The sequence below is a fragment of the Nilaparvata lugens genome, chromosome 7 (genome assembly GCF_014356525.2).
Source record: "Nilaparvata lugens isolate BPH chromosome 7, ASM1435652v1, whole genome shotgun sequence".
Classification (NCBI taxonomy): Eukaryota; Metazoa; Arthropoda; class Insecta; order Hemiptera; family Delphacidae; genus Nilaparvata; species Nilaparvata lugens.
The window spans coordinates 46,744,947-46,889,125 of record NC_052510.1 but is presented as its reverse complement, the minus strand read 5'-3'; the positions used below and the strand labels follow the sequence as shown (position 1 = coordinate 46,889,125).

Genomic DNA, 144,179 nt, shown 5'->3' with positions numbered 1-144,179 from the left:
ATTTGTATCGGCTCAGTATCAGTTATCGGTTGATTCCAATTTTGGCCGAAAGGAGAAATCTATTTTCTATTGGAAACTTCTTTTGAATACCTATCATTCGAACGCCTCTATAAACTATAAGAATGTCGTTTTTTAAAAACGCCAATTGATAGTTCTCATGTGTAAATATTTCCTTTCAATTTCATTATTCTCCAATAATTGTTGTCACTGAAATTGTGTTGAAAAGAGTTAGCCAGTCAACATTAATGTTTCTCTCTTGTCCATCAATGGAGTTACACATTTCACTGCTATTATTTGGTATCTATTCGTATTACAACTAAACAGGCATTACCAAAACGGTGATTGTCTAGATATTATAATGACCAGAGGGTTGCAATGCGAGCTATATGACCTCATTTCAGCTGCACAACTTCTCAATACATCTCTGTATCACAAACTCTGATACAGTCCTGTAGGTATGATGTTGGAGGCTGGAGGATTGGATTGGAGGAGGCTGGAGGATAGCATGAGAAGTGGCCGACATCCGATGCATTCATGTATGCATGGATATCAAAAGCTCATCGTCGGTACAGTTCGGAGGTCATCTTCATAAGACCCGCTGCCATACAGTCCATGACCTTTCCTAGATTTATTGTATCAGTTTACCCTTTCTCAGCACTATTCTATTCTCTGTAATAGCACTGTCTGCCCAATCTAAATCAACTCTCGCGTCGGGCTATTATATTTCGCGCAGCTAGCATTTACAAATAGGTTTCTACACATCCAAGAAGCGTTTTACGGATTTCGTAAGATATTCTAGAGCATGGAAGAACGAAAGACTTCACAATTTCGGTTCAGGGTTGTGTCCAGCTCCAAGTATCATCCACTTTCATCATTCCTGAGTCATAATCATAATGAGTCTTCATTTCAAATCAAAGACAATATACAATAAAAAAATGAACTAAACAGAATCATTTTGATTTTTTTTTTCAAAAGTTGCTCACATGTCATCAATCTTTCAAAAACAAAAACTGTAATCCGATTATTCACAGAGAACGGAGGTGTATCTTGAAATCGTTTCTCTCGATACACTTATTGAATACAGGAGTGCATTAAAATATTATATTATGACAATATTGGATAAGAAACTTGGAGAAAACTTACTAAGGTGAGAAGAAGAATTGAATATGGTTTTATCAAGTCAGTGTTAACTCAAATTATTTGATGAGCTTCCCAAATTTGTGAAGGATTCTGGAAATGAGAAAAAATTTTCAGTAAAGGAGCAACTGAACAACTGATAAAAAGCAACAAATTAATAGAATCACTGGCAGAACTGGAGAATGAGTCTTTGTTTTCCAATGAGATCCACTGCAATAACAGAGTCTTAGGCCCGGTTGCACAAAAGCCGGTTAAATTTTAACCGTGATTAATTTCACGAGAACCAATCAGAGAAGGTCTTTTAGAAAAGAATGCTTCCCTTATTGGCTCTCGTGAAATTAATCACGGTTAAATTTAACCGGCTTTTGTGCAACCGGGCCTAAGAGGAGGTATCCCAAGACCCCCGACACAGTCTATCTGGTTTTCCCAGTCAACGACGTAGAAATCAAGTATCAAGTGAGTATAAGTGTTTTTCTCAAGGTTAGGAGTTTCGCTGTTATTTGAATACACTTGTACTCTTGAACAAGTTTCAGCTTTTCAAGAAATACAGAGTTGTATCATAGACATATTAGACATCAGAGAAAGCATGCACTTCTGTATACTTTCTCTGGTAATAATCAATCCTTTGAGCCTTTAAACATTGAATTTAATTCAACAAAGACTTCTTATTAGCATTCCTGTATAGATTTCATTAACAGCTCATAGAATAAACATATCGCATTTATGGATTAGCTGGATGACATTTTTTTTAAATATTTTATTACGAAACATTTCATGATAAAATCTAGCATTGTCATTCTATCTAGCACTATTATATCTCCTTTTGATCAAATAATATAGGTAATTATCATTATATTATTCGTAGATCTATTGAAAAATCTTAATAAATTTGCATGCTGAATACACAATGATGGACTATAGTGAGGTCCACGTTATAATGGCAGTGGAGAAAGATAGAACAACGTTGTCGAACCTCTGTCTTGTCAATGCCTTCAATAGACGGTAGGTGATACTGGTTTATTGATGTAATATTAACTGTTCATTCTCATTTAAAATAATCAATTATATTTTAATAAGCAAGAAATTATATTTTCAATATTTTCATAGATTTATTTTATTAAGCAAGAAATTATATTTTCATTATTAAGATGAAATATTTCGTTAATAAATTATTAACTCTACATTGTTAAAAGACGATCTGGCAACAGAGCAAAGCAATAAAGAGATAGCGCTATCCGCTTTCTTGAATGATAGACGAGGATAGCAATACCATTGCTAATCGCACACTGCCATTATAACGTGGACCTCACTATAGGTAGATCATGCTGATAAGGGTTGAGATCATGAGACTATGTGAGTAAAAATTGATAATCTCTATCTGAAATATTAATTTATACCATCTTAATAGTAGCCTCCATATTACGGAATATAACTCTATCTATTTTATATTCCAGTAAATAATAATTTAATTACTTGTACATACAACATACTTGACAACTTGGCAATTTATTAACTTTTCTATATAGTTTACACCATCGTTTGTTTTATTATTATTGTTCTTATGTTTTCAATAATAATGATTATTATTTGATCGGGAGGAATAGAATTATGCAATAATTGAGCAGAACAGTCTAACAGTCATCAGCCATGAATAAAATAATACTATCCTTTGTAAAAAATAATAAACCAAGTTTGTATTTTGACCGCCAACTCTTGATAGGACCCTTAGCGTCCTCTATGGAGGAAACCTAGAACTTGTAACTCCACAAGCTACACACAAGCGCTAGTGTGTTATTCAATAAAATTGTGTTTATATTTTGATGATATCTAACAGGCTGTGGAACAAGCTTTTGACAGTTCTATTCTAATCAGTCAGCTGTTTGCTTGTGAACTTTGAACCTGTACCGTACACATTCTCTGTTCTGTTTTCTGTAATGATTCAAACATTATTCTTTGTATAAACTCAGGGCATTTATAGTTTTAATCTTTGAACCACTTTCTAATTCTGCATCAGAAATAGAGACATTCTTTATCATGAATTATATAAAACCCTGTGGATTGTTATTCATGTTCTGATTGCAGCCTTATTGCTAAGGTAAGTAATTGATTTTTTATTCGAACAATATTTGGAGCTCCATTTCAGTAATCCTGAAGCCCTAAAGGTTAGCTTTTGTTTGTTTTCTTTTTCTAATACGTAACAGTTAGATTTATTGCAAAGATGTTCTTCAAAAATTACTATTTACAATATTTTAATCCCAGTTGCCCATTGTCTTGAGCTCGTATTCTTGAAGATAGTAATCTTGAATTATTATTCCTAATTTGTTATTCTCTCTTATTGGAATCTAACATTATGATACCATACCACAGACCGTACTCGGTTAATGAACCGCTGCTCTATATGGTAGAAGACATTTGAAAATTACTGAAAATAATAAAAATATACCAGAATATGCTATGATTAAAAGCTTTTAATCCAACCAGACAGTAACTTAAGTATATTGTGCATAAACCAATTTGAGTTTATTTATTTGCCAAAAACAAGATACAATATGTTGATGTCCACTTAATTTCTAATATGCTAACTTTTATGAAATTATGTAGGCCAATCTTACATTTTAATAGAAATAAATGTTATTAATTGTAAACTTTACTAAACTAGATCTTCATATACAGATTATAATACTTATTTTAATTTTGTATCTTTCAAGTACGGTAGTCACACAGGAAAGTGTAAAAATATTACTTATGAAACGGTATACTTTTATAGCTTATAGGCCTATCAGCCTATGTACTTAATATTCCACACCGCCTCTAGGTCATACCAAGGTCCTTTGTTTATTCAATTATTGTGATAGCACATCCTTGTAACGTGATTTCTCGATTATCATCAGAATAATTTATATGTTAGGTACCTAACGGAGTTTATGGAACAACAACAGTTCTTTCCATTTTCTGTGCTTTTTCCTTTTCATTTTTGCTCTATGAGTTTGAACAAATTATAAATACCATTTCAAATAAATTATTCATGAAAGTTTGCTCTCTTCAAAAATTCTGTGCCAGGTGGATTTAGAAATATAAAGTAACCTCACCCCTCTACACTTTTGAAACAAATGGTCTCTTAATATTGGTCTCTTTTAATTCATGCCGGTCAATGAATATAATAAAATAGTACGGTACCGTATTAAATAAATAATCTATTATTCAACGGTTTAATAGACTTAAATTGAATTGGAAACGAGTGAGAATTAAATTGTGGTGTTGACATAATGTATACTAGTGCGTCAACAATCAACATTAAAATATTTGCATAAAGATATTTGCTCTGAATATGCATATTGAATTTGATTAAAAGGATCCGTGTTCCATTATAATTATCTCCCATATTTAATCAATACTGCATTTATACCGTCATAAAACTCTTGTAAACTTGATTAGGCTCTTTTATTTCATCTCAAATATCTCTTGTTGAAAAATTTTGAAAGTTTTCGACAATACGAAGAGCATGTAAAAATTAAGGCTTCCACACTTTTTACTGTTGTAAGGATTGTTTTATTTCAATGAATAAGTATACTATGAGTGAGTAAGCTTGTACTACGGCAGTCACCGCGTAAAACCTTGTGATAATCAAGTTCTTCAAAATGTTGTCTATGATTTCTCCCAAGCCTCTGAGAGGAGCCTGATCAGCCAGTCTCCAAGCTTTTCTCTTTGATCCTTGACAAAAAACAGTTAATTCACAACTTTGTTGAACATCCATAGCCAAGTTGTGGACTGAGTGCCCTGTCCTAAACAGAAAGTAAAGAATGTGAGTACCGTATATAAGAATTTATAGTATGTAGCCTAATATATACTCTCAATAGTTTGTTTACAAATGTCAGGGGCTTTATAATATTCACGAGTTTTATAATTGATCAATTATCATTTTATAACTATTTAATATGCAATGGAGATTCAATAGAGAGTATAGAATTACATTCTGCTCCTCAATGTGTGCGTGGTGTCCTGTCTAGAGTTTATTGGCGGTATGGAGTTCTTAATTCTTGTAGCAGTTCATAATTCGTTAGGAAAATTGCGTAGAAAATCTGACAACTATGTAGAAAAATAGTTGAAAGTACAAGCTTTCAGATGGTATACTTATTTATTGCAATAAAAAATGCCTTATGCCTAATAACAAGTGGGGACCTTACTTTATGCATGCCCCTTGTAATAATAATAATGGAAGTGTTCGAAGAATGTTGTTATGCAATGTTTATTTGGTGTTCAATAATACTCTGAAAATTCAAGAATGTAATACAAGATTACTGCTGAAAGTTTTCTTGTCGCTTGCCAAGAAATCATTTGTTATTAGAAATAGTTATTGCTGTAAGAAAGCTATTAAAAATAAACTCAACTCACGTAGAATGGAGAGAGCTTGAGAGATATAAGTTTCATTCCATTTTATTGTGTATTCCATTTAGATCAAGAGATGGCTTGGAATAAACCCTGTAATTGGGTCTGCATCATCAGTAGTCCTACAATATGAACTTGGGGAAAAAGTTATTAAATTAGATCTCCAGAGAGTATTGTTCAAATGCCACATGAAATTTGCTCTAGGATCTGCAATGTTGTCTAGCATAGCATACTAGAATTTTTAATAGCTTCCATTCTACAGAACCTATAATAAAAGTGGGCTAATATCTCTTAACGCCTTCCATAAGGATGTGTGGTGTGTGAATATTATTTTTGGCTCAGTTTCAATTTTCCATTGACCAAGCCAAGTTTGTTTTTCTTTATCATTGCTCTGCAGTATACCCCATTTTGTTTGTTTATTTTGCTATAGAGTTCTGCACCTTAATAAATCTGCCAACCTTTCAAAAATATACATACTGGTCCGCAGACTATGAATGTTTTGCAGAATTCCCATTAGCCACTTTCATTATATATGTTTATTTGAAGGCTAGGTTGTGGTAACAAATACTGTACTCAATCAAACCGTTGTGTTGAATAACGATTTGCTAGCAGGATGTTCTGTCATTTTTCTCCAATTTAAGAAAAAAATAAAAAACTATGTGATTTCCAAAATTTTACATTGTTAATGCTTGTAAATATCAACTAAACTCTGATTTACCCCTGTCAGTACAGTATAATTTATCACGTTTCTATCTGTGGTGTAAATTTATATCAAACCTAAAATAAAAGCAAATTATAACACTAAGATAATAAAGAATAACTTGATAATGGTACATTATAATAATAATATAATATGTCACAGTTCTCATCCAATTTAGGTTTAATCAAATATTATAAATAAACTAATAAAAACGGTCCTACTACTGACTGAAACTTATCTCATGAATGAAATCAAATAAAATATTTTAGGGCCTAGATCAAATAATTATAATTTGTACATTTTCTCAACAGAGACACAGTCTGGGTATGTGTAATAGTAATATAGAATATCACCAAAGTCTATGATGATAATAATATCAATATAAATATTCATTGAATCATTTTCCAAGTTTGAGTTCAAGAAATGTTTATTTTAATCCCAGTTCACTAACTTAGTTTTATGGCTTCTGCAATCGGCAGTGTGTATAGAGCACATTACTACTTTCATTACTACATTCACCTTACTATTTTCAAGCTATTTAAATGCCTAATTTTGTACATTTAAATTTAAATTTATCCAACTCATGGATATTTTTCTGACAAAGTTGCAATAGAGCTTGAACATCATCAAAGATAATCTTTTGAATTTGTAGGTAGTCACTATTCTAAATCTTCCCAAATTCAAACTCTCTGCTCTTTATTTTTCTTTCAACAGAACAATTGTTCAGTTGTTACTTCATTACTACCAGATTCGGAATACTATTGAAAATCGAAGTAAGAGGTCTCAAACAATATATACTGCATGAACGTATTGTTTGAAGAACAATTAATATTTTTCTGCTTTCTAAATGTATTTTTTGAACGGGTTCCGTTTATATTGTGATATAAAGTTTCCAACTCAGGTAATATCATTATTTTTATTTTTTTAACAATGCAAACTAGATATTCTTGATTCTATTCTGGCAAAGCCAAATTTTCCCCTATAATTTATTTATTAATTTATTACAAAAAAACGAGGAAGACTACAGGCATTAAGCCCAAAGCAGTCTTCAATACTATTTACAATCAAATAAGCAAGTTAATAAGAAAAATTAAGAAATACAGTACAATCAATTCACAAAATGCATAGAAATATTAATATCTGAGTATAAAAAAACAAAAGTGATTAAAAGTGAACTAAGTATGAATAATAAATACAGTATGATGATAAGAAGTTATAAAAATAATAAAATTGAGGGTAGAAAAACAGGTTAAATAGTTAAGGTGAACTAAATACAATCCAAGCATTACTGAATTAAAGTCATTGCAAGAACGAAGCTATCGTTAATAATATAATTATATTATTATTCCAATACAATCAAAATGAGTAATTATAATTTATTTCTGATTATTATCTCAAGAGTGCTATGAATCCATTGTGATTTTAGTTTGTGAAAGTTGAGACATGGTGTGTCAAATCGCCTCACTGAATAAATAGATCCCGTCCCCTCCGTTTGTACGAAAACTCGCATTGTGTAAAAGTTTGAAGGACTCTGGAAGCTTAACTGAGAAAAAACTAATATCCAACTTTGCGGCAAGCTTCTGAAGTTGATCCACAAGTATCATCTATTATGCAAACTCTGAGAAGTTGATCTCCTGTCTTCTCCAGTAGGTGCTTTTCTCACTAAAAATAGCAAATATTGTCAGATGTCTGAATACAATATTATTCATTACCATTTCTGAAGAAACCTACATATCAATACAATCGGTATAACCATTGGAATTGGAAATGAAATAAATGGACAAACTCTCAGTTGAAATCTTGTCAAGTTGAAAATTGGTTGTTAAAGTTGCATTTTGTTCATTAAAAGTCCTTCGTTCTAAAAATGTGGAATTTTATTGGTTCTTTCATAATTTACAATCTAATGTTTGAATATGGTATAGTTGGGTTCACTTTATAATGGCAGTATTTGAATAATATTATGGGGTTGCTATCCTTTATTCTTTATTGATTCATACAATAAGTAAGTACATGATAGGGAGAGAAAAAATAAGGTAACTTTGTGCTATTCATTTGCCTAAGCAGAGAGCGCAATCCTTTATAGCTCCGCAACGTTGCCAAATCATTTCTTAACAATGTAGAAATATAACTGACCAACAAAATACTTACTCTCAATAATAAAAATTCGTTATTTAATCATTGAACATCGGCAGCGTCTATCTTTCTCAACTGCCATTATAACGTGGACCTCACTGTAATTCGTTTATTGAATCTTCAATAATTTTAAATTTCGTTATTGATGTTTGTTCCAGATTGTAAGAAATGGACAAGGATGAAACTTAGCTAGATACATCTCCGTCTACACCTCCAGCTACCCCAAGAGAGGAAATGGATATTTTCATCGCCGTCATCTTAGTCGTGTTCTGTTTTTCTGCCGGTGTTGTTCTAACTTTAGTTATTGAGTGGTACCTTTTCAACCTCTACATTATGAAACGTCCTTATGTTGGGCCTAAAGATAAGCCGTCATATCAGCCGATCAAACTACCCGAGGTGAGTTTTCATACGTAAAAGTCATACTTCAAAAAATATATAATTATATAAGATTCAGTGGCTTGAATAATTATCCATATTAATTTACATGTCACAGAGTTGAGAGTGCATAAGTTCATATCACAAAATATAAACTCAGTGATTGTGGAGTAATTAAATTATTATTTCATATGGTACAGAGAGATTACAGAGGTAGCTTGTGTTGGAGTTTGAAAGTTGTATTTATACTTTTCTTCTTCTTTGCCTCTCCCCAGTGTGCCTTTAAAGCGTTCAAAGGGGTAGCCTCAGTTCATTTCCTCCATGATTCTCTATCCATCGCCATTCTCTTCAACTCTGGAACAGTCTTTCCTCTTCTCCGTCCTATCTCCTCATGCCGATTCTCATATTGGACGTCCCACTTTTCTCCTCCCTTGCACTCTCACATTAACATACTGTTTTGTCTTGCAATCATCCCTCATTCGCTGTACATGTCCATAGCAGCCCAACTGCCTCACTTCTATCCTTTCACTGACATTTCTCATGCCCACTTCTTCCCTTATTCTAGTATTCCTTACTCTATCTCTTCTTGTCTTTCTGACAGTTTTTCTATGGCACTTCATTTCCACTGTCCTTATCTTGTTTTCATGAGATGATTTCATCGGCCAGCTTTCACTTCCATACAGCAAGCAAGATAGGTTCAATAACTGCCCGATATATTTAATTCTTAATCTTTTTATCATTTTATTTTTTCCCAAATATACAACCTTTTGTTGCATAATAGGCAGCAGCTCCCTTTCTCACTCTGTTGAGCACCTCCCTATCTATTTTCCCATCCTCTGAAAACACTGTACCAAGGTATTCATATTTTGCTACCTGTTCCATCTCCTCCCCATCCACCATAACTTGCACATTACCTGTCATTCCCTTCGACACAACCATGACATTTTCTTTACATTCAGAATCATTTGCCTCAATTTCAACTCCTCTGCCCATTCAGTTACAGACTGCTGTAATTTTTCTCTTGTGTTGCAAATAAGGACAATATCATCAGCATACAGGAGAGCTCTTTTGCCAATTGGTCTCATATTCCAGTATCCCACCAGCATATTTTGTGTCCTTCTCTTACATATTTTGTGTATTTCATCCATTACCAGTATGAACAGCAGTGGGCTGAGGCTGTCACCCTGTTTCACCCGTTTTTCCATGGCAAACTCCTCTGACATTCCTCCACCCGTGCGGACCCTTGCCACTATTCCCTTGTGGCGAATCATCTGATTGCCACCTGTGATGTTTTCAACTGGCAAAGTTTGTTTATCACTTGTAACAGTTTATTTCAATATTTTATCCAGAGTTCAATTTTGTCATTCCAACATTAAAAATATTTCATCTTTTTATAGGTTAATGAAAGTTTTAAAAATACATTTTTTAGAATTTTAAACACTCGGAAAACGTTACCCAATTGATGCTGTAATATTGTGAACTGTTCACGTTGAACAGAAATTTGTTCTTCATCCATCGTGGTGGATAACTTGAGTAACTAGGTATTTTTTAGGTAACTTTTACTCACATGAAATACCTGTAAAAATGCTTGCTGTTGATCACGTCATGGTCAACAATATAATAATATTTAATTTGTTGATTTCCTATGTTGTAATTGATTAAATGAAACTAGATGAATGATTAAATATTTGTAATGTTGGAATGACAAAATTGAACTCTGGATAAAGTATTGAAATAAACTGTTACAAGTGATAAACAAACTATGCCAGTTGAAAACATCACAGGTGGCAATCAGATAATTCGCCGCACCCTCATGCACACTAATAATAGCTTAATTAGCTTCGTGGGTACTCTCTTTTTATTGATAAAAGTTCATATTAGCGTCCTTGGAACTGTGTCAAAGGCAGCCTTCAAATCCATAAAGGCCAAATAAACGTTCCTTCCCTTCCCCAGAAATTTTGAACATATACTTCTAAGGGAGGAGATATGCTCCTGAGTTTGTCTGCCTGGTCTAAATGCCGCCTGTTCATCTTCCAAATCTTCTTCCACCACTTTGCGCAGTCTTTTCTCGAGTTGTATACGTTGAGGGTTAAGTGTAAGAGAGGGCCGACTGCGCCCTAACTTTGCCCTCCCAGGTATAAAATAAAGGCAGTCATTCTATTCTATTCTATTTTCATGACCACCGGGGTTAAGCATACAGCTCTGTAGTTATCACATTGAGTGGTGGGACCCTTCTTATGAATTGGGATGATAATATTCTTTCTCCACTGCATAGGGACTCTTTCTTGCAGCTATGTGTGGTTGATCAAATCCAATTATTTATTCACCAAGATATCCCTCCCCATTTAATTAATTATGGTACAATACCATCCTCTCCCGCTGCCCTCCTAGCCTTCAGTCCTTTAATGGATTCTACTATCTCCTCCCTGCTGATTACACTTGTTATTCCATCTATTTCGTTCCTTATTTGCTCAAACTCGTGTCGATTGTCCTCATCCTGGGCATTATCCATCTGAAACTTACTCTCACAGTATCTTCTTCATGTATCTAGTACTTCTTATTTTTGTGACAACAACCTTCCTTCATCGTCCACTATTGTTATGACTTGCTTCCCATATTTTCCTCTCAAACACTTCACAACTTTCCAAGATGACCGTCCATTATTCTGTCCATGCTTGTCTTGTAGATTTTGAGTCTTGACCAAAATCTGGCCAAGATTTTTTTCGCTAACTTCATTATTTTTTTGCATCATTTCTTTTCTCCACGTATATTCTGTATTCCTCCTGTCTTTTAGTTTTCATATACTTCCTGCAAGCTTTTTTTTCTCTCTAACTTTCATATTAACTTCCTCCGTCCACCATCTTGTCCTCTTTTTGAACCTTCCCAGCCGTCTCTCACCACAAACTTCCTTAGCAGCACCTATTATAGCATCTTTCAGTCCACTCTAGAAGCCATCAATATCATTATCACTATTCTGCATGTTTTCAATGCGGGCTGAGAGCTCTATTCCGTATCTTTCCCTGCTGTCAATACACCTTAGTTCTTCATGCTTTATTCTCGTGTATGCGCTCTGCCGTTCCACCTTCCTCTCTTCAAACCCTGTGCCTGCCTTCAGTAGCCTATAGTCAGTGACAAGCTCAGCTCCTCTGATGACTTTAACATCCTTGACAGCATACCTGAGGTTGCCCTGATACAGTATGTAATCGATCATACTCTCAGCCTCCCCACCTTCTCCCACAAATGTGATCTTATGAACTCTTTTGTGAATGAACCAAGTATTGCCGATGAGAAGAATGTGATGAGTGTCTAATCAGTCTCTGTCCATTATTATTCTTTACTCATTCACAACCATACATTCTCATACCTCCATGACCATCCTCTTGATCTAATTCAACTCTTCCATTGAGATCTCCCATCACCACCAGCTTCCTTGATTCTTCAGCCTTGATGGTCGCTCGATCCAGTTGCAACCAAAAGTCATCTTTTTCTGTCACACTTGCATCTTCTGTTGGTCCATACACTTGAATTATGCTTATTTTCTCTTCTAGGTCATGATCTACTCTGATTATTCTAGGACCTAAACAACTTCCCAGCTTCTAACTCTTGTTTTGGTGTCTTCATCCATGATACAGTAATCCCCCCACTAGCTCTTCTTCCTTCTGGAATTCCTGAGAAGCGCATGACATATCCTCCATCCAATACTCTCTCTCCTACTCCTTTTCTTATTATTTCACTCGGATCCAACACCCTAATTTTATATTTCTTCATTTCCTTCACTAACTCAACTCATTTTCCTGTAAGAATTCGAATGTTCTATGTTCCAAATCTGATGAAATTGCGTTTCCTTTTATTCCGTGTTCCCAGTCCTAATCAGAGGCTACGTGTGTTTCTCTGAATCCAAGTATTATCCAACATGTGGGGGATCAGCCCAACGACGTCTTCTTTGGGTCACATTACCTTCGATTTGATTTGGGTTTACCTCCCGGGCGTTGGGATTCCTCCTCATCCGCCTTTGAGACCGTTGGCGGGGTTTCACCTAGTAACCCTAGGCAAGTAACCCTATCCGGAGCCAGATGCTAAAGCAAAAGCTGAGCTGATAGTTCAGATGCACTGTTGAATTTATTGGATAAATCTCTTAGAACTCGGTTACCAGAATCATTTGAAGCCCTACCCAAAATTCCATTAATACATTTCCATTTTGATTTTATATCATTTTGGAAAATTGGAAAAATTTTATTATGTATTCTCGTTTTGTTTGTGTGATTTCTTTTTTAATACTCTTCAATGTTTGATTCCATTACAAATCTATGTCGTAATTAATTGTTCAAAGTGATTCTTTTTTAAGTTTGTTCTGGAAACTTTGATGCTCGTTTCTGTACTGGATGTTGGAGGGATTACTCTAAGTGCCGGTTTCCGAGCTCGGGATTTAGCTAAGTCCTAGACTTTAAACAGCTGGAGTCAGAAAATTGGCTTTCCAAAACGGGGCGTAGTCGCAGTCATTGTCAAAGACACGTTTGAATTAAATTTCGAAAAACTAGAAAATTGAACACAAAATAAAATAAAGAGAAAATAGTGTAAAGTTTCAGCTATTTGTGCCTAAATTTACTTATTGTGCCTAAATAGTCTGTCTCTAATTTTGAGTTTATTATGAAGCGATTCAGTCATCCAATTATTTCTGATTTTTATGTTTTAACATGTATTCTTTTCTTACATTGGTTACTTGCTATATCAAAATTCAGCTTAATCTTATCATAAATTAAATTAGGTGAAAGGAGTGAAAAGCAGCTATTCCACTCACTTTGTTTCAACGTATCAATAAATTTATTTCTATATATGATTTCTTTATATTCTTTGATTTTCTTTTGATGAAGAATTGTGAATGATTTTACATTTAATGATATAATGATCTGATATTTTCAAGTTGATCACACCTGTATGACAAGTAAAACTATTATCAGTAAGTCGAATAAATGAGTGATCAATACAGGACTGAGTAAGAAGATCTTGTCTGGATTCTTCCCTAGTAACAAAAGAGACACCCTTTTTGTAACCGTAAGATAACAGCATTGATTCGTATAATTGAACAAATTGATCATCCCGTTTTAGAAGATCAACGTTTGTATCTCCTACAATGATTAGATTGGATTTATCTCTAGTTTAGAGATTACGTTTTCAAGATCATTGATGAAATCTGATTTTAGAGTACTGTGAGGTCTGTACAAACTGATTACTTAGATACAAATATTTTCAAACTTAAGTTCCAGAAAAATGAATTCAAAATTAACAACATTGAAATTGACATCTTTTTGAACAAAAGAAATATTTTCTTTCACATAAGCAGCAAGTCTGTGTTGAAATCTATGTGAAGCGTATTTGAACACAGATCTGTAACCGGCCATCTCAAAGATGCCACTCAAATTATTATCAATATTGATTTCAGACAAAAATATAAAATTTAGTTTACTATTCAATTGGCATGACGGATAGCTAGTACGTGTCAGTTTATCAAAATGTTTTCTTAATGATCTTGAGATAATTTTAAATTGAAACGGTGGGAAATGAGAATTATTATAATAATCATTATCAAGAAGCCAATTATCAATAGTTGGATAAGGCCTGCAAGACAGAATCATCTCGTCAAATTGAAAATCCTCTTCAATCATAACCAAGATTAGATAGCACAGTAGTTTCTGTTATTATTCAAGTTATTATTATTGGTATTATGAGAAATGTTACTGAGAATACTGTACTAAATTTTAATAATCGGATAGATCATTAAACAATTTTATCAAGATCCAAAAAAGACTTGATTCTGATAATCTGTGCGCGATCCTCTATCCTAACGAGGATTCTGCCCTGCGAGGTCCACACATATTTATATTCAAGAGGCTTAGCTTTGAGCTTGGCTTGCATAAACAGTCTTCTGTTGAAAGCTGTTAGATTCTCGTTGAAATTAATCCTTTTTTCAGTCTTATTCCCCACCACTTTGTTTGTCAATTTCCCAGCACGACCCTTGGTAAACCAATCAGAGCGAACTAGTTTCGAAACGAACTGAACAATTAATCAAATTTCATAATGAAAGCTGCCCTGAGGGCTATATTAATACTAGTAGTTATGTGAACAGTAGACCTCACGCAGTATTCTCATCCACAAGTACCTGATTGAAACTATAGACCTTATGGAAATACAGCAATAGACTGGCTTCTCCACACATCCGTGTAATCACTTGTCAGCTGATTTATGATGTATAATTCTATAGTCTGATTTTTACTCTAATATTGGCGTATAAAGTAGGCTCCTTTTTCCTTTTATATTATCTTTGAAATGCAAAAATTTCAAAAACCTTGTATATACGTTGTCGCGCAATTAAAAAAGGAACATACCTGTTAAATTTCATGAAAATCTATTACCGCGTTCCGCTGTAAATGCACAACATATAAACATATAAACATTCAAACATTTAAAACATTAAGAGAAATGCCAAACCGTCGACTTGAATTTTAGATCTCACTTCGCTCGGTCAACAAAATGAATAATACCTACTACAAGAAGATCAAAAGTTTCATTTTAACTGTGCTAAAAGTATAATAAAGCATGAACATATAGTGCACTTTGCATCTTATTTATCTCTTTCCTGTATAGGGCTACTTGTAATATAAATATAAAGAAAATAAAAATGACTAAAAATTATTTATTTAGTTTATTTTTAGCCTTTGCACAGCCTTAATTCAAGAACCCACCAAAGCTTTGGGTCTAATCAACTCTCAACATCATCCGTCTCATTTCAAACATGTTGTGATAAAATATTTTTTAAAAAAGGGTACTGAGATTTTTATTTTCTTTATATTTGCACTTTGCAATTTGACTAGCTCTTTCCTTCAATTTAACTATAATTAATTATTTGTATAATTCTCAAGGGTTTATATTAAGATTTCTATTTTTTACTGAAATAATTGAGAAGACCTCATTAAATTCACCTGAATTTGTCATTAAATTATAGAATGTACAATAGAGTACTGTTCTCTATTAATCGAAGGACCCATCTAAAGCTGTGGGTCTAATCAACTCTCAACATCATCCGTCTCATTTCGAACACACAAGCCTAGTGCTCATATGGGCATCACCCTCAGCAAAAAATACATTGCTTTGGATTCGGCATCACATGATTATCGGGTAAAATAAAGCAGACAGGGCCGCCGAAAACAATGGATGAACAGGTAGAAGTTCTAGTGACCCTTCAGTGGTCGCCCACTGTTATTGAATTTCGACATTTTCGTGGTCTATTGTTAAGGATTGCACTCCGAGGAATACTTAATTTAAGTTACTTAAAGACACTTTCAGCTCTAAACCATTGATTACCTACAGTGATTGGATAAACACACAAATTACTATCGATTATAAGTACAAATTTTGTCAAACTAAGATCGTATTATTTCACTTTTTGTGTAGTTGAGAAGTTGATATTGTGGTAATTATTCATATTGAATGAAAAAAGAATTTGACAATTTCTTAGTCTTTTTTCATTCAATCGTATTATTTTTTAATGCCCTATTCTACTTCTTAATCTAGACCCTATCACTTAATTATCTATACTATCTTGCTAAGCTAGGCCTATCTATTCTGTACATTTTGTAATGGGAATAAAACTACTGCGGGAAAAAATAATTGATGGCTTTGAAAAAGTCTTCAAACTGTTCCTCTGTCCTCGAATACATATTTCTCCATATATACTACACGAGATATGTTTCAAACGAAGTAACTGCCATTCGACCTATTCTTCGACGCATATCGCGTTCTATCTTAGCCCAATGACTTTCTATGGTCCGAGTGTGCACATTTCGATCACCAGGGCAAACAAAGTTCAGCGTGTGATTCACTGTTTTGTGGAGATATCCATTTCTATTAAGATTATTGTAGCCCATCCACATATCAGTAATGACTGTCGTCCCAGGCTCCACATTCTCCGAAATTATACGAAATAGAGTACCTGAGTCCCTTTTTTCAACAATTTTCAAAAAACACTTTCTACTTTCTCGGTCTATACCACCAACTACCCAACGAGTTCTAGTCAGACGACCGCGAATCGCGATTATACTTACGTTTCCCAAACGCACTCTCATCCACTTCAACGATTAGTCCGGTGCAACCTATTTTACTGGAATTCTCCAGCAACCACACAACTAGCAACTCCCTGAAAGTTATTATCAGCCTTCTCACAGTAGGATGCGAAATTCAAGATAGTCTGTATACAGCTTGTGAGCAAGTTGAGTTTAAATAAAAATAGGTACTAAGAAATTGTCAAAAACAACAGATTTATTGATACTTAAAAAGACCGGTTTCGGTTGTTACACCATTGTCAATCTCTGATAAACTAAAACAAAATACAAGAGCAGCAGAATTTATACTAGTAGGCGAATATTGCTATTGGTCAAGGGCATGAGCGCCTGCCATTGGCCCAGTTTCAGTACAAAATAAGAACCAAGAAAACAAATAAAAGATAATAAAACAAATATGTAAAGAGAAAAACTATTGACTAATGTATGCTTACAATGTTATGATAAAACTAAATTCGTAGTGTTATATTGGTTGAAATTAATCTGGTCATTCAAACTATATTGAGAATTGTCCTCACTAAGGCCGGTTACAGAGCTCGACCGACCGTCAGTGCGTATGTACCATCCTGACCGTACGCATCGATGAATCAGTTTTACACATTCAGAGCTCGACCGACCGTCAGTGCGTATGCACCATCCTGACCATACATCAGTTTTTCTGACTCACAAAATGGACGCCTTTACAGATTGTTTAATTGCAGCATATTATCTTCGTAAACGAAAGATTAAAGTTCACCCGATGGTCGCCCAAAGAGCATTTCAAAGGGAATTTAGTACCATTATAATATACATCATTGCTTGGGGTGAAGATACATTTTTCAACTACCTCAGAATCTCCATCAGAAATGTTGATGAGTTATTTCGAGCTTGTATCACCATTGGGAATACTTCAGTCACTTTAAGCTACTGATCAAATAAATGTAGATACTATTAATAATATTTTTTTTTTTTCAATAAAAAATTTAGAAATGATTGAAGAAATGTATAGAAAAACTCTGAATTCAAATATGACACTATTAATTGAATTCACTCATTATGCTATTCAGTTCAATATCAGCTGATTGTCGGGCAGAGGTGTCAGCACATTGGTTATGTTGCGATCGGGCTACTGATCAGTACAGCTCTGAAAGATTCCGTTTGTTTCAATAGTGCGTCAGTCGACAGATGGAACGGATGCGCACGAGCTCGACCGATGATATTCGTACGCTGTATAAAACGCATGGTCCTGACCGTGCGCGTGCGTGCCGTCAGTCCTGCTCTGTACGGATACATGGAGTCTCTATGGAAAAGACAAGCGCGACTGACGTACGCACTGACGGTCGGTCGAGCTCTGTAACTGGCCTTACTCTAGTTATTTCTTAAGCCTCTAGAATATTCAAAGATCTGCCTTTGTTATTAACATGCAGAAACTCAACATTCTCCTCAACTGTAAACATGTGATTATTTGTTATAAATTGTTCTGCTAAGTTGGATTCCCCATTTTGTTTATTCCAATCTCTGATGTGCTCTTTAATTCCACTTTTGAAACTTCTACTGTCTGACCCACGTTACAAGCATTACAATCACGAAATTTAAGTCTATACACCCCACTTTTATCCCAAATATCAATTTTGTCTTTACTCCAGCTAAATAGACTATTTAAAATCGGTTTGGTCTTGAAAGCAACATGAAATCCATTCCTCTTCAATTCCCTACCTATCCTATCAGATGCAAGGCCTGAATATGGAATTTTTATCCAAGTCTTTTCCTCACAGATTGAGCCTACAAAGCTAGAATTAATTGAAATTTGTCTGTTGATTTTACACAATAATCTATCCACCATACTTTCTTCATACCCATTTGTGACTGCTATCTGTTTAATTTTAGTGATCTCAATATCAAAATCATTATAGCTCATAGGTATTGTTAGTGCTCTATAGACCATGCTATTGAAAGCAGCAAGTTTGTGAGAAATAGGATGACAAGAATGAATAGGAATGATAACATCCGTATGAGTTGGTTTTCTGAAAATAGGAAACTTGTGGACACCAGTGCTATGATCTCTTCTTAAAATCTAGAAAATTCAATACACAATCCTGCTCTACCTCTACAGTGAATTTCATACTCTGATGTAATCCATTCAGATAGGGAAGAAAATTGTCCAGTTGTCTGTTACTTCCTTTCCATAAGCAAATAATATCAACATATTGAAACCAGTAAACAATTTTATCTTTGAAATGACTACATCTTTGACTTTGATTTGTGTACATCATGAGTGAAAAATGCTTTTTCTCCCTCAGGTAAATTGTTGCCCTCGGCTTTCCCCCCCACCCGGGCATCAATCTTTCCCCTCAGGGAGAAAAAGCGGTATTTTGTTAATAATTTTAATACTGTAAATAATTTTAGCTCTGTAAGAAACATATCTTTCGACAAAAATAGCATTTAATTGGAAAATTTTCTTATATTTCTAATAGTTCATAAATGACAAGCGCCTTCAATCTAAATCAAAGTGTTAACTTGACTATCGATTATCGATACTTCGTATCAATTATCAGTATTGATATGAATGAATGAATGAATGAATTTATTTGCCAAAAACAAAATACAAAAAAGCTTTATATTTAAAGCGATATTTATCAATTATCGATATTTTGTATCTTGACAGCAAAATTATAGCTCATTTATATTTTAATAATAAATAAATTAATTATATAAAGTAACAATGAATGTATCCATTGATCGGTTTAAAACCGCAGTGGCTACAGTTACGGTAACCGTATATCCATTTCGCTTTCCGGTAAACATTTGCGCATGCTCGCAATAATAGCGGTTATTTTACATGTACATTTGCGCATGCTCGGCTACCGCTATTATTTTACATGTGCATTGTGGTGTTGGTGGTTTTTCGTCACATAGTTATGATTTCTAAGTAACCTATCGTTTCAAACATGAAGTTCACATCCTTCCAGGATTTGAAAAAATATAGTACTGAGAAAAAAGGATGAGCTTGTATATTACGAATTGAAGTACAAATGTACTCATGGTGGTGTAATGAAAAGTAAGTCCAAGTGACATCGATCAAAACAAAGGTGAGTTTAAGGAAAAAGCTATGTGAAGAACCTTTAAACAAATCATTATAGACCTAAGCTATTTATTTAAACTCCCTAATGTTTTTGGGTGGGAGGAAGAGGGTTTCTGTACCCGATAGATAGATTAGGAAACAATTACTTTAGAAGTGATACTTTGGCTTTGAGGTCTCTGGTGGGTCCAACTGTGTTTTCTACCTGAAGGTAGATGCAACAGGTTGATGGGATTGGAAAGGGTTTATGAAGGTGGCAATATTTCTTCCTTCGTCCTTTTTCTATTGTTCTATAATAGTTGGAAAGTTTGACAATTTTCTTGATTTTGAGCCTTCCCTGTTGCTGTTGACTGTAGAGCGCACGTTTCGGAGTAGATATTTTGTGGACCCATGAGACGTCTGTACTGGTCATATTATTCAACCCCATACTGGCCGGTATAAAACTGCTATGAAATTACACCACAAAATTATTATTTCGAATCAAACCTTGAGTTTCAGTACCTAGTATAGTTCATTTGACAAGAAAATAAAGTAAAAGCATTGAGAAAATATACTCTCTAGAGATCTATCTGTCTATGGCACACAAATAATCTTTTACTTTTACCATAGACACACACATAATCGTTTTCTTTCATCATAGATAGATCAGTTAGTAGGTAGTTGAACGTCTCATACTTCTCACCAACTTGATTCTGAGCCAAATGATTCCCTGGACAAAATGATCTTACTTTTGCTGTATTTATACTCATATAGTAGCAGAAATGTATCAAAATGGTAAAAATTTGTAAAGTGTAATTTTGTATCAGTGAATAAAGATAGATTGGGGGGCTTTTTAGTTACAATTATTATCATAAATCTACTAAAACTCCTAAATTCATAGGTCTGCTTGCCAATACACATGATACACTTATACACTTTATCTTCACCAAGACCTGCGGAGCCGGATAGGTTGTGTCAACATAATAAGAATATCACTTTCCTTGAAGCTAGTTGAGTATAAACTTGAGTTATCAAGATGGCATGGTCACTTCAAAGAACTCATGTAACCCATAGAAAGGGTTTTCCTTAAGCCAACACTTGAGCTTGGCCTTGAATGCTTGGGTACTCACGGCTGTTAACCATCTAGGCAGCTTGTTAAAGATTTTTAGTGCCACAGTAGGAAATGAGTCCCTTGTCCTACTTAGTCGGGAATAAGGAATGTCAATCATGCAACCATTCAGAGTGTTATGACCATGTTAGTCTCTCCTCAAGTTGTACTTGTCAAAATTTACCATGACATGGAGGGCACTTGAATATATATAATAATTAAATATAGTCATTATTCCAGTAGACTTGAAGAGCGGTCTGCAGTGTTCAAGGTAACCACTGGAGGTGATGATGCAGACAGCTCTCTTCTGCATTATTAAAACTTTTTGGCAATCAGATGCATGACCCTGAAGCTGCAGCCCATAGCCCAGTATGCTGTGAAAGAGGGCATAGTAGACAACAATCAGGTAGGGTCTGCTCACCAGCTGTTTCAGCTTCCGTAGTAGATAGGTCACTCTTACCAGCCTCTTACACAGTCCCTCAATGTGACAATTCCATTTGAGTTTAGGATCGATGATAAATCCAAGGAGGGACACACTGTGATGATCAGGGCTAAGTTGTGCCAATGAACAGAGCAGCCTCTGAGTCTTGCCAAGATTCAATTGGAGCTTATTTGTTTTCAGCCACATCCTAGCTTCTCCAAACACAACTTCTGCCACCTGTAGAGCCTGAGTTGGATTCCGACCAGAAAAAATTATAGTGGTGTCATCTGCAAATTTTAGAGCCCTCCCTTCTAGGTTCAAGTCATTTATGGCAATCAAAAACACCAAGGGACTCAAAACAGAGCCCTGTGGAACACCATGTCTGATGGGCAATGCCTGGGACTTAGCTCCTCCCAGAGAAACGACCTGCCATCTGTTTTCAAGATAAGATTTTGCAGTTTGGAGAACAGCACCTCTAACACCATAGTGCTCCATCTTACCAAGAAAAATCGCATGTGACACACAGTCAAAGGCCTTACTCAGGTCACACATGATCAGAGACACAGAATTTCTTTCATCAAAGCCCCTCTGAACCTGCTCAACTAATTCGGTCACAGCAGTCAGTGTATACTTGTTCCTTCTAAAACCATACTGCAGATTGGAGAACAGCCTGGTGGACTCATAGAATACTACAATTTTTTCCTTCATCACAGTCTCAAAGACCTTGGCAAATACTGGTACTATTGAAATAGGCCTGAAGCTATCAATGAGTGTGGGATCACCTTTCTTCACATTAAGCCTAGTACTTCACATAACTCAAAATCGTGCTCTCTTTAGATGACAAATTACCTTTGGGTCCAACTTTCATACTATAGTGAGGTCCACGTTATAATGGCAGTATTTGATTAACATTGATGTTGCTATCCTTGTCTATTATTCGACAAAACAGATAGCACTTCACTCTACCATCTCCACAATGTTGCCGAATCTGTTTTTAACAATGTAGAGATATAATTGATTAAGGCAGACCAACAGCAAAGCTATTCTCCTATCTCTTTCCACTGTCATTATAACGTGGACCTCACTATAGCCACCAACAATGAGCATTCATAGTATAGTATAGTGAGGTTCACGTTATAATGACAGTATTTGATCAACTTTGGTTTTGCTATCCTTGTCTATCATTGGACAAAGCCGGTGGTACTATCCTTTTCTAGGTCCACAACGATGCCAATCATGTTTTTGAGAGTGTAGAAATATAATTAATTAATTCAGAGAATCGGCATCGCTATTCTTCTATCTTTATCCACTGCCATTATAACGTGGACCTCACTATTGGAACAATAGCTGACCCTTGCAAACAACCTGTTGCCCTGTCCAAGGTAGAAAATGAATTTGAACCCATCACAGACCTTGAAGCCGATACTTCCAGTTTCAGTTATTGTTTAATTTTCACTGTTAACGTTCACCCGAAATTTTAATCAGCTGCTCTAATATGATCATGCTCTATTCAGATAAGCTACACCATACATCCCCATATATAAGCACTAAGCTTACCTTGTCTAAATACAACATTTTTTATGCCCATCCATATACGCATTACATTGCTGTATTTAGACAAGGTAAGCTCCGGTAATGAGTGGCTGCATAGATAAAGGATTTTAAGCATAAGCTATAATCTTCTTGTCTCTGGTGGCTGTGACAATAATGAAGTTTGTTGGCGAATGCGCAAACGAGGTCATAACTTTACCGGAAAGCGAAATGGATAAACGGTTACCGTAACTGTAGCCACAGCGTTTTAGAACAGTACAGCGATGTCAACTTGATTCTGAATAATTATAATTTATTTTTTGTTACGTTGGTATGGAAAAGTTTCGTTTTCCGGTTTTCCGCTCCAGCCCTTCAAGCCGTGCTTCAAGTTCCGTTCTAGCCCATCATGAAAGGAACAAAGTACCTCGTTATAAGGTCTTTTATAAAATATGTTTAAATATATAGTTTTCTACATCAAAGAACTAAGAGTTTTTAATTAAAGTTTAACAACTCAGTGACGGCAATTTAAGCCTTGAGTTTTTTATTTTTATGTACCGGGACTCTTATTTTTTTGTTCATCTTATTACCTGAAATACCACGTGGGAAAATTTCTCATCAATCAAATCGGTTTGTTGCATCTTTATTTCTATGAGAATTAAATTATTAAGATATATTAATGAGAAACAATCTTTTTAATTAATTTTTATTTTCTTATCATGATCGAGATCCTGTTTTGCTATGTCCTGCCCTCAGAGGGCATAGATACATTTAATTTTTTACTTCGAAGTACATCTGCCTATTCCTTGTGTCCATTCTACCTGTTAGTTTTTCTATCTTTTTTACTCAAAGATTCATATATCATTGTGTAATTGTATTTATGTAAGTATTACTGAAAAACCGATGCCCTAGCCATTGGTCCAATTGTCCCAGACAATTATATCACCGTAACACCTCAAACCATCTAGTTTCAAAGAATTCTAATAGATTTTATGTAAAATGCGCTTGATCCAAATCTCTAAAGGTCTCAAAATAGGATATTTATAGGTGATTGCTTCTTGATCCATTTCGAGCTGCGATGTATTAGTACACACTTTTTTCTATGTATTTAATCACGACATGCAGTCAAATATTTGACTACATGTCGTGTTTAAATACATAGAAAAAAGTAGGACCTATTTATTTTGATATTGTATTGGAAATCTCAGTTCTCTCCATAAAATATTGTAAGAAATCTTTGAGGATAAGTCAGATTTATTTGTAATACAGGCCTTGCGTGACAGCATAGAATCAACGCTGGGCAAGAAGGAAGAAGTTGGTTCTTTGAATTACTTGTTCCAATTCCTATTCCAAGAGTGCAGAAATACGGAAAGAGTTCGACAATGGTTCTGGCAAAAGTTGACGCTCGAATTGGAAGAGTTACTCACAAGAACTACTACTGGAAAGATGTTTGAAAGTATTGCGGTGAGTTGATTCACTTAATCAATAACTTTTTCCAATTGTTCTCTGTTCCCAAAGTAGAATTTTTCCAATTCAATTCTTAATTTTCAAAGTAGAAACACTTTACAAAATTAAAATACAATCAATGAAAAATGTTTCTCCATTTGTACTTCAATACCTAAAAGTTTAGTATAACTTCATTTCATAGCATCCATACAATTTTAAGTTGAAGTCAGTTTTATGGTAGAACCTAAGTCCACAGTTTGTAGACTATTTTTCTAAATTTTTGGTAGAACGATTCTGTATAATGCATGAAGGACAGTGATGCATTATAAAATTTATGAATTAGGCCTATTCATTATTGTTCTTCTGAGAAAATTATTACAAAAACTTATTGAAATATAAATTACCCTGTACATTCATAACCATTCTTCGTATTATCATATTATTCATCAAAACTATGAGCTCCGTATTCTCCATTCCTCCTCTTATGTAAACTCTCAACGGAACAATTAACTTACTAATTGGTCAAGAATTAAAAAGCTAATTAAATTAAATTGAAAGCAAATAATAAATTAACGCAGTCATTTTTGCAAATTTGCAAAAGCTATAATATAGCTTTTTAATTTGTTCATTGAAGTATTTCACAAAATGAAAAAATAATATATTGAAACTAATAGCCTATAATATATTTTCATTTTGTGAGATATTTCAATGAACAAATCAAAAATCTTCACAAAGATTATTTTTTATGTGGCTTTATTATAACAGCTGTAAATCCAAGTAACTGTGATAGCAAATCTATTAAGAATAATCTTTCCAGATATTAGTCAATCGATAATAATTATTATTGATGTAGGCTATACTACAGGTCCTACTTATCCCACAAAAAATCTCACTTTCCATTAAGCCTATATGCGATTCTTTTCAATTATTAAGGTAGCTTATTACTGTGGTTTTAAACTATAATTGTTCAACAGTTTTCAATATTATTTGTTGTATTTCAGCTCCGAGATTTGGACCTAGGCAATGAATTTCCGGCTATAAAATCGGTTGAAATGAAAGAGATCAATTTAGATCCCTCATCTGGATTGATCAACGATTTGGAATTGTGTATGGAGCTGGATTATAAGGGAGGATTTCAGCTTTCAATTGATGCAGCTATGCGACTCTCCAAAACAGCTCATGTCGCTGTCAAAGGTAAAATAATAAATTTATAATAATATATATTTGAAATAAATATGTTGTAATGAATTATTAAATAAACCCTAGCTAATTGACTTCTATTAAATAATCTCTGATAAATAACGATCATTAGAAAAATTATAAGTTTATCAACTATAAACTGTCTTTATCATTCACAGTTTCTTATTTAGCTATCATTATTCAGAATTAACATGGTATAGTTAGTAATGTTTCCACAACAAAAAAGAGATAACAATAATTGTATCACTTATACTAGATAATTTTGTGTGCAGTTAATTTCAAGAATAATGGTATTCTTATTGGCAGTAATTTACATTCTTCAACTTTTCACTTTTAATACTTTCATAACGACATACAAGTTGAAATGTTTAGTAAATGAATGTAATAATTTCTAATGAATGTATCATGTCTTATGATGGATAATAAACTTGATTTGATTTGATGTACTTGATAACGAAGTACTTACAGGATCCTTTTTTTAAGCTGCTATTCGTTGAAGAATCAATCCACAAATTCTTTCTTATTTTGAGTAATGTTGTACGGTGTTTTTTTTTCTTGATAACGCAAGTTAAATTCAAATTTTAATTGAAATATATAAGTTCCCAAATTAGTGAGAAATGACTTTGCTTATCATCACTAAAGAGTTGATGACAAGTATATCTCTTCAAAAAGAGGTTAGAGGCTGATAATAACTATTTATCTATCTATGTATGTTAAAGATATATTGACTTGAACACAAGTTGTGCCCTAACTTCGCCCTCCTAGGTCAAAATAAAGGCAGCCATTCTATTCTATCTATTTATAGAAATTTCAAAGTAAAGAAACATTCTACCCTATTTGAGTAATACCTCTTGGTAGAATTTAATTCATAATATCCGAAAGAGTAATTTGAAAATATCAAAAAGATAGGATTTTTAATTTAAACTTTGTATTAAATATGATTTTCCACTATTGATCAATTTACGTGTGTGTTCTTGTTCTCATTATTTTAGTGAATCAGCTGACTGGTTTGGGTCGATTAAAGTTCACAAGACATCCCTACACACACTGGTCATTCAGTTTCTACTCGGATCCCACTCTTCTCTTGTCTGTGGAGTCGCTATTTCAGGGACGATCGTTGCCACAGATCAACTCAATTATTGCTAGTCAGGTAAATTATACATTTTTCGAATCAGACTGTTATTAATGAGGGGCTACAATAGTTTATTTAAAAAAATATTGCAAGGAGAAAATTCATTTATAAATTGTGACTAGTGTACAAACAACACATTTTAAAATAATCATAGTCTACCATGTATAGAAAAACAATACAACACTGCAAAAAAGTGCCATTTATATAAAAATATCATGTGTTGTATGAGTTTCTCTCATTGTTAGTATAATCTCATTAGTTAGTAATATTGTTAGTACGATTGAATATCTCCATATGGAGCACAACACAGTTATGATAAGAAACGAAGCTTGACGTTCAAGATACCATTCAGCATGTTTGAGAATTGAGTAGTTCATTACAGTATTTTAGATTAAATTGTTTCTATACTTTAATAACTGTGGAGATGTAATGTCTTCTAATTACAGTTTGTGTCACATAAGTTCTACATCGTCTGCATGTTTATGCATTTTAAAATCAAATCATCTTCTTTTTCAATTAGGCTATATTATAGGATGTATTCGTGTTTCTAGTCTGTGTTAAATCCCCCAAAAAGTGATAAATAGAGATTTCTGTTTTGAATTTCTCCATATTAAGATGAAATGAGGAATATTTTGTCCACGTGTTGCACATGAGTATGATTGTGGAACTGACAACACCTATTTTATTTCATCTTAAAGTGATGAATGCCCAATCGTTATTAATATTTGAAATTCTTCACAGATAAGAAAATCCCTGAAGAGGAAACACACGTTGCCAAATCATAAAGTGCGCTACAAACCGTTCTTCCCGAAAATAGACCCCACGTTCATAGACGAAGTGTCGGGAACGGTACCATCAGGTGTTCTCGACGTCACTATTCTGGAAATCTCGAGGATAACCGAGACAACTGGGCCTGTGTTTTGTAGTCTTGCCATTGGTGAGAACAATTTGTCGCTATTATTAATAGAATAGACCATATATTTAAGTTGAGATTAATAATAATAATATCGAGTGACCTGGCTGGCTCAGGCACAGAATAGGTACAGAATGGAAACTTGCAATCAAACGCCTATTTAACCAATGCTTTTTCCATGACGCCAATACTAAACACGTCACGTGACCTTGGGAAGTTCCAATCCTGGTCTTCTGATTGGCTCGTGGCAGTGAACGAGATCAATTGATCCGGATCATTAAAGTGATCCGAACCTATCATCAATACTATTACAATGCGGCGCCTCCTAACAAGATGGCGGATTTTGGCGTCAGGGTATAGCCAAGTTTCCGTACTGTATGTATACTGTGGCTCAGGCAGCCAGGCTCAGGCATTGGTGTAAGAGTTTTCAGGTCGCAACTGATCAACTTTAGGGCCTCCGACATGACTTAACGACTGCTTTTCAGGCAGCCGGGACCGACGGCCGTATTATCAGTATGGTTCATACTTAGTACCAGGGACTTACATCACCAGCAAGGTCACCCTGGTCAAGCTTTTGGCAAAAGGCTGCTGGCAGACGCAAGCCCTCGCTTCACCAGCTGGCTGGTGAGGTTTGGTAGAGATCAGGTCAAGCCGTTGCTCTAATAACTTGACATGGCAACTTTAGGAGAAACATCTCCACACAATTGGACTCAAAAATGAAAGTCAGATGTGTTGGCTTTGTAATCAGTCTGAAGAGACTTTCAAGCATAAATATCATACTGGATTGCGAAAGACTAGGGGCAAGAAGAAAGGCTCTGTTTGGCTGCAAGCTACCAGGTGATGAATGGGATGTTAGTATAGGGAAAAATCTCCTGGATTTTGTAAAGGACATGGGTATTGGTTTGTCCAACTAACATAGGTACTTGGGACACACTATAAGCTTCGGTTTACGTGTGTGGTTCTTTGAACATTTGGATCCGTGAATCCGTTCCTTCAAACAACATAGTACCATAGTGTGTAGTATGTTACATACTTTCTAAAACCTGTGGATGAATAATCTGATATTCATTTTGTCTGTAGCTATATCTATATTTGATTGATTTCATTCACCTTGTACAAAACATAATATATTGTATTACATTATATAAAGTGAGAAATTTCTTAAGACGAATTTAACTTCGAGCTTCTTTATCATTTTTGCAGATGCTCTAGCTTGGGTGGAAATGGTACACTCGGAATTGGGAAGTTATCTGACGATGGATATATCTGTCCCAAAACCGATAAGTGGTCAATTCGGCGTTAGTTTTAAACAAGAATTCGTTCCTGACAAATATCAGGTGAGATATAATTATTTTCCTAATGCAAGAATGATTTTTTTTCACTTACAATCTTTTAACTTTACTTACTTATTGACGTTTATGTAATTCAAATTAATTTTTGCAGGTGTGTATAATAGTAGATTCAGTTTCCAGTGTAGTGGGGAACGACGCTTGCGTAGGTGATATTCTAGTGGCTGTGGACGGCAAACGAGTCAACAATCTGTCGCAAGTTTCGAAATTTGTGAGGCAGAGTGTCGATAAAGTGTCCTTGAGGGTGGAGAGGAGGCTCAAGGTCAATGCACCAACTGAAGAGAAGGTCAGTTTTCATCATGCAGACTATCAATTCAATTTATTTCACGAAAAGAACAATATTCAAAGTTTTAATAATAACTAAATCTATAGTGAGGTTCTCGTTGTAATGGCAGTGAAGAAAGATAGGAGAACAGCTTAGCCGATTTTCTGCCTCGCAACTTCCTTTTAGAACTGATTCCGGTATATCTGATAGAATGGTAACTGATCTTGCTTCCTAAAAACTATCAATTATATTTTATTCGTCAATAAAATAATCCATTTTTTCAATAATAAATTTCCATAATATGAGATCAAATATTCTGTTGATTGTATTCTTACATTGTTGAAATATAATCTGGCAACTTTATGGAGTTGGAAAGGGATAGCGCTATCTGCTTTGTCAAATTATAAACAAGGATAGCAACACAAATGTTAATCAAATGTTGCCATTATAACGTGGACCTCACTATAATTGCACATTCGAATCCATTCATAGAAGTTTCGCGACCCGAGTAATACATGAAATTTGTATAACGCATAGGTCCGGTTGCATAAATACCTGTTACATCTTGATCATGATTAAATGTCATGAATTTTCCACAGTTGTTACAGTAGCTGTTTTAGTCGAAGATATCTTGTAAAATTTGAATATTTAGTAATGCTATGTATTATTTTCAGGTACAGGAGCCCTTTGGTCTGAGGCAAAGGCGTGGATCAGGTGATAAGGGAGATAAGGGTGATAAGACTGATAGTGACAGCAGTAATTCAACTTCTGTTTCAGGTATTTCATTAATTTCGTGATTAACTTTTTCAGTGGATAATGAATTATTTTTAGAAATGAAAAAAATTATTTCAATGGTTCAAAACGCTATTTTTCCTGTTGAAAGCGATAAATTTTGGAGTAATTATAAAATCATTGCTAAACATTTTCAGTGAATAATGCATTTTTTTAGAGTTGAAACAAATTATTTAAATTGTTCGAAACGCCATTCGTTTGAATACGAATAATTTTGGGATAGTTGATAATACCATTCTCAACTTTTCATCGTTCCTGAACTGTTGATTCATTTATTCAATTCTTTTATAAATAAAAAAATTACTGAAGGTTATTCTATTGAGTTGAAGTAGTAGAACACATCCGTTTGTATGACTAACTTACGCTTGTTGAATTAATAAACAATCATTAATTCTGTCGTGAAATTGTCTAATGTTACAGTTTGTCTGATAGTATCGAAGTATGGATGGTAATATCGATATTAAATGCTTTATTAGTAAACAGCTGTTTACCTTTAATGAGGGTTGAATGCCAGTTTTAAAATTCTCATGATTATTGTATTCCTTGTATTCTCAAGACTTTAGAATAGGATAAATACTCGAAACTACTCGTGTTTGAAATACAATAATATAAAGGGGGCTAGTGATTGTATTTAAACCTGGTTTGATTTTATAAGCCTTGTTATGGTATGATAATATACAGTGGATAGGGGAATTTAATATTATTATTTTACACGCAAATAATCTTTTTATTCAATTCTTGTATTTTTCATAGTTGAATAAAATGTTGTCTCTTACAGATTCACCAGCTAGAAGATCCCTTCGCGGAAGTCCTGAGCATAAACTGAAAATTGGCCGATTATCTGTGAGCTTTGACAGCGAAGCTGATTCCAGCTCTAAGCTTCAGGTTCTCACTACCAAAGAGCAGCCTCATTCACAAGTTAGTTATTGAATCATCAATTAAATAGTTCAATTAAATTCTCAATCATTTATTTTTTTGCTGAAGGTGATGCCCACATGACATCTAGCCTTGTGCGTGGGTAACTAGGCGGATGATAATGAGGGGTGAATGGAGCTACAGTTTTAGGTAGGTTCCAAACCACCGGGAAGCGATTATACAGCTCATGAATCATATTCAGTTGAGTTGGCTCAAGCGGTCACCTTTCATCAACAGGAGTATCAGGCGCATGATTCTTAACTAATCTGAGCGATATAGCTTATCAGTGCAACCACTGAGTCAAACCGCTCTCTAAAAAAATTGATTGTATCCTATATTTACCAAATTTCTATATCAGGCCTGCAAAATTAGAACTATCAATTAGAAAATTAAAATTGAATTATCAAATAAAAAAAACTTGGGAGAAAATTGAATTATTGAACAGGATGAACCTTATGAGTAGTAGCCTAGTGAGTGAAAGGTTTCAAATTCAAAGTGAGTTATTTTTTAAACCTTGAAGTTTCAAAAAGATATACTGCTTAATTCATTTATAACATTTTAAGTAAATTAACAATCACAGATCGTGATGGAATCCAAAATTGATTAATTCAACTGTATTTGTATTTATAACTTTATGTATTTAATAACTGTTGATCTTACATTCTATAACTTTCATTCTAAAATCTTCATGTGTTATCTTTCAATGAGAACGCTTCACTTGAATGGGCTACTTTTACAAATTGATGAAAACAATATGGAAACTTGAAGTACCCTCTATTATTTAAAATATTTCAACGACTAGTTTCAACCATAACTTAGGTCATTTTCAATAAATAATTTATTTATTTTCCACATTTCAACTTGAAAATGACCTAAGTTATGGTCGAAACTAGTCGTTGAAATATTTTAAATACTAAAGGGTACTAAAAGTTTCCATATTGTTTTTATTACTTTCAATGAGACTACGCTTCCATGACGAATTTAATTGTATATCATGTATTTGATAACTATTCATCCTACATTCTATAACTTTAAATCTCAATTTTCCAGGTGATATCCTTCAATGAGACTCTACGATTCCATGTCAATTCAGAGCACAAATACTTGAACATGAGTGTTTGGAGCAAGGGAGAGAGGAATACACTTCTCGGTCATATCAGCTTGCCTCTCATTTCACAGATCTGTGTTCCAACTCCCGGCCACCGTATAAAGCTCTACTCTCTTCTGCCTCCTGACCCTCATTTAGTCAACACGTAAGTCGTTTTCAATCTCAGTGGCTACCTGAACCTATGCAATCCAGTAATGCTCAATAATGATCATTATTATCGAAATATAACATTATAACAGTAGGGTTTTGAATAATTAATTCTGTTGTTACTAAAATCCCCATCCGTATTTAACTGTTTTAAAAAAGACGTATTGAACTGCTCGTCAATAATCTGATATGTGATTTGTTTATTACAACACCAACAAAAGAAACTAGAATTGTTTAAAACTCTCTCAACATCGACTTTACAAATTTAGATTATCTGAAACAAGCAGGGTTGCTGTTCTTCAACCAGTTCTCACATCTCATATCTATAGACATCAGGAGTGCGTTCGTTTCAAAATTGAAACAGTTTCTGCTACATTCCAACATTTGAGATATTGAGATTTTAGCGCTATGATTCCACTTTACTTTATCCATAAAATATCTCAACTAAAGCTTTCTCACCACAGGACACCATAGGTGAAACCACTACTTTTTCATCATGTATTTTATTCATTTTCCTCAGTCAATCGCATGTGATAAAAGGGAAAACTAAACTAAACTTTGAGTACTGTATCATTTTTCATGTTCAAATGCGATTATGTTTGTACGGTAAGTATCAAATAGAAATGAAAATATTACTCTACAAACATGTCTTCTGTGATTTATTCACAAAATTACTTATTTTCATTTCTGTAAACAGTAATAATTAGACAATTAATTCTATCAGACCCGTTGCATACTTCACGATTTTTGGATGTCCGATTTTTTTGCCGCCCTCATAAATTCTAAAAATGAAATGAAAAAAAATCTTTATTATGCGGAGTTAGAACTTTTAAGTCCTTCTCTACCACTCAACCTCGAATTCTACCAGATTAAATGGAACTTGGCAAACACATGATGTGTGCAGATGCATGTCCATGCACATCATGTGTTTGCCAAGTAATGTTATTCCAATATCCTTTGTCCCAAATTGTGGTTTATGCAACGGGTCTTACACCATTCATCATTAATTATTTATTCATCTATTAATTTTATTTTCAGTATGAACCATCCACTGTCGTCACACCCGGGCTTCGAGCCATGCCTGTGTTTTGGCGACATTCTGCTGGCGATCTCGTTTGCAGCCAGCGGTGGTGTAGGTGGGGGAGTGTCCACAGTGGTGACGTCATCAGCGGCAGGATCACAGCAGCTGTCCGTTCCTTCAGTGACCACAAGTCCGGCCCTGGCGCATGTGCAGTCGTCGTCGCTAGCAGCTCCCATCATACAGCACGACTTTGTGCGCACACACTTCACGCGCACCACCCAGTGCGGGTTCTGTTTCAAAAAGGTAACAATCATGAGAAAGATGTTTGAAAATTTGTTTTTAAAGGTTAGGTTGATGTAGTGGTATATGGTTGAACGGCAATCATTAATGCTATTTATGAAGGAATGTTGACAGTTTTAAATGTATCTCACTATAACCATAGAGAAAATATAGCACAAGAAGATATCCTCATAGTATAGAGCGTTTATGTTCCAAATTTCACTGTTAACTGAAGCCAATAGTCCCAGTAGGGTTTTTTTAAGCTATGTGACGATGGTAGTCTTTCATACTGTTCCGTTCATACACTCTCACCCGGCCAAAACAGTAATAATAAACTTGAGTCGACAGTAATCGGAAATTTGGACCATGAACAACCTAACCGTAGGATACCTTCTTATGATATATTTTTTCTATGGTATAACTTAGACACTAGAAATTATTGTTTATCTTGTGCGGATAATTTTTGACAAGTCACACCGCTTCGCTTTGCATCTGCTAAGCGAGCGAAGAAAAATCTCTCAGCAAGTGGTAGTGCGCGGTTCTCCCGCCTGTTGAGCTAGCTCTGTGTGACCTGGTATACTTGATAACACAGGGAGAAAATTTTAAAACTTTGCTCCGGCGGCGTTAGCGAAGTCGGTGTGACTATGGCCTTGAGGGATTGCTTTCATCAATCTTCAAAGCTCTCACATTCATTTCTTCAGTTTTTAATTGAAACTCCACCTATTTTCTTATTCAATTAAATGTCCTATCTCTAACTAAAACGGCGCCAATTTTCGCCACAGATATGGTTGAAAGACGCATTCCAGTGTGACGGCTGCAAAATGACGTGCCACAAGAAATGTGTGAGCAAATGTCAGACTTCCTCGTCGTGTGCGAGAACTCAGGCTGAACGAAGGGCGTCGTCACATCCAGAAATCATTACAACTAGTCCCGACGATCCCGATCCTGCCAACCAGGTACGAAAAACTATCATTCTCTTTCACTTATACTCCAATAACTTACATTACTTCATCTCTTACCACATCGTGAAATTAACAAAAGTTCCCTACACTTATCGTTTGTAAGGTAAGCTTTTCATTATCTTTATTTCCGTGTGATTTTTTTTTAAAGAAAATTTTATGCATGCGGTGTGGTGAATAAATCCCATCGGTTGGAGGTAATGAACATTCTGTTTATGGAAATATTTTTTCTGTTACTGTGTAATAGGCTAGCAGTGGTTGAAGGTAACCAACCAATTTTTCTGTTGAATTGGTTATTTTGTGGTAGGTTATCAGTGGTTGAAGGTATGAACATTCTGTACGTATAAAAATAATTTTTCCTGTTACACTGGGTTATCCGTTATTAGTTAACAATGTACTGTAATTCTCCACTTTTGGAAGAGGGTAGTTGTCTTTTTTGTCTAGTTCTAATAGTAAAACTAGTAATTGTTTTCAAGAAAAATGTTTATGATTCTTGGACATTCTTGACTAATCCTATGTGTATGAGGTAAATTTTTAATACTGTCTACTGAATATTTTAGAAACTTCTTAGTTGATTACAGATAGATAAGGAGTAATGTTGTAGTGATAATTTTTCCAGGTATACATGCTAGCTGAGTTTATTACAAATCTAACATTCATTAGTCTAATTTATAATTATTAGCTTGGATAAGAAGTCAAAGTTAGGACTTTTTAGTACTTCTATATTATGATTGTTTCAAATTTTGATTTTTATGTATCAAATCTTAGTTTAAAAAGTATATACTGGTTCTTCCATGTTAGTTTGCACCATTTCATATCTTAGTTTAAAAAGTATATACTGGTTCTTCCATGTTAGTTTGCACCATTTCATATAAGTTTCAATATGAATTCAGAACACTGCTGTCGAATTGGAATAGTTAGTTAATCCCGTCAACCCAGAATCATTCAATTGGAATTAGTGTCGTTTTCACACTTTTACGATTGTCGGATAAAACTCAGAATTATTGTCCTCCAATTGGCTGAGAATTAACCAATCAGAGACCAATTCTGAGTGTCAGTCGTCAATAGGTAAGGCTGGGCGTACACCGGTTAGTCAAGACAAGACTAGTCACGTTTAGTCACAATACTCCACATAGTTGCTTATGGAGACATTTCTAATTGCAATGACTAATCAGTGTGAGTTGCGTCACAAGCAGCTATGTGAAGTATTGTGACTAAACGTTTCTGATCATGTCTTGTCTTGTCTCGACTAACTGGTGTGCGCCTAGCCTAAGTGTGAAAACGGTCAATTTTTCCGTGATAGATTTACAATAAAAATCAAAGTTCATGATAAAAAGTAGATAAGTAGAAAAAAACATCATGAATAAAGTTACCACACTAGTTAGTTAGTTTTTTTTCAAACGGATCCATTCCTGCTTTCTTTTCTTTTCTTCTATAACTAACTGTCTTTATTATTTCCTATATTTACTGCACATTTTCAACGCTCTAGTATGAATTTCAGCCGAATCATTAATGACAAAGAGTATGTTTACAGGTAACGATGCATTCACTCAAAGAAGGAGCCGTAGCTATTGCTTCTTCTCACTCTCCTCTCAAACTGGAACACAATTTGCACTTCCTATGCTTGTTGCCAGTATTGGAAAAACTGAAAATACGCCATCTGCCTCTGTTCAGAAAAGCCAAAAATAAATTGCCTTGTATTGAACTGAAATAACTTTTTTTCAATATCTACTGTTGGTTGCTATAGATGATTCAGTTACGAGAAAAGGCTTCCATAATTATTAAAACAGTTTCCATAAAGCAGCTGCAACTACAAGCTTTTTCTCGTGACTCAACCATCAATATCTATCAATAGTTTGGAAATAGGTCTAGTCTTTTGCAATATATTTTCAGTTTTAAGGTTCGAAATTATTTTGTGATAAATTTCTAGATCTTGAGTTGATATTTTCCCGTTTCTTGGTTGAATCGATTAGTTTTATTTTGACTCATTGCATGAAACTCTTCAGAACAGAACAGTTTTCAATTGCAGGCTTTCAAAAATCTCGTTTCTTGATTTTTTTGTAGCTATTCTACTAACTTTTTCAGTGACTATTTTTTTTTTTTAATTTGACAATATTCCTTCCAATTATCATTGACTGATTATTATATATTCTAAGTATTTATTCGAGTAGGGATTGTAGCTTGTAGATCTAACATGATTAGTATTTTTGTTCGGTGTTGGAATAATTTTGTAGAAAGTCTACATTATTCTATCTTTATCTATCAGGCATACCAATATTTAACTAAGATTTTATTTATATTGTCTCATACAGAACAATAGGTTGACAGTAAAATTACTGTTACATTAATTATCATAGGTTCACACAATTATCAAGCAGACCAGGATATTTGTTTTTCTAATGTTGCCTTCTCCTATATTCATGTATCAATCTTTTTATGAATCTCTAGAATGTTTTTTATATTTTTTAATCATTTCATTATTAGTTGCAATTTAGTTGCATCATTATTCCCAGTAATAATTACCTATCCAATATATAAAGCCCGACATTTTCTGAAACTTAATCTCTCATTGAAAATAATCACCAAACTCTGATTATCTTTCAAGTCTAATAGTCTTTCATACTCTGTGATCAATTGTTAATTCATGCAGATAATATTATATTTATCACTTGAATTGCTTACTATTGTTTAAAGAGCTAGTGCACATATTTTTGTAATAGATTATTTATCATTCGAGCATTACTACACGTTGAGTTTTCCCTTCTCCTGAATTTGCATGATGCATTTTTCTTTTATTTTCTTTCACTCTCAGTTCTATTTTTACAACCTCTTCAATTGCCTCTTTGTTAGCTGCCTTGTCAGTGCCCCTCCGAATAGAAGCAAAGAAATGAGCTTTAAGTATAATGAAGTGAAGAATGAAAACCATCTACTTTTTTATTATTTAAACATGGACAGTTCATTATACTTCTAGCCGAACGGTAATACAGCCACAAAGTGTATTAACAGTTCTAATACATTTTTTTTATATCAGAAAATGTCCAAAATATAGGTATCTATACTACCAACAAACAACTTTCATGTTCATTATTGAATAAGTATAATTTTTCAATAAACCAGGAATTAATAATAATGTATTATCTGAAGGACGTGTCGTAAAACTAGATTCTAGTAACACCATGGTTAAAACAATCAAAAAATTAGAAACGATATTAGAAACGTTTCAGTTATAAATCTCACCGTCAGATTTCATCTGATGGAATATGACTTGAAAAAATCTGCTTAATATCCTATGTTTGGGCTAGATTAATCACAGTTTTAATGGTTATTCATATTCCCTTCTGAAATAATTATCAAATTCATTTATATTGACTGAAAATCGACATCATATTTTCCTTTAGTGTCCCCTATTTTTTTATTAGTTTTATATTGATGAAAGGTGAAAATCAGTAGCAGGTTTAAAGATTCGATAATAAACCCTGTTGAAAGTTCTCTAATTGGTTTCTTTTTTCAATTAATTGCTTGGACTAACTTCGAACTGATATAAATTCACATATACAGTGATTGGTAAGTAATAGCTTGCGGTCCAACGATTAACAAAATTATAGATATTTTTTATATTATATTTATTGGTGTTTATGGATGTAAATATTCTTTTATCGGTGTCATTTTTCAAATCTCTTGGTGTTTGTATAATTGTGTGTAATCAGTAGGATGAGGTGCTTGTAGAAGTCAGAAACGTTACATATTTAGTGAATTATGAATCACAAATACTGTTTTGACCAGTACATTTTTCGAGAAATGGTATTCATTAACTTATGTTGTACGCGATTCCCATGTATCCAAAAGTGGTAATATTTCAAATCTAGATTTAAATGGCGATTTGAATTTTAACGTTTCTATTCCGTAATTACATCTTTTATGAAATCTTTTACTCTTTCTGTGAAGTTAACTTTTCAAACTACTCTGTATGAAAATTGTAGACAATGGTGAATTATTGTCTCACTTATTAATCATTTCTCAAGGATTTGTTCTATTCTACAACAACAAAAACTACAAACACCTCATACTTATCCTTTTTCTGTAATGAATATTCATATTTTTAGCTTTATTTTTCTTATTTCTATATGCATTGTTAGAAGACATTTTTATAAATCCTTAAAAAGATTATTAATGAAAACACCAATAGGAAAAAGGATTGATTTTAAAATGTAATTTTCCTTCATGTTTTGCTTCAATAGATCGAGGATTGTTGTAACGAGAAAAATGTAAGTTTGTACTTATTTAACCGATATTTGTAGATATTTAATTCCAAGTAACAAGAGTTTGACTCATTTTTTCCTTTGTTTTATTTGTTCAAGCCTAATTAATCTTTCATAACATTTTTAATCCTAAAACTACCGTTTATCATTTAGTTTGAGGTCATGACTAATACTGTAATGCAATGGAAATTTCCCTCTAGAAATTATGAGCCCATTTGATGTAGAATCTGGATTTGCTTTATTTCAATTTAGTTACTGCTCTAGAGATTATGGGATCATTACCACTAATGATTCATCTGCTGCTTGCTTAGTAGAAGACGCTAATTCATTTTTAATTGTTCCTGTTTTATACATTTTTTAATGAAGAGTGAGATGTGTCATCAAAACAAAAATATAGCATGTTGTACCCTTATCAGCATTTTTAAAAATGTGTGATTAGAATGCTTTTGAAATTGACTGTGAGGCACAGAAAAGATCTTCACACTGTTGAGTTAGGTGAGCTGTTTCTCTCTCGTATAGGTGTTTCACGTATTGTTTGAATATTGTGAGCCAATCTCGATTGTTAACGTATTATTTTTATGTGCTATTCAATAAAGTGCTACAAGTCTATTATGAGCAATAAGAGTTTATGTAGAAAGTAAAGTAGAATATTCATCAAATTTCAAAAGAGTCATGCAAAGGTTTATCATGAGTGAACTCGAAGTTTTTATTCACATTTGAATGGAAATATAAGCAGTGTTTGAAAAGTATTATGGATAACCTTATGCTATCTTTCTCTGTGGTATTACGGAAAATTAAACAGCAAGAGCATTACACGTTGTTATCACATCTCTATTTTTGAAGTGATATTGAATATTGCAGAGTAAGTACGCCTAGTTCGTGGCACTAAGGGTTTAGCTCTAGCTAAAACCTAGAGCCCTTAGCTCTAGCAGTAATGGTTTAGCTTGAGGGTCAATCTCTTTCAAGAATACCTATAATTCTTGTGGAATAGAGTAATTAGGAGAGTGTTCATCTGAAATTCTCGTATGTTAATAATGTATCTATTATAAAATGATAACAAAGTCCCAAAAAGCATGCAATACTGTATAATAGTTGATAGTAGACCTACTGTTTTATAAAATTATGTTATTCCTACTAGCCAACATACGAGGCTTCCTTTTGCTGGCAAACGCAAAAGCCAATGTAGAATTTTTTGTATTATTGCATCTTGATTGAAAATCATCAACTTTATTGATCTTATTTAGACTGATTGCTTGAAGATTTCTAGCAATAAACTCAATACCATTAAGAGTGTAGTAGCCTATATCTGAACGATTTCCTGTAGTACCGCATCTATAGTCAGGTCCACGTTATAATGGCAGTGTTTAATTAGCAATGGTATTGCTATCCTTGTCTATCATCCAACAAAGTGGGTAGCGCTATCTCTTTTTCGCATTTCTCTATTGCCAGGTCGTCTTTTAACAATGTAAAATGAATAATTAATTAACAAAATATTTCATTCTTATTATGAAAATTCTATATAAAACTATTGAAAAATATAATTTCTTGCTTAATAAAATATAATAGTTTATTTTAAACAGTTAATAATAACATCAATAAACCTGTATCAGCTACAGTCTATAGAAGGCATTTACAAGACAAAGGATCGGCAACGTTGTCTGCTATCTTACTCCACTGCCATTATAACGTGGACCTCACTATAGTGCATATTTTGCATATTGTAGGCCTATTGATTTTATTTTGTCGAATATCTTGTTTAAACTGTACAGTGTATATTATAAATATGAGAATAATATTGAGAATTAATTACTACTGGAGAAGTATGGATAGATAGATAAATGTATTTTATTAGCACTTTATAACATTACAAGTGATGTGGGCGAAGTTAAGGCAGTAAGAGCCCTCTCTTCCACTTAAACCCACAAATGCATTCGTAAAACTGAGTTTAGGGACTATTCTAAATCACCCATATCTCCGTACCTGGCTGTGCATAATTTAAACAATTTTGATTTAATTTTATATCAATTTCTGATTAAAACACAATATACTTTCTCTTCTACTCCAGATAATTTTATTCACAGAAATGACAAAATTTACTTGGCATCATCATTATTGTTCTGATGTTCTGTTACAATAATCTTAACTTCAAATTTTTAAAGGTTTCTTGGGCACTTATTAGATCTAATGGATCATTAAATCTATAGGTTTAATAGTTAATTAAATTTAATATAATTGTCCTAGAAACCGGGCCTAAATATTTTTGTTGAACTTAACTAGGTAGAAAACATAAATATTGTGTTCTTATTATATTATGGAACAATCCCCACAGCATTTATGATGAAAATGTTCCATTAATTTGAATATTTCTGTCAATAAATTATATGTCATACCAACTCAAAAATATTCAAGTAGGTAGCCTACTTACATAGTAGTCTAATTTCAAAATAATATCTCTTACACTACTCGTAGCCATTCTTATTTCATACCGTATCGTAGACTGTATGTACTTTTTATAATATAAATATTTGGTTATTTTTGGCAATCAATTCTATTTCAAAAATATATCAGTAGCCTATATTATAAAAAAAGATTCATAAGTTAGATAGCTTAGATAATCTTATCTAAGCTATCTTAACTTATAAAGCTTATGCTATCTTTTCTCTATGCCTTTATATAATACACTTCTACTAGTATACTAGTTTACTTCATCCCGGATAGTAGACTGTATACTTTTATTTTTGGTAATAAATTCTATTAAAAAAAACGGTAGCCAGTATTATAGAAAAAAGATAGCTATGTTAACTTATAAATCTTATGATATCTTTTCTTTATGCCTTTATATAATACACTTTCTACTATTATTTTTAGCTTGTCCAGGTCGTAGGAAGTCTTCATTAGTAGCTGCCGCTTGTACATTGGGATTGTGTATTGTGGGTATTCTAGCTTTGATGACATGTTTTTGCATGTTACAGGGTAGCCAATCTGTGGCCGGAGCGACACCGACAGGCCGCCGGCTCAGCTCACTGCTAGCGACAGTCGCCACCAAAGGCCTGAAGCGGGCCGGCTCTGCCACCAACCTAGCCCCACCAGGCGGCCATCCGAGCGGTGTGCCAGGCGGGTCTGTCAGTCTGCCACCGTCGCCGCAGCATTCGCCCTCGCCCAGCCGAAAGGTGACCGCCTGACCTCTTCTCCACGCATCTTGCTGCTCAGTCATGGTCAGAAAGGTTATGTGTGCCATGATACGTCGGATCACATTCAAACACAAGTCGCTTCGCCGCACGAAGCGGCCAAGAAAGTGTACATGTTTCAGGAAACTGTTTCGGTAGACTGGTCAGGATCAAAGTCGACGGACCATCTTGGATTCTCTCCACTATAGTGTGATTCAAAGTCAGTGAAAATGATAGGAAGGCATAGCTATCACGTTTACTTATTGATAATTCATTTTCAATAATGAAAAGATATACTTTTTTCGATGAATAATGTTGGAAATTGATCATTATTAAGAAGATTCTACAAAATAATTTTGAATTAGTTGACTTGAATCACAGCAATCTACGGTACTATAGGAAGCGATGAAGATTGCTGTGATTCAAGTCAACTAATTCAATATTATTTGTTGAATCTTCTTAATAATGATCAATTTCCTACATTATTCATCAAGAAAGTATATCTTTTCATTATTGAATAATGAATTATTCTCATAATTAAGATCGAATATTCTGGTTGTTCATTATATTTCTACATATCTTATAAACATTCTTGAATATGTATTGACGTTGTGAAACTTCTCCAGAATTATTTTTTTTAAAATGCTTTATTTGTCAACTCAATTTTCATTAATTCAATTACAGGACTAGTTTGTGTTGAAACCAGCAGCTGAAGATGCGTAGGTTTCGACACGAAATTGAATTAATAACACTGGAGTTGACAAATAAAACAGTTTTTCCCCAATTATCATATAACCATTCCTGGCAGAGTTGCAGAGTTTGAAAAGGGTGGAGTTCTATGCAACAGGCAAGGACAGGATACCAGTGTTGATAACATGCTAACTTTAGAACGGGTTTCTCATTATACATTGATGACTAGGTACTGTATTAGTGCTATACACATTACATTGTTTGCTAAAGACTTCTGTCCAGCTTGTAATAACGGTACCATTATCAGCTATATTGTAATTTTATTTTTGTTTTATACTCTGTGACAACACATTTCTTGAGCTGGCCTACAGAGCTCGAAACTTCATGATAAGGAGTGATAAGGTAAGGTCTTGTCAGCAGCCAATTATTATAGAAGTATTTTTCTTCAATTTTATTTTGTTATAAATGTGCAAGTTGACGGACATCATTATATTATAATTGTTAATAATGTATAATTGTTTTTTTCTCGGGAATTAGTTTCTGTGAATTGGTCCAACTAACTTGAAGGTTATTTTGTCCATTGAGATTCTTGTTCATCTCTAACTCACAATTGAGGGTGCTTACCCCTTCCCACTATCAACTTGAGGGTTTAACAATCTCGACTGTGGTAAACAATATATTGTGATCACAGACTATGAAATTACAAATGTTATGTGTGCGTATTAATAAACAGATTTATAGAGAAAACTGGTTCTCTACCGACTGAGCTATCCGTGGACATAGTACCAGTGAGTCCGTTCCTTTACCTAGAAATTGAGTTACAAACGACCTTTAGGTGCACATTATTTCCAGAAAACGGCGCACGAACTTTCGCATTTTTTGTACTTGCGCTATCAATATTGGCAGCGTTAAAGTCGACAATTTCTTGCACTCCAATGGCAAAGATCTCAGTACCAAAGTTAGAAGTCCCAATTCTCAGTTTTGGATGAGGATAGAGATCAGCTCATCTATGTTGTTGGGTTTTGTAACAATCCAAGAGTCGGTTGACAAATAACACTCACTTGAACACAATGCTACCAAAGTGTTTTTCCCCATCAAGGTCATATGTGTCTACCGAAATTCTGAATTTCCTGGTTTGTGTGTAGATTGGCGACCGTGTTATCAACTCTCCTAAAACAAGCGTTTCAGTATGGAAAGCAGATGGTGTCAGAAGACATCTAGTTTTGTCAGCTAACTCACCAGCAGCCGAATTGCCAAGTAGAAGAATGATTACTTCTTGCTTGTTTGTGTCAAGTAGATCGATTGCTACTTGCTGGCTTGTGTATAGAAGAGTGTTTTCTGATTGAGTTTCGGCAGCTGAACGTGAAACATCCATCAGTAGGGAGTTGCTGCTGTTTCCAGAGCTGGTCGAAAATTTACTCAGTTCATTTCCATTGGCGGCCCAAAGCTGCGTGAATACTTCTCGGAAGCGACTGAGCGTGTGATTCTTGTTCTGTGAGTGGAGCAGACCCAACACATCCAGTTGCTTTTCAAACATCCCAAGCCCAAAAAATGATTGCACACTATTAGTACGGTCAAGACAATCGAGGCCGTTAGTTCTGATTGTGCCTTATTCAATACAATTTGTTTCCTATTCCTCCCCCAATGTTTGAAATAAAAGCTGTGAGCTTGCATATGATCATCAACTTTGCTCTTCAATTAGTTGAGGAACTTCAGAGTTTCCTCCCTGCTTTCTAGATGCTAGTCAAATGATGCAAAAGGAATGTCTTATATTCTGGCAAGGAGGTGTGATGAGCCTCAAATGCCTGGCTCCTCAGTGCTTCTCCTTCTTTACTAAGAGAATGTCTCAACAGATTGACGAAAACCTGATGATCGTATTTTTCTTTCAAATCCATCACATGCTTCTGGAAAGGTATGACGGTAGTTAGGAATTCTCTGAAAATTCTCACTTTTTATGATCCATCCTTGATTCCAAGCTGCTCCCAGATTATCGGCACTGATCCCCGAATTTGTACATACGATGTGTATGATTTATTATAGACAATAATTTCTTCAGTCTCAACAAAATTGGCTATAAAGCCTTCGTCATTCAGTCCTCTAAGGCTGAATCAAGTGTGTGCTCTTTCAAGGCATATACGAGGAAAATTATGGCACCTGCTATTCTAGATCCCACGAGCACTGTGCTAATCTCAACGGATCCACAAGTCACTTTCAGTAGCCACACTTGGCATTTGATGCCGGCCATGATGAAGGGAAAATGCAGAGTTCGATTCCACATGAATCTGTTGTCGGGTTGGAAGACCTTTGTTCTCTGGGCACACATTGTAATATCACGGGGTGGGTTATTGCCGGGCATCCATGAAAAATAGAACATTCCAGAGTTCAAAAACTTCTTCAGATCGGTTATTTCCTCATTGTCAGCACACGGACCACGAAGAGGAATAAACATGATTTGCGTGATGCGATAAATACTGGTAAAACCATCACCTAGATCGCCCACAAATGCCATTCCGGTTACCATTATAAGATATTGTCCTGAAGTTGCAGTCAGGATACCCAAAGTTCCATAGGCTTCGCATAATTATTTGTTTCCTTTTTCTTCATGTCTTCCAACTCAGTTCGTTCAAGAAGGTTAATAGCTTGAGACTCTAGAAGTAAACCAGTTTCCACATTTTGCTTCTCAAGTAGAATGCTATATGACAGACCAGGAGTATTATACTCTTTTAAAACTCTTAGATCCTTTACCAAAGCCATTTTTGTAATTGAACCTGAAGTGACGTGACTTCATGCAATAATTATAATTTACACAACTATTTTCGCGAGTACCGTTGTAAAAGGAAACAAGGCCGATAACCCGTACCCAAAGTTGACAGAGGGAGGGGATAATCTCACTCAATTGTGAGTGAGAGATGAACAAGAATCTCAAAGTATCATAACAACCTTTGAGTTAGTGTTGCAAATTCAGAGAAACACATTCCTGAGAAATAAACAATAATACATTATAATTATAATAATACAATGATATCTGTCAATTTGCACATTTTTAACGAAATTAAATTGAAAAATAAATCAATAATAATTGGTTGGTAAGTAGACCTACCTACCTACCCACCTTTCTTATCAGTCCTTATTGTGATGCTTCGAGCTCTGTAGGCCAGATCAAGAAAAGAGTTGTCACAGAGTATAAAACAAAAATAAAGTTACAATATAGCCGATAATAATACCATTATTACAAGTTGAACAAAAGTCGTTAGCAACAATGCAATGTGTATAGCACTGAATATAGTAACTAATCATCAATCTATAATGAGATACATGTCAGCATGTGATGAACATTGGTATCCAGTACTTGTCTGCGAAAATAGTTGTGTAATTTATAATTATTGTATCAAGTCACGTCACTTCAGGTTCAATTACAAAAATGGCTTTGGTATAGGATCTAAGAGTTTTGAGTATAATACTCCTGGTCTGTCTTATAGCATTCTACTTGAGAAGCAAAATGTGGAACCGGTTTACTTCCACAGTCTCAATCTATTAACCTTCTTGAACGAACTGAGTTGGAAGACATGAAAAAAAGGAAACAAATAATTATGCGAAGCCTATGGAACTTTGGGTATCCTGACTGCAACTTCAGGACAATATCTTATAATGGTAACCGGAATGGCATTTGTGGGCGATCTAGGTGATGGTTTTACCAGTATTTATCGCATCACGCAAATCATGTTTATTCCTCTTCGTGGTCCGTGTGCTGACAATGAGGAAATAACCGATCTGAAGAAGTTTTTGAACTCTGGAATGTTCTATTTTTCATGGATGCCCGGCAATAACCCACCCCGTGATATTACAATGTGTGCCCAGAGGAGAACAAAGGTCTTCCAACCCGACAACAGATTCATGTGGAATCGAACTCTGCATTTTCCCTTCATCATGGCCGGCATCAAATGCCAAGTGTGGCTACTGAAAGTGACTTGTGAATCCGTTCAGATTAGCACAGTGCTCGTGGGATCTAGAATAGCAGGTGCCATAATTTTCCTCGTATATGCCTTGAAAGAGCACGCACATGATTCAGTCTTAGAGGACTGAATGACGAAGGCTTTGTAGCCAATTTTGAGACTGAAGAAATTATTGTCTATAATAAATCATACACATCGTATGTACAAATTCGGGGATCAGTGCCGATAATCTGGGAGCAGCTTGGAATCAAGGTTGGATCATAAAAAGTGAGAATTTTCAGGGAATTCCTACCTACCGTCATAACTTACCAAAAGCATGTGATGGATTTGAAAGAAAAATACGGTCATCAGGTTTTCGTCAATCTGTTGAAATAGTCTCTTAGTAAAGAAGGAGAAGCACTGAGGAGCCAGGCATTTGAGGCTCATCACACCTACTTGCCAGAATAAGACATTCCTTTTGCATCATTTGACTAGCATCTAGAAAGCAGGGAGGAAACTCTGAAGTTCCTCAACTAATTGAAGAGCAAAGTTGATGATCATATGCAAGCTCACGGCTTTTATTTCAAACATTGGGGGAGGAATAGGAAACAAATTGTATTGAATAAGGCACAATCAGAACTAACGGCCTCGATTGTCTTGACCGTACTAATAGTGTGCAATCATTTTTTGGGCTTGGGATGTTTGAAAAGCAACTGGATGTGTTGGGTCTGCTCCACTCACAGAACAAGAATCACACGCTCAGTCGCTTCCGAGAAATATTCACGCAGCTTTGGGCCGCCAATGGAAATGAACTGAGTAGATTTTCGACCAGTTCTGGAAACAGCAACAACTCCCTACTGATGGATGTTTCACGTTCAGCTGCCGAAACTCAATCAAAAAACACACTCTTCTATACACAAGCCAGCAAGTAGCAATCGATCTACTAGACACAAACAAGCAAGAAGTAATCATTCTTCTACTTGGCAATGCGGCTGCTGGTGAGTTAGCTGACAAAACTAGATGTCTTCTGACACCATCTGTTTTCCATATTGAAACGCTTGTTTTAGGAGAGTTGATAACACGGTCGCCAATCTACACACAAACCAGGAAATTGAGAATCTCGGTAGGCACATATAAGCTTGATGGAGAAAAACACGTTGGTAGCATTGTGTTCAAGTTAGTGTTATTTGCCAACTGGCTCTTGGACTGTCACAAAACACAACAACATGGATGAGCTGATCTCAATCCTCATCCAAAACTGAGAATTGGGACTTTTAACTTTGGTACTGAGATCTTTGCCATTGGAGTGCAAGAAATTGTCGACTTTAACGCTGCCAATATTGATTGCGCTTGTTCAAAAAATGTGAAAATTCGGGCGCCGTTTTTTGGAAATGATGTGCACCTATAGGTCGTTGGTAACTCAATTTCTAGGTAAAGGAACGGACTCACTGGTACTATGTCCACGGATAGCTATTTTCTCTCTCAGCCGATAGAGCTTCAGGTTTGTTTATGTGCACGCACAAGTAACATTTATAATATCACAGTCTGGGAAAAAGAGATAAGGCCGATAACCTTTGCCCAAAGGTGTGTAGGTAGGCGCTGTGTGAGGATGTAAAAGAGAAGCAGCTCGAATGGTTCGGGCATGTCACCAGGATGGAGAAATGTAGAAGGGTAAAGCAAGTGGTGGAGGCCAGAAGATAAGGAAAAAGGAGGAAAGGTAGACCGATAATGAATTGGGAGTGCTACCTTGAATGGTGTGTAGGTAGGTGCTGTGTGAGGATGTAAAAGAGAAGCAGCTCGAATGGTTCGGGCATGTCACCAAGATGGAGAAATGTAGAAGGGTAAAGAAAGTGGTGGAGGCCAGGAGATAAGGAAAAAGGAGGAAAGGTAGACCGATAATGAATTGGGAGTGCTACCTTGAATGGCTGAGGATTGGGAAGCGTGGAAGAGGATGCGCCGAGGCTCGGGGACCCCTTCACTGTAATGGCAGGTTGGGAAAAGAAAAAGAAGATGAAAAAGAATCTCAATGGAACAAAATAATGTTTGTGTTAGCTGGGCAAATTCAGAGAAACACATTCCCGAGAGAGGAACAATTATTAACATAATACAATGATGTCTGTCAACTTGAACATTTATAATAAAATATAATTGAAGAAAAATAATTCAATAATAATATAATAGATTTTTAAAATACAGAATAAATAAGTTGTGTGGTTAGTATCAGTTAAAGGAGTTGATATAAATCTAAATTGGAGTTATAAAATTAGATAATTAGCCTATTATGAAATAACTTACCACCTCTGATATAGTGAGGTCCACGTTATAATGACAGTATTTGATCAACTTTGGTTTTGCTATCATTGTCTTGTTTTGGTTTGTCTATCATTTGACAAAGCCGGTGGTACTATCCTTTTCTAGGTCCACAACGATGCCAATTATGTTTTCGACAGTGTAAAAATATAATTACTTGATGCAGAGAATCGGCATCGCTATTCTTCTATCTTTATCCACTGTCATTTATAACGTGGACCTCACTATAGTAATAAGACATCTGACCAACTAATGATTTACAATAGCTGATTATGGTGATTACAATCTAGCCAGAGGTGTTGAGCATGAAATGCACCATAGTGAGGAGATTCCAGGGTGGAATGTCGGTGGTCCCAAGTATAGTCTTGATTCTGTCCTTGTAATTTTTGGTTCATGAAAATAATTATTTCTGAAAGGTTTGTGAATTTGCCACTGGATATGATGTATATGCATCCGTCCAAAGTTGTATGTCCATCCAATAAGGGTTTGATAATAATTAATGTGAAATTGCATTAAAATAATTTTTATTTGAGAACTGGTTTATCCTGAATTTGTTATGAATATAAGTTAGATCTGGTGGAAGTGAGGGAAATTTGTTTAGTATAAATTATATTCTGTCCACGAATAAATAAATAAAATTTTGGGGGCTGATGTTTTTTCTACAGTATTGAATGGAAAATTGATTCTGCCAAATAAATGTTATTTGTGAAATTATATAAATTTAATCTCGTGTTTTACATGTCATATCAATATACCATTTCGTGAAATGATTGGGAATCTATTACGAAGAAATAAATGACAGTTTCCTACAAGTTTAATCAACTATGTCATGAGCATGAACCCTTGATCGAGTTCTTCGGAATCCCAAAATATTTCATTTTACAAATACGGTACAATAAATTGTATTCTACCTGTTGCAATTTTCTACAATCAAAACAAAGTTAGTTCAACCTTGGGATTTTTCTTGTTCTATTATGAATCTTGCTTTGATAAAAATTGAAAAATATTTGATCCTTGGCTGAATCCGATCAATGAATTGATTATTGTTATATCAATAATAATTATCATGGCACACATAATACTTTTCTCTCCAAGATATTGTGATGATATGGTGATCTGATATTATACACATGCTGACATTCAATGACTATGTTTATTTCTATCAGTAAATTTTTCTCCTCTTTTGGTTTTGGACTTTTGTAAATTATTGCCTGTACAAACTGCTTTTATTATCACTGATTTATTGATAATATTTATCTGATGCAGCTATAAAATGGCATCCTCATCTTATTAAAACTATCAAATAGTTTATTTTTCGATTTGTTAGTTTCAGAGGTGGCAGGCTACCGTACATTTAATTTACAAGAAAATTAATTTTGAAGTAAAAGACAAATTAGTTTCATCCTTAGATTCGATGTGTAGTGTTTTCTCAATATTCTTTTCAACTTGAATCGGAGATATTTATTTTATAGCCTTTATTTCAAGATTAACTTGAATTTCAGCATTAAATTTTTAGATAAATGACTGTGTAGAACAAATAATACAGTACTTGGAATAATGTGTACAGTATTATCTATTTTGTAAAAACGTATATGACGTAAAAGTGTATACGCATGCAAGCCTGCTCACTTATAAGTAAATGCATTATAATATAGCATTTATATAGAAATGTGCTGCTTCACAAACATAATAATAAGACAATACCACTGATGGTCAATTTTTAATTATTTGCGCAAGTAAAACTTGTGATCCCTTTCCACTCTATATTGGTAGAAGAAAAATCGATTTTTTCATTTAGTATTTTAATGAAATTGCATATTGATTTATCCTATATTATAAAGTAGACCTTTCCGAAAACAAGATAACTGAACTGAATTCTTCAGCAAGCTTCAGATCGCTTATTTGAAGTCGTTGAATATAATGTACTATTTTAACTCATTGAATAATATTTTAGTAATTATTATAGAAAATTATTATTACCAGTTCTATATTTTTTAGTACGGTACTGGTGCTAGTTAGTAATTTTCTTTAATAATTTAACTTTCAAGTAGCCCCATTAAAATACTTTATTAGAAAACATTTGTGTAATTTTTCAAATAGTGTGTTGGCTGACTTGATTATAACTGGAACTCTTATCAGTTATGGTCGATAAGGAGGATATTTTGAGGGAGATTTAGATTAGGTATATTTCAATAATTGTGCACGGTAATACAATATTATATAACCGAAATGTTCGCCCGGTGACCAAGTTAGTACTAATGGTAGATTGAATCATATACCTACGTTATTGGTACCGTGTACTAGACATCCGATTTTTTATCTCTGTGAAAAATTTATTTCGATATCCGTTTATATTAATCTCAGCTAAAATATTATGATTTTCAAGTTGTAACATGGTCGTAGATAAAAATGAAGTAAATAACAGGTAACAAAAACAGTCAACAGCAATAAACAACATTTACTACAGCATTTATACAATACATGTAAGCTTCGCTTTCAAGACAACACAAATCTTGCTTTAATGTTTTTATTTTATTGACATAGTAAACGTGTTTATAAAATAATTAATCTTGGCACGCAAACAGATTTACAAACAATTATTGACAATTATAAGCTATATTATGTTTCAAATAATTGAAAACTTTATGTTTGAATAAGGTTATATGACACATGGTTGAGGGTCAGTTGTAAGAGAGGGCCTGTGCCCTAACTTCGCCATCCTTATCTTAAAATGAAGGAATCAATTTAATTCAATGCACTACATCCATTATCGGAGCTCAATACCCAGCATTTTCATTTCAATTTCCAGTCCAATTACAGAAGAATCACATCGCTTCTTTCACTTTTTTATTTCACTCTGTATCACTTCAAATGAATTATCCCCATAGATCACTCTTCTCTCTGAATAACTTTTGATCATGACTCCGCATTACCACTGAAGCTTTACGCTTAGAACTAAAATACAGGAAAACACTTCTCAGGCGATCAACTATATTATACTGTAGGTAGGATAGAAAAAGTTCAATTTCAATCAAATTCAAAAAGTGAGTGATTTGACCGCACTGGATTATTTGCTAGCACCTATAAGTAACTTTTATTGTAGACATTGATATACTGTAGAAATCATATAATATAGCAGTGCAGCATGGAAAGAGATAGCCTACATTAGCTTACGCCACCACAATAATTATATTCGCATGTAGTAGAATGTATTTTTGAAGCTTCTGTAGCGAAAAAGCTATTTAAATCTAAGCAATTCTTAATCAATATGCTTAGAATTTCCATTAGTTTTTTTTTGCAATTGCATTGAGCCCGCTTATATAGGCTGACGAAGTAGTTGAAATTTGAATTTATTTTGCAAAAATATACACTCTAAGTTGAATGATAGAATATCCCATATACAGTATAATAACTATTATAGTTACTTTGAGCTCAATTCTAATAATTTCTTCACTAAATATCACCTCTCTATCAGAAAAATATTTTTCACACATATGCGGTAATTTGACAGAACAGTTTTTCTCAGTCAATGCGTGAATGAAAAATCGGTATTTACATAATATTTTGGAAAACGTTGGCCCTGTATTATGTATTGTGAGTATCACGTATCTAATATATCTATGTAGGTAACGAGAGCGTGGTATCCCCGATGGAAGGATGACCGTTTATATTGGTCAGCACCACCAAAATACGCTCCAAGTCCTCCTAACTCACCTCAAACTGTTCGAAAAATTCAGCAAATATTCACCTCATATTTCTCAAGTTCAAGACTCATAAGAGCGTCAACTTTCGAAAGAATGTTTCATTCATGCTGTGCTAAATTAAATGAATTCCTCATTCATGTCCAGTTGTTCAAAAATTATTGTTAGTCATATTTTAAGAAAATTCAGAACCTCAATAAAAGTTAGCACCCTAACACAGACTTCACTAGGTATATACGTGAACGAAGTTATGAAAATAACTTACTTCTTCAATTCATACATATAGAGCAGGTAGCCCGGTTAAGCAAGAACTCAGAGTAAGGTAGGTCTACACATGATCTTGAAATACCTGCAGGACATTTCTTATTGTTTTATTTATTTTTCATCTCAAATCGATCTTGTTTTAGGATAATAAACAGTATTTTCAACTATTTGATGAAAATTTCCAAGTATATTAGAAGAAATACTCGATTTTTCAAGCACGGTATTTGTTTGAATACCCTTTACTTCAGATATTACAATAAATGTCCGAGTTCCTCCAAATAATTTTAAACTTTTCACAACCTCAAATAACCAGATAGCTTGACAATTTTTTCTACATTATAAGGCTAGCTTCACACGCATTCGGTTTCATTCGGTTCGGTTCGTTACCGAAAACGAATGAGGCTTTCATGATACATGTCAGGTTTTAATTCGTACGGTTCTTATTAGGTATTTTCTTCTAAAACACAGCTGTGTTTGGATTTTCACAGTTCATGCTGATATATTTAAATATAACAGCTGGTGTTAAATTGTAAGATGTTATTTCTTGAACAACAAAATTCTAAAGTTAATTAAAAATTGTGAATTATTTGAATAGTTTCTTTTTGATTATGTTAATTTTGGATGCTCAGAGATTATTTTTTTAAATTGAAAATTTGTTCCTTGCTTTGACACATGGTATATAAACTTCATCTCTTCTCTCCATTGAAGAAATCCCTGAGTTTTAATTTATATCTTTCATATTTTTTAGCAAACTATTCATTGAGAAAACAATGTTCCTGTGGCTAACAGAAATGAATTGACCATATGATTTTGACTTGGAAAACTTTGAAACAGATAATCACGATATCAGGTTAAAATGAAAACAAAAAAGGCAAGCGTGTGTAAAAGACTTTGTTTTTTCCTGTTTCCCTAGCAACGAATTCGATTATGAAGAAACTATTCGTGTCGAGGGGGCATTCGGTGCTATGCGGTTGCTATTCGGTACCGAATTCAAACCGAATCATCGTTTCACACTTATCGGAATTTGCCGAAAACGAACCGAACCGAAAGTGTGTGAAAGTAGCCTCTCGCTAGCAACGAATTGGAACCTGATGGAATTTATTAGAGTCAAGTGGGCGATCGGTTCTATGCGGTTTCTATTCGGTACCGAATTACCGTTTCACACTTATCGGAATTTGCCGAAAACGGAACGAACCGAATGAGTGTGAAACTAGCCTAACAGTTTACCTTGAAGTGCTGCAATTTGACGTGGCAACGTATCAAAAATTAGCTATAGAAACTTCTAATCTACCATCCAACCGAACACAATCTCAATACAAGTTAAAAATTATATTGCGGTACGACAAAAATAGAATAAATTTCTACGGTATCTAAAATATATATGTCTTCACAATAAAGAGTGGAATTGGAAAAATTAAAATGATAATGTGAATATTTATACAGGATATGATAATAGATTTTATACTAGTGTAGTTTTAAAATGAACTCAAAGCTCTAATTATTTAAATTTCGTTGTTCATTGCGACCTGTTATGTAATTCAATTTTCTTTTGTCTTTTGCAAACTATACTTCAACTTGAATTAGGGCTCTCGAGTAGCAATCAAGATTTTTAAGTTAGTCTTTTCCAAGTTGTGTGACATAGAGATCGTTGGATGAATTTTGTTCACAAATTGGTTTTTGAACATATCTTGAGGATTAATTCATTATTGTTATGTATTAAAATGAACAGTACGCTTTGGGCTTTGCCATAATAAATAATTATAGGATTGTACATAAAAAATTTGTACATACATATTGTATTTGTATACTATATATTATTAATAAATGAAATATAGGCAACCAAGCTTTGATAATAATATTCAAAATTGTTGAGTTTTGTCGTATTTTTGCAAAGAAATTGATTGTTTTAATGTAAAAACACTTTTGCAGCTGCTTTTTAGACATCAATGAATCTCACAAGACTAGTCATTCGATGCATTTCTAGTCCAATTTAGAGATGAACTGGAAGTCACTTGTATGATACAACCCAACTAAGTGTGTAACCCTCAATAAATAATTACATCGTCGAATAAAAATAAATAAATGAAGTAAGTTAATTCAAGAAGATTGATAAAAAATCAACAGAAATCTAAAAGTTGTCTAGCTTATTATTCTAGAAAAAATTAGTTTGTAATCTAAAGTAAAAAGAGATCCAATGTAAGATTGTACATCAGCAGATACGTATATTTTCCCTAGTACCTTCCTTATTATGCCAAAACATTTTCTGAACTTTCTGTTCATCATTAACCAATTTTCAATTGCTCTGTATTTTCTACACTCAGTCATGTTCATGAACCAATGAGCAATATTCGTTTTGGTCCCCCCCCAAACATCTATTAAAAAAAACCGTTCCATGTTCATTATTTGAAATTTTCAATTTATTGTTTACATTGCATAAGTACAAGAAAAAATTATACATCCATAATTATCAAATTAACGAGAACAATAATTATTATATTCGTGCGTAATTGAAAAGAATGATCATTTTAACTGATGCTATCATCATACCAGTATTGTAGTATTATTATAATACAATAATTTATAAATGCATTTAGAAATTAATGAATCTTTTTCATTTTTTTATTTTATCTTTTGTAGAAGTACATTAGGTATTCAATTTTCATGAATAACATACAGTATTTAGTAAGAAGGTTTAAAACGATAGAGTAGTATATCTAATTTTCGTACATGGTATACATAATGAGAGTATTTATTCATATTGAAGTTTTGGCACTGCTTTCGAATCAAACATCCTCCAGTAGAAAAGAATCTGTGATCCTAGTCAATATGTAAATGTAAACCTTAGATTGTTTTTTTGCGTATGGTATAAAAAATGACATTTATTTTCAAAGTAGATGATCGAATGTAATCATTTTTAATTGATTATACATGATGTATACAATTAGTTTTATAATTAAATATATCATATTCAAAATTTATCTAGGATATAATTTATGTTTTCCTTTTCCTTCACATGAGTAACTAGATTATTTCTATCATTAACAAGCTATTGATTTGATCCTTAAAAATTACCACCAATAGCTTGTTACACTGCTGGTTCAGTGATCAACTTTATATTTTCCAGTGTTTTTCCTTATCTCCTTGGAAGGATTTTTCATGGTTGATTACCACAAAAGTAAAATTATTTACTTGTTCAGTAATGAGATGGGATGATGACATAATCTTAAATCTATTCGAACACATCACGACTATTTTATCCATGAATAGATAAATAAATTCCGACGTCAGTCTATCAGAGATTAACAGCACCTTATGAAAAAGAAATGAAAATGAAAAAATCTTTATTAGGCGGAGTTGTGTCCCTTATCTGACTGGCACACTGCAGTCCGCAAATTTGTAAAAATAATCCCATATTGAATCTAGTCTCATCATTTAAACTTTTTTAATGCAGATCTGGCTGCAAAATTCTGCATCATGAAATGAGTTCTAAAAGACAAGGTCTACATGCGTTTCATTCTATTCAGTTTCAAACTATTAGTTCCTGATAGCTTGATCTATTTAGCTTAAATGTCATAATTCTCTGTTTCTTAACTTGTATGAGAACAACAAGAAATTGAATGAAAATGAAATCATTCCCTTTGAATTGAATGTAATTTATTTTCAAAAGACAGATATTATACAGGAGAAGAAAACAGACAGATTAGCATGTGCATTTATAAAGAATTCAGTATAATAATCTTTATGTGAAAAGTTACTGATATCAGAGTAAAATGGTACCTGCAAAGGTGAAAGATCTTTTATGTAAAGGCTCAAATCCTATATGAGTCATGAACAATAATATTATCAAATCGTAAATTTTGAAGAGAGGTCTTATACAAAAAAAGAACAAATAAAATGCTAACTATTAACATAAACAACTTGATAAGAAATGAAAGTGACGCACTTCCATTTTTAATGCTATTAATTTCAAATCAATAATTTACCTTTACAATAATTCTTGTTGCTCAATTGAATGATGAGAATTTCTCTGAGAAATTAAGAACTATTTCTCAAACATTGGTATAGCATATCACCAAAGCAATACAGTAGTTCCGTGTAGGCCTGAAGTGATGCTTAAACTTGGTCGAGGTCTAATATTGTAAACTCAAAATTTTAATTAATACTAGCAATAATTCATCGAGAAAGGCATCACTTTTTGTCTATCGTAATAAAATTATTAGAGACAAACTCATTTTTGCTTAGAAGCACAAGCATATTATTAATAGCAAACTTTATTTGAAAAAAAATTAAAATACACCTAAAGATGTATAATAATTTCTGGGTAACCATCCCGATTATTCAAAATCATCATTATTTTTATTTCATTGTTGAGAAGCTTTTTAGGTGAAAATTATTCTAATCGAAATTTCCTGCCTTCACGTTATTATGAAACATGATTCCATTACAGTCATTTTTACAGATATTAAATCCACGAGAAATTGTTTTACTTCTTGATGATTCCATTTACAGTAAGTATCCTCTTATCATTCTGAGAAAAATCAGTTATGAAAATAAAAAATATCTTATAGTAGCCTACTATCACATTCTTATCTTCAATTATTCCCATATTAATTTTCATTAACAAGCTCAATTTAAGTATTATAAAATGCATGTTAATGCATTCCACCATAGATGTAGCTCGCATGCTATTCATCAAAAGATCCTACCTACTACGTAGATGCATGAGATCTTAATATCAGATTATCTTTGATGGTGGTTTATTCATTTTAACTTTGAATTCTGTCTTTTCTTTTTTCCTCTCTGTCCTTTCGAACACTTTATCTTGCTCTACTCCTACACCAGGACGACTAAAAGAGAAGTAAGTTTGTTATTTTCTTCTCTAGTGCCTTTCGTTTAGTATCCTCTCCCGTCTTCTAAATAAATCTCAAACATATTGTAGGCCTACCTAAGCTATTCAATTACACAGGTAAAAGGTACATTGTCTACGGGACTAGAATATCAACTTGTAAAAGATTTCAGAGGATTTAAACAATTTTTTTAATGGCTTAAAAACATGTTTTATATTGCATCTAATCCCTTAAAAGTAAGAAATGTAATCATTACAATTCGCTGTTATAAAAGTTTCAGAAATAAATAGTATAATTTTTCAGTACCTATTGACTTTATTAAGCTGCGTTTTCACCAAAGTTATTAACAAAATGTTTATTTTTCTGTCCTTATAGATTCTATTAGATTAAACACAACTTATCATATGTTCATCATGTGTATGATAAATTATGTTTAATCCAATGGAATCTATAAGGATGGAGAAATAAACATGTTGTTAATAACTTTAGTGTAAACGCTGCTTTAGGGATGTAGATATTGAATGTTTTATTTGAATCAATAAACTTCCCGATATTGATAGAACTTAAATTATACAATTGAAGAAACAGAAAAAGATTTTCACTATAATACAGTCATATTAATTGAACTAATCAAATAATTTTAACAATAAATATACTAAAAACCTTAAAATGTCAAAAATATCACTTATTTATTATAAAATAACAAATGTTTCGACACCAATGGTGTCATCAATCAGTCTGATGATCAGTCTAGACTGATGATGACACCATTGGTGTCTAAACATGTTTGTTATTTTATAAGTATATATAAGTGATATTTTTTGACAAAATCCCAGTGTTTTCATTATGGATAAATAAATATCACAATATCTCACTAGCAACAGTATCTGAAATAAATATACAATAATTATATAATATCAATTATTATTGATAGCATTTTATTCTGTACCGTAACTATGAATATAAATCATTCCATTTCTGAATTAGGGTTTGCATGAGATCATAATTCATTTGAGATTTTCTTCTTCCCAAACTGTGCTAAGCTTTACAACTTTCTCCTTCTCACCAGCTTATGAACATTGATTTTCAAAAAATATCTGCTAAATAATATATTTCACATGCTGATAATTGGTGCACTGTAAAAATGGGTACATTTCGGTAAAATTTCAAAAAGTTCATTCAATATAGGTACCGGGGTAGTCGACTACCTACTCATATTTCTTTCAAAGTTGATTAAAAATTATATGTTTGATTTCATAATCATTGCAAAATATATTTTTTCGAAAGATCACATTGATTTTATGATGTGGACCATAACATGCTTGTATCATGATTATAATTGAAACATTGAATAAGCAACAAAAACCATCAGTTTTCTCGTAAATTTGGGGTTCATTGGTTTTTAACCAATAATTTAATCGTAGATAATGATGATTAATTAAATTCCATAATACACGGTAAAAGCGATTATTAATTCAATTCTATAATACGGTAAAAGTGATTGTATGCCTTGACGATTTAAGCATTTGAGATTATAAATGTAGATAGCCAATTTTTTCATTAATGAATGATTTTATAAATTCATCACTGGTTTCTTTTGCACTTTGGGAAACATATTTTTGGGATGTGAAATTTTGCGCATGTGGACCAAATTACACTACCTATTAGTTTTCCTTATTGTTCATTGTAATTACCAAAGAAAACAGAATGGAGAAACAATAACCTGATCAATTCACATAAGTATTGTCCAACATACTTATTCAGTCATTTCAATTAGAAGAATAGAAGAATGATCCTTCAAAGATGAAAAGAATTTTCAGTAATTTTAGAATTTAAATCCCCCTGCTACTGTTTATTGCACTCTTTTCTTGTCGGTGTGCGCAAAATATACTGTCCACCTCCTGTAACTTTATAATTATGTATAAGCATGTAACATCGTATATTTTTGATAGAGAATTTTACTAATGTTATCAGTGACACGTGATGGTAAATTAAATAGACAACTAAGAAATATCATTTCCTAATAAGAATGGTAAATTTACTCTTATTAGGGTAAAAAGTAAATTCGTATGACCAGAGAAAACTCTATAATGATCTGCTATTATTAATTCTGTGGTATGACTTTTGTTGGTAGGGAGTCCCTTGCGGGAAGGTCCCACCGCCTGAATATATAATTTAAGCCGTCAATAGGCCTTACGAATGTCATACTTCAGCCGGGACCGACAGTTAACGTGCCCATCCGATATCACACAAGTGATCTGGTTAAAAAACTCTTGGTATTAAGAGGGTTTGAACCCGGGATCTCTATGCTGCTACGCAAGCACTCTATCCACTAGACCACGGATCACTCCCTTATAATTAGGGTTAAAACATAGTGGAGGGGCGAAGGTATAGTGTATCAGATAAGGTAGCTGAGAGTTTTGAAAATTTGAAAATAATGCTGATGAATCAATGTGATGAATCAATAATATTGGAGCGACTATGGTAGGATAGAAGCATAGAGAAAAGATAGTACCTATAAGAAGAATCCCATATAGTAGGCTATAGGTCGTTTATGTTCCAAATTTCAAGCCGATTTTTGTCAACTCAAACCGATTTCTGTCTACTATCGTTATGTCATCTTTTCTCTGTGGTATAATGTAGAAGAAAGCTGAGACATTTGGATACATGTATTATTTATACCCTCTTTTCTGCCTTCTTAAGGTGCGTACAGATTTACGCGCCGCGAACATGAGCAATTCACTTTTAATCAGCTGATGCTAAGCTTTTTATATCGGTAAGATACAGATATAAAAAGCTTAGCATCAGCTGATTAAAAGTGAATTGCTCATGTTCGCGGCGCGTATATCTGTACGCACCTTTAAAAATACATTCTACATTCTAACCTTCGTGGCTTCACTATGTTTTGACCCTAATGAATGAATTTATTGCCAAATACAAGAAATATTTACAGATAAAAATAATCACTAAAATACAATAGTTTTTGGCGTGACTGGAAAAAGAAGCCTTGAGCTCCAGCCACGAGTTCTAAAAATAAGAAATACGTTTTTTAATCTAATAACAGCAGTAGAAATGATACAATTCTGTTGATGGATGATAATCTATGGATGTTGAACTTTATCAATAATACAAGTACTTGATGAACAAATTATAAGTGAACAGAAAAATAATATAATAATTGTCAAATAAAAAGTGAACTTAAAATTTTTGGAAAGTATATTTTTCAGTTGCCTAAATGAAAAACTAGTTGCCTACCATCATGTGTCACTAATAACATTGGTGACAATTAATTCTCTATCAAAACCTTCGCCGCCCCACTATATGTTTTGACCCAAAGTGATTAGCATCCCAATAGCCGGTGAATAAAATATATTCAAGATGATCTTTTTAATTTTCTCCTACTTTTTCAATCTGTGATTCGAAAATGGTTTGTAAACTTGATGTTACAATAGGCAATAGCCTAGTAACACAGTTATCAATAAAATTCTATTCTTTCCAATTTCACTTTTACTAATATTATAGAGTAAAGATACTGTTCAATTATTTATTTATTATCTGCTAATATTGTGAATGACGTGGCAATTGAATTGTTGATGATTTTTGTCGCTTCTGAAGACGTCGCTAGCGGACGGAGCGGCGCTGTTCGCAGTCGCGGACGACGGCAGCGGTCGCGACGAGATCGGCGCCGCCCTGGAGGCGCTGCTGTCACGTCCCCATCACGACGACGAGCTCAGTCTTGACGAGGCCAAGGCGTCGGGACGCCAGCTGTTCGCCGACCTACCGCCCGACGCCAGGAAGCAGCGCATTGATGCAGTGGTCAGTCATAATTTCAGTCAATAAGTGGCATACATATTAATTACACAGATCTGGATAAAAACTGATTCAAACTAAACCTTCAAACTATGTTGATACTCTTGACGTTGTATATAAAGTTTTGAAGCTATTGCTTCATGCTTTTGCGTATCAACATCTACCATGCTTTTGCGTATCAACATCTACCATGCTTTTCGTATCAACATCTACCGTTCTCATACCTATTGTGCGGTGAATTTTACCATTATACTTTTTTAGAAGTGATGAAGGTTAGAGTGTACAGATCGGTGGTGAGACCAGCTATGTTGTATGGTGCGGAAACCTGGCCTGTATTAAGAGGCAAGAGAAGAAAATTGAATGGAAGTGGCTGGAATGAGAATGCTAATATGAATGTGTGAGGTCACAAGAAGGGATAGGATTCGTAATGAGATGATTAGAATAGAGCTACTTAAATTGTTCAATTATTATAGAAATTACTAGTACCCTCTTTAAACGTTTTTTATAATATAACTAATTTCGAGCCCTCATGCCATTCGACACTTGAAAATTACTCTTTTATATTAACACAACTAGTTCTGAGCACTCATGCAATTTTGACACTTGAAAATTACATGAGTGTTCGTAGATAGTTGTGTTTGTATGAAAAAGTAAGTTATTAAGAGGGTAGGCCTACTATAGAGAGGTCCACGTTATAATGGCAGTGTTTGATCAGCAATGGTATTTCTATCCTTGTCTATCATTTAACAAAGCGTATAGCGTTATCTCTTTCTCGCTTTACTCTGTTGCCAGATCGTCTTTTAACAATGTAGAATTAATAATTAATTAACAAAATATTTCATTTTAATTGTGAAAATTCATTATGAAATTATTGAAAAATATAATTTCTAGCTCAATTAAATATAATTGATTATTTTATAAGAGAATTAACCGTTAATATCACATCAATAAACCTGTATCAGCTACCGTCTATAGAAGGCATTGACAAGACATCGTTTTTCTCCCATCTTTCTCCACTACCATTATAACGTGGACCTTACTATAGTAATCTATAATATAATTAAGGAAAGAACTGGCTCATACACGTACGGGATAGGAAATTCACGAATGACGCATCATCACGTCCGAACTACTTAACTGATTAACTTGACATTTTTCATATAGATTCCTAATTTATCGAGGATGGTTATAGATCTATTTCAAATTCTTCAAAATTTTAGTACGACAAGTTTTCAGTTTGTCAAATTATTAATTAGACCCTTGCGGAGCATGGGTTACCTTCTACTTTCTATAATAATCAAACCGTAACTCAGTGAATTTCTGAACCGATTGAATCGCACCTCTTCTGTTACAGATGACAAAACTGAAAGTGGCGATCGACGCTGAAAGCCATGTGCACAAGAAGCTGGCCCAAGAGGAGCAGGGAGGCTGTGACTCGTCAGCCAAGGCTCGCAACGCGTTCCTGGTCGGCAAAAGCGAGGAGAAACTGCAGGCCATGACAGTGCTGATGCTGCACTTGTGCGCCGGTCTGCAGGACGCTCAGGACTGTGTCCCCCCACAACAAACTGACAAACCATAAGGCAACGTTTTTCTTCAGGGAAAAAGGAAAAACCTGGATAAGCTCCAGATAGCACAAAACGTTTTTTCAACGTTGAAATTTGGTTGTTATGGTTGAAGACCGTTAGAGGTTGAATTCTTCAACTTCATAATTTCAAACCCTTTTCAATGTTTTTTCAACTGGGATTTCAACCTTTATGTTAACCTTAAGGTGCGTACAGATAAACGCGCCGCGAACATGAGCAATTCACTTTTAATCAGCTGATTATATCTGTATTTTTACAGAAACGGTAAGATACAGATATAAAAAGCTTGGCATCAGCTGATTAAAAGTGAATTGCTCATGTTCGCGGCGCGTAAATCTGTACTCACCTTTATATTATAATTTAAACTTCTCCAATCGTTACACGATCCTTTATGACATCATCCTCGTTCTCAAAGTGATTTAACTTATTTTCAACCACTTTCAACGTTGATAATTACGTTGATTCGTCTGACATTTTAACGTGTTTTTGAACGTTATTTCAAAGTCTGTGTGCTACATGGGAGGCTTGGATAATGGGTAGGATGCTAATAATGGAAGATGAGATTTTTTCCAAGTTCCTGGTGAACTGTACCCAGTCATGGTTCTGTATAGTGAGATTTTCTTGAACTGTCAGCATTGGTTGAATAAGAAGCATTGATGATATTTGTAAGGAAAGCTGACAGTTTCAAGTGCATCTTAATGAGATTTACTTTCAACTGTCAGCATAACTTGAATAATTGGCATTGATGATATTAAATATCATATAATATCAAGACATTTTATAAGTAATGTTAACAGTTGACAGTGAATCTCACGATAGAGCCGTCTGGCAAATAGGCCTACACAATGACCTTCTGCATTGATATAGGCTACAATACTTTTTGAGCATTATTTCATGCCAGGTGGTGGAACACTGCCAGTACTTTGTAGAACAGAAAACAATTATATTCTCTAAAACATAGATTTTATATCACAAATTAGTCCGATATGGTAATCTTCTATATTCAGCTAAAAATAAGGTGAGATTTCAAGTAAGTTATGTCTTCAAAAACATCTTCTCTTATCCTTTTCTTTAGAGGTTTACTGTTACTATCTCTTCCATCCTTTTTTACACGATTCAGATGTGAATTGCAACAACGAAAAATGAGAATACTGTTCACAAAGGGTGTAATCCAGCTGAAAATCCTTTTATATTCAGCTGAAAAAGAGAAATGATTTTCAATATCTCTCTATGAATTTTTCTTTACTGTAATTTTGTTTCAATGGTTCAGTTTGAATTTGAATTACACACCCAAAGTAAATATATTACTGGCTACTGTTTAACACTTTGAGTCGCAGTAATAAAAGATACTACTGAGATTGAATAATAGAAAAGGGTACTTGTTGTCTACAACTTCTATTGAAACATGAATGTATGTGAAAATCCCGACATGAATTTATTATTCCTAGATGCCTATTTCCATCTTTATAACTTATGGGCCTCAGTATGAATAAGAATGGCTGAAATGTTGTACAATTCTACAAGTTAGTACGGTAGTCTATAAATATAGAGTGTGAAAAAGCAGTAGAAACTATCACATCAACTGGATCAATATATCGTTATAAATCACAACAACTGTGATTTATAAATTATTTATTTTATGGTAAAATCAATGAATAGCGAGAAAATTATAGTATTTTGCTAGATCACATCCTCATTCTCCTCAAAATTTATGGAGGTTATTTCTCCAGCAGTCCTATTGATTCATGGGAAGCAATAATTTATTCTCTTATCCATACATTAATCTCTGAATTTACGACAATACTTTATTCAATTTCAACCACTATCAATAGAAATTGATACAACTTCTACTTTCGTTATAATTTTTCATCAGACCATCCACTGGAAACGAGAAGTAAATATTATTATTATTATAACTTCTTTCTACTTTTTCTCGTCATAATTCTCAAATTAATGTTCCAAAGAATAGGTTTATGTTTGTGGTTTTCAGCTTGAGTCAGCAATACTTCTTCTACTCCACTTCTATTAACGAATTTAGATGTGTTTTTAATATAAAACTGATATTCTTCAGTTGTCTATGAAAATAACTAAAAATATGAGTTTAGACAATTCATCGTGTATCGATTACCACCACTTTATTAAACAAAACTAATTAGTTATGGCTTCATAAAACCCAAGTAGAAGCTTCGTAGCCACTAACAATAGTTCTAATTATATTTTCAGTGCCTTTTTCCAACTTGATAGTCAAACCCCACTTTCCAATTATCGCACGGTTTATGTACTATATCACTTCAACACTATATACTTGATAATATGGTAATTATTCTGATAGACATGTAATAGAAAAATCAGTGCTAAGAGATGAATTTTTTAATTGTGTCAGAATAATGGGAAACGCATTATTACATTTTAGCTGGTCTTTTCAAAGTTTTTTTTAAAACGATTAGTATTTAAGCAACAAAATGTTCGCATAGATCTGAGCTGCTTGTTTGTTCATTAAGCAACTTTTGTATTTGTGGCTTTGATTAGACATCAATTCAAGATGTACGCCTAAATATTTATAAAAGTTTTATAGTGTAGTATATTATTGATAAGTAGAGGTTTATGGATGTTGAAATAGTTATATATCATAGATAAGAGTAATTTTCATGGTCATGGAAACAATGTGTAGTAGTTTAAAATGAATTTCTTATTCATGAATAAAACATCAATTTTCAATGGGTTTTCTATTCGTTTCATTTAAAAAATAGTTATTTGTATATCTAGAGTGAAAAGTACGACTTTTTCTCCCTGTGGGAAAAAGTTTGAAGCCCGAGGCGAAGCCGAGGGCAGCAATTTTCCTGAGGGTGAAAAAAATATTTCAAACAACGAAGTTATATTTGTTATAAAATTATAACAAATCAACGAAGAGTTATCATGTAGCTTAGGAACCGGAGTGATGATAATTATAATAGTGACTAAAATATTATTGAAAAGTACCATCAAAATAAATTCTCAATTTTCACTGAGACATGTTAATTTTTTTTATTTAATCACGTGATAGGCTTGTTTTTTTAAATAAAACAAATTTTGATCGTAAAAATTAATTCAATATGGGCAGGGTTGCCATATCCCCGGAATTTAAAGTAATAGAAGTACTTACAGGCCTATCAAGTTTTTTTAATTTTGAGTGAAAATGAATATAATTGAGGATCTAAAGATGATTATTTATCGAAATAATTTTGTTATTAATAATGAAATAATATTTATTATTCCAATTGTCAATGCTAAGGACCTCCAGCATTTAAATGTTAGCTTTATGAAAGGGAATTCACTCTGATTATTCTTGTAAGGAAATTCTCTTGACTCTACATAAATATTTCCTCTTTCAGCTTGCTAATACCGTATGACAAACCAACTTTGAGTTTGAAAAACCTACTATTAATTGACAAAACCACTATCAATAGAAACTTTTCTAAGTAACTAGTTGATTAGAGATGGATGGTTTCTAGTTCCACAGAGAACGTTTTCAACCGTATGATAACTAGTTTCGGTTATTACACCACTATCAATCCGTAGTAAACTAGTTTTTTGAATATGATTGAATAGTTGTGACAATTTCAAGTGATTTCATTTAATATGGATATCCAAAATCAAAAGACCTTCACTACAACACAGTAATTATTTAGATTTTTCAGTTTATTGATCTTTGTTGAGAGATACAAGAAGAAATATAATAGTTAAGAGATGAAATATAATACATTAAGTTGATTCAATTGAAATTTCAATCGCAATAGAATAAATAAACGCAATAGATTATAACAAAAATTATTCTAGTATTTTGATAGGGCTACTTGAAATATTAATACAAACATTTACTAGTTCCCTTCGTAAATGAAATCTGTAGGTCCGGTTACATAAAATCCTTAAAAACACTTCAACCGTTATTAAATGCTACGAGAACCAATCAGAGAAGTCTTCTCTTCAAAAATCCTTCTCTTATTTGTTCTCGTAGCATTTAAATATGATTAAAATTTAACAGGATTTTTTGCAACCGGTCCTTAGTGTCTGAAATAAAATAAAATTAAAAAAAAAACGGAAACCAGTAGTTATTGGTAACTAAACCAAAAATATACAAGCTTTACATGTGTCAGTGATGTAACTCAACTCACATAGTTTAAACTTTTCATATCACAGTCTGACTGCTGTTTATCTCAGTGATGTAACTGAATGCACATAACTAAGGCATAAATAAAGACTGGGTACGCACCGTCGCCATATTGGTTCACTAAAGACTATCGTATGCTTGAAGAAGTTCTAATTTTTTCATAGAGATCATTGATTCGATTTATTTATATTTTAATGCACCTATAGGTAAACGCGCACTAGCATGGCCAAGACCACGACCACGACCAAGAACTTGCAGCCAGGACAACCTGAAATGATGTGGAGCAACGCGCACTAGTCAGACCAAGACACGACAGACGCACGACCACAAAAATACGCTCTGGTCGCACAGACCAAGCGCGAGACCGGCTTGACGTTGCGGCCAGGCTTCCATCAACTGTTATAGAACAACGCGCACTGCCTACGGCCAGTCTGCGACCAGGACTGTTGTTTTTAGTACTTTTACAAAAACTGTTTGGTCTTGGTCGAGGTTGTGGTCGTGCTATTGCAGACCAGTACTGGTCTTGGTCTTGGCCGTGCTAGTGCGCGTTCACACTATGTTGGAGAGAATAATATATAGTATACATATATAATAATATATGTATTATTAGTCACTTCACTTCGGTGACCACAATGTATAGTACGCTATTTTGTCAGAAACATGCATATTATACTGCTATATTTTGAATTTTGCTCCTTCTTTCATGAATCAATATGGCGACTGCACGTACCTGCCTTAGTTTTAACTTTTCATATCACAATGTGACTGCTGTTTATCTCAGTGCCGCAACTCAACACACATATTTTTAACTTTCCATATCACAGTTTGTCTGCTGTTCATCAGTGATCTCCAATCTCTTCACAGCCGCCTCCAGTTCATAGAGATGATCGTCTTCATGATGGGGAGCCAACAGCCGCATGGCTGACGCCAACTGATACAAGTACTCTCTGTTGGTGCCACTCATACCCGACGAGTCAACTATTATCCTGGCAATGCTGTCGATATCCGCCATGCCGGCATAGTGGTCGTTGTCGGCCGTTGCCACGTAGATGCTCAGTTCGAACGGCCTTTCATTCAGGTTGGCCGGGTGGAAAGTGACCATCACTTTCTCGTAGCCGTTCTTCTCTCTGAAATCCAAGTGCTTCATTATATCGTCTTTGTTCGCCTCATGCAGTTCGTACGCAATGCCCCACACTCTGTCCTGGTGGAAGATTTACGGATTATTAGAAATCATCTGTATTAAGATTCATTTCATCTATGATAATATTATAATGAAGGAAAGAACCGGCTTATTCATGTATGGGATAGGAAGTAAACGAAATACGCATCATCACGTTCGAACTACTGGACTGATGACCAGTAGAAACTTGTTATTTTGCATAAGGATTCTTAGAGCCGGTTTCCGAGCTCGGGATCAATAAGTTCTGGACTTACAGAGTCCAGGACTAAAATAAGCGCTCGGGTCTAAATCGACTTTCTGAGTCACGAATTTTAAACTGTAATATCCAAGGCAATCCTTGTATTATTTTTCTTGAACATTTTTAGGTTATGTCACAGTCGTAAAAAAGGTTAGTTTTTACGCATAATTCTGATAGAATTTTATTGCAAAATAAACTTGCAAACTATAAATCAACTATTATGAATTGAGATTGACTAATCCAAATAATTTCGGTGGTTCATGACATCTATTTGGCTTTTCATCTACTCCAAAACAATAACTGAATTGTGTTTGCTCAGTTAAGTCTAGAACTTAAATTTGAACCCTACCCCAGTCTAGAGTTTAAAATTAACTTACGCTGTTTCAAGTTCTGGACTTACGATTTTTGATAAACCCTCGACTCGGATAGAGGCGAGAATCTTATTCAAGTCCTGGACTTATAAGCCCTTCACTCAGAAAGCGAAATTATAGACTCCAGGGTCTATATTTAAGTCCTCGACTACGTTAACGCTCTGACTCGGAAAGCCAATTTTCTGACTCCAGAGTTTAAAGCCAGTTAAAGTCTATAACTTAGCTGAATCCCGAGCTCGGAAACCGTCCCTTAGTTTACCAAGGATGGTTATGGGTCTATTTTAAATCCTTCAAGATTTCAGTACGTCAAGTTTTTAATTAGACTCTTTTTAACACGGGTTACCTGCTAGCTTATAATAAAGGCACAAATCATATACATATCCAACCTATCTGCGGCCATCTCTTTATTTGTGTTTTGATTGTTTTATATTTTGACGAAGTCTGTCTGGCGACTGCCGGTCATGGACTGAATATACTGAATTACAATAATGATCAGGAAAGAGCAACAGGCTAAGCCCAAAACTCTCTCTCTCTCTCTCTCTCTCTCTCTCTCTTGAATTTTGGATTATTAAATGTTCTAAAAAATTATGCTGTTTCCATTTCGATCTATCAGTATGAGCGAGACCATATAAGGCGTTTTCTCAGGTGTTTTCAGAGTCAGCAGGGCAGGAAGCTCTCCAATTGGCTAATTGGGTTGGCATCTGAAAAACACCTTTCATGGTCTCGCCGTATTGTTTGAATGAAAAGCATTGCACTTGTTAATGCTAAATGAGATATCATTATAAATTAAACATTATTGCTACCAGTTTATGTGAATTCCACAATACCAGCAACAATATACCGTATAGAAAATTTATATTTTTCCAATTGAAATATGATAGTCTGAAATATAACATTGCAATGTGATAAGAGTAGTGAGAATTCCACAATAACTTGAGGAATCTCTATAGTCTTCAATAACGAGAAATTCGCTGAGAATTGTTTTTCTTTCCTATTTAATTATAGTTGTACATGTATTTGAGTGCAAGTCACCAACATCAATTTAAAAAGAGTTTCTTGGACAACGAATGGACAAATTAATAATAGAAAAATACTAAATTCCATTTTCAAAATTGAACATAACAGATTTTTTTAGCCAAAAGTAATTGACAACAGTGGCCCGGTTGCACAACAGCCGGTTGAATTTTAATCGTGATTAATTTCACAAGAACCAATCAGAGAAGGCGTTTGTGAAAATACGGCTTCTCTGATTGGTTCTCGTGGAATTAATCACGATTAAAATTAAACCGGCTGTTGTGCAAACCGCACAGAGAGTTGTATATGTAATTTTTAGGAAGCATTGGAATGAAATATTATATTACCTCTGGATCAGTGCTGGGTAGCAAAGTCACAACTCTACCAGGCTGAAAAAAGAGCAATAAATAATATTAATACAACAAAATTTCAAAAAAGATTCTAGGTAGCCTATCAAAATTCTAAGAACTTCTGTAACTGCAATATTCAAAACAGACGAAGGAAAATGGGTGAATGCTACTACACAAAAATATTCGTCCAGCATAAAGCGAACCTAGGCTCTCCTGATCTACATAGAAATGCAAATCTTATACTAAACCCAAACCGGTCAAAAAATTAAAAGAAGTATAACTGTTAGTAGTGTCGTCAAAAATAGTTAGAAAGCTAATTATTAACCAGCAGTTTCAATGCCTTGACAATATCCAATTTCTCGATCAAGGACCAGACCATTCCTGGGTAGATCGCGTCAGTTAGTACATTTTAAAAAAATACTGGTCAAACATATCACAATTTACTTGATCACGATGGCAGTGTCACAGATCACAAGTATTTTCATTAAAAAGTCATTGATATTAGACCTATATAGACTTTTTTCAATAAGCCACTTCAGTAATCATTCTCAATTTTCAAACGTCTGAGAATATTGACAGTCTACAATCAGTATATGTATAGCTCCCTAAGGCTCCTACGGAGAGAAATTCATACCTTCTGGGAGAGGGTCAAAAGACTGCCGATTTGTATTCGTGAGCTGGAGTATAGGAGGTTTTGTAGGCTGTTAGGTGAGAAACTCATCAACTACCCTCTATACTCTCTGAGAGATTATTAAAAGTAGTCGACTTGTGGAACATTTTCAGACTGTTTTATAATTTGGAATTGCAGACATCTACACTCTACATCTGCAGCCATTTCAAGTTAGTTGTGTTTCTATTTGTTTTAAACTTTAACGAAGTATGGCGACTGCTGTTCATGGACTGAATACTGAATCACTTAGACAAGTTGGACCTGAAGACATTCACCGGTTCTGGCAAGTGGTTAAACATTCTCAGCGCCAGCATATGGAAACAGTACCTCACATTTGACAAACCAGAATTTTTATTCATTTATTTAATTTTACTGTTATTTCATATATTTAATTTATTTTACTGAGATGCCCAAATATAATGGGCATTGGAGTTGCGCATGTGGAATGAGACATCATTTATGATAGATGAATGAACCTACAGCTTTAGATGGGTTTTAAACAACCAAGAAACATTTTTTTAAACTCAAATTATATATGAGAAGTCTACTTTCCAAGTAGACTCGCCAACTTTTAGCGAAGAGGCATTAAATTACATTGAAAAATTTCTTTAAGGTCTAGTCTCTTGAAGATTATAGCCTAGTTGTCTAGTCATAATATTTTTCAAAAAATTATAAATTTGAAATGTTTTATTACCTTGCAGGGTGTTCCTCTGTGGTCAGTAGATCCTTGGTAGAATTTACGAGTATAGCCTTTGATAAAACCTGTCAGTTTAGATTTATATGGAAAATCAACTTTCCATACCAATGAACCATAGCCAAAGATCCACATTCTACAATTATTATTGTTGAATTCAATTCTGAACTATAAGTTGTGTAATACAATTGACTTACTTCTTCAACTGATTTTCATTGAACTTAAAGAAAATATTTAGTAACAAAATGAAGTTGTAAAAATTTGTTGGTTCTTTCAGTCATGCAAAATAGAGTTAAAAAACTTGGTAGAGTAATAAACATTGAAAAAAATTTCTAATTCAAGGTGAAAATCTTAAAAATGTTTTTCACAACTATTTAAAACTGAAAATTTGACAAAATACATAAATAATACTGAAGATTTATTTTGATGAGTGATAATGATAACACGTAACATAACCTAAAATTGTTCAAACAGCTGTTAAGTATGCCATATGAATAATTATTTTATTTAAATAGTTTCTATTTCGAAATATAGAGGGCCGTGACACTAAACTTCTGTAATTAGAATATTATTATTATGATAACTATTATCATATTTTATAAAGGTCTACTAATTATTTAATCTATATTATCATCATAATATCGAATAATGAAATCAGGATAAGAACTCAGTTTATGGAAGTATGGTCAACACGAGAGTCAAGATTCAGTTTCATGTTTCAAAAAGGTAATTATACTACAGTATTATTTGGAATTATCCTATAATAATTTTTGATTTTTTTTAAATATAAGAGGCAGTCATTTTTTCGTAGTTTTATTGATTTCTACAGGTGACAAAACACCCACCTGGAGCAAATGCAATATTGAGAGGGCTGTGGCCTCCATTTGCTTGCTTCTTCCTGTTTGCTGTTTCCTGTTTGATGAATTTCAAAATAAACTGGGGTCTGAGGTCTCGTGTGGTACTTGTGTTTTAAGTGGTGATTTGTATGTAATTTATAATTTATAATGTACTTTTGATAAAACTAAAGTCATTTTCATCGTAGGTTTTGATTATATTCTTATTCAAAATGCTAGTTTTATTTGAAACGCCGGCAGGCTATGCATTTTTCAAGGTAAGTTCCTTTTTGAGGTTATTGGCCGGTGCTAAACTGACCACGCTTTCAATACTCGAACAATATTAATTAGTTTTTTAGATAACTACTTAATCTTTTCTATTTAATATACATTGTTATCATATCATATTTATTTATGATATAATCCTCACTATCAATATCTATTTTCAAATCACTTCTTACAAGTAAAAAAACATTAATCGTGTTAGGATCCTAGCTTCTTGTTGTCTAGAAAACAACAGCTGTAAACTACACTTCAAACAAAAACAATTTATATTTATAGTTTACTTAATGAGAATAAGTTACAAATAAAAAAAATATAATTATTTCAATATTTAAACTTTGGAGTTTATATCTTGTGGTCTTATAATCTTTATAAGAAAATACTAGAATATGATTTGTAGTTGATAAAAATAATGGGAATCGGAATTCGGCATTGTGACACAAACCGTATATCTCTAAAAGATGACTAACCTAATTTAGTTACGGTATTCATCGGAGACACCAAAAATTATATAGCCTATAAAACCCAACTTTCCATTGAAATCGACAATAATTTTATAAATACATTTTCTATATCTTCTTGACCTCCTCTATTGATATACCAAACTTTCAATGCTAGATTCGTTGCGAGTCTTAGTTGAGAGTCCATTTAACATAAATCTAATCACTGCAATGTATCAAAAAAGTATTGTTTCACTCATGAATCAGTCCAGAGCTTGATGATTTATTATAATAATTATCACAGGAAAAACAACAAAATAATTCTATACGATACATGATTAAAAGCAATGCAAATTTGGTAGCCTAACAGTAAGTTATCACAGGTCAACCTGAAAGAAGATTAGAATACTTATTGATCAAAGTCTTGTTTAATCAAAGAAATATAGTATATCATAAATAATAGGCCTATAACTCCTTTTCTATACATTGATATTACAGTCTTCAGATGAAAGATCATTGAATAAAATTGTTTTATTTTCTATAGGCCTAATGGTATAGGCCTATTTCATACTAATTCTACAATATAGAATGTTATTTCATTTCCATATACTAAAATTACCCCCCTAAGTTGCATGTTGATTTTTTTACCCGTCTGACAAAATCAAAACAATTTTAAAACTTAGGTCTATCAATATTGTAGTTGAAGTGAGAACATAACTGATTTTTGTTAGGCCTATGACCTTATACATCATACCTTCTTCTCCATCTTTTACCTACACTTGTAGGATCGATGGCGTTATGTCACGAATAAAATAGAATAGCCTAATAAGTAGACAATTAGGTCTACTTATACCTTCTTCTTCATCCATTACCCACACTAGTGTAATCGATTGCGTCATTGTCACAATAAAAGTCACAAAACAAAAAAACACTAATTTATCAAGATGGCAGCGATCAAAATAAAGCACACTTAGTTAACATCTAAGGCAAATTTGCCAGATAGGCCAATATTGAGACAGGTCATCGTTTAAAAATTCCTGGAAATCATAATAAGCCTTGGCTCTCAAAAAACCGGTCACAACCCTCTCGATCTTGCCTGGTATCCAACTGCTTCACTCCTGTAGCATACCCATGATCTCTGGAGGCGCACCCTATGTATCTCAAACATCACTAGATGCCTGGTGGCATGATGATCATCAGTACTCTTGGCTTTGTTATCAAAGACGGGTATGACATTTTCAAACAAGCAAAAGTAGAATATTTGACTACTTTTAGAGGTGGCACAATTTTCAAAAAAGCTTATCCTCAACCTTCGCTGATAATTTGAAAACTACTGGATAATATCTTTTGATTACTTGTAATCGAGCTGTCTACTGTAGTCCTTGTTTAATTGTAGAGGTAATTAATGCGCATTGGAAAGATCAGGATGTTTAATCTTAAGTTATTCTTTCTAACTTGTTTGTTCTTGTTTTACAGTTACTCGACAAAAAAGCGATAGAAAAGACAGATAATCTTTACAAAGATTTCGCCACGCCTGAACAAGCTAGCAAAATGTGAGTATTCAGCAACTTGAACCAATCTTTTTCAAGTGTTTTATAATTCTCAACGAAAGACAATGATGTATTTGGAAATAAAAAATTCATTAAATACAGTAATTTTTATTCTGATGTATATTTTTCACTTTTTATTATCAATAATAATAATACTGAGGGTGATGCCCACATAAGCTCTTAGGCTTGTGCGTGGGTAATGAGTGAGAGGGATGATGATGAGAAATGACTAATACTTTTTAGGTAGGCGGGACCGACGGCTTTTCGTCTCCTCCGAAAGACGGGGTGGCCGTATTTATGTGATTGTGCTGTGGTCAAAAACTTTTGCCCCCGTCGTGATTCGAACTCTGGTTCTCTTGATTATTAGACCGGCGCGTTATCACTTTACTCCAACGAGCCACCCAAAACATTATTAGTCAAAATGAAGAGGAGAATTATAGCAATTCGCCATCATAGCACTTTCTCAACAATCTGATTATAGTATATTGAACAACAATAAAATCTCTACAGATTGCGATAGTGTATCATATGACAGGAGTTCCCAAAGGGTATTCACCCCTGCATACTGTATTTCTTATACATTGAAATTTTTTTTTTGAAAAATACTTGGTGGACAGTCAATTTTGTTTTAACCGAACTATTGAAATTTCACAGCTTTAATTTCATAAGAAATCCTTTCCTATCCACAAAAGGTCTCATGAAGGAAATCGTTCAGTACCCACCTTATACCTTCTTGTTTAACCACACTTGTGGGGTCGATGGCGTCTTATCATGAAATAAAGTTAAAGATGCACCAATAGTTCAAGATGGAATTACTTAGTTGTGATCCAACCCTCAAGTTGAATTTCATTTTAATTTAAAAGCTTTGTTCTTGAACTCAGTGGAAACTCCTATCACCTAAGATATATAACATACTAATTAGGCTATTATTGAGTCCACAAAGTAGAAAATAGATTAGAGATATTATAGTGAAAAAAAGCAGAATGATACACCACGCCAGATATACCTACCTCCTTTAAAGGCCTCTCAGCTACAGCAACAAGAAACAGACTCGAGACAGTTTCTTGGTCATTTGCTGAATCTGGTTGGCCCAGCTGAATTTTGAATTAGAGCATTTTTATAGGGCCTTGATGAATCTTCATAGGCTTCAATGGTAAACTTTTTTTTTATAAACCATTATATGTCTCTGCCGAATTATTTGTTGGAATACTTTAACTGGTCAATTAATCAAATTATACGTCAAATTAATTATTTTTTTTTGTAAACCATTATATGTCTCTGCCGAATTATTTGTTGGAGTACTTTAACTGGTCAATTAATCAAATTAATTTTCCTTTTCAGAGTCAAGCTCAAACATTTCGAGAGCTTTGCAAATACCGCTGAAGCATTAGAAGCTACCACAGCGGTATTGGAAGGGAAAGTCACTAAGAAACTGCGCAAGGTACGTTTTAATGCGTCAATCATTTCTTAATAAATTCAGCATAGTGCTATTTAGAAGTGATTTGCACTAAAATGTACTAATAGTTCAAGATGGAAGTAGCTTACTAAACTGTGATCCAACCCTCAAGAAAAATCACATTTCTTATTTTTATTAAAAAAACTTTGCTCTTGAACACAGTGGCAAGTCCTATTAACTGAGATATATAACATAATGACTACCTCTTATCATGTCCACATAATTAGGATATAGATAGGCTTGCTTCAAGTATTAACAAGAAGTTCTCCTGTCTCAACCTTAGAGTATGATCACATTGGATGCAGGTATGAGGAAGTGCATGCAAGACCGTGTAGATGAGACACAAAATCTGGAAAAAGCTATAGAAACAGTATGAGTTTTTCTATCCCTCTTTTCAGATTTTGTTTCTCATCAAAATACTTGTGTTTCATTCGATGTTAGCAAGAGATGGGAGTGCAATTAATAAGGCATAATAATATCCACTCCTTAATTTTCAATTCTAAACCCTACAACCAGGGACAGAGATGAAGTAGCCTCATGAATTTCCACCCTTCTTATTATTAACTAACTCATCCACTTTAATCTATTATAAGGTTAACATGCTTTGATATTTCAATTTGAATCTTTTCATCAAATTCCAATTATAATTCGATAGAGGATAATTCGATTTCGCAATTGTCAAAAAATAAATGAACGAATATAGTAGAGTCGATGCTCAAAGCTAATACCAGGGCAAATAATAATCACCTAACTACTAATGTTATTACTTACGAAGCACTACAGCCCTGCGTGGACCTTGGTCTCCTCAACAGTTCGCCTCCATTCATCTCTCTGATTAGCCAGTCTCTTCCTGTTCCTCACTCCTAGGCACGCTAGATCTTTTTTCACATCCTGGTGCCAACGTGTTCTCGGGCGACCTCTTTTCCTCGTTCCTTCCATTCTTCCAACAAGCATCTGCCTCTGCATCCTGTTATTCTCCATTCTTTGCACATATAAAAGCAAAGCTTCCATTCTTTGCACACATATATCCCAGCCAGCTGATTCTTCTAGACTTACTAATGTTATTAGTCTGTATTTTCTCATGCAATAGGCCCCAGTATGGTTAACCATCATTCTTAGCTTCCACAATTCTGAATGTTGGAAGGTTAATCGTCTGCCTTCGTCCAAACGACTATTTTGATGAAGACTGGAGGTTATACTCAAGATACATTTACAAGGTGGTTTTTTGATATTGTGATTGCTGTATTTGACATATTCATGTCTTCCTTTGTTCAGGTTTTGAAGAAAGTGTTGGGTGATGCGACCGATGAGCTGCTAGTATCTGATGCGAAACTCGGCGGTGCCATAAAGGAGAAGTTGAATCTGTCCTGTGTGACGAACACGGCGGTCAGTGAGTTGATGCGATGCATTCGCTCGCAGACGGACGCGCTCCTCGCTGAAACCGAGAAAAAGGATTTGAGTGCCATGAAACTAGGTTTGGCCCACAGGTAACTTATCAAACTTACATTACATATACTCATAGAACTGATTTTATAATAACTTTGTTGTAGTTCAGACACTGTGTTACTAGTAAATATTTGAAAAATCACTTACTTTTTCTTGGAGTTATGACCTCCTAACAAAGTTATTATATAGTGTTTCGTCATGGAAAGCAGACATGTTACATGCCACTTGAGCTCTGCTCAGTTTTGTGGCTTCACGCAACAAATGACAATAATAATAATAAAGCAACATCAATGATTTTATAACTTATTTAACATATTGAAATTGAATAATATATTGATAAACTGACCACATATAAAAAAGAACTATTCTAAAAACCAGTCAGTACAATAATTTAGAACAATAGATTAAACTAATATACATTATAATTTTGCTCTCTAATTTAAGCTACATAAATAAAACTAATTTAAAAAGCTTGGGAAACATTCTCCAATATTATACTTATGAAACTGATTTCTTCTGTTTTCATCTTAACTTGAACTATTGGTAAAAACTAAACTTCAGGAAGCATTTCTCTTACTTTTACAATAGTACTTATATAGAACTAGTCTGAACGCTTTTCAGTGCATTGAGAAACTTATGAAACACTTCAATTCACAAGGAAAATGTCTTGAAGTGACTCATAGTTATTATTATTGCCGATATTTTATTGGAATAGGATTTGTTGAAAATTATATCATGTTATAATTTGTGTTGAGAATATAAAAGTTCGGATTGTCTTTACAGCTTGTTGAAATAGCTAGAATGAATCATATACAATATTGATATGAGCGTTGAATACTATATTAACAATTATTGTTGAGAGCAAGTAGTCAAAATAGATAAAAGCCAATAATATAAGACATCGAATAAACAAACTTTTATATTATAGTATCAAGATAATTAACGGAACATTTCTTATTATTTTAATAAATGATTGGTTGTACAGTATTTCTCTCAGTTAAGAGATCTATATTAAGAGTATTATATTCGGCCTAACAAGTGTGTAGTCAGTGAAGAATCATTGGCTGCCGTGTGTAAAGCAACTTTGGATACTAGTGAGACAACAGGATTGGTGATCCCATTTATATTTTCCTCATTCTAATTTATTTTCTATGTAAAAATGCAAGTTTGATTATTCGATGTCTATTATTGGCTTTTATATATTTTGACTACTTGCTCTCAACAATAATTGTTGATATTGTATTTAACGAACGCTTTCTATGTCAAATTTATATTTTTTTAGGGTGTGATCACATTGAATGCGTATATGTGCAAGTGCACGTTTGGTTATGCATAACCAAGCGCGCAGATGAGAAACAAAGTCGTGAAAGAGCAGTAGGAACACTCACTTTGAATGCGTGCATATGCTGGTTGCGTTCAGTGTGAGCAGCTACTACAGACAAGTCACAACTTGTTTCATTGGCTGTTTCCAAATTTTGTTTTTCGTTTCCGACGTGCTCTTGCACATATACGCATTCAATGTGATCATACCCTTATATTTGCCATTATGTTTGACATTGTTATTAATGTTTTACGATAGGCCTATATCTTCGTTTAATAATTTGTCACTTTTGTCTTTTTTAGCTTATCAAGGTACAAATTGAAATTTAGTGCTGATAAAGTGGATACAATGATCGTTCAAGCTATATGCCTCCTTGACGAACTCGACAAGGAGTTGAACAACTATATTATGAGATGCCGGGAATGGTATGGGTGGCATTTCCCTGAACTTGGGAAAATCATTACTGATAATTTAGCTTTCGTCAAGGTGGTAAAGCTAATAGGTTAGTGAACTTTTTTAACATTAATGGAATTTAATATTGAAGATTATTCACAAATTTAGTTTGAGATTTATTCACTTTAGACACTCCCCCATCTACTTCACTCTTCACTAGCTGTCTTCTTTTGGTTCTAGGCTTTGTCATGAAAACCAATATTGTTGTCACTATAGTGGAATCTACTCAAACTGTCTGCATTCATTAGATGTTTAATAACAAATGTCTCTCATTCTAATATGCTGTCAGTGAATCTCATAGCTGTCAAACAATGTCTGTTGTCATGAAAAAAGACGTTTTTTATAGTTTTTTTAAATGCAGCTGAGTTTTTTCATGCATATGACGAACTTGAGTTTGGACAATAGTTGTCTTTATTGAAAATATATTCAATAAATTAAACATTAGTATAGTAATCAATGTAATATCGAATTTAGTAAATCGAATATATTTATAATGCGTATTTGCCCATGCAAAGCCTAGGTGGGCATGATTCTTGATAGATCAAAGAAAGTGATTTATCCAATGAAGTATGTCATACAATCAATATTACATTGTATATTTTTACGGTATTTTCAATTAATCTTTTGCATTAAAAACCCGGTTGCACAAAGTACTGTTGAATTTTAATCATGATTGAATTCCACAAAAAGAAGGCTTTTTTTAAAAGAAGGCTCATACATGCCAATAAAGAAATTAAATGAATTAAATTGTATTGAAAGCGGTACTTGATAATACACTCATTCATCTAATCACCTTCAGGTGTACTATATCATTTTTCAGTTAAATTACTAATATCCCAACTGTTATTATAAATATTTTTAATGTTTATGAGACGGAAGATTTTCCGTCTCTATGCTCTAAATTTAAATTGCTTGATTTTCCGTCTCTAAATTTAAATTGCTTGAGTAAGTATGATGTTTTTAATTGAACTGGTATTCTATAAATAACACTGATGAATTAACTAGATTCCGCAATGTATTTTTACATACCAGTATTTGAAAAATGAGTCAACTGGATTCAGACTGGAGAAATTCCTAACCATTGTCACTCCTTGATTGTTGCAGGAACGCGAGAAAACGTGAAAAATACCGACCTTTCTGATATTCTGCCTGATGACATTGAAGAACAGGTGAAAGCAGCGGCTGAGATTTCGATGGGCACAGAAATAGCAGATGACGATATAGTAAACATTCAAAACCTCTGCGACCAGGTGAGTTCTCTATGATATGTGTTTCCATTCACTTATTCATGAATACAATTGCAATTTATAAGAGATTATTATGGCGAGAGCCCAGTATTGAGCTGGATTCATACATATCAGTATCAGTGGACCGGCACAGTGCAGATATAATTTCCATGAGTTCAGATAGGACTATTCCCACTCAACACGGCCGAACGAGTATGAATAGTCCCATTAGAATGTATGGGAATTATATTATCACTGTTGAGTGGGGAATTCAGCTCTATCGTTCATATTGCACTTGCAGGCAGACAGGCAGGCAGCCACCTACTTGATTTATCTGTCTACTTCTTTGCCAGGCCATTCTCATGTTGTGTCTTCTATACTACTGCTCTGGGTATTGACAGCTATTACAGAAAAATATAATTTGAATAGAGTCAGTCTATTTCATTCTGATTCTAGTCATTTTTAGTCTAGTTAGTCTAGTCATTTTTTATTGTGGCTGGCACAATCTTAGACCAGTTTTAGAATAGAAACGCTGGGAAGTCTAGCCTCTGAAGCCAACATCTACTGCCATATCTCCATATCGTGACGTCAACATCGGATAGAAAACTTTTCTGCAGAGTTTGTTTACATTGTTTTCTATCCGATGCTGACGTCACGATATGGTGATATGGCAGTAGATGTTGGCTTCATCAGACTTTCAGTATGAATATACAATGGGCCGTGTTATGAATAAAACTGGTCTAAGGGCACAGTAATATGGAAGTAACTCTGTTGACTGAAGTCAAGACACGTTGTTTCAAAGTAAATATTTGAATTAAATTACTTTTTTGGGTAGGAAATGTGAAAGCATTTCACTGCTGAGAGGGAGCTTTATCTGCCACAACAAAAAGTCTTCATCTTCAATAGAGTTATCAAGTGTTTTATCATGAAAACAGCTTAAATTTCAACGTGTGAATATTTTGTTATATTAGAAATTCCTCTTCTGGAATGAATTTATTAATTTATGTAACTTGAACAATTTCTGTGCAGGTCATCGAAATATCTTCATACCGAACTGAACTCTACGAATACTTGAAAGCAAGAATGATGGCAATTGCTCCAAATCTCACCGTTCTAATGGGCGAACTGATTGGCGCCAGACTCATTTCTCAAGCTGGTAAGAAACAACGATAAAAATTGGATTAATACGACAATTCCATGGACTTTCCATTCTATTTGAATCAAAGTCCTTCCATGCTGTCGAAAATTGAAAATTCTTCTCTACGTCTCATCCTTTTTTCAAGGTGGAGATTGAGAAGATTTGACAAGAATTATTTTTCATTTTTACTGCCGTTCAAAGCCAAGAAGTTTTCATTTGGAAGTCATTACGTTTTATGACCTACGACAATTCCATGGACTTTCCATTCTATTTGAATCAAAGTCCTTCCATGCTGTCGAAAATTGAAAATTCTTCTCTACGTTTCCTACTTTTTCTCTAACTGGAGATTGAGAAGAATTGACAAGTTTCTATTATTTGGTTCTAGTTAATGTTATAATATATAAATCTATATAAAGTAAGACATTCCCATGTACTTTTTATGAATTAGATTCATTGAATATTTGAATTAAAGTCTTTCCATGCTGACAAAAATAAAAATAAAAGTTTCCTGATTTGTTTCAGGCTAGTGAAAATGATTGAGAATTGTAATAAACTCTTTATAAGTGATTAACTATTGAGAAAATTTGATAAAATTTCAATCATCTGTTGACTCTCAACTATTGTCCACATAATGGCAAGGACGAAATTGTGTTAGTATGTACCACACCAGATTTTTCAGATTTATGAATCTTAACAGCAATCTGAATCAGTTTTCACATTTTCCAACGTTATTTGTTTGTTTTTTGTAGGATCTTTAATAAATTTGGCGAAACACCCAGCTTCTACTGTGCAGATTCTTGGTGCTGAGAAAGCTCTGTTCAGAGCTTTGAAAACCAAAAAAGATACACCCAAGTATGGTTTGATATACCATTCGCAAATCGTTGCCCAGAGCAGTGCTAAGAACAAGGGAAAGGTAAGGGGCTTCCAATTTAACTTTATTCATCTTCATAATATACTCCTACTTTGAGTAATTGTTCAATTGATGTAGAATAGCCAATTTCAAGATCATTGAATATTCAATGTATATAAAAAATAAAAGTTCATAAATGTTCATAAAAAATAAAAGACAGTTACTAGATACTGGATACAGGTACGTGAAGAGAGATTTATTACCGAAATAAAAAGTTGGTCTTCCGGAGAGTTCCACTTTTAATTTTGACTTTCTACTTTCTTAGTCTTTCTACAAATTCAAATTCATTAAACGTTGATTGCTTTTATTTTGTTTGTAATATTGAAATTGTGGCATTTATAACTTTAAATTATGTTTATATTCTACTGAATAGCAATGTTGGTTATGAAAAGCTGTTTATAAAAATGCAGAAGTTTCACTAAGCTACTTCTTTTTTACTCTATTTGCTTGAATCAAAATTTCGACATAATAATGAAGATGAATTCCTTTCAAATTGAGATCAATTGAATTGTTGTTAGGCCTTGAAAAATAATGTCCGGTTTCACCAAGCTCTGTCAAAACATTTGAATATGGTCAAATCAGCTACGCTTTACGAGTGCACTGGAACATTATGATTAATTAAGGCGATAGATACTATCGATATAATTATTCCAGTTCACACTTGCAAATCGTAACCGGTTTGATCATGCGCAAATGTCTTGACTAGACTTGTTGAAACCGAGCATCATTCATTCAATATTCATGGAGAATTATTTTCCCTTAGGCTATGCAGGAATACATAATTTGTTTCACCAAACATCTTGAAAAGAGATTCCAATGATTGTGTTAATTTATGTTGGGCATTTGCAGGCTTCTCGAATGTTGGCTGCGAAGGCAGCTTTGGCGTCCAGGGTTGACGCCCTGGGTGAGGGGACGTCGATGGACCTGGGAACCGAACACAGAGCCAAACTGGAGACCAGGTTGAGATTGCTGGAAGAGGGCAATCTGCGCAGGATTTCTGGCACAGCCAAGGCTAAGGCCAAATTCGAAAAGTATCACGGAAAGAGGTGAGTAAATTATGAAACGTTTTAAAAGGTTATTTACCATATTCTTCTGTTTTCTAATTTATTAAGCTTCTTGAGTGCTCGAATTCCAACACAACAAACAGATTGTAGCATACTATGAAGCTTTAATATATTCATTTATTCGTATTCAGATTCATTTAGATTTAATAATTCACAATTCGTTGAAATGAATGCAGAAAGGAATCAACCCACAGAAATGGAATAGTGACATTTTTCAATAATTGAGATGACAAAACTCATAATTTTGTATTCTGCAAAATGGAACTACCTCATAATATAGTTGTAACACTTTCGAGTAGTAGAAAAATCACAGGAACCAACTGTTTTTTAAATAGGTAGAAAAGTAAGAGCGAAACAATGTAGTAATAAGTGGATTGATAATGAGATTGTCGACGAACATAAAAGGCTAATTGAAATGCATCAGCGATACAGGAAAGACCAAAGTAATGTAAACTTAAAGAAAACTATAAAACTATAAAAGCACATAAAAAGCATCTAAAAAGAATTATCCTCTACAAAAAAAAAGAATTATATTGACTCAAAAATAAAAAAATCAACAAATGTAAACAGAACAATATGGCAAATAGTTAACAATGAAACAACAAACAAAAGGACAAGAAAGTTATTAAAAATATTGTACTTAAAGAGAATGGTATAGACATAGATGATCCGTATAAAATTTCAAACATACTAAACAATGATTTTGTAGGGATGGTTGACACTCATGTCATCCCTTATCTAACCAAAAGTGACGTAACAGATGAAAAAAATGAAAAAGTTACAAAATTATCATTTAGATGTAAAACAATTGAAGAGAAGGACTTAAGTAAAATAATAGATTCGATAAAACCAAAATGGTCAGCCGGCTACATGACATACCAATAAAAATAATCAAGGATGCTAAGTCATCACTCATCAAACCTCTTTTGCACGTAATCAATGCCTCAATATTATAACTGGAGTGTACCCAAACGAATTAAAGATATCAAAAGTAATACCAGCATATAAGAAAGGAGATCCATCTGACCCTCTCAACTACAGACCTTTGGCCATCCAACCTGCCCTATCTAAAATATTTGAAAAGTGTGTACTAGTTCAGTTAATTGATTATTTTGAAACTAATGGTATACTTGACAAAGAACAACATGGCTATAGAAAAAACAGGTCAACCATTACTGCTTTGATAGAGTTCATAGAAAACATTTTAGAAAACTTAGATGAGGGATTAAATACTGTGGGAGCATTCCTGGATCTAACCAAAGCATTTGACAGTGTGAATCATAAATTATTATTATAAACTTCAAAATTACGGAATTAGAGGTAAAGAGCTTAGCTGGATCAAGTCATATCTAGAAGGACGGCAACAGTATGTAAATATAAAGTATACAAGCAATAAAAATCAGTACAATATTGGATCAAACTTAAAATGTAATAACTATTCTGTACCACAAGGATCGGTGTTAGGTTCATTTCTGTTTCTCTGCTACTTAGGGGGGTTGCCTAAATACATGTGCGATTTAGTTGAAAATAGTAAATTATGCTTATACGCTGACGATATATTCTGTGCATTGCTGATAAGGACTGGAACACAACAGAAATTAAATGTAACAATTCTATATCATTAACTAAAAAGTACCTAAATCACAGACATCTGCTACTTAATGATAACAAAACTAAGTTCCTCCATTTTACTTGTAGAAATTCAGAGGTAAAACAACTTAATTCCGTAGATAATAAAAAATAAATTAAATTTTTAGGTCTATATCTTGAAAACACTCTTAGTTGGTCCGTTCACGTTCAAAAAATATGTAAAAAATTGAGCTCAGGAATTTTCGCGCTGAGACGACTAGCAAAAATTTCCAACTTAGAAACGTTAAAAGCAGTGTACTTCGCAATGATCCACTCCCACATTTCATATGGAATTGAAATATATGGAGGAACAAGCATCTCAAACTTAAATAAAATACTTCTATTACAAACAGAAGCAATAAGAATAATTCTAAATCTTGATAGAGAGCAATCATGCAAGCCATTCTTCAGTAAGTTAAAGTTCATGATGGTGTACAGCCTGTACATTTATAGGACAATATTATATATAAAAACTAACGAATCTAGATTCCCACGGCAAGTAGATATACATAATTACAACACAAGAAATAAAAATAATTTTACAATAAAGAAACACAATAAGGAAAAATATAAACAAAGTCCAACGTACATGGGAATAAAATTTATTGGTTGTCTCCCAGGTTGCCTAAGACATGAACCTGATAGATCAAAATTTAAGGAATTGCTGAGAGCATATTTGATGGATTTAGCATGCTACAGTATAAATGAGTTTACTGTAAAAAAATGAATTTTATACAGTCACTAATTTCTCTTTAGCTTTAAGTTAGTTTTAGTTTTTGACTTTTTCATGTACATTTTCATGTATGTTTTGGAAAGAAATAAATGATTAAAAAAAAAGAGAGATTTCAATAATGGAGAATAGAACCAAGTGTCTTGGCAGTGACTTCTGCAGAATAATCTTTTCGTTCCATGATGAAACCATGCAGCTTGGTTCGTTTTGCCAAACTACTTTGACATTTGGTTCCTGGAAGAAGTATTGCAGTGTCAACCTTGATACTTGATTTCTAAAAGTTATGAATTTTGAGTTGATTCTGCTCTGCTCAACACCGTATAAATTTGCTCATTAGTCCCAAGACTAGATAGCAATAGTATTAAAAAAAAATTATTGTGAAAGGATCAACAGGCTTAGATCAAAACCATCCCTCCCTAGAATTATTTTGACTCCTAATTCCTGGTCCAAAAAGTATGTTCAACTTTCCATGCTGTTGTCGTTGCTTTGATGAATTATTGTTCAATAGCCAATTTACATGTTGGAATAAAAAATTGTTATGGATCATCCTACAACCTACTCTACTTTATTAAAACAATATGACCTGAGAATATATTGATTTAGTTCAATTTAGAAGTTTTTTTTTAATTTAAGAATTATTTTTGTGTGTTTTGAACTGTAAATTTAGTGTGTAATTGAAGAATGTTATAGTGACACATAACCTAGCTACATTTGGACTGTTGTATAAATTAGAATTGGAACCGTTTTGGGCGTAAGCCTGTGGTACTTTTCTGTAAGTTGTATAATTCTGAATGATTAAATAAATGAATTTTTGTCAGATTAGTGAATTGATTTGAATGTTGTTGTTTCAGTGAGGTTAAACAGTATCCTTCAGCAGCCGACTCCACTATGGGAAAGAGAAAGTTGATTGAGGACATAACTCCCGGTGAGTCAAATATTTAAATTTCCCTCTTTATATTCAATACCTCTCTTTATCTGAACAATTGGCATCGAGTCATTTGTTTCTAGCAAGGGAGGTAAATTAATTGTGACAATTACCAAACTGGCTTGCTATTTTAAAACAAGCTAGATTGACTTGCTCACTACACGTCCATTTCATATTAATTTGTACAAGAATCCGTTCTATTGTAAATCTCATTGATTAAATATAGGCCTAGGTTTAATTTTTTTGTAATTACTACTTCATATTATTCTTTATACCCTATGTTCAGTTCATTCTAGAGGGTCGGTTTCCAATCTCGGGATTTAGTTAAGTTCTAGACTTTGAACAGCTGAAGTCAGAAAATTGGCTTTCCGAAACGGGGCGTAGACGTAGTCCACGTATAAATTAAATTTCGAAAAACTAGAAAATAGAACACAAAATAAAATAAAGAGAAAATAGTGTAAAGTATCAGCTATTTTGAATTATTTAGGAATGTTTCATTTTGTCAAGGAAAATGTTTCCAATTATAGAATTGAAAAAATAAAGATTATCATAAAAACTACGACTACGGGGGGTTTCTGAGAGCCAATTTTCTGACTTCAGCTGTTTAAAATCTAGAAGTTGGCTAAATTTCGAGCTCGGAAACCGGCCCTAAATGTTTGCGTACTTAATTTTGATTCCTTCACTGCATTGTCATAAGTGTTCTTCAAATTGGAATAAGAACAGTTTTGGGGTTGAGCCTTTTGATACTTTACAAGATTGATTGTACTTATTGTAATAAATGAAACATGTCAATTATAAAAAAAAAACAATTCATAACTGTTCTTACCGCCTAATAAGTAGATCGTGTAAAATTAATAACTAAATATAGGGTTATTTGCTTCACTAGTTATCTAGTTACAGTTTATAATAGACCTTTCTATTTTCAAGAAGGAATAGCAAAATTGAAGTATGGTTAGCTGTTATTGCTGTCAAGTAAAACCAATCAATTTATTGGAAAACAATCTAAACAATGTTGGATCCTGCTAAACCCATAGGTTAAATCTTTCTGAAACTCCAATGTATTATGTGATTTCAGATGCCCCGAAAAAGAAGAAGATCAAAACTGAATCTGGTGAAGAGGTTGAGATAAAACAAGAAGAAGAAGAGGGTGAGTTTTATATTTATGCATGTTTAAATTGAATTATCTTACGAATACTTAAATTTTGAAATTGTTATCACTATTTCGTCTATTATGTGGTTATTGGTTATAGTGTTTCAAATGGAATTTGAATTCCATTCAAGTTTTCAATATTGTTGAACAAGTACTCCAAATACTCATGCTACTTTCAGTTTTAGAAAATTCTATATTATTCTATTTATTCTGTTTGAAATATTATATCCTTAAGATATGGTTCTATTTCTAAAGTCAATAATATAGGAATTATGTAATTCTCATAGCTAAGTTTGAATATTTATTTTTATAAAAGTTTAGCTCATGAAAAACAATGAACATTTGTCCTACTACAACCATATATTTATGAATTCAATTTGGATATCAAATTCTTGAATTAATATTTATGTTAATACCAATATTATTGAATGTTTTTTTCCAGTGAGATCACTTATTTATTAATTATTATCTTATTTACATTCCAATTACTGAAATTTCTTTACAAATTTACTCCTTCAGCTACAAAATTAACTCACGTCCTTCATTTTTTAGGTGAGCAAAGACCAGGTGGAGAAGAATCAGCAAAGAAGAAGAAGAAAAAGAAGAAATCGCTCTCTGAAGAAGGTACTAAATAAAATCTTTTCTATTATCATTTCACTTCCATTCGGAGTTGTAAAGCAGGCCATTGACAAGCGTTACAACAAGCCAACACATCCTACAATTGGCTGAGAATCCGTATTTTATTTATTTATTCATTCATTGTACAACACATTGTAATCATAATATAGTTATGACATTGGAGGAAAAACTAGGCCGGGTCTGCACTATTTCTCTCCAAAAATTTTGAAAGAGTGTTTATGTTGTCCAAAAGTTAAGCTTATGAAATCATACACTGCTTTGATGAGAATTATTTGTTGAGAATTGGCAAATCTGGGGACATTCTGGGTGGCAAGATTTGGCAAAGAATACTATGTATTCTATTATTAGTTATAATAAATAAGCTTTAATATAAAAAGATGTAATCATTTTTACCTCAGTTCAATCAATGAAAAACATATTGGAATGAACAAAAATATGTAGTCCATAACTTGATTCGTGAAAGAATTAAGTACCTATGTATTAAACTCTAGATTTTTATTAATATTGTAGATCATAATGAAATGTTGAGTTTTATTTCCTGAATTATATTACCTATTTTATCGAAATTATATTTTGTCCCAGGTGCTATTGATGCAAGTGTCGAGGTTGAACCTGTACAAGAAGAAGGTAAATTTATTTATTGTAATTTTAGACAATTAATACTTATTTTATCAATGATAATCATATTTATTCAATTCATTTTAAAGTGAAATATTTCTCTCAAATTCATTTCTTATTAATTCTACAACAAAGTAACACGTACTTTTCAGGAACTATTAACATATATGCATCATTACGTAATCAATTATTCTAAAACAATTTTAGCAGTCAGACTCCCGTTTACACGTACATACAGAGTGAGTCATATGTATAAGAACCCTTCAATAAATTGGAGACTGTTGTAGATATAATACTGTAACTTTCAGGATAAATTATTGGTCAAATACTCTACCTTTTGACGTACAACTGAATTTCAAACCCTCGTAAGGGGGTGACTTGGGGGTTGTAACTCGGATATTTTAAATGTAAACACCCATTGTGTGGTACATCATTTTAAAGGCATTTTTAAAACAAGAAAGATGGCTTCGATAAAAATGTTTTATGATACTGTATCCAAAATGGCGACTGATTGAAGTTTTAGTTTTTAAGGAAATGAGGGGTTGTAACTCAAATATTTTAAACGTCAACATCCATTGTGTAGTAAATCATTTTAAAGGTCTTTCTAAAACAAAAAAGATGACATCAATAAAAATCTTCTATGATACTTCTATCCAAAATGGCGGCTGTTTGAAGTTTTAGCTTTTAAAGAAATAATTGATAAACTTTAATCAGCCGGCATTTTGGAAAAAAATTATAGAACATTTCTATCGATGTCATCTTTCTCTTTTTGAAAAGACCTTTGAAATGATGTATCACACAATGGGTGTTTATATTCAAAATATTTGAGTTACAACCCCTCATTTCTTGAAAACTAAAACTTCAATCAGCCGCCATTTTGGATACAAGTATCGTAGAACATTTTTATCGATGTCATCTTTATTGTTTCAAAAAGGCCTTTAAAATGATGTACCAGGCATTGGGTGTTTACATTTAAAATATTCGAGTTACAACCCCTAAGTCACCCCCTTATGAGGGGTTGAAATTCAGTTGTATTTCAAAATGTAGAGTATTTGACTAATAACTTATCCTGAATATTACAGTATCATATCCACAACAGTCTCCAATTGATTGAAGGGTTCCCATACATATGAATCACTCTGTATTAGATTCATTTGTGGTTGAGTTAATCACGATTGAATTTAATGGACATTCGTGCAACCGGACCAGGACCTGAAAAATTCAAGATGAAAATGCCATTAACCGAAGATTTATTATGGAGAAATACCACAATATCTCCGATGCAAACAATTTGTTAAATCTGATCACGTTAACCCTTAGTATAGTTTTCTGTTGCGCATATTTTTGTGAACAACACATTGTTTTCTAATTACCTCAAATGCGTCGTCTGTCCCTGTCGTCTGCTGCCTTTAGTATTGATTACATAATTATTATAATTTATAATCAGTACTTCTATATTGTAGTAAGCTATTGTGTCTTAGCTAAGCAATAATTACGACTATTCATAAAGAAATATCAATACCCTTAATTGTATTATTCTATTTTATATCGTGTCTTTAATAAAATGATAAAATTATGGGTACTAGTCATTCTTTATAAATAAACTTTCAAGTAGCCCTAGCAAAATACTTGAATAAGTATGACATTCATTTTGTTTTCAATCTTGAAGATCTTGCACCTCTCACGAGACTAACGCTACTATATATACATCAATTTTGCTGAATACATTAGAGCTTAATCTTCATAGTTGGATAGGGTATAAATATTTCATCATTGTTTTCTAAAAAGTTGTCTTGTTTGCAGGAGGCTCGCCGAAGAAAAAGAAAAAGAAGAACAAGAAGATCAAAGAAGAACCGACAGAATAATCTTGTAGGAATATTTTTGCAGATTCCTATGTATCATATTTTATCTATATTTTTTCTGTATGAGAAAACTTTTTACATTAGAAGTGACATTACATTAGATAAGTGAACTGAATTTTTTTTTACTTCAAGAACAATACTGTTTACATTCTCATTTTTTCTTGAAAGATTTAAACTTAAAAATGTAAATGTATAAATAGAAATACAAATCTCAGTACCCTTTTTGACTTGAAAATGGCATGAATGTCTGTCAGATACATGTTGTGATAAAATAATTCAAAAAGGGTACTGAGATTTGTATTTCTATTTATATAAACAGAAAAGAGACAATGTAAATGTAATATGTAAACTCACGCTGAAATGTAAAAGATACATTTTAGTGGGTTGATTACTAGACCGTACTAACGTGCAAGACGTTTGAAAACACATTTCGAAAATGATCATGTTCTTTCTTAAAATGTGGATAAATGAGAATGTCGTTCATATAAACAAAGCAAAACTCTTAACCACGTAAAACTTCGTTCATGGATATTTGGAAACGTTGTCCAGCATCTGGAAGTTCAAAAGTAATGAATGGAAATTCGAAGAGGCAAACTTGTGTAACTATTGCAGTTTTACCAATATCTCCTTGACTGGTGTTTGTTGACAAGCCTTGTCTTGGTCGATCTTCGAAAATATGTTACATCCTTCGATAAAATGAGTGGCATCTTGAATGTGACTTACAATATAACAATCTGGAATTGTTTCAATAATCGCACCTGCAAGAATCGCCACGGACACAATGATGAGTCACTTCCTGGTGCTAATTGTAATGAAGACGAAGGACGAGCTGTTGCAGATTTAACATGTCATCAAATTCTTTTCGAACAATTTTCAACTTTTCGGGACATAACCGGCAATCTTTACTTGTAACTTGTTGGTCCAGGATTCGTTGTGAATTTGATGATCAGTCTCATGTTTTATATCTTGCGGTAAACCAGATGGGCGAGCTACCTCTGAAAACTCAAAAAAAGAGAGTAGAATAGATTTAAGAATCTTGAATTGTTTTAATGTTTTCCTGTGGAAGGAATTGAGCCTTAAGCTTCAAGGTTCAAGTTAAGACTAAGCCTGAAGCTTCAAGTCCGATAGAAGCATCGGGTAGATCTTCTGGGTGTCACCCCGTCAGGATGACACCTCTGAAACCGGTTCTTGGAGGTGACCGGTTGACGCCGACAAATTGTCTCCTCTCTAAGGGGGTGACATGCTGACGGGGGGACGCGAGCGAGCAGGTGAAACTGTGTCGTGCACGGCAACGAGAAGATGTCCCCAAGATTCCAATAGGAGCCATACAAAAGAGTTGCCAAGACTAATGTTTTCATTCAATCTCAAAGTTTGAAAGGGGTACGCAACTTGGGTCTACTTAGTATTCACTAACTGGAGATTAATACAAGAAAAAACATCTAATTAGACAAGAATTGTAGGGAATTTTATTCTCTTCAAGCTTCTTTGTCTCAAATTCAAATTTGACCATTGCGTTTGATTGAAAAGTGTCGACCACGACAGGGTGAGGATCTCAGATTGGGTGGATTTCAATCTGTCTAAATAGCCTAAAATATGTTTTAATTTTGTTTTAATAGGTGAGGTTTAGTTTATACTTGTTTTACTTTCAAATGGCATAATGATGATATTAGAAATGTTTGATTCTTGAATAATAAACACAAATAATGAAAAGTTATTTGATCAGCTTTAAAGTTTAAGCACACTTGAAATTTGGACAATATGAATGTCAACAATGCTTGTCGTCGTCGACTGCGGAAATTTACGCACAAACGAAAATACACCTTAAGAAGGTGACATGCTGACGCAAGCGAGCAAGGTGATACTCTGTCGTGTACGGTCCGACAGGATGGAACCTGCCATTCCAGTAGGTAACATGCTGTCGGGGGGACAACTTTACGGTAGCGATAATTTTCTCAAGGAGATACAGCTTATAATCTGTCTGTCGCCTGTGCTCAAAATGTTGAGATGACAAGTAGACGTGATTACTACACCCTGTGGCGTACCCGAAGCATCAATTATGTGTTTTGTGCGAAATGAATATTAGTTTTTATTTTCTACATTCAATTTATTTTCATTATAAAACAACTTCTAGTTTGAAAAGGGTACTGTGATTGTTAATTGTTATGTATATGAGAACAGCTTTTACATTAGAAAGTAGTGTAACAATAAGTGAAGTGAATATGTTTTTCTCCGATAACAAAACTATACTGAAAGTTTGTTGTTACGGCATTCATAAATACTGAATGTATGCTAACACGACGTCACATGTTCAATAGCTAACTAAAAATACTGTACTAGTGTATAGTTTGATAAAAAATATGGTCGATTTCCATCATCATTTTGAAAGTGAAACTATTCTAGTTTTAGAAAGTTTTGATGGGGTTTCTAGAATTTTCACCCTTTCAGCTCTCAATCATGTTTGAATCAAATTGTTGATGTGTTGTTTTCTTTCAACTGTATAATAATCTATTTACTTAGATCGGCTTATTAATTTTGACTGATGGTTTAATTTTGGGGAAATTCCCAAGAGATTTTTAAAGATTTATACTAGAGATCGAAATCAAATGAAACAGATAATAAATAGTGAGACAGAATGATGTTGATTGTCAAGAAAATTATTTTTCAATAATAGCCATCATGTTTGTAAATAATATCAATGCCTATGTTTTTATTTGGTACTTTCAGTTTTTATTATGAAAATTATAAAGTTTAGCATATTTATATTTTTTTTTTTTTACTTGTTTACAACCATACCTACAACGTCTTTAGAATAAGCTTTTGACTGAGTAACATCACAGCCACCTACAATAGAATGACATGCCCATGGAGTTGGTCCCAGCCTTGTTGAAGCTCCAACTATACGGCTTCTTAATATACGCTCCCTATAAGAGGCCGTGCATTCTGAAGACACGTCTCAGACGCCCATATAGTTGGGGCCTTACACTGTCCAGAATTAGCCGCGACATGCAGCTGTAGCAGAGCGTCGGCAAAGCGTGAGCGGGCGTGTGACGCTGTAATGTGCACTGCTCCGTCCGGAACCCATATACTTTTAACAACTTTTAGAATGCCAGTGACCTAGTTGTCGCTCTGGTCGTAAAACCGCGACTAGAAATGACGCAAGTGTGCACCGGGCCTAAGGGTGAGACCATAGTGGCGTTTTTTCAGTTTTTCAACCCAATCAGCCATTTGGAGAGCTTCCGACTATAGAAACGCTTGTTGGTCTCGCTTCAAAGCTACTTTTCCGTTTTTGTATATAAGATATTTATCCTGAAAAGCTTCAGTTATTCAGAAAATCCAAGAAGAGAGAGTAGATAAAGAGTCTCCTTTTCCTCCCTCTCACTCACCGCTCATCCTTATTTCTCTCTAACGACTCTACCTCACTCAAATGCTGCATATGCGAACGGCAGCAATTGAAATACTGTAGCGAGTATCCGTTTTCCATTATACTTCAATAATAGAGGAGTTACAGGTCGTCTTGTACAAAAACCATTACTCATTTTCATGTCAGAGAGGGAAATGTCCTAGATCGCTGAAACAAGTCATACTCTTGATACTGAACATTCTTGAGTTGATGAGAAATCCATCTCAAAAACATTCCACTTTGGTGTGATTCACATTAAAATGGCAGTGGAAAAGATAGGAGAACAGCGTTGCCGATTCTCTGCCTTGCCAATGCCTTTCTATAGAGCATCTGATTTGATGATCAACTGTTCATTCTTGTTCAAAATAATGCATTATATTTTATTCGTCAAGAAAAAATATATTTTTCAATGAGTAAATAATAAATTTTCATAAATGAGATTTAATATTTTCCGTAATTATATTTCTACATTGTTGAAAAGCGATCTGGCAACGTTGCAGATCTAGAGAAGGATAGCGCTATCTGCTTTATCGAATGATAGCAACACCAATGTTAAGGTGTGAAACAAATGTAGATTTATTCAATCAGCAATACAAAAAACAATTTCTCCTCAAAAGTTCATGGAGATATCTTTTACCAAATTTAAAATGACCTGTCCCAAAAATTCAAATTTTATGCGCTCATATCTCAAAAAGTAATGATCGGAGAAAAAACATTTCCTGAGAAAACTTTTTCATTTTGTTAGCGTGATAGTATACAAATCGAAAAACTTTGAAAAATGTCACCAATAAAAAGTTTTTTCAGCCTTCGCACAACCTTCATGCATAATGCAAAAATAATCTATTTTATAATATATCATTTTAAATATTGACAAACCATCTATCATGAGAGTTTGTTGTGTGAGTTGGCTAGCTTGAAATTTCATCAAACTCGGAATGAAGTGCGGAAACGACAGACAAAGCCTGTTTAATAAAGTGATGGGATCTTGGCAATGGGTGGAAGGTATGCTCTGATGAAATTCTTATAGCGGCTCCAGTGCATTCCACCTATAGTGAGATTCACCTTAGACTGTCAGCTCTGGTTGTATGGGAGGCATTGATGTCATACTATGAGAGGGATTGACAGTAGGAAGTGGATATCACCACAGCAATATCCCTCAAACCACAATCACTGACTGGAGAATATTGGCAGCGAGGCGTGACCTTATTCTAAGAACGAAGATGAAATGGAGATCGATTGGTGGTAAGTCAAGGTATTCCATTCTTTAAAGATTTAGTGCCGGTTGCACAACAGCCGGTTAAATTTTAACCGTGATTAATTCCACGAGAACCAATCAGAGATGCTGTCTTTTCAAAAACGCCTTCTCTGATTGGTTCTCGTGAAATTTAACCGGCTGTTGTGCAACCGGGCCTAAGAGAAACTATAGATTTCCCCCAAAAATCTATTTCTCGTGTTGATGATTAACGCAAGTGCTATGATTATTTGAAGAAAATACATGTATAAGATAGAAAATCAATAGAAATCATAGAAAATCAATTAAAACAACTTATGAACACTTTATTTTAAAACCACTATTTTTCTTCTCCAAACCACAACATATATACAATTAACGAAACAAGTGGTTTTCAGTACCGTAATAATTGTTCCTATCGCTCCAATAATTAAATCATAGAGATCAGAAAGTGAGAGTTCATGTATTGTAAACGAAACAAAATTCACTCAAACATAACAAATTAATTTTGTTTTCTATGGCTTGTAGTAAACACTTGACAAATGCATCTTGGTATCCGTTATTAATGACTCTACTCCCAACCAAATAAATATATTTCTTTATTTTCAATTTATTCATTCTACATACCTACAATTTCAATAAAAACAACTATCTTGTTTCAATATAAATTGAATGGATCTTATTTATAAAATTTATTATAATCTTCCTTTCATTCAAACTTCGATAAAAACCTCAATATACAGGCTATACCGTACCGTAAATTGTGGTTAATATAATCAACATTTTCTCGGCTGTAAGTTATTGATATAATAACTTATAATCAAGCACTATTCCCTCTTGATTTTTTATCTTTAATACTCATATAAAATTGTATTTTTTAAATTCTTAAAAGGAGCAATGAAATCGATGCAAAGGCATTCTGCTTCTGTTTTATGTATGAAGGGAGACTCAGTTCATTGTTTGATATTTCATTGAATTCGGAATCCATTGATGGATTATAAAGCCTCAAGTGATATTGACTCAGAATTTCCCTCTGCAGGGAAATGGAAACTGAAGTACGAAAAAAGCTGCTCAGCAAACAATCCACAGCTTTTAAAGTTTGCAACGTGAGCTTCACAATTTGCATTGAATGTAGACAATATTTTCTCTCCGTGAAGCTGGTCCAGTAGTCTACTCTTGTAACTTGCACTTTGTGTCACTTCTTTTTAGTTTTTGTGACGAGCTGCTGCTCACTGCTCTCATGATTTGTTAATCTATACTATAATAAAGTAAAGAACTGGCTTATACTTGTACAGGATGGGAAAACTATGTTTGGCGCATCATCATATGTCTGAAATACTGGACTGATTAACTTGAAATTTTGCATAATAGATTCTTAATTAACCGAAGATGGTTATAGGCCTATTCAAAATTTCATTTCATCAAGTTTTCAGTTTGTCAAGTTTTAAAATAGATCGCCCCTAGCGGAGCACGAGTTACCTGCTAGCACGGAATAAGCATACCAGTAGTGCTTCTTTCCTCTGTGCTGCTAGTATGTAAATACGGTACAGTATGTAAATTGAGATAGTCTACTACATTGTGAAATAGTTTTGAACTGAGAATTGACGGAAAATAGAAAATACCGTATCAGTACTAAAAATAGAAATGCTGTGGGCTCCAAACCTTTTATCGTACCTTCTAGAGTATAATAATTTTTCAAACCTCGTTTTCTGCTCTTAACCCTGGAATGATACGGTATCTATTCGTATTTTTTCTGCTCCAAATAAGTATTTTTGTTCTAAATGAATGAATATTGCCCTGATTTCGTCCAGCAGTCGTGCCATCTATATCACAACCGGTTTTCGAAGTTATTGCACTAGTCACAGTAGCTAGTTAACAATTTCTCATCTATTTATGAGCATTGTTGCAGATATTTCATGAATAGATACAAGTAGTGTTATTTTTTGCATGGTGTATTTTTTTAGTTTTTAATTTGTTATAAGGTGTACACTATTGTTTAGTGCATGATTTGACTTATATTAAGTGTAGTGTGTCTTGAGTATTATTTTGAATTGAAAAATAACACCCAGTGTAACTCTGAAATTGACAGAATTTTGAACGAAAGTAGAAGTGACACATCTGAAGCAGACAATGATAGTGTAAGTGGATCAGAAGATATACTTGAAATCTCTGCAGGTATGAGAACTATAAACATTTTATATTTTTTCTCATAAATAAATTTTTTCTATGTAAATTGGACACATAATCTACAATGAGAAACTTTTTATTGTTCTTTATTCATTTTTTTAATGTTCAGTGGTTTTAAAATTACATGACATAAGATTTGATTTTTTTCTATTGCTTAAAAACGCATTTAAATATCTGTATATTCATTGATGAATATTAGTAAATAAAACAGAATTACTCAAACAGATCAATAAAAATTGAGAATCAGCAGTTTCTTTATCAAGAAAATAATTTGAAAGTAATAGCAGCCAGATGACAGTTATTTCTATTTTTATCAATCAAAAATAGGGCTCCTATTCACGGACAAGGGCTTTGCGGAAGCTCTTTTGTGAATAGTATTTTTGTTTGCATCGGTTCTCACATAAAATGTTAAGGTTCATTTCCATCATCAGTTACATTATTCAAAAATGTTTATATGAGTTGTGTACTTATAAGTTTAAAGTTAATTTCTACTGTATTATTGATACATTATGATATAGTGCCAAATTAACCTTTCAGAAGTGTTTAGTATCTTTAAATTGTTAGTTTTAGGTATCTGATGAGATGTTTTTTATTTTGTTGTATTGCTGATGATGTAAACAATAAACTTGAAACTTGAAACTTGAAACTTAATTTTTGTAGCAGGTAGCAGGTCTTCCTAGGCTGTAGGCCTACTAATATATTTTCCATTTCGAATATAAGTTGTTGATAACACCTACACATTATAAAGTATAATCATATTCATATGATTGGTATAGATAATTATAAAATAATATAATATTTTATGTATAATTTTATATATAGAGAATAGTTATAAAGTTTGGGTCAATTTAATTTCTAATATAAAAAAATATTACAGTTTATATCTTGGTATTACATTTTAAATAGTAGCTTACTGTAATAGTTTTACGATGAATTTATTCTGGAACGAGGCTAAGTTTATATCTTGGAAATTGCGAAGTGATATCAAGCGTTTCCGTGGTGTAGCGGTTATCACGTCTGCCTAACACGCAGAAGGTCCCCAGTTCGATCCTGGGCGGAAACAAATTTTTTTGAAACAAGACTCTAAGATTTCACCAATTTGTTCATCAATTCTGTTTTTTATTTATTTTAGAATTTATAGAAGAAGGAGATTTCCTGAATATTCTATGATAAGCATTCACTATTGTTTGACTCTCTGAAACCTAAAACTGTGTCATTGACAGACAGTCCCTTAAAATTAATGAAAATTCCAACCACATTAATAGCGTTTCATAATCGCAATTCCGCTCCTTTTATTTATTTAGAATAGCCTTGTAATATAATTATTGTTTTTAATTTTCTTTCGTCCACAAATTTCAATATTTTCTCATACCCTACTTTCACGACTTTATCGCTAACTTTATGATCACACAAGTACGGTAAGCTATATCTCGGAAGATTAATAATAAACTATATCTCATTGGTAGTCTACATACGCGCCATATCATACATTGACATTCCAAAAAATATCTTCTTCTCAGTGGGAATATAAAACCTTTCATGAAGTACACCGATTTCAATATTTTTCATTCCATTATTTTACGAGTTCATCTCTTTATGATCGTTATTAAGTTAATATTTTTCTCAGTGGGAATATAAATCTTTTATACTTTCACTTTCGTGAAGTACACAGATTTCAATATTTTTTATACCTCACTTTTACTACTTCATCACTTTATTATCACTCAAGTATAACTCGGAAGGCTGATTTACGTAGTTTTATGTTACTAGTGGATTATTTTTATTGTAAAAAACAGTCATAAAGGTTTTATAACAAGGTGGTGTGTTAGGGTGAAGTTTTATGGTGTTGTGTTATGATGGTGGATTATTTATTTATTTATCATTGGCATGCGCCATAAATAATGTGATTGATGGTGTGTTATGTTAGTGTAAGTATTATGATGGTGGATTATCTATTTGTTGAACAAAAAAACAAGTTACAAAGATCTAACAAAGGTTTTATAACAATGATTATCGTCGTTTGTTATGATGATAAGTTAAGTGTTACATTGATGTGTTATGATGGTGGATAATTTATTTATTAAACAAAAAACAAGTTGAAATGAAATGAAATTGCTTTATTGTCTCTTCAAAATAGATACATAATTTATATACACTATATTATTATCGACAATAAAGTTTAATAACAACCTGCAAAGGAGATCCTGAGTGCAGGTGTGAATCAATTGTAATTACATGATACAAAATAAAATCACAATAGAAGTAAAGAAAAGAAAGAATACAAAACAAAAGCAAAAATATTAAATCATATCCTCAACATCCTAAAATTTAGACATACACGAATGTATCTCAAACTCTTATTCATTAGATTAATTTAAAGTAGATGTTCCTGTCAATCCATTCCTGTATAATTCTATTTAAATTCCCAGTTATATTCCTGTTAACAAAATCTAGTGGTATTTTATTCATTAAATAATTGCAATAGTATTGAATTTTAATATTTTAAAGATAGAGTATTGAAGTTACTAAGATGTTACAAAGTTCTTATAACAATGGTGTGTTACGGCGAAATTTTATGGTATTATGATGTTTTATGATGGTGGATTATTTATTTATTGTAGAAAAAAAACAGTTACAAAGGTTTTATAACAAGGTGGTATGTTGGGGGGAAGTTTTATGTTGTTGTATTATGATGGTGGACTATTTATTTATTACTTTCCTTGCCCTATTACCATAGGTAAGAAAAGTATTGCTTTCCGAAAAAAATTAAGGTACCCCAATTTCTATATTTCTATACGTTTAAAGGTCCCCTGAGTCCAAAAGTGGTTTTTAGGTATTGGTCTGTATGTGTGTGTGTGTATATGAGTGTATGAGCGTCTGTGTACACGATATCTCATCTCCCAATTAACGGAATGACTTGAAATTTGGAACTTAAAGTCCTTACACTATAAGGATCCGACACGAACAATTTCGATCAAATGCAATTCAAGATGGCGGCTAAAATGGCGAAAATGTCAAAAACAGGGTTTTTCGCGATTTTCTCGAAAACGGCTCCAACGATTTTGATCAAATTCATACCTAGAAAAGTCATTGATAAGCTCTATCAACTGCTACAAGTCTCATATCTGTAAAAATTTCAGGAGCACTGCACCATCTATGCAAAGTTTGATTTTAGATTCTCAATTATCAGGCTTCAGATACAATTTAAACAAAAAATTTCAATTGGAAAAGATTGATCATGAAAATCTCTACAATTAATGTTCAGTAACATTTTCACCTAAATTTAAAAATAAGCTCGAAATTCGAGAAAATGTTATTATTTCAATTACAAACTGTTGGCAACTGTTGATTCTATTAAATCATCCACTATGAAGAGATGCCAGACCTCGTATGTCTCCAGCGTTATTGTCCTGTCACCAGCTGGCTCAGATCTTAGAAAAGTTTACTTGAGATGCGCGGGAACACTAGCGTCAGTTGATCAATTTTCATAACGGCAAGGAAAGTTGTGTGAGTGCACCACACCAGATTTTTTATTGTAGAAAAAAAACAGTTACAAAAGTTTTATAACAAGGTGGTGTGTTAGGGTGAAGTTTTATGGTGTTGTGTTATGATGGGGTGTGATGGTATGACGGCGCATCACGACTCTATAAAACGGGGTGTTTGGGAGACAACCGCTCAGTCTGCTCCCGGAATGACTCGCTTCGAGACGCACCTCCTCCCGTTCTTCAGCTTAGCCCTCCTCACGACTTCGGCACTTGACTCCTCGGTCTACACTTACCGCGACATTTTCACGAGAGGCTTCCGTGCTCCAGTTCACGACCACGCTGACCAATTTCCGGTTCAGTCACCAGTTAAATCCGGAAATGGTGAATCGGTGTTCAACATCCCCTTGGACCCTTCCGGTCTGGCAAAGATGTTCTGGTCTCTCGACTATGTGAGGAACGAGGTGGCAATTGAGGTGCATGCCCATCTTGAACCAACTCAATGGATGGCTGTTGGATTTTCCGACTATGGAAAACTATCTCATGCTGATCTGTGTGTGTACTGGATAGACTGGAAACGGAAGGCTCATATTCAGGTAGGAGTTTTTCTGGGTCGTAATCATTAGGCTGCAATCATCAGGATGCAATAGACGCTATCGCATAGCCTATAATGAGGTCCACGTTATAATGGCGGTGTTTGATTAGCAATGGTATATTGCTATCCTTGTCTTTAATTCAACAAAGCGGATAGCGCTATCTCTTTCTCGCTTTGCTCTGTTGCCAGATCATCTTTTAACAATGTAGAATTCATAATTAATTAACAACATATTTCATCTTAATTATGTAAATTCATTATAAATAATTGAAAAATATAATTTATTGCTTAATAAAATATAATTGATTATTTTAAACGACAAGGAACAGTTAATATTACATTAATAAACCTGTATCAGCTACCGTCTAGAAGGCATTGAAGACAGAGGTTCAGCAACGTTGTTCTCCTATCTTTCTCCACTGCCATTATAACGTGGACCTCACTATAGAATAATCTTTTTGAAATAATTCGAATAGATCAGGAACAACATCAATATTCTGTAACATAATATCTCCATGGAAAGAATAGAACATTATTTCAGAATAGAACATTCCATCACTGCTGTTATTTAATTTTTTTCTCAACAAACTATAATAATTAAACATTCCAATCAATTTCATTTTACCCAAGTATTATAATTATATGATATATCGCTACAATAATACTGTAGATTCAGCAATTTAATCAATAGGCCTGTTGATGTGACAGAAAATAATTTTAAAATAGTTAGATGTTGGATATTGGTGTTAACAATGAATCAGTCAATGATCTTATTCAATTGCCTTTAAACATATTCTATTCAAGAGAAGTAACCTAGTACTTTCTCAAAGTATATTGATTGGACATGAGCTCAACTCTACTTTCCTCAAAATGTCAATAATTCAACGGTTTGATTCAGTTAATAGAATATAAGGAATGTAATTTCGTGATTGGATGTGAATTTCTTCAGAGTTCATTTGAAGCAAAAATATAATCGTATCTAAATAAGCCATGAATCTGCATGAAAGTTGTTTCTAAGGAAGTCAGTTGTGCCTTATTCATGGAAAATACTTCTTTTAATGAAGGGCTAACTGTTCTACTTTCTTTGTATTTTCCACTGACTATGATAACCATTGCACAAATTTGTATTAGGCTTGTTTGCTCAGCAAGCTTAATTTGCTACTTTATAACAAATCCTTCATTCGTTATAATGGCATGTCAATATTTAGACCCAATGTAAAATATCGTGTATCTCTGATCGAATCTGAATTATTAGTGTCATAGGGCAGTTTTGGGTTGAGCCTGTTGCCGTTTCCCCAATCATTCATATAATTTGTGTCTACAAATAATGTATTAAATGCCTGTGAATATTTGTTCAATAAATATTTAATTCACATTGAAGATGTTACAACCAAATCACTGAGGACTGAGCTACGATGCTCAGTGAAATAAATGCAATATTCCCTATTCTAGTATTTACTGAGGCACGAATAAAGAACCAAGTGAGCGAAAACGTTATAGGTATTGGAGGCGGGTAGAGTGAATCATTCTTTTGTCCCTTTCCATCGCACAGAGAAAAATTCAAATTTCCGGCTAGCCCTTACAATTTCATGAGACTGAACACAGATGTGTTACCAACAAAACTATATAGAGACGAATTATTATTCAAGGACGATTCAGTAATGGAAATGCCACCTGCTGCTTTCATATTATTTCATGAGCTCCCTTTATTTTTCCAGTTCCCAACACTGTTCAAGAGCATTTTAGTGTAGTCTGCATTTAAACAAAAAATGAATCCCACTTGCTAATTATCATATTGTAAGATATAAACTATAAACTATTCCATGAATTATTCGTTTCTTGAAAGTATTACCTTTGATTATGGAAACTTTAAGTATGCAAGCTCTGTATCCATGATCAAAGATACTGATCCATGATCTGTATCCATAATTACTTCTCATTTTTCCATTATTTGTAAGTATAAATAACCCCCCTTCCACACCATGAGTTCAAGAATTTTCAATGACGCAGTATGCGTTTCCCTATGACCTCAATCTTATAGCCTCACACTTGAGGCAGTGATGATTATATAATAATAATTATATTTATCATTCAATTTAATTCGAAGAGAATTATCTGTGAATATTTTTACATTCATATCTCAAAAAAATTTCAAGGATTATTAATTAGAATCAATTTATTTTAGAAAATGTAAGGTACATCTTGATGAATGAAATTTGTACGGTACATTTCGTTATTATGTTCTTGATGCAAATTGCAAACAAATTATCGATATATGAGAATAGATACTGTAATACGATTAGCACTAATACATTCATAGTTCGAGATCAGAAATAATGACTAAACGTACATTCACGCCGTTTATGACACTATAAAGATAGCACGTGATGGTAGGAAAGACAGGCCATTAAATCTTATATAAGCGAGGCCTATATGGTTTCTTGTACCTTGCGTACAGTACTCTACGAGATTTAAGATTCCAGTTTTCGGCTAGCCCTTACAATTTCATGAGACTGAACACAGATGTGTTACCAACAAAACTATATAGAGACGAATTATCATTCAAGGACGATTCAGTAATGGAAATGCCACCTGCTGCTTTCATATTATTTCATGAGTTCCCTTTATTTTTCCAGTTTTTCCAGTTCCCAACACTGTTCCAGAGCATTTGAACGTAGACTGCATTTAAAAAGAAATGAATGATACGTCCTAATTTTCATATTGTAAGATATAAACTATAATCTATTTCCATGATTTATTCGTTCCTTGAAAGTATTACTTCTCATTTTCCATTATTTGTGAGTACGGCAGAGTTAACAACCCCCCTCCCACGCTCATGAATTCAAGAATTTTCAATGACGCAGTATGCGTTTACCTAAGACCTCAATCTTATAGCCTCACACTTTCAAATCAAATCAAATTTATTTCCATTTTTAACATAACTTACACATCTTTCAGAGCATGCATTAACTTCTGATTACAAAAAAATCGCTTGAAGTAGCTAACATACCCTGAAAAGAAAATACAAAAGATCTTACACTGGAAATAAACCCAAAGGTTACTGAACCTGTTTGGGCAGATAAAAAAGTTGTTACAATAATTGAACAATACAAAAACAAAAGAACAAAGGAAAGAAGTTAAAAACTGAAACGACAAAAGCAAAGAAAAAAAAGAAAGAAAACTTCAGCATCAGTTGAACATTACAAAAAGGAAACTAATAACATTGCGCAATAGATTACATAATAGTATTACAAGTTCAATAGATTTTTTATGCTTAACAGCCATTAGAAAAACATTATTGTTAGAGTAGATTATAACAATTTTGTACCTTTTAATTTTTGATTAGTGCAGTCATAATGTACCCTGCAGCTCTACTACACATGTTGTCATAATACTTTGATACATCTTCGTGAATCAGGTGTTTGTGCAATAACTACAGAAGGATGTCTTCTGCCTACATCCTCTTATATTAACAGGGAGCTTGTTAAAAAATGTTGGTGCCAGGTAAGAGAAGAATTTTTTAAAAATAGATAGGTTTGGTTTAGGGACTTGCACATCTAGCTGATTCCTCCCAACCCTGCGCGTATTAATCAACCGCATTTCTCCACTCCGATCGAAATAAAGCTTTAGTGTTTATAGATATACAAGTTTCTGATTGGCAGTATTTTGAGTTCTTTGAAAGCCGGTGCAGAGTGATCATATCTACTTCTATAAGACATAATCTTATGAATGATTTCTGTAGGATAATTATTGGTTGTAAAGCTGCCTTATATGCTCCCCCCCCAAACTTCCTGGCCATACTCAAAATTCGAGTTAATGAGAGCGAAGTAGATCCTTCTCATCAGTTCCGCATTACAAACAGTCCTAAGAAGATAAAATATCCTTACATATTTCAACAATTTTTTCTTGACATATCTTGTGTGTTCATGCCAACTGATTCTATTATCCACCCACACACCCAGGTACTTCATGCTCTTGACCTGTTCAAGGTCCATGCAATCGCAGTCAGCAAGTAAGGAGCATTTGATGTTATGGTACTTGAGTGGGGAGGGAAATTGGACATCTTTTCTTAGTTTGAATATGATACATTTTGTTTTAGGACTCATTACCATCATATTCCGAGTGAACCACCATCTAAGTGCATTGACGTCGTTCTGCATGTCTTCTTGTAGTTCAGCTAGTGAATTTGATTTATAATGGAGTGCAGTGTCGTCAGCAAATGCAACCAAGTTTCCCTTGAAAGTACCATTACATAAGTTATTCACATAGATTAAAAAAAGTAAACCCGATAACACTGATCCCTGTGGTATTCCAATTTTCAATTCACTAAAATCACTGACTACACTGCTATTAACCTTAGTTTGCTGCAGTCTACCAGTGAGGTAGGATCTGAACCATTTGTGTGCAATGCCTCTTATTCCTGCTCGATACATATTATCTAATAAAATATCATGGTCAACCATATCATAGGCTTTCATGACGTCAACAAACAATGCAGCACATGACTTTCTTTCGTTGATACTATCATATACCCCTGACATCAGTTTCATGATTGCTGAACCTGTATTAAGCCTGCTCTGAAAGCCATATTGGTTTTGCTAAAGAAGTTGTGCTGTTCCAGGAAATTCGTGACCCGGCTCTTAACAATTTTCTCGAGTATTTTAGAAAATACTGACAACAACGAAATTGGTCTATAATTTGTAGCCTGCATTCTGTTATTTTTTTTAAATAAGGGAATAACTACAGCTTTTTTAAACTCCGCAGGAAATTCACCCGTACTTAAACTTAGGTTAAATATAAATACTAGGACATCAATGATATAGTGTGCTATAGATTTTATTAGTGATGGTGTTATATTGTCGTATCCTGGTGATTTATTATTTTGGAGTTCTGATATGATGTTCAAGATCTCCACTTCGGTCATCGGGTAGAAAAAGATCGAATTAATTATTCTATTGCTTTGGAAATTTTTCTCATACTTCTTGAATGCATTATTTATTTGATTATTATCACACATAATTTGTTCTCTTAAACCATCAGCTATAGTGCAAAAGTGATCATTAAACATTCGTGCTACTTCATTATCACATGTTATTAGGGACCCTACTTCATCGCTGAGTGTTATAGATTTATTAATCTTCTTCTCACCAGTCAAGTATTTAATTGTTGCCCATTGTTTTTTGCTGTTAGTCATATTCTTTTCAAGTTCAGCAGAGTAATATGCCTGTTTTTAAATCTTATTTTGTTTATTAAGTTATTTCTTTGTATGTTAAATTCACGCTTAAGATTAGTATTTTCTGGCTGTTGCCTATACAATTTATACAATCTATTCTTCTTATCAATTTCATGTTTTAGCTCTACATTCATCCATGGTTTTAAAAGCTTTTTATTATTTTTTTGTGTACTATAAGATTGATCAATACAACATTTAATTTTGTAAATAAATTTCTCTACAATTAAATAAATAAACAAAATAAATAAATGTTTATTTCTCAAAAAAACTAAAACTACCTACTACATCAATTACAGAAAATATTAGATAAATTACAATTTCATACAATAGTTAGTTACAATAAAAATTTCTTATAATGTGTCCTCTACATGTTTAGTGTTCTCTGTGTGGAAATTGACCAACTCCACTATGGCCTACCATGTTCTAGAGTTGTAGAGTAGTAGTAATGATAATACTGTAATAATTATTATATTTATCATTCAACTTAATTCGACGAATTCGTATTGTCTGTGAATACTTTTACATTCATTGCTCGAAAATTTTTCAAGGATAATCAATTACAATCAAGTTATTTTAGAAAATGCAAGGTAGGCCTACATCTTGATGAATGAAATTTGTACGCTACATTTCGTTATTATGTTCTTGATGCAAATTGCAAACTAATTATCTATATATGAGAATAGATACGGTACTGTAATACGATTAGCACTAATACATTCATAGTTCGAGATCAGAAATAATGACTAAACGTACATTCACGCCGTTTATGACACTATAAAGATAGCATGTGATGGTAGTAAAGACAGGCCATTAAATCTTATATAAGCGAGGCCTATATGGTTTATTGTACCTTGCGTACAGTACTCTACGAGATTGAAGATTCCAGTTTTCATACCCTTTGTTTCATAATAAAGGTATTCTAATAAAATAGAAATAGAAATTCATTCAAAACTTGAATAAAATATGATGATGGAAGACACAAAACTGCAAGACCTGTAAACTGCAAAACTTTCATTTTTTATTGCGGATGAAGCCCACATGAGCTTTTAGCTTGTGCATGGGTAATTGAAAGTGCGTTGGTGAATCGATGAGAAGATCAAACGTCCATGCCATCGGCAGGATTTGAACCCATGAACCAGGCGGTGCTAGGAGACCAAAGTCTGTAACGCTCCTTCTTACCACTGGACCAACCCGGCCGACGATTTACTCTGGTACAAAAAAAAAATACGATGATACTGTAATATACTAATAGTCTTTGAACGTTATTATATTCTTTATTGTGAAGATTAGTACCAGTTCATTAATAAATTTTATTACAACTGAAGTTGTTATTGAGTTTCAAGAATTTGTCACACAAGTTGTTCGACTTTCCTGACGATAAATATAAAATTACATTGGATTCGAGATTATGGGAATCATTTCAATTTTTTACTTTTTTGTAGGATGCAATCTCTGACGAAGGTTGTCAGTTGATGGAGGATGTACATCAAGACTGTAAAAACTTCCGAGCAATGAAACATGGAAATCTCACAAAATTCATGTTTGTCAGAAATTTTGACACCTGCGACAATCAAGATTATATGATAGAGGTAAATATTACAAAGCATTAGTTTTATCCTACCTTAGAATTAGTCGTATTTTTCGGCTCTATTTTAGCATGAAATAGAAGCAGAAAGTATGTGAGCAATCAACAAAATGATATACGGTAACACTGTTGTTAAACGTATTTTATGTAGTCCTACTGTTTATCGTATACAATATTTTCAATTATTTCTATTATAATTAATACCTGGGAGCTAAAAATTCTATTTAAAAAGCACTTAGAGCAATTTTTCAGCTACTGGATCTTTGATAACGGAATTCGTCCATTTTTGTGTACCTATACTGTATGTACCGGTACTTCGTTCGGTATTTGTAAATCCATAGAATAAAAACTTTGATTGAATCAAAAAATGACAATTTCTTGTAGGCAAAGAATATTATGATTAGCATCAATAACAGTGCAAAATTATAAATCAGTATATAATAAACACTTAAATAACAGATTAAAGCAATTTTATAGTATTCCAGTGACATATATCAACAATTTTCAAATTAGCGTAGTCTAAAAAAGTAGTGACTTGGAAAGTATTGTACAACAAACTTTCTATTTCAGGAAGGCACTACCCATATTGTTTACTCAATAGGTGATGGACCGTTATTCAGTATCAATGGCGTGAACATATCAGCTACTGACCACAATGGTATGCAACGCACTCAGTTATTGAAGAATGTCAACGCTTATGTTCCACTTCCCCTTCAGCGTGGAGTTTCGATGTTGTTGCTGACAAAGTCAAAGTTCCCAATCTGGAGACAACTTATTGGTGTCATGTTGTGGAATTGTCAACCAAATTGAAGCAGAAACATCATGTCATACAGGTAGCACTACTAGAACTAGAACTTCTGTTTTGTAATGTTTAGCTTTTGAATCACAGCAGAGGGTCATTGATTTCCATGTACCGTATCATTATCGAATTCTATTCATGGAATGGAGCTCATTTAACTTCATTCAATCCCATTTATGAATGGGACTCATTTGATTTTATTTAATCCAATTCATGAATGGAGCTCATTTAATCCCATCCATGAATGGAGCTCATTTGATTCCATTCATGAACAGTGTTCCTTGGAAAGGAGCAGTATATGCAACCTGCACTACACTACCGCACCTGTGAGCTTGACCTTGAAGCTGAAGTGGAGTGACCTTGAAATATGGAGCACCGCTACACCATTGGGCCCGTTCTGTGTACATGGAATATGGTAAATTGTCCGATTCACAATTTACCAGGTAAAAAGTTCCGCGTTCCATGGGAAGAGTTTTGACAGATTCTGTACCAGAAAAAAGTTCCAAATTCTTGCCCCACAGTCGAAGCGTGGTAAATTGTCTGGCCTGGTACAGTTCCAACTCAAAGTTGATAAACAGAAGGTTGGTCACTCATGTATAGTAATTTAGTAGAAATGCAATTGGAGTGGGGGAACTGCAGCCGTGACGTAGGCTGTAGTACAGAGTAGGCAGAATATCGCATTCTTGAAAATCATACGGTGACGTATAGTCAAATTATAAAAGACAAACATTTTTCTGACATGCAAGATTTCTGTTTCTGCTTTACAATAATTATCAAAACATTTGATTAATACAAGTATTTTGCCATATAAAAGCAAAAACCCCACCTCCTAACCTTCCCTTTCAAACCCTTAAGGTTTATTCATCTTCTAGGTCGTGTTCATATTTTGTAGTTTGGCTATACATCAGCTTGTGAATTTCAGGGATGATATATTTTGAACATGAGCTCGATACCAGGAGCATGTGTTCAGTGCATTTATATGAATTAAATTCTTCGGATTTATTGGGATCGGTTTATCGGTTTATTGCAATGCATTGGTTTATCAAGATTTTTCATGGGTTAATCTGAAATTATAATAGTATAACGTTGTCTACTAACGCTTTTCCAGCTTATTAACTTTTTCGTATCACGTTTTTTAGATTCTTGAAAAACTTTCAACTTAACTTACAACTTACATACAAGTTGAATGAACTTGAAATATTTAACAACATCATTAGAATCAGTGATTCAATCGCTTAAGTAACAGATTAAAGCAATTTTATAGTATTCCAGTGACATATATCAACAATTTTCAAATTAGCGTAGTCTAAAAAAGTAGTGACTTGGAAAGTATTGTACAACAAACTTTCTATTTCAGGAAGGCACTACCCATATTGTTTACTCAATAGGTGATGGACCGTTATTCAGTATCAATGGCGTGAACATATCAGCTACTGACCACAATGGTATGCAACGCACTCAGTTATTGAAGAATGTCAACGCTTATGTTCCACTTCCCCCTTCAGCGTGGAGTTTCGATGTTGTTGCTGACAAAGTCAAAGTACCCAATCTGGAGACAACTTATTGGTGTCATGTTGTGGAATTGTCAACCAAATTGAAGCAGAAACATCATGTCATACAGGTAGCACTACTAGAACTAGAACTTTCGGTTTTGTAATGTTTAGCTTTTGAATCAGCCAGTAGAGGATCATTGATTTCCATGTATCATTATCGAATTCTATTAATGAATGGAGCTCATTTAACTTCATTCAATCCCATTTATGAATGGGGCTCATTTAATTTTATTTAATCCAATTCATGAATGGAGCTCATTTAATTCCATTCATAAATGGTGCTCCTTGGAAAGGAGCCGTATATGCAACCTGCACTACACTACCGCTATCGAATCTGCGAACTTGACCTTGAAGCTGAAGTGGAGTGACCTTGAAATATGGGGTACATTATTCTCACACTTTCTCATACGCTCTCACTCTCCACACACTACCCGTATTCAAAATGTGTCGAGCGGGTTGCCTACCCTAGCCTTGGATATAAAGAATATTAACGCTTGCTTTTTAAATATTTCTACGTTATTCCACTATCAAATCAAAACAAAATTTTTATTCGCAATACAAACGATTGAGGGTCCTGCCAATCCCGAAGATTTTTCGGCGGGTGCCCAGTTACAAAAAAACGAGTTAGAAAAGATAAAAATAATCTTAGACTTTGAGTATAAGATGAAAGAAAACAAATACAAAGTGTAAAAAGAAAATGATAAATATACATCAGATTCTGATGGAGAATTAATAAAAAAAGGAAAAATATTTTTCATACAATATGTTTTTTGAATAATTTGAAAATCATTTATCTAGTATTTGTAGCTCTAAACTGAATGTAGCAAATTAGTATGTTATGCTATAAACTGTCAATGATACTAGAAAAGTGTAATTATACAGATTAATTCAGCAATCAAGTATGCATGAATGTACCAAGATAACGAGTTAAATGATTCATAATAAATGTTTGCTTGGAAAATTGGTCACAAATTTCATCAAGTGGTTAAAATATAACCTGGACTAGTTAATGATTGGATAATAATTGTGTATTATTGAATCAATGAATGAAAGAGATTAAATGACATTTTTCAGTTCGAACCAGTGATTCAGAAAGGGAATGAGCCACTCGTTCATCACATGGAAATTTTCCATTGTGTGACAGATGCCGAGGAGAAGATTCCGCTATACAGTGGGCCTTGCACTGCCCCCAACCGCCCCCCGGCCACACAAGTCTGCAAGAAAGTCATTGCCGCTTGGGCTATGGGAGCCACTCCGTTCTCTTACCCACCGGTAAAAACTATTTACTAATATTCACAAAATCTGGAAAAATCTTTTTTTTTCAAATCTCTGTGGTGTTTTTGTGAGGTGAGGTAACACAGTTATTTTTTATAATCACAAAATTGATCATAATTCAAAAAATTGATACATAATATTTATCATATATATGCCACCAATAACTATTGACACCTTATAGAAAGTATCTGTGAAGATTCTGCTTCTATTCCTATTATTTCCCACAGATTAATCTGTTGAAAATTCTCATTTTTCAACAATGTAAACTTTTATTGTTCATCTTCACATTTACATCTCAATTTCAATATTCACTAGTATTGTCTTCAATTCAGGAATGCTTGGATTGTATTTAGTTCACCTTAACTATTTAACCTGTTTTTCTATCATCAATTGTATTATTTTTATAACTTCTTATCATCATACAGTATTTATTATTTATACTTAGTTTACTTTCAATCACTTTTGTTTTTTTATACTTATTAATAATATTCTTATGCATTTTGTGAATTGCTTGTACTGTATTTCTTTTTTTCCTATTGACTTGCTTATTTGATTGTAAATATTATTGAAGACTGTTTTGGGCTTAATGTCTGTAGTCTTCCTCGTTTTCTGTAATAAATAAATAAATAGAAACTGAATGGTCATTAAAATAACATTAATTCCACTCCTTTAAAAAATTTCCATTTATATGTACTTGAAATTTTCAGGAAGCCGGATTGCCAATTGGAGGCTCAGACTTCAATAGATTTGTGATGCTTGAAGTTCACTACAATAATCCACAAATGAAAGATGGTAAGTGCTAGATACAATTACATTATAATGTGGCATGTAATGACTTACAAAAGTCAAATGAAATAATATCAAGATTAGTCATCGATCATACTTGATAATTAAATTACTGCAATACTAATGGCAGGTAAGATATAATCAATATTGACACGATTTTTTATATTTGACAAATAAAGATATTCCTTATCAGTTATCCATTCCAATTGAAAAATTGTAATTTTAGTCGATAATACTGATTAAATTTTATGTGAAAAATGTTCACGAAATTACTCTTACCAGGTTAAGATGCACCGGGGAGTTTTTTTGTTTCAAAAGAGTATGATTATATATTATTCTGTTCAAATCACGTGAATAACCTTCTTTAGAGTTGTAAATTTTCAGCAAAAAATAATGAGTTTGATTGGATTTTATTGATTTGATTGATTGTATAATCAAACTCTCTCTCCCTCTTCCTATCTATCTCCATCCACCTTTCTCTTCAACTCTCTCATTCTCTCTCTGTCTATGTGTGTGTACAGATTGGGTGGACAGTTCGGGCGTGCGCGTGCACGTGACAGATGAACTTCGAGATCACGACGCTGCCGTCATTGAGTTGGGTCTCGAGTACATCGACAAAATGGCAATTCCCCCGCGCCAGCAAGCGTTCACGCTCTCCGGCTACTGCATCACGGAATGTACAGGCATTGTAATGTTTACTGATCATTGCTAACTCAATCTAGATCTTAATTGAAATTTTTATCTCTCGCACTCCAACACTTCATCCATCATCCAACTAATTTGGGTTTTAGATTTTTGTGTGGATCCTACACACATGTTCCCAGGATTTGCGAGGGGAATAATATTGTACTCGCATGCTTAATAGGCATGTACATTTGTTTATTATAAAATAACATTTTTTGTCTATTGTACGATACTGAATTCTGAATGATGAGAGATTGATCTTCAGTTAAAGAAAGTTTCACATCACTTGACATAAATTTTAAAGCGTAAAACCGTCTGTTAGTCGAACTGGACTCAAGAATTTACACTTCCATAAGGTTCGCCAAGAGCACAGAGCTTCTAAGCTACTTTTGCTATTATATTATGTTATAATTGTATATGAATCGTATATTTCTTCTCGTGATAATTATTATATTATGATATAATATATGCTATATTATTTATTTATTCTATTTATTTAATCATTCAGAATTACACAGCTTATAGAAAAGTACCACAGGCTTATAACCCCAAAACGGTTCCAATTCTACTTTATACAACAGTCTAAATGTAGCTAGGTTATAATATGTCACTTAACATTCTCCAATTACACACTCAATATTAGCTATATATGCTTTTATATAGTCTATAGTGAATACTGTGACAACCTTTTCCTCGCATATTAAACTATTAGAGTATTATTCATCTATTTCACTATCCAAGTTAATAATTCGTTTTGAACTATTTTGACAAGTCGAAATACTTTGGCGACAAGTATTATTGATTATCATTGAAATGGTCAATACTTCTTTTGAACTTTTTTATTAACAACTATTCAAAACCTAATAAAGCTCAAATTTTCTTAGCTTCGGAGTTTAATTAGAGACTTGGTCGAGTCTGGAACATATTCTATAATGATTTGAAATGTATATAAATAATTAACTACTTTGTCTTCATAATTAACCTTATTGTACAATGTACATGATGAAATAAAGAAATAATTATTATGTACCTAAGTACGGTGTATTCATGCTTCCAGTTACAAATTGATTAGAAATTACATACTAGGTATAGGCCTATTGTATTCGCTTTTTCTAGTACCGGTAAGTTATTTCTTCATTTCTAATATTATACTTTTCCATTTAACTTACGTTCAATATTTATTCCCAATTTCTATTCTGATTATATTTTATAATATTATTTTTTGCCCAGAGTCTGCCGGCTGAAGGAATTGTCATATTCGGATCTCAGCTGCACACTCACTTGGCTGGAGTCCGAGTGTTGACCAAACATGTCAGAGATGGCAAGGAACTCAAAGAACTCAACAGAGATAACCATTATAGCACTCACTTTCAAGAAATAAGAGTACTAAAGGAACGAACCATATTGTTGCCGGTTAGTATATCGACAAATTTTAGAATCCCATTGAATTAGCCTACATACTTTCCATACCGTTAATTAATATTGATTATTCTGCACACATCATGTGCTTGCCACGTTCCGTCCAATCTAATGTCAAACAAAAATGTTGTCGACAAGTTTGGTATGAATTCAGCTTAAGAAGTAGACAAATGTGATAATGTCTATGAATAATAGAAGAAATTAGATGTAGAAGGAACCAGAGATATTGGATAAAATTAATTATGCTCATAGATAAAGATGAAGAATAATTAATTCCTATTAGCTACTACCTATGTTGCTAATATTTGCTGTGAGCAGAAGTCTTTAGAGAACTCTTGATAGCATTCACTTGGAATTAAGTTTAATTGTTCGTTCTATGAGTGATAATTATTATTTCTTCGATCTCCCATGATTATTATATTGTAGGCTCTATGTATAAATAATCACTATATTGTTTTTGCAGTTTCAGTATTATTATTGAGAAATGGTTTCGAAAAAGACTTGGTTCAGTAATAATGAACACCCCATCAATAAACACTATTGAGCATAATTATTGTACTTCAAATTTTTAGTAATTAATTTGAGATAAGGTGAAATGACAGAGATGTTTTCAGTTCCACATAATCCATATGGAACTGACATCTCGTTCATTCCACCTTAATATCGATAAATTTCAAAACATATTTTTTTCTAGTGTGATTAATTTGAGATATTGTTCCAGACAAGCCTGGGTTCAATAAATAGCACTTCATTAATGATTTCATGGCCTCCAAATCTACATAGATCTATTCTAATATGATATTGGAATTGGAATAGGTACAAGAAATGCAGTACACTACCCTGACTCTTTGAATGTGATCGGGGGTGCCTTTGATATTTCATTCTCTAGGTTCTGTTGATAATGATTAATAACAATACTTCTCATCATATCATGGCATTATATAAAATAATACTACGGTACATCATATCGTTTTACAATTTACTGAATTGTTATTCAAAAACCGGTTGAACTTCAACAGGGTGATGCGTTAATAACCACCTGCTGGTACAACACTGAAGATCGTCCAAATATAACAGTTGGAGGATTTGCAATATCTGATGAAATGTGTGTGAATTACGTCTATTATTATCCAAAATCAAACCTAGAAGTGTGCAAAAGCTCTATATCGGATAGCAGTTTGATGAATTATTTCCAATTAATGAATGAGTGAGTATTAAACCACTTTTAATCAACATTAGTACAATATTTTTATAACCCTTACAATTTACTCTATCAATTCATATCATAATATATCATCTATTAAGTCTCATATTTGTATATTTGAAGTATATTCAATATTACAAATTACTCAATTCAGTACAGTTTTAATATACAGGCATCTTACTAGTTATTTATTAGATGCTCTGTACCATCTATATCTTTTTGTTTTTCCTTCTGTAGGTCTATTGCTTTTTTGGAAATGAATTTCATTTCATCTTCTTAATATTAATTTTGTATTTTAATTTGAGAGAAAAAAACTTAATTATCCTTTTTCCTACTACTGTTAGAGAGTTATTTTTTATGTAGCTATAATTTTTGGGATTTGGCACATTTTTTAATATCACGTCACTTGTATTAATACATCGTATTGAAATATTCTCCACCAAACCCTCATTTGCAAACTCACTGTGTTATTTGTTGAAATATATACGGTACACGCTCAATTCCATTAATTGCTCACATAGCATAGTTCTAAGATTATCATGAAATTTATTGATTGATTCCAATCTGATTATTTTCTTTTTAAGAGACTCACTTTAAACAGCATTTATTTATGCAGCTTCCAACGGTACCTACAATTTTACAAGAAAAATAACAGTATAAGAAGTAAAAGTAAGTAAACAATAATACTGTACCTAGTACAGTATATTCTTATTTTGCCTCTAAATCAATTTACTAATTTCCTAAACCCCCTTTTTCTATTTTCAGACTTGAAAATCAGCCAACAAGTCCTAATCTGGGTATTACTGACAATTACAAGTCAATAGAGTGGAATCCAATTCGAGTGAGGATACTGGATGAGCTATATCACCAATCGTCCATTTATATGCAGTGCAATCAGTCCTCAGGACTCAGGTTTCCTGGAGATTGGTCAACAATGCCACTCACAAGAATTTCACATCGTCTTCCTCATCCTGGCCGAGATTGTCCATAAGATCTTGCAGAGTCTATACTAAATGTATGTGTCATATATAGTCCCAGGAAACTATTATAGGCCTACCAATATAAAAAAAAATAATAAAAATGATAATACTCTACTCAACCTATAGAACTAAAATTACATCCTCTCAAATCTAGGAGATCTATCATTTTAGCTGTACATAACTGTAACTTCTCAATTTGAAATATCATTTCATTTTTTCAGAAAATAATCAATACGAATTATTAAGGTAACATATTTTGAAAAAAAATCGATTCCTCTACTCATTCATAAATTTTTGTCAGTTTTTATATGTCTAGTGTATCTGACTTTGAATTGTTGATTGAATATAATTATATGAATTCTATGTTACAATAAGACGCCTATATATTCTATACTTCGGTATACAAAAAATGTAAGAAATAAAAAATCCAAGTACCCTTTAAAAACTTTATTCACAACATGTTCCAACATTAATGTCATTTTCAAGAGTAGCCCTCACCAAAAAGTTAAAATAGGTAAAATACAGAAAAATCATGACTTTTGCAAGGGATAGTATTGTTTTCAGTCAATAAACATATTAATAAGGTGACTCATAATGAAACTACGATGATTAGAGAATGGAATTATTCCAAAAATAATATTGTTGTACTTGAATTCATTCTGAATTTTTCTTGCATGTAAAAATAGCATAAGAAATATACCTACTCTTTTGTTTGAAAAATTTGAAAATCTATTGAGCAAGCTGTCTATTTGGGTACAGAGAAGACTACAAAATTTTCATGTCGAGGTTCCAAGTACCTATTAAGTTACTGATATTGATTGAATAATTTTTCTCAGATATTAAAACTATTTTTATCAACCATTTATGAAGTAACTTATACTGCAATTTATTCTATATTGAACTTGGAACAACAATAAACTATTTTGTTCTCTTGAAATGTCTTCTTCTTGTAGGGTATCTGAATTAAATATGGCCTATATAATATTCCTCTATTCTGGTGTTACGGTATCTTAGCATCCGTTCTTTTGTAATACTATGGTGTATTTCTTTTCAACAATCATTTTTCCTACACGATAAAATGTTGGCATTTAGTGAATTTAGTTTTAAAAGAAAAACAATGGAGCTCAACAGAGGTTTTTAATGATATTTCTGAAATCATACTTTTTCAATTGATTCTATGATAATCTATTTCATGATAAGCTCAAAGTTACCTTCGACTGAAACTTATTATTTTGCCACCTTATCCGAAATGAGGAATAAGGTGTTTTTTTTAACACAATGGAAAACTCATTTAAAACCATATATATATATGACTCAAGTTCACCAAAAGTATCATATATGAGGTGTTTAATCAAGAAGATATAATGTAAATCATAAACATTGATATATTTACAGTCAGTAACAAATCAACTTTTCACCATCAAACTACTTTATATTTTTCTAGTTTTATTTCTCTTTCAAATCTTAGTTTAACTAATATTATTCTTGCATTAAAAAATTAAATAGATATGTACGGTACCTAGTGTTGAAATAAATATTGGAACCAATGATTCAGATTACTGTAGTTCTATTCAAGTTATTTTATAACTTGCAAAAAAATTATTTCTAAGATCAAGTTTTTTTCAACTAATGCAAAAAAATCCTCCCCGGCGGGGAATCGAACCCCGGTCTCCCGCGTGACAGGCGGGGATACTGACCACTATACTACCGAGGATTGTTGTACTGATCAGCTCGAATAGTTCATCGTGAATGAGACATGAGTACGGTAGTTGTTGTTGAAGAAAGTACAAAATGGCCTCTAGTAAAACCGCCAAGTACAAAGTTTTCAGAAAACTACGGTACAGAGTAATAATCTATTATAGAGAAAATATCCTTATTCTATGGTAAAACTGTACAAGAAATAATCAACTCGGTTTTGAATTTTAATATGGGCTTATATTAAAATAATAATTTTAATATCTTATATTGTATAGAAAGCTATTAGATATTAAAGCTATTAAGCTATTAATAGACTATCTTGTATAGAATATAGAAAGCTAAAATATTTTTCCTGCTCAGATTGCACGCTTATCGTGCGGCAATGCACGATATTAAAACTATTTTAAATTAAAATAAAAATTATCTTAACATTATGTATTGTCGATGAGCGTGCAATCTGAGCAGGAAAAATACTTTAGCTTTCTATACATCTAGGTTCATGTCTATGCTAAATTTTTATCATGTCTATGGTTCATTGCTTTGGTAGGTAGGTAAGTTTACTTTGACGTTACTTTCAACCACGGTTGAATTTAATAGATATAAGTGCAACGGAATCGATCTTTGTATAATATTGCACTAAGCTTGATTATACCTAACTTTAGTGTTATTGTGTTATTATCTGCTAATGCAATATGCGATCCAGTTTAAACTTGTATTGTGCATGTGCATGGAACTATCTGTGCATTTTCAACTTCAACAACAGTGTCAGAAATTTTAGGTAAGTAGAAATTTTAATAACTTTGTTTTAGTTTATAAATTTTAAATTATTAACTCTTAAATAATAGGCTATATGACCTGCTACTACCAGAAATAATATATCAATAACCTGCTATTAATGTACGTTCTATTCAACTTTTGCATTTGCTGATAATATATAGTCTAATATAGGATCAGTTTTATAATCTATATTGAAGCCTGAATCAATTAATGTACTGTAAGCTACAGGAACAAAATATCAATAATTATATTTTGTGTATAATAATAATATTGTTGTGGAGTTACCTAGTTACACACGGCTCTGGACAGAAAATAGTAATCATTCAGTTTCAGTACGGTACCGTACCCAAGTTAGAACAGAGACAAATAATTATTATGCAATAATGAATAATTAACGGTGGGTTACCGGTATTTTTTTCTCGATGTTTATAGTAATATAGAAGTGTGGTGTACCTTAGTTACCTTCTATAAGGAGCCGACAAGAGACGAGAAATATATGCGGTACATAGATCTTCCTCTGATTAAATCTGTTCAAAACAATTTTTAATTTATATCAGTTTTTGATACGGTACTGTATTAAATTATGGTACCTAAGTTTATATTATTTTGTGCATCTGCTAGAGCTAATTTGATTTTCTTATGCTATAACTTAGTAAGTACAGGATAGAGGTAAGAGGTTCAGGGTTTAGTCGAATCAATAAACTCATAAATACAATTTCTATAAATGTTTTAATCACAAGCGAATCTTCTCTCATTACATAAGACGAATGTTTAAGAACAATTTTTGTTACATAATTTCTCACTTTTACAGAACTAAGCTAGCCTACTTTTTAGACTACATCATGTTACAAATGCTATTGCTGAGTTTTTTAGAATTTAGACTAGGGCACTATAGTAAATGCCCGGTTTCACCACAGATAAAATAAAAGTTATATCTTGTCTCTGGTTTCACCAAGCTCGGTCAAGAAAGCATTATTTGAACATGGTCAAGCCGGTTATGCTCTACAAGTGGCCACTGAAATTCTCATCAACAGTAGCTGAAATGTTATAATAGAAATCATGCTTCAGTGCGTCGTTGTAAAGCGTGACTGATTTGACCATGTTTATTAGAAAATTTCTTGACCAAGCCGGTTTCTTGGTGAAACCGGGCATAAGATTTCAATTATAAAATTAATCAGTTACTATATAGAATTCATAACAGTAAATACTAACTAATATCCTGGAATAATGCGGAAATCTACTTTTTAAATGCCCAACATTGTTGAATTGAATTCCTGAGATGTCCTTACAGACAAAAACCTGTACTAAATTCTACAATGTAGTATGAATACGGTAGATTCATTCATAGCCAACAGTAATAAAAAGTACCGGTACTACATATGTATATAAATTTATTATATATTTTCCAGATAAAACATTGACCAATGACAATGAGAAATAGTAAAATTGACTCAACAAAATTGACTGGATTTGAAAAAAAAAAACTCATACAACAAGCATAGACAAGTGAAATTTGATCCCCCAATTCATCCTTTAACCCCTGAATGGATAAAAATTAAATAAAAAAGAATTAATCAACCTATAAGAAACTGAAAAAAATACTACCCCATCTAGAACTCATTCCTGAGACGGCTAACAAATCAATAAGTTATAAAATTACAATACTATGGTGATAAGAATACCAAGCTAATACAATTGACGTTACAAATAAAAGAAACTTAGCCTAATCAAAAAAAGTAACCTTTTGCTAACTTGAAGCATTAAAAAATACATACATAGGCTACCATACTGCTTGAAAAAATATTTTCATGAGAATACCAAGCTAATATAACATTCCATTTATGAAGTTCGAAAGCTAGAAACAAAATAATAAAAACATTTTTGTCAAATCTGTTTTCATACTTTTACAGAGAGAGCATCGTATTTTTACATATAGCTTACGGTATTCGAATTGATTCATTAGACTTATCCAATTTTATGAGTAAACCCAAGTTTGATGGGTAAGTTTTATAGAATAAGCTTTTATTTTGATACAAAAATGCACATACGTTTTCAAATTCTCAATTAAAAATGAAAATAATTTATAATACCAACAATAACAAAGATAGAGCAAGTCATGTTTAGACTTATTAATCACATGCAATAAGTTCTCGTTCATACTTTAATAAAATTCATAGTTTAATAAAATTACAGTATGAAAGCCTTATAAGTGTCTGTATACACACATAAAAATTGTAATTTAATAATATAATACAAGAGTATGAGTTACTGTATCAACTTCTTATTCATCACAGTATTTGATGATAAAATGCTACAATTTATTAAATTTATATCGCTATCAATTTGGTTTCATTTTTAAAGCTTATATTTTCAATGCTATAAAAACTGCATAAATATAATGGCACATCTAATGCAATGGCTATCCATTATTATTGCTTTTATTTCAATATTAATATTCAGGTAATTTAATTTCATCAATATTTTTAAATAAGAACTTTAAAGCCAATGATATGAAAATCTTGAGCATTTCCTCCCACATACTTGGATCCTTCGCAAAATAAATTTCATTGACTTATTCAGAAATCACAATACTGTAACTTTATAAGAACTAGATTTCTAATGGATATGATAACTTATATACGGTAAGCATTTGCCATAGCGAATATAGGCAAGATTAGACACCGGTAGAAAACCTCTCAATATCCTTAAAATACAGATTGTAAGTTATATGAAAAAATAAATAATTGAAACGTACATTTAACAAGTATAATAGTTGAATTTAAACGTGAAAATAAATAACATAGATGATCAAATGAATTTTAAAATGAATCAATTGGTGAACAGTGACTTTATTAATACTAAATAAGTAACAAGATCTCTTATTGTTCTAAAATGTTTAAAATACATCATGTATTTATGAGAGAACGAAGGATACTTTTGAACGTTTTTCAGACAGACTTATCAAATGGAAGTGAATTAAAATTTGAAGTTTTGAATTTATGAGCAAGCACAGTACGTTAATAATTTTAATTTCTATTTCTTTGAGCTATTGAGAGCTCATTAGGTAATTGAAAATACAACTCACATTTTTTCCCTGAAAAATTAAGACATTTATGTAGAGTACCTAATTTTATACTAAACTTAGTTTAAAATTAAAAAAGGTCTATAATAAATTAAGTAAATTCAATTCATTGAGTATGAAAAATATACAGAATGCAGGTAAAATAATTATTTACGGACGTTCTGCATGGACTTCTTATAATTTCCCAAGGTTTTGGCATTATTACCAAAGTGAGATGAAAAATGAAATGAAATGCATGAAGTAACATGAAAACTATTCCTCACACATTCATTTAGAAGTTTATCTCTGACTAAATTAATTATAAATTAGAAAAACTTATCTCAGTCATTCAGAATAAGGTAATAATGGAAGTAAATAAAAAAATGTGAAGGAAATATCTATACATTTAGCAACTTGAAATGTCAACAGTCTTTTCCTGCTTCCACTTATTAGGAAAATAGTAAAAAAAGACAAAAAGATGAATCCATCTTACTTGAAAATTTACCATTCATGAATAATTATTATTCAATGGAAGTACAATTAACAGTAATTTATCACTTCTTTAATAATCCTAAAATGAATAAAATTCAATAGAATGGACAAAAGCCTATTCAAGTAATAAGCGATAAAAAACTATATAAGAATGTTAAAATTAATTCAATATGAATGAATTGCACAAATTGCTTAATTTCGTAGATTTGAGCACCTGGTAAGATTTACCTCATAACTTATCATTAGCACTTAGTTTTTACTTGACCTATATAAAAGTTCATTGCTTCTCAAACACTATCTTGTTCCTCTCTTCAATAATCGAAAATATGTCTCAATCATTATCTTTATCAACACTGGAATTGAAAGTAAAATATGTTCAACATATCTCTCTAACAACATTCTATGTCGATCATACTTCTTACGGATTTGTTCCTCTCAAAGAAGTCCAGCACAAATTGTTTGACCTTGGATGAATCTGAAACACAAGAAACATTACCAGAAGTTTTATTTCAGGTTATTCCTGTTAATTAGCGAGTTGAAGAGCCAAAATAGAATGCATTTATTGACAAACTTAATAATTGTAGTATTAATTTAAAAACATCTTTATGCAAATCATAAGCCGCTACTGGAAATTTTTGTTTAGGTAGGTCTCAAATAATAAAAAACATGCCAGGTTCGATGCCCGCTTAGGCAATCATTTTCGTATAGTAGCACTCATCACACTTCCTTTCAGCTATTCTCCATGTTGTCAATATTTGCAGCCGCAAAACTCTTCAGGGAAGTTGATATATTCACTTCAAAGTTACAACATTTCTTATAATTATTCTACATTATGGAGAAGTTCAAGAACATCAACACATAATCAACAAATTTTCTAAATAATATCAATGCTTCTCATTCAATACTAATGCTGACAATTTGAAGTCAATTTCACAATATTGAATGAAAAAAGACTAAGAAATTGGCTTATTTATTATTTATGTGAAAAACTATTAAATTTGAATAATATAGATTCATTTGTTGTACAAAACATGACAATCATAATATACAGGTTGTTTCAGAAGAAGTGTCGAACATTTTAGGGTATTGTTCCTGGATGATAGGAGACTACAAATATCGTATTTGAAGTGTCCAAAACTCAGCGGTTATCCTTATAGCTGCCATTTTGTTTTTTCACTTGGGAATTTTTATCTCAATAACGAAATATTGTATTGATCTGAAATTAGGCATGAATAATATATACTACAAAGACTCAACTTTGAAAAAATTAAATAAAAAAATTTTGATGTAAGTTTTCAAAATGGCGGCCATTTTAAATATTTGATTGCGAATTTCGCGAAAACCGTTCACTTTACAAAAAATTTACAAGAGACAAAAAAGTTAGCAAATTTTATCAAGATTTCAAGGATACCTTATTTATTAAGAATAACAAAGAAAGAACAGAGAAATTAATTCTTTTCGTACTGCATGCATGACCGTGAACAAACAAGAGCATCTGAAAAACATTGTGAAATCAGCTGGATGCCATATGGAGCAATATCGAGTTTCAAAGCTTCATCTTAAATACTAGTAGTTCTGTGAACAGTAGACCTCACGCAGTATTCTCATCCACAAGTACCTGATAGAAACTATAAACCTTATGGAAATAAAGCAATATACTGGCTTCTCCACACAATCTGTGTTTACTCTGATATTTACATTGGCGTATGAAGGAGGCTCCTTTTTCCTTTTATATTATCCTTGAAATTCAAAATTTCCAAAAACCTTGTATATACGTCGACGCGCAATTGAAAAAGGAACATACCTGTCAAATTTCATGAAAATCTATTACCGCGTTTCGCCGTAAATACGTAACATATAAACATTTAAACATTAAGAGAAATGCCAAACCGTCGACTTGAATCTTAGACCTCACTTCGCTCGGTCAACAATTGGTATTGAAAATTTAATATTGATGTTTAAATGGTGAAAAGTGGTCTGTATATGTATGACCATGGAGGAGTGATCGATTGTCTAGTAGAGTGCTTGCGTAGTAGCCTAGAAACCCCGGTTCAAACCAGCTCATAGCCAAACGTTTTTCACCAAGTCACTCCCGAGCGATTGGATAGGCACGTTGAATTATCGGTCCCGGCTGAAGTGTGACAGTCGTAAGACCCATTGACGGCTTGAATGATATCTCGGGCGAGGTGGAACTTCAGGACCTCCCCGCAAAAGAAAGCCATACGAATATTACTATTATTATTACCATGAAGGAGAAACTAGGCTGAGCCTATATCATTTCTCTAACAAATTTCGATAAAAAGTTGATGTTGTCCAGAATATTATGAGGTTGTGAAATCACACTTCAATGCTTCGCCACTTAATTTTTGGTCTAGGAATAATTATTTGAAAATTTTGAAGCTTGACGTAAGAAATAGAATAAATGAATGTCAAGTGTTATGAATGGTAAGTGTAAATGAGTGGTAAAGTGTTGTAAATAAATTTCAATTTCAAAAAAAAATGTACCTAAGAAAACAATAAATTAAAAACTTGAAAAATAATGCACTTTACTAATATCGCAGTTTTGGGCGAATGCCTGTTATTTTCACTGCATTATATAGCTGTTGTCTATAAAAGATTATAAGATAAGTGACTTACCTGGAGCATAAGATTCCTCCATTATGGACTCGGTGACACGTTTAGCCAACATTTTGAAGAGACCACGAGAAGCGATGAGCTTCCTCTGGAGATAGGGAGTCAGTTCGGCCACAACCATAGACGCGATCCGCTTCTGACACACTGACAGGTTATCCTCACTCAACTTCACCGACCGGTCATTGCTTCTAGGTCCAAACAGTTCGACAATTCTCACGTCTACTCTCGCCTGCTGCTCGGCTGTCAGCTGACTGTAAACTCTGTGAAAGTGGCACACGTGGGCCACCATTTCCATGTACCAGGTGCCCTTGTGCTTGCTGCGGGGTGTGGGTGGTTGACAGGGTGAGGGAGCGGGGGAGGGGGTAGGTGAAGGAGCTACTTCTTCCTCTTCTTGTTCTTCATCTGGGACTGGACTCGGTTCCTCAACGTTGAGAAGTCCCATCTCCATTAGCCTCGCATCTAAGGATAGCAGTTTCTCATTAATATCATCATTCTCGGCAGTCCTATTCATCAGTGAATCATCAGTTATCTGTGATGTAGTGACTAGAGAAGTGTCAGAGATCATTGATTTGTTTGTAGTCCTCAGTGAGTTATCAGCTATCTCTGAATTATTCACTAGGGAAGTGTCTGAGATCATTGATTTGTCAGTTTCATTGAATAGATTACCACTAACCTCACTCGATGACACATTAATGACTGACGAAGAATCAAAGCTGTCACGTTTCAAACTTTTCCTTTCTTCACCTTTCTCGTCTACATTGGCAGAGCTCCTCCGCCTCTTTCTGGATCCCGATGTCTGAGTGGTCCTTCCATCTAGTGGCCGACTGATAACTCGAGGAATGACTTTGGCTATGGTCTCCTTGAGCTGCTTGCATGGAGAGTCGGGTGTCGCAGTATTCTTCACTTCTAAACAGCTGGTCATGTTCTTGCTGCTTGGTAGAGGTAGGTCCAGTAACGAGTAGCGCGGTCCAAACGCAATCGGATCAGTCTGGTTTTCCTTGTCGCACAGTGGCGCTTCATCGGTCTGAGTGCTTTTGTCCGGATAGCGGTCTACGTTCCAGCCTTGAGTATTCATCAAACTATCAAACAGCTTCATTTCTTTCGTCATTTTCTTTATATCTGACATCTGAAATTTGAAAATATTTTTAGAACATAGAAGAAATTAGAACATATTTTTGTACATAGGAAACATCCAAGAATAGTATAGAATCTCTTCTTTTTTAATGTTAAAGCCGCATTGGACTACATAAGCTCAACAAATTGAAAAATGTTGTTTAATAATTAGAGCCTTGGAGCTCCATTATACGTATTTTTCTTCAGTAATCCATCAATCTCTCCGACCTCCTGAATGACTTCTTTATTAGATAACATGATTTTTTCCCAATATCGGCTTATTGGACAATTAGGGCGAGACTATTATAGCTACGTACAGACTTGAGCGTCACAAACACGCGCATTTCATTAATTATCAGCTGATGCTAAGCTTACTACATCTGTACCTGTACAAATACAGATATAGATACTTTTCATCAGCTGATTATATCTGTATTTGTACAGAAACAGTAAGGTATAAGCGTCCATCAGCTGATGAAAAGTGAAATGCGTGTGTTCGTGGCACTCAAGTCTGTACGCATCTTATTAGGCGTTTTCAAGAGTCAGCGGGGCAGGAAGCTTACCGATTGGGTTGAAAGCGCTTGATAAACGCCTAATATGGTCTCGTCCTTACAATAACTCATGTTGCAAGAAGAAAGAATCAGAAAAAATAAGAGTACAAAAATAATTAATTTTCTGGGAGGCTTGTGTGGAATATTTATGATTTTGGAGAAGAATTAATCATTATTCAGATGAAGCTCCTTTCTCAAGGAAGAAACATTCCCGAACTAGTAACGAGTAATTGTGGTAAGAGTAGTGTAGGGGAGACAATTATTTAATACAGCATAGATAAGATCCAACAGTTTCGGACCCGGTTGCACAAAATTGTTAAATTTTAACAGTGATTAAGTCCTGAATAACGACGTCTTCCACTTCTCTGATTGGTTCTCGTGGTATTTGACCGTTATTTGATCACCGTTAAAATTGTTAAATTTTAACAGTGATTAAGTCCTGAATAACGACGTCTTCTACTTCTCTGATTGGTTCTCGTGGTATTTGACCGTTATTTGATCACCGTTAAAAATTTAAAAAAAGTTTGTGCAACCGAGCCATAGACTTTATGAATGAGTTGCTGTGAAATAAGTAAGCTTCCTGTAAAATCCAGATGAGGAATACTCTTCAATACAAAACAAATGCATTTACTATAAGAAAGTAGTGATTCTTGTAACTCTTCGAATATATCGGATAAATCCTCTGAGAAAAATTAAATTACTACTTGTAATTTATTATTTTATTATTTTAATGATACTCTCAAACAAAACGGATAGTCGTGAATAATTATTGTACATACCATTTTTACCATCACTTTTTGGTAAATCCTAGCCACCATGCAGACTTGTAGAGCCTTATCTTCAAGAAACATGATACATCTGTCGATTTCAGTGGAGCTCAATCGTTTCCCTTCTCCAGATTCGGTTTCGTCTTTATAGTTTTCGCACCAAACCTTGTAATTCTGTTTCAGAAGCTGGCGAAGTCTTTTAACATAGCTTTCTCTCACCTCAAACACGAAAATTAATCATTTTTTTATCTTATAGCAATAGCATCACTTCTAATCACCAACAGCAAAAATAGTATTATAAATGTTAGGATAAAATAACTCGTGTTTTCAACAGAAAATTCCTTGTTATTAACAAGATTTATGTTATCCATCAAGAGTCGGTAACTTTTGTTAAAAACAGGTTACTATCTTCCCCGCAACCCCCTCGCCCAGCATCCCTACACTGCAACTACAGCTGTTCCCTAATAACTACAGCTGCAGACAAAACACGTGACAAAGTTATCAATATTTGTTGATAACAAAACTAGCAGCCAAAAGAAAATGTTATTAACTTATGTTAAAAACTTTTGTTTTAAACTCTGGTGTAAACGCATTATAATTTATTTACATTAGATCAGATGAAGATCATTATTTTAATGATCACACACATGTTTCAATTCAAATTTGAAGACAATTTTTGCTTTTTATTCCGGCTGTTATATCATATGAATAGTCTCGTTAAATGAAATCATATGGAAGTCAATTATATTGATAACAAGATCTTGTAAATAACAAGGAATTTTCTGTTAGAAAATTTTCTGTTAGTGGATAGAGTGCTTGCGAAGCAGCATAGAGATCCCGGGTTCGAACCCACTCACAACCAAAAGTTTTTTAACCAGATCACTCCCGTGTTATCGGATGGGCACGTTAAACTGTCGGTCCCGGCTGAAGTATGACAGTCGTAAGGCCCATTGATGGCTCAAATTATATATTCAGGCGGTGGGACCTTCCCGCAAGGGACTCCCCACCAACAAAAGCCATACGAATTTACTTTTTTCTGTTAGAAACATGAGTTATTAACTTTTGTCAAGAGAAATTTTTGACTATTCAGTCAAGTTAATAACTTTTTGTTAATAACTTGTGTTATTAACTCCGGTGTAAACGCAGCTTTAGTATATTGAGGTCCATGTCAGTGGTGAAAGATAGAAGAATAGCATTAGATATAACATTAACTGTTCATTCTTGTTTGAAATAATCAATTATATTTTATTCGCCAAGATAATATTATATATTGGGAAATTATATTTCTCAATGATTAAGCTAATATTTTTTTATAATTGAGATTATATATTCTACTAATTAATTATATTTCTACCTAAAAAATCTGTTAACGTTGCGGAACTAGAAAAAAATAGCGCCATCTGCTATGTCGAATGATGGACAAGGATAGCAACACTAATGTTAATCAAATACAGTATTGTCATTATAACGTGGAACTAACTATAGTAGCTTAATTATTATATCGCAATGAGTCTTCTTGGAAAAGGAAATTGGATGAGGCAGTAGAAACAATCAATTGAATTATCTGATTTCCAAGAAATAATTATTCACTCAAACCTACAGTATTTCATGAAAGTAAAGAATGTTAACTTTACTACGAAAAAATTGTTTTGAATGAACCTCTACGAGTCAGATATCTCTAATTATAGATAACCTTAACGGCTCAAAGTACCTTAACGATTTTCCTCATGAAAAAGAAGCTATCATTAGAAAATAAAAGTATTCAAACTTACCAGAGAAGTTAGTTTCTTATCCTCGCCACTCTCATCGTCCTCTATGTCGCTATGTAGAACGAAATTCTTAATGCAGGTGAAATCATCATATTCGATCTGCTCCATGACCATAACTACAGATATTCAAGCTTCCTAGAAGAACCTGGAAAATTCAATAGATTATTAAACAAATCCAATGACATTTCTTAAAGCTATATAACAATTGTTTTGACGTGGAAATATCTAGTCTAAATAGACACAGGGGTTTATTTAGTCTAGTCTAGTCTAAATAGACAATAAAGTCTAAATGGTGACATTCATAATTATCCAACTTGAGACAGGTTAAACTTGATGACAGAATTGATTCTCGCCAATATTTAAGTACTCAAAGGAATGGGAGGAGCATGTCTATTGAATTACGCTTTCTGGTGAAGTAAAGAGTCCTGTTCATTCAGAAGAGGGCCTTGATGATCCTTTGTGGTGCAGGAAGACTTGCCCACGGTGAGACTTGCTCTTCTCCCTCTATATATTTCACACTCTTTGCAGAACACATGCAAATGTGGGGGAGCTTTTAACCAGGTAGAACATCCACCCATATGAAACCATAGGGAGGTTAAGGGCGAGACCAAATTAAGCGTTTTAGCGGACGAGTCGGCAGGATAATATGCTCTCTGATGGATGATAATCAGCTGATTCCCGAACGCCAACCTAATCAGCTGATAATCAGTCAATCAGAGAGCTTCCTGCCCTACCGAGTCGTCCATCTCCACTGCAAAATCGCCTGAAAAACGCTTCATATTACTTGACACTAAGGTCCGGTTTCCGAGCTCGGGATACTAGCTAAGTTCTAGACTTTAAACAGCTGGAGTCAGAAAATTACCTTTCCAAAACGGGGCGTAGTCGCAGTTTTTATAACAACAGTCGTAGTTTTTATTTTCTCATTTCTATAATTGGAAATGTTTTTCCTAGACGAAATTAAACGTTTCTAAATAATTCAAAATAGCTGAAACTTTACACTTTTTTCTATTTATTTTATTTTGTGTTTAATTTTCTAGTTTTTTGAAATTTAATTCAAACGTGACTTTGACAATGACTACGACTACGCTCCGTTTCGGAAAGCCAATTTTCTTACTCCAGCTGTTTAAAGTTGAGAACTTAGCCAAATCCCGAGCTCGAAAACCAGCCCTCAGACTTAAACCTTAACAAAGGCTGAACAGGAATTGGTCGGGCTTGGTCCATCTATTTGTCAAGCTCTATTACAAGCTACCAGTTGCAGCTGGGAATCTATCAGCTGGACAGTTTTGGAAGGGCTTGAGAGGCTTATTAATGGATGAGCCTTTGTACTCACTATGTAAGTTTCCATGTTAAACAGCAGCTTGATAAGCTTTCATATTTTTTATATTTAGTTTTATAGTGTTTTTGTTATGCCTAGGTTTGATTATTTACAAGGAGACTTTCTTGTCTTGAGTTTTTCTAGACGTGTCCACCTTTTAGACTTACCATGAAATAACTGAAAAAAACAAGTAAAATAACTAGAATAATTCAAAAATAAAATGAAACACTAAAAAACTCTTGACTGAAGTAGTCTATGATCATACAAATCTTACATTACTTGACATGAAAGCCAAATTTCTTCAAAATTTTATTTGTTAAAATTGACATGAAAGGTTACTGACAACATCTTCAAAATACAGCAGGGAGGCTAATCAGTTTTCACTTTAGTCTAGTGTTTAGCAAACTCAACTTTTACATTTTTTGAACACTTAAACATTAAAGATCGTGATGTTATTTATTCAATTTTTGCATTACAAAGGGTATTTTACAGTGTACTGAATTCTTTATCTTTAGATAAAAACGAGGATTTGCTGAGGCTGAGACAAAAGAATCTTGTAAGAAACTCACCTTTAAAAGTAAACGACAAGATTTATTGCATGTTAATGTTGCATTTTATCATTAACAATAACAATTTTTTGCATCATGAATATTCACGAATAAAATGTTTCACAGTAGGCCTAGTTTTATAACAAGAAAGTAGAAAATCCTCACTTTTGATCACAAAATTCACAAAGAAAACAGAAATCGTTAAAATTTTAGGTTAGGTTCTTTTTCTTAGCGCTGTATGGGGTCGCAGAAAATGGGACCGACAAGTGGGTCGACGACAAACTGGGTCGAACACATTTTACTTCAACGACAAACTAGGCTAGCAACAGATTGGGTCACATTCCTGAGCTTACCCAGTTTGTCGACAAATGCGGTCAGCGACAGAGTGAATCACATTCCTGAATAGACCGCGTTTGTCGTGTTGAGAGGCGACAAATGCAGTCGATTTTCATTCCTCCCGACAAATGCGGTCTGCGACAGAGTGGGTCACATTCCTGTGCAGACAACATTTGTCGTGTCAAGAGGCGACAAATGCGGTCAGCGACAGAGTGAATCACATTCCTGAATAGACCGCGTTCAGTTGAGAGGCGACAAATGCGGTCAGCGACAGAGTGAATCACATTCCTGAATAGACCGCGTTCAGTTGAGAGGCGACAAATGCAGTCGATTTTCATTCCTCCCGACAAATGCGGTCAGCGACAGAGTGAATCACATTCCTGAATAGACCGCGTTTGTCGTGTTGAGAGGCGACAAATGCAGTCGATTTTCATTCCTCCCGACAAATGCGGTCAGCGACAGAGTGAATCACATTCCTGAATAGACCGCGTTTGTCGTGTTGAGAGGCGACAAATGCAGTCGATTTTCATTCCTCCCGACAAATGCGGTCTGCGACAGAGTGGTCACATTCCTGTGCAGACAACATTTGTCGTGTCAAGAGGCGACAAATGCGGTCAGCGACAGAGTGAATCACATTCCTGAATAGACCGCGTTTGTCGTGTTGAGAGGCGACAAATGCGGTCAGCGACAGAGTGAATCACATTCCTGAATAGACCGCGTTCAGTTGAGAGGCGACAAATGCGGTCAGCGACAGAGTGAATCACATTCCTGAATAGACCGCGTTCAGTTGAGAGGCGACAAATGCGGTCAGCGACAGAGTGAATCACATTCCTGAATAGACCGCGTTTGTCGTGTTGAGAGGCGACAAATGCGGTCAGCGACAGAGTGAATCACATTCCTGAATAGACCGCGTTCAGTTGAGAGGCGACAAATGCGGTCAGCGACAGAGTGAATCACATTCCTGAATAGACCGCGTTTGTCGTGTTGAGAGGCGACAAATGCGGTCAGCGACAGAGTGAATCACATTCCTGAATAGACCGCGTTCAGTTGAGAGGCGACAAATGCGGTCAGCGACAGAGTGAATCACATTCCTGAATAGACCGCGTTCAGTTGAGAGGCGACAAATGCAGTCGATTTTCATTCCTCCCGACAAATGCGGTCAGCGACAGAGTGAATCACATTCCTGAATAGACCGCGTTCAGTTGAGAGGCGACAAATGCGGTCAGCGACAGAGTGAATCACATTCCTGAATAGACCGCGTTCAGTTGAGAGGCGACAAATGCAGTCGATTTTCATTCCTCCCGACAAATGCGTACTAAGAATATTTCGGTACAGCGGTCTGCGACAGAGTGGTCACATTCCTGTGCAGACAACATTTGTCGTGTCATGAGGCGACAAGTGCGGTCGGAAAAATGACCCACTTTATCGTCGACCCAGTTAGGCAATATAACACAGAAAACTACCAGCCCTGAAAACCACCACAACCAAAAAGATGCGACAAATTGAGCTTTTTTCAAACTGGGAAGACGACAAACTAGGTATTTTTTCGATCCAGCTTGTCGCTTTACGCACGTGACTTGGTTTACTCGCGGAAATCCACCACCCTCGGCCGAAAAATTCTATTGACCAAACGTTGACAACGTTACCCAACTCGTCGAAAGTGGCATCTTTCTACAGAGCTGTAGATGATTATTTTGTCAATGAGTTCAGAATCATATTGTTGGTTGAATATTATGAAGGACAATTTAAGAATCATTGAATATTCTGATCACACAAAAATGTAATTTATAAATTGTTTGTTATTTTTTGAAGACACGATATAATTATTATGTATATAACTTAAATTTACTGTAGTAGTTGAAATCTATTGTTGGGTTCTATTTATTGATTCAATTTTTGGTTTTTAGTTGAGAATAGCAATAGCTTTGAAGCTATTTTTATTTTAAATTCATGGAAGTTTCCATACTCTTCCAAAATATGGTTAATATAAATAAGAATTGAATTTTAATAAAATGTTAAGATTTGTATAAGTAATAAATAGTATTCCATTTTATTCATCATAATCAACTATAAATTTCGAGTAACTGGTCAAGCAGTCAACGGTTTGGTCAATTGAATTTTTCAGTTGAGTAGACCAGGGATGATGATCATTAATAATATTAGTACTAGCTTTTAAAATAGATGATGCGAATTGACCACCTTCTCTGATCTGAGCATATTATGAGCTTATAAATATTTTGATTTTGTTTTCAATACAGTTAGATACTCGAGAGAGATTAAAGAAAAAATGATATAAACATCATGTTCTCATGAATTTGATTCCCTAAAAATGATGGAATTCCCCAATATAAGAATATTTGACCGAACATAGTGAGGTCTGTGTTTCAACTCGATTTGCTTTTGTCTGACTGTATGTATCACGATTATGGCCAAACGCATTGATAGAATTCGATGAGATTTGGCAGGAATATTCCTTTTTCAACTGTGTGTCAATATTATTAGCATGACCTATTCCACCCTCTAGGTTTCCTAATAATTGCAAAGTATTGCTACAATGCGGACTAGCTACAGTCGGATATGGGTCGGGGTCAGTAGCCGTACTGATAGGTGGAGATACCGGACCTACACTTCTCCCTCTATCCTGATTCTTTACCCTCTGCTTCTTTCGCGAGATTTTTACTTTCAGGGGAAGAGTGTTTGCCCGTGCCATTGCTGGCCGATTCGGCCCTCGGCCTTTGGAATACAGGGTGGGTGTTAAGGGATATTAAGATAACCCTATACAACGAGACGGATCTGACTATCAGATCCCTACCAATAATTCTATTTATAAAGGTAGTACGCAATCTGAACCAACTGCAGATTGACGGCGAGCAAGCTGTACCTGCAAGCCCGGGATGTGGTTTTTCTATAGGGTTTAAGGTGAGAGTTATGGGGTAAAGGTATGACAGAACTATGGAGTTATTAGTAGTATTTGAAATGTGGTTGAATAGGGCACGGTATAGGGTGTAAGCTATAGAGAATAGGGTGCAGAGTATGAGGTATACGGTATAGGGTATAGGGAACAGAGAATCAATAATAAGATTATTATTCTCTACAGCAAATAAATATCTGCTCAATAATCCGCAATCTGAGAATTGCGCTCTAGCTCTCAGCAAGCTGGACCTGCTAGCTAAACACAGTATATCTATTTCAATTATGTGGTAATTAAAGTTTAGAGGATAAGGTTTTGGGTGTCGGATTTCTGAATCGCAAGCCTGCAGCTGCGAAAGGATTTTCAGCAATTCTGAAACTGCTAAACAGGATTTACGCGCTAATCTGGTGACTGCGCGCCGGTTATTAAGGGCCAATCTGTGACTGCCCTTAAGGGTATGGGAATCACTCTCATCGTCCGAAACGCTTTTAAATTAATAGTCAGTATGTCGACTATTATGAGAGGATAGAAAAGATTTTTCACAGACACAGTCTGTAGAATAATATCGGGAAGACAACAGTCTGTCGTTGTCAGAGTAGGAAAGGATCTTCCAGGATTTTCCACAAGGAAAATATCGAGTCAGAGACTCCTAATTCAGGAAAAGATTTCAATAGACTTTTCCAAGTAATTGCCAGTCTAAGGACTACCACAAGATCGATCTCTAATTTGCAACTGAGATCACGGGAAAATTCATGAATTTTCCACAGGGAAAACCAGCAATAATATTTGCTATTAAAGAAGACAGGATTCTAAGAATTTTAGAAAGGATTCGCGGGTCTGAAAACCCGCGACTAGGACGATCTCGAATCTGGAACTGAGATCAGGAAGGATTTTAACACAGGAAGAATTAAGAGAAAGAAAGAGAAATGATGCCGCAGTCTAAAAACTTCGGCGAGGAAGTCCTCAAGCTGTACCTGAGAGCTAGAAGGATTTTAGAATAGGGAAAGTGAAGAGAAAGAAAGAGAATGGATGTCACAGTCTAGAAACTTCGACAAGGACAAACTCAAGCTGCACCTGAGTTCTCTAGGAAAAGAATTGGACTTTTCCTACTTGGAATTACAGCAAGTCAGAAACTGCTAAGCGAATTTAAAATACAGGGCCACTCTATAGTATGAAAACTAAGCAAGGAAAACTTACCATAAATGATAATAATCTCTCTACAAGGATAAAAATTAATCAAGAAAACTTTTCTCAAAAAGAACAGGGATTCTCCACAAGAATAAAAATTCAATGGAGAAAAATTACTCTTTAAACTAAAGGCCACCTTACTACAGAGAAGGAAAAATATACGGACTACCAGTCCTGACATACACTTACCTGAATCGACGTGGATACTGATACGGAGAATAGCGAACCATTCCATTCACTAAAATACAGAATAGAATATTAACCCTCTAGTACACCACTATTAGGAGCGCCGCTCGGAACGCGGCCATACACAAACCCATTCACCGAACAACTGCTTCTCTCCCAGGTCTTCTTGAAGCAGCACGGGGTCGCTGAAAATTAGGAGGCCGGGGAAAAGAGCTCCCCGACTAATGAGAGTCTGAAAAGACGATCACACCACTGGTCATGTGACAGGGTTTGACTCAGCTGCTCCTGATGTTAAGGGTGCAGCTAATGATGACAATGATGCTAATTACTACACTAATTCAGGCCGGTAAACAATATTTCTCACCAGAAATTACAAGAAGAATGATACCAACCCGACTCGGTAGCCACTTATCGTCTGATGACACGGATGCTGCTAATGCAATACAAAATGCGAGAACGCTCAGAGTGGTAAACAAGATCTGGAAATATCTGGTTAAATGATGAATCCGCTGCTGATGATTTATAGGGTTTGGTGACGATGGTGATGATGGCATACACAACTACAAGTCCAACAAAATATATCCGGCAGTCGATCCCTTCCTATTCTAAAACAGAATAAATTCGCTAAATTATACATTAGTTGACGGCTCTACGTCCGTCACAAAAATTCACTTTGTGACAATATATACACAGGTTTTTGAAATATTGCATTTTAAGGGTAATATGAAAGAAAAGGAATTCCTCCATACTCTGATATAACTATATATATTATCTACTTTGAGGATAGAATCAATGAGACTTTAGAATTATTCATAGTCAATCAGCTGACAAGTGGATTATTCATTGCATGCATTACACAGATGTCTGGCCATGTCTATTTCTATAAGGTAGTGTTTCAATATTTTTTATGAGGCGTGCTCATCAGTATCAATATTCTCACATTTAAAAAAATTTAATAGGTGATTGAATATAAAATAAAAAATGATTAAATGAACTGAATGATGCTGAAAAATTTATAATATTCTTGATTGAAAAAAATTAATTTTAAATAGTTGAGAATTATTTTTATCAGATAGAAAGATTATCACGAACCTGGATAAATCATAATATGGGATACAAATTCAAAAATGAACTGAGTTTATTAACATAAGTGAATTTTTGATCTTGGAGAAAACAAATAACATTTTTAAGAGTAAATTATGATTCAACTGTGATTTGTGAATCAACTAGAACAGGTGACATCAGATACTTGTGGATGAGAAAACTGTGTGAGGTCTACTGTTCACAGAACTACTAGTACTAAAACTAATAATAACTCCTATAATGAACACTTTTAATGGGCCTACTGTATTCACTTTTCAGTCTTTTTAATGTTGCTACAAACTAAGAGGAATACAGGTTCAGTACTACCAAAAAATGATAGATGTAAAATAGGAATAGACATAGTTTGTCTTTCACTATTCCACTTTTGTAGCGTCTGTAAAAAATTACAATTTTTTGGTGAATGGTGGTTTTCAGGGCTGGCGGAATTCCGGCGACCCCAATGTATTGAACGGAGGTTAGGTCACTGAGTTAAACTCACAAAGTAGAAGGAATTTCTTTCTTCTCTGTGTCTGAGCCTATAAATATCTTAGTTTTGTTTTCAATACAGTTAGATACTAGAAGGAGATTTAAGAAAAAATGATATTAGCATTATTTTTTCATAAATTTGATTCCCTGAATATGATGGAATTTCCCAATATAAGAATATTACTAAAACTAATAATAACTCCTATAATGAACACTTTTAATGTGTCTATTTACTTTTCAGCCTTTTTAATGTTACTACAAACTAAGAGGTTCAGTGCTGCCAAAAATAGGAATGTAAGATAGGAATAGACCCAGTTTGTCTTTCACTATTCCACTTTGTTGGCGTCCGTAAAAACTGACCATTTTTTGATGAGTGGCGATTTTCAGGGCTGGCGTAATTCCGGCGACCCATAAACTGTTTATTCCTGTTTAAAATAATCAATTATATTTTTCAATAACTTCATAATGAATTTTTATAATTAAGATGAATTAATTATTAATTCTACATTATTGAAAGGCGATTTGGAAACAGAGCAAAGCGAGAAAGAGATAGCGCTATCCGCTTTGTTGAATGATAGACAAGGATAGCAATACCATTTTTAATCAAACACTGCCATTATATCGTGGACCTCACTAGACAGAATCACAGAGAAACAATAGAGTAAACTAATGCTATTGTTTCTCTATGACAGAATGTTCTGAAAAAAGGTGTCCATAAGTTAGGGCGTGATTCCTCACATCAATAGAAGAGAATATAATAATTATGTTCTAATTAACATAGGTCCGAAAATGCTTGGTTACCAAGTTATACAGAGTGGAAGATTTCGTCTGAATTTCAGTTCCCCTGCCGAAATGAAGCACTATGGGTATTAATTTGTCTGCTGATAATTAATATGTAAAATTTAGTGTACTTTATGTAAATGGACCTGAGAAAGTGAATAAAAACGTTTCCAGACCTTTAGCTACAGTAATTTTTACTTTCCTTGCCCTATTACCATAGGTAAGGAAAGTATTGCTTTCCAAAAAAAATTAAGGTTCTCCAATTTGTAAATTTCTATACGTTTCAAGGTCCCCTGAGTGCAAAAAAGTGGTTTTTGGGTATTGGTCTGTATGGGTGTGTGTGTGTGTGTGTATGTGCGTCTGTGTACACGATATCTCATCTCCCAATAAACCGAATGACTTGAAATTTGGAACTTAAGGTCCTTACACTATAAGTATCCGACACGAACGATTTTGATCCAATGCAATTCAAGATTCAAAAACAGGGTTTTTCGAGATTTTCTCAAAAACGGCTCCAATGATTTTGATCAAATTCATACCTGGAATAGTCATTGATAAGCTCTATCAACTGCCACAAGTCTCATATCCGTAAAAATTTCAGGAGCTCCGCCCCATCTATGCAAAATTCGATTTTAGATTCCCAATTATCAGGCTTCAGATGAAATTTAAACAAAAAAATTGAGTGGAAAAGATTAAGCATAAAAATCTCTACAATTAATGTTCAGTAACATTTTCACCTAAAATTGAAAATAAGCACGAAATTCGAGAAAATGTTATTATTTCAATTGCAAACTGTTGGCAACTGTTGATTCTATTAAATGATTCACTATGAAGAGATAGCAGACCTCGTATGTCTCCAGCGTTATTGTTCTGTCACCAGCTGGCTCATATCTTTGTTTATAAGTAGACTTGAGATGCGCGGGAACACTAGCGTCAGGTGATCAATTTTCATAACGGCAAGGAAAGTTGTGTGAGTGCGCCACACCAGATTTTTAAGATATGTGATGAAATACGCGAAACTCTGTCCCGAAAAATAAGTTCCTTCAAGGTTTGAAGCAGATATAGCCTACTATGTTAAATGTACAATAAACACAGAAATGTTTTCTACAGAACTTGTAGAAAATTTTAATTTTGAAGAGAAACATGTAGAATAAGTCTATAATAGACAAACGCAACCCTATATAACTTGGTGAATAAGCATTTTCGGACCTATGTTAATAGGTATTTTTTTAAACTTGAATTACAACAGGTCGAAACGATCGTCACTACAAAAGTAAGTGTATTTTCACTTCAAAAGTGTTTTTTAAAATTCAAGTTTAATTTTAACAGTGAAAAAGTATGGATATACAACAGAGTATTTTTTCTTCTTTTGATTAGAGGAATCACGCCCTAACTTATGGACACCTTTTTTCAGAACACTCTGTATACTGAATGGTTATAAAATTAAAATTTATAATAAATATAGTAATTTATATAAATAGTAAAGCCGCCATAAATTTGAAAATAGAATCTGTCAGAAAATTAGCCAATATGTCTCAATGGTAGAGATGATATTTTCTTCTTCATACTATTACTTCATGATATACACTTATCAAGACTAATGAGATCCCGGGTTCTTTCCTATCTATAGGTTTACCTATGACCAAAATTAGCAAGATTATCACTCTGTGTTTTTGATAGGCACAATAATTATAAGCTGCGTTTACACCAAAGTTATTATAACAAAATGTTTATTTTTCCGTCCTCATACAGTAGATTCTGTTAGATTGAACGGAACTTCACAAACACATATGTTCATTATGTGTATGATAAGTTATGTTCAATCTAATAGAATCTATAAGGACGGAGAAATAAACATTTTGTTAATAGCTTTGGTGTAAACTCAGCTTAAAGGCGGTCCCTGCTGAAATATAACATGGCAGTAGCAAGTAGTGAGGCCCATTGATGACTGAATATATTTATTGCAAAGGTACTAAAGACTTTAGATATAGAATTTATAATTACTTATATCTCAAGCATCTACATATATACGCAGAGAAGCTTGCGCCGTTCATCAAGAAGTACCTGAAGACAGCCGTCGCATCGGGAGCCTCCCACCCAGCCAAAAGGCAAGGGTGCCGCCGGCTCGTTCAAGATCTCCGTGAAGGAAGCAGCCATATTGCTGTACTACCGGTATATATGGTACCTGTAGCCTATACTTGGAAGATTTAACTTATCATAACTCTTACCATTTTTATACAGGCAAACAAGGATTAAGGCCTACAGTAAAGCATACATACATTTAGCAATCATCCTAAACAAATTTCAGCTAGTTTGCATAAGTTTGCAGTATGCTTTCGATGCTTTTGAGAATGCTATAATATTGTTCCATACTGAAAAAATAAAATAAAATATGATTTTAGCATATATATAGTTTTATTTGTACAAAATTTAAGTTTCAATGCTCACGAGAAAAAGCATGAAAAATCTAAGTTTTGTTGAAATAAAACTTTAAAGTAGAATAAAGCACTGTTAGATCTTAGAATTTACTTTTAGATATCTGCTTCAATGCACATTTACAGGGCAATGACAATTTCATTGATTTCATCACATTTTTAGCACTGTTAGATCTTAGAATTTACTTTTAGATCTCTGCTTTAATGCACATTTACAGGACAATGACAATTTCATTGATTTCATCACATTTTTAGTACATACCTAGGTTAAATTAATAGATTGGAAGTTTACCGTATATGAGTACCGTATATTAGATCTCGTTCAATATATAAATTCGCTTTATTACTTTTGTTACCTAAGGTAATCATGTTTAGTTTGCATCAACAGTTTACAATACGTAATGTCGCCCAATTTATTCTAAAATGAAATATTGTTTAGTTGCCAAAATCATAGAAACAAATAAACAAAATATACTAGTATTATTTGTACTACTTTTGCAGTTGCATAAGTCTGTTTGGCAGAATAGGCAAAATGCAGTTTCATGTTCTGTGGTGCAGTTTTCAAACTTTGGTTCTTTTATACATTTTCTGACAAAATAACCTCTAGAGTTATAGAACAGCAGACAATACTTTTCGTCCTCGGCACATTCAGTCTCTTTACCCTTCAAATTCTTGAATTGACTGCAGTTTTTATGAGTTGCTGTTGTGCACTGATAGCATTGCAAACGTTTATTTTCAGTTTCCCCGTTCCTTTGTAGTGTAATTCTCTTTTTATAACCGGAATTTCTTTCAATAACAGGAGAAATGGAATTCCTTCCAGTAACAGAAGAGTTATACCAATTTCTTTTAAAATTTATTTCACTCACATCTGTAATATGAAACACAATTTCAGCAGCATTGCCATCAAAACAATTCAAAACCACTAAGAAGTTGCAAATGAAAAGACAAAATGTTTTTGAAGCAATCATCTATAAAACAAAAGTTTTAGAATGAACAAAATAATTTTAGATAAAACTGGACTTCAAAACATTACACATTATATTATATGAGGTGACTTTAGGTTAAAGGAACACAACTGGCAGCAGGTAGGCTATCTATCACATGGATCACTTGAGAAAAAATCTGGTGTGGCGCACTCACACAACTTTCCTTGCCGTTATGAAAATTTATCACCTGACGCTAGTGTTCCCGCGCATCTCGAGTATACTATTCAAAGATCCAAGCCAGCTGGTGACAGGACAATAAGGCTGGAGACACACGAAGTTTGCTATCTCTTCATAGTGAATGATTTAATAGAATCAACAGTTGCCAACAGTTTGTAATTGAAATAATAACATTTTTTCGAATCTCGAGCTTATTTTCAATTTTAGGTGAAAATGTTACTGAACATTAATTGAAGAGATTTTCATGCTCAATCTTTTCCACTTGGAATTTTTCGTTTTAATTGTATCTAAAGCCTGATAATAGGGAATCTAAAATCAAACTTTGCATAGATGGGGCGGAGCTCCTGAAATTTTTACAGATTATGGGACTTGTGGCAGTTGATAGAGCTTATCAATGACTATTTTAGGTATAAATTTGATCAAAATCGTTGGAGCCGTTTTTGAGAAAATCGCGAAAAACCCTTTTGACAACATTTTCACTATTTTATCCGCCATCTTGAATTGCATCAGATCAAAATTGTTCGTGTCGGATCCTTATATTGTAAGGACCTCACGTTCCAAATTTCAAGTCATTCCGTTAATTGGGAGATGAGATATCATGTACACAGACACTCATACACACACACACACACATACAGACCAATACCCAAAAAACACTTTTTTGGACTCAGGGGACCTTGAAACGTATAGAAATTTGGAAATTGGGGTACCTTAATTTTGTTCGGAAAGCAATACTTTCTTTATCTATGGTAATAGGGCAAGGAAAGTAAAAATCCATGTGATTACCTTGTTCCCTTGTTTCTATTATACCTTAGCAAGCTTTGGTACACCCTCAAAATCACTGTAATTCCCAAAGACCTTAAAGATGCAGATAAACACCTCATCTGTTTAAGGACTTTGGTAATTTAATATACATTTTCCGTTTCAGTATCATTATTTGATCATTTTCCATCAGTGTACTACACCTATAATATTATCAAGTTAATAATAATTATACAGCTTTCTTATATCTTGAGTCAACAAACTAAAGTAGGCCTACGATATAAATTATAATAATTCTAGAATTTACAAATTGACTAATTACATAAAACGTCAGTCAGTTTTTTCAAG

The 144,179-nt window shown here is 33.7% G+C and overlaps 5 protein-coding genes and 2 non-coding genes across 13 annotated transcripts; 4 read left to right on the top strand and 3 right to left on the bottom strand.

Annotated features, from left to right (window-relative positions):
- The first annotated feature begins 3,022 nt into the window (after positions 1 to 3,022).
- LOC111053899 (PDZ domain-containing protein 8) lies at positions 3,023 to 63,977 on the top strand. 6 transcript variants are annotated; one of them, XM_022340835.2, is made up of 17 exons: positions 3,023 to 3,232; positions 8,515 to 8,752; positions 24,208 to 24,402; positions 25,386 to 25,578; positions 26,577 to 26,734; positions 27,458 to 27,653; positions 28,833 to 28,966; positions 29,073 to 29,264; positions 29,918 to 30,020; positions 30,814 to 30,953; positions 32,001 to 32,203; positions 33,244 to 33,529; positions 34,288 to 34,461; positions 38,703 to 38,729; positions 41,696 to 41,893; positions 61,250 to 61,450; positions 62,799 to 63,977. In XM_022340835.2, exons 2-17 carry the CDS (start codon positions 8,591 to 8,593, stop codon positions 63,021 to 63,023), a joined length of 2,787 nt encoding a protein of 928 aa, XP_022196527.2. In that variant the 5' UTR covers positions 3,023 to 3,232; positions 8,515 to 8,590; the 3' UTR covers positions 63,024 to 63,977. The 6 variants fall into 6 exon arrangements, with proteins under 6 accessions (XP_022196527.2, XP_022196528.2, XP_039288855.1 ...); XM_022340836.2 differs by lacking the exon at positions 38,703 to 38,729 and having other exon boundaries at positions 3,025 to 3,232; XM_039432921.1 differs by lacking the exons at positions 61,250 to 61,450; positions 62,799 to 63,977 and adding an exon at positions 57,630 to 57,645 and having other exon boundaries at positions 3,025 to 3,232.
- Positions 63,978 to 65,993: 2,016 nt separating this feature from the next.
- LOC111053895 (putative glutathione-specific gamma-glutamylcyclotransferase 2) lies at positions 65,994 to 71,852 on the bottom strand. Its single transcript, XM_022340830.2, has 3 exons — positions 71,692 to 71,852; positions 70,325 to 70,366; positions 65,994 to 68,375 (listed from the first exon to the last, which is right to left on the bottom strand). Exons 1-3 carry the CDS (start codon positions 71,824 to 71,826, stop codon positions 67,980 to 67,982), a joined length of 573 nt encoding a protein of 190 aa, XP_022196522.2. The 5' UTR covers positions 71,827 to 71,852; the 3' UTR covers positions 65,994 to 67,979.
- Positions 71,853 to 72,581: 729 nt separating this feature from the next.
- LOC111053898 (nucleolar protein 58) lies at positions 72,582 to 94,123 on the top strand. Of its 2 annotated transcripts, XR_005571842.1 has the most exons (15): positions 72,582 to 72,802; positions 74,723 to 74,799; positions 76,138 to 76,237; positions 77,528 to 77,739; positions 79,322 to 79,521; positions 80,577 to 80,722; positions 81,728 to 81,854; positions 82,586 to 82,749; positions 83,596 to 83,792; positions 87,021 to 87,094; positions 88,170 to 88,241; positions 88,797 to 88,868; positions 89,466 to 89,510; positions 91,305 to 92,451; positions 92,484 to 94,123. XR_005571842.1 is itself a non-coding variant. In XM_022340834.2 (14 exons), the coding sequence occupies exons 1-14, from the start codon at positions 72,758 to 72,760 to the stop codon at positions 91,364 to 91,366; spliced, it is 1,593 nt and encodes a 530-aa protein (XP_022196526.1). In that variant the 5' UTR covers positions 72,582 to 72,757; the 3' UTR covers positions 91,367 to 94,123. The 2 variants fall into 2 exon arrangements, 1 of the variants encoding a protein (XP_022196526.1); XM_022340834.2 differs by having other exon boundaries at positions 91,305 to 94,123.
- A 5,048-nt stretch (positions 94,124 to 99,171) lies between these two features.
- Trnav-aac lies at positions 99,172 to 99,244 on the top strand. The gene has a single exon. It is a non-coding gene; the product is annotated as a tRNA-Val (tRNA).
- A 2,532-nt stretch (positions 99,245 to 101,776) lies between these two features.
- Positions 101,777 to 118,713, top strand: LOC111053896 (dopamine beta-hydroxylase). The gene is made up of 9 exons (XM_039432919.1): positions 101,777 to 102,259; positions 108,934 to 109,080; positions 111,233 to 111,496; positions 112,503 to 112,700; positions 113,411 to 113,495; positions 114,011 to 114,177; positions 115,404 to 115,586; positions 116,612 to 116,799; positions 117,562 to 118,713. The coding sequence occupies exons 1-9, from the start codon at positions 101,789 to 101,791 to the stop codon at positions 117,785 to 117,787; spliced, it is 1,929 nt and encodes a 642-aa protein (XP_039288853.1). The 5' UTR covers positions 101,777 to 101,788; the 3' UTR covers positions 117,788 to 118,713.
- A 705-nt stretch (positions 118,714 to 119,418) lies between these two features.
- On the bottom strand, positions 119,419 to 119,490 carry Trnad-guc. The gene has a single exon. It is a non-coding gene; the product is annotated as a tRNA-Asp (tRNA).
- A 2,141-nt stretch (positions 119,491 to 121,631) lies between these two features.
- Positions 121,632 to 132,736, bottom strand: LOC111043820. Its single transcript, XM_039432918.1, has 5 exons — positions 132,523 to 132,736; positions 130,642 to 130,783; positions 128,882 to 129,088; positions 126,442 to 127,564; positions 121,632 to 124,279 (listed from the first exon to the last, which is right to left on the bottom strand). The coding sequence occupies exons 2-5, from the start codon at positions 130,750 to 130,752 to the stop codon at positions 124,194 to 124,196; spliced, it is 1,527 nt and encodes a 508-aa protein (XP_039288852.1). The 5' UTR covers positions 130,753 to 130,783; positions 132,523 to 132,736; the 3' UTR covers positions 121,632 to 124,193.
- Positions 132,737 to 144,179: the final 11,443 nt, after the last annotated feature.

Bases quoted from the DNA above. Each gene is read 5' to 3' on its own strand.
- LOC111053899 (XM_022340835.2), top strand. From the start codon at position 8,591: ATGGATATTTTCATCGCCGTCATCTTAGTCGTGTTCTGTTTTTCTGCC. The intron at 25,579-26,576 runs GTAAAATAATAA...TCATTATTTTAG, and splicing joins AGCTCATGTCGCTGTCAAAG to TGAATCAGCTGACTGGTTTG. The intron at 29,265-29,917 runs GTCAGTTTTCAT...TATTATTTTCAG, and splicing joins ATGCACCAACTGAAGAGAAG to GTACAGGAGCCCTTTGGTCT.
- LOC111053895 (XM_022340830.2), bottom strand. From the start codon at position 71,826: ATGTGGATCTTTGGCTATGGTTCATTGGTATGGAAAGTTGATTTTCCA. The intron at 70,367-71,691 runs GTAATAAAACAT...CTCTTTTTTCAG, and splicing joins ACAGAGGAACACCCTGCAAG to CCTGGTAGAGTTGTGACTTT. The intron at 68,376-70,324 runs GTAATATAATAT...ATCTTCCACCAG, and splicing joins TACCCAGCACTGATCCAGAG to GACAGAGTGTGGGGCATTGC.
- LOC111053898 (XM_022340834.2), top strand. From the start codon at position 72,758: ATGCTAGTTTTATTTGAAACGCCGGCAGGCTATGCATTTTTCAAG. The intron at 87,095-88,169 runs GTGAGTCAAATA...ATGTGATTTCAG, and splicing joins GATTGAGGACATAACTCCCG to ATGCCCCGAAAAAGAAGAAG. The intron at 89,511-91,304 runs GTAAATTTATTT...TCTTGTTTGCAG, and splicing joins TGAACCTGTACAAGAAGAAG to GAGGCTCGCCGAAGAAAAAG.
- LOC111053896 (XM_039432919.1), top strand. From the start codon at position 101,789: ATGATGGGGTGTGATGGTATGACGGCGCATCACGACTCTATAAAACGG. The intron at 111,497-112,502 runs GTAGCACTACTA...GACATTTTTCAG, and splicing joins AGAAACATCATGTCATACAG to TTCGAACCAGTGATTCAGAA. The intron at 112,701-113,410 runs GTAAAAACTATT...TGAAATTTTCAG, and splicing joins CTCCGTTCTCTTACCCACCG to GAAGCCGGATTGCCAATTGG.
- LOC111043820 (XM_039432918.1), bottom strand. From the start codon at position 130,752: ATGGTCATGGAGCAGATCGAATATGATGATTTCACCTGCATTAAGAAT. The intron at 127,565-128,881 runs GTATGTACAATA...TTCAAATTTCAG, and splicing joins AAAAAGTGATGGTAAAAATG to ATGTCAGATATAAAGAAAAT. The intron at 124,280-126,441 runs GTAAGTCACTTA...CTTGTGTTTCAG, and splicing joins GGAGGAATCTTATGCTCCAG to ATTCATCCAAGGTCAAACAA.